Consider the following 144,179-nt stretch of genomic DNA (forward strand, 5'->3'; position numbering starts at 1 on the left):
CCACGGTGTCTCCACACTCGAATCCGACCATAGTGGTGCTGCAGACAGAAGCGTGCCTCGTCAGTAAAGACAACGTCATTCCATTCTGCCGTCCACATCCGTCTGTCATCAGACCATTGGCGAAGGAGACGTCTGTCGTTCTGCGTCAATGGTAGACGAAGCAATGGACGTCTTGCGGACAGACCGCTCTGCTGTAAACGGCGTCGAATGGTACGCGCAGACACTGGATGATGCGTTACAGACGCAATGTGCTGTGCTATGGTTCGGGATGTCACTGAGCGATCCGTCACTGCCATGCGCACAATTTGCCTATCAGCACGTGCAGTGGTGCACCGTGGTGAATGCGATCGACCACGTCGGTCCGTCGTACCCTCCTGCATCCAACGGTCACATATCCGCATTACAGTTGTTTGGTTTCGTCCAACACGACTAGCGATTTCTATGTATGATAATCCACAATCTCGGTAAGCAACTATCCTTCCTCTGTCGAACTCGGATACTTGATCAAATGATGTTCGCTGTTGTCTACGAGGCATAACTGATCGTCTTGTGAAACAACCACAAGGTAAACACACGTGCCGAACGTACACTCGTCGAAATCGCCAAGCCTTAAATGGCGCTATGAGGTGGCGCCACAGGCGCGCGTGATGTGCGTCTGCGCTGAAATTCTAATCTCATCGCTGCAAACCCATGGTGTAAATTTCACTTGATTCGGATACTTCCTTCAGGGTGGCCAGCAGTGTAAATAAAGTAAGCTGCCACGATTTTCTATCTGTATGTGAAATCTACTCTCACGAACTGTTGTAGAGGTTTTGGTACGGTTTTCTCCAATAGAATGATTCGCAAGGAAGGTCTGTGGGTACAGGAGACAGGCGTAACTGCACAGCCAGGTCGGTGTGAGTTACTGCTGCTGGTAGCGTGGTGCTAGCTGGCGCTAGCATCCTAAATAAAATGCGGTGCAGGAAGTGTTAGATATTAATATGTTCTTAATCTATCTGACTGAAACGATTTTTTAATATAAAGTTAATGTTTAAGGAGTGTAAAGAAAATTGCGGTAACAGGTCGTACAGTTCGGCAGCCGGCAAGTGGCTTTTTTTTTTTTTTTTTTTTTCAGTCGTCAGTCTTCTGACTGCTTTGATGCGGCCCTCCACGAAATCTCCGCCTGTGCAAACCTCTTCATCTCGGAGTATCTCGTGCAACCTACGTCCTCAGTTATTTGCTGGATGCATTCCAATCTCTGTCTTCCTCTACGATTTTACCCTCTGTGGGTCCGTCTATTACCATGGAAGTTATTCCGTGATGTCTTAACAGTTGTTTTCCACATGTTCCTTTCCTCGCTGATTCTTCGGAGAACCTCCCCATTCCTTTCCTTGCCAGCTCATCAAATCTTCAACATTCTTTTGTAGCACCAGATCCCACAGGCATCGATTGTCTTCTTTTCGGGTTTCCCCACAGTCTCTGCTTCACTACCATACAATTTTGTGCTCCAGATGTACATTCTCAGAAATTTATTCCTCAAATTAAGGCTTATGTTTGATATTAGTAGACTAGGAATTTGGCACGATATTCCGCAGGAGGAGGTCCAACAATTCTATCAGTCAATGCCAAGCCGAATAACTGCTTGCATAAGGGACTGAGATGGACCAACGCGTTATTGAATTGCTCAATCTGTGAAACTTTTTGTCTTGAAAAGGTCTTTCAATTTTTCCGAAATTGCAACTATTTGTTTCTCTGCACGTGTACATAACATCTACCGATTTCCGTCCCATTCGGGAAATTCCTTCATGGTGGGTTTTTTTTAAATTTTTTACCTGATGGAATGCAGAAAAATATTCGGATCGCCTACTGCTTAGTTGTAATAGGAGTAATGAAGTCGTAGTTGTTCTTATTCACTGTCAACATGTGTGTTCCACACTTTCCAAATGACTATCCGTCAAACGAAAAGGATTCCCGTCGATTACTGTACATACAACACCAACTGTTCACGACTAATTCAGAAGAAAGGAGATAATACAGCTATCTCTTTTAGAGCTAACTCTTCTAATAACAAGTGAGTTACTTATTAACAATCATTTCTCTGGAGCTATTTTTAACAGTTTATAATTAACAATTTTGACGTTGATTACTTCAAATAGAAATAAAACTCATTACGTGAAAAAAATTAAATGAATGAGAAATGATTCAGTTTTTCCAAAAATAATATTATTTGGGTTATATCTATGTTTTAATGGATACTCTGTATATGAATGTATAAAACTATTTTATGGGGGTTAATAAAACTACGGGGAATACGAAGTTACATTTTCTAACGTGTCTGTATCATATAGTATTTTTATGAAGTATATCGAATAATCCCTTTTTGTTAATGTATCGATAAGCACTATACGTACCATAAGATGAGCAATTGACCAGTTCCATTACAAGATCCTGATAAAATCTGAAAATCACGCGAAGATTTCCTACAGAAACGTACCCTGTGCCTTGAAGCGTTTCTCTCTCTCTTTTATTCCAAGGCTGAAATGTTTTGAACAAAAGCTTTGTCACGGCAGGGCGAGTATATGAACCCTAAAACTTTTTTAAGACCATAACACCTTAACGAGAAAGAGAACGCTCAATGACGACGAACCTGTTCTAAATTTTTACATAAAAAGTAAATAAATGCTGATGAAATTCCTGATAATTGTACATCAGGGTATGATTTCTGTCCACCGTCTGAAATATGTCACGGGGCCGGAGACATCAAGGCAACGAAGCGACTGGCGACGTCATTGTTCAGTAGTCAATGACCGATCAACTAACAATATTCATACTTAAAGAATGTACGTAGAAAATGAAGGAAATTATGGGTAGGTCTACCTCAGGGCGGTTCCGCTTAGCGCTGATGAACAACCAACGAAAGAACAGGTATAACTGTTACAATGAAATGAATACCCCTATCTGCATACAGGCGTTGATATAAGTCACGGGGACAGTTGAAAAATGTGTGCCCCGAATGGAGCTGAACCCGGGATCTCTTGCTTACATGGCTGACGCTGTATCCATCTGAGCCACCGAGGACAAAGAAGATAGCGCGACTGCAGGTACTTATCTCTGGAACGCCTCCCGTGAGACCCAAATTCTCTACTTATTGTCCCGCACTATATTCATAGTGCCCCTGCCCATTATACTCACTACTCGAGGCTTTTTGCCGATTCCCGTAAGAGTTCGGGCACTGTTTGTGCATCCGCACAGAAGAAAGTGGTCAAATGGCCCGGGATCCATGGTATCTGTTCTTTCGGACATATACGTGTAATTGTTTCTCAGTCAAAACAAAAAAAAGCTGCTTCGTCTTGTTTTCGCTTCTAAATGCTTACTGTCCGCAGCTCGTGGTCGTGCGGTAGCGTTCTCGCTTCCCGCGCCCGGGTTCCCGGGTTCGATTCCCGGCGGGGTCAGGGATTTTCTCTGCCTCGTGCGACTGGGTGTTATGTGACGTCCTTAGGTTGGTTAGGTTTAAGTAGTTCTAAGTTCTAGGGGACTGATGACCATAGATGTTAAGTCCCATAGTGCTCAGAGCCATTTGAACCATTTTGAAAAGCTTATCCTGGCAGCAAGAGCCTTTGACTATAAGACTTCACTTTGATTTGATAACATGAATTATTTATAGATAACATGGAAAAGAGCGACATCACAGCAATTAGTTCGCAGCTCGTGGTCTATTGGCTAGCGTGGCTGCCTCTGGCTCACGGGGTCCCGGGTTCGATTCCCGGCCGGGTTGGGGATTTTCTCTGCCCGAGGACTGCGTGTTTGTGTTGTCCTCATCATTTGACCATCATCACCATCGTTTGTGACAGTGGCTAGATTGGATTGTGTATAAAGTGGGGCTCTGTACAGGCGCTACTGAGAACTAACGAACCAAACATCCTCATCAGAGCAATTACACAGCTAAATAGGTATACACAACTTTTTTCTTTTTATGCTTTTATAATTTCGTGTATGATGCTTCAGTATTTTTCATGGGCAACATTGGAACATTATACACTACAATATCAAAGAGCTACAAATGTAATCAGTCAAATAGTACAAATATCTGGGTGAAACAACTTATACGTATACAAAATGATGTGACCATATAGTCTCAGCCGTAGGTAAAGCCGGCCGCGGTGGTCTCGCGGTTCTAGGCGCTTCATTCCGGAACCGTGAGACTGCTACGGTCGCAAGTTCGAATCCTGCCTCGGGCATGGATGTGTGTGATGTCCTTAGGTTAGTTGGGTTTAAGTCGTTCTAAGTTCTAGGGGACTGATGACCACAGCAGTTGAGTCCCATAGTGCTCAGAGCCATTTGAACCATTTGAACCGTAGGTAAAGTATGCAACAGACTTAGGTTCATTCAGAGGATACTGGGAAAATGTTATCGATCTACAGAGAGCCTGGTTACAAAACACTTTTGCGCCGCGTCTTGTAATACTGCTCACGTCTATGGACAGGTACCAAATATGACTAACAGAGGATATTATCATATCCAAAAAATGGCAGCACGAATGCCAATAGATTTATGTAACTCAGTTGTGAGCAATCCAGCAATGCTGAATAACCTGAACTGCCAAAAGCGAAGACAGACGTAAATTATCCTTTCGACGTTTACTTACAAATCTTAAGTATCAGTTTTAAGTGAAGAAAATACAAATACAGGCCACTTCAGGTCCGAGAAATCGCTTCCGTAGAACGAGCGAAGCCCAGTTTCGACTAATAACAGTGCAGACAGTATCATTTAAGCTGTAATTCTTTCCACGCCCCTATCATGTTGTAGAACGCTAAATATCCTCTGTCAGTCATTCCACAGTGATTATCAGTATATGTTTGTAGATGTATGCACGAGGAGCGTTCAATAAGCAGTTCGACATTATTTCTTTCTCAGCCAGTTTCGTTTGAAACAATGCGGAATTTTTTGTGGGACGTCTTGGAACATTCCCATTTCAGCCTCCAGAGATTCATGAAGTTCCAGTAGATGGCGGCGGTATACGTAGCTTTCAAAACGGCGTCTGTAACGGGGATGCGTTCCAAAGACACAACTGTCATTGACTTTCTTTTGGCGAATAACAGAATATCGCAGATATTCATAGACGCTTGCAAAATGTCTACGGAGGACTGACACTGAACGAAAGTACTGTGAGTCGTTGGGCAAGGCGTCTACCATGACCGCAGCAGTGTCGTGAAAATCTGTCCGATCTCCGACGTGTCGGCCCGCCGGCCGCACACACCTACGACTCCTGCAGTGCTAGAACGTGCGGACACTCTCAGTCTATGTGTTCGACGGATCGCAACCAGACACCTCGCTGCTAAACTGGACGTCTCTGTTGGTACTGCTGACACGCTTGTCCACCAGTTGGAGTACCCAAATGTGTGTGGCCCCTGCGTTGCTCTCTGCCTAACAGAAGACCATCGCGATGATCCTCCTGGACTCCGAAGGAGTTGTTCTGTTTGATTCCTCCCTCATGGTGGAACGATCCACTCTGAAGTGTGTTGTACCACCCTCAGGAAGTTCAAGAAACGACTTGAACGTGTTCGTCGCCACTCAAATGCAAACAAACTTCTCCTTCTCCGTGACAACGCAAGGCCTTGCGAGGTGCCGGGGCTAGCAGAGTATTTAACACTAAATTCTTCTAGAATCTACATATGTAAATGATGCTCAAAGCCCCCCCCCCCTATTCTAACTCCGACTTTCGCTGTTGCACAAGGATTAAAAAAAATACGCGAACTGACTCTAATCAACCCTGCCAGTGGAGTAGAAGAGAGTTTGGCACCTGCCATAATTTAATTTGATAAATAAGTTAAATAAAGGAAGGTTTCATTAACGTAGTGGGTTCAAATGGCTCTGTGCACTATGGGACTTAACATCTGTGGTCATCAGTCCCCTAGAACTTAGAACTACTTAAACCTAACTAACCTAAGGACATCACACACATCCATGCCCGAGGCAGGATTCGAACCTGCGACCACAGCAGTCGCGCGGTTCCGGACTGAGCGCCTAGAACCACTAGACCACCGTGGCCGGCCGTAGTGGGAATTGATGGGTTGCTCTATCGATTAACAGAATGAAAGTTCTGTCTAAAATAACAATATGATTTATTAAGACTAAACACAAAATAATAAACAAAAACACATGAAACATTTATAATACATCAAATTGGCTCAAATTGGATACTCAAACAATCGCTGTGAAGGTGAAGTTGTCCCTAAACTAGATTGTGAGGTTTAAGACGAAGTGGTATGTGGAGCCAATTCCTTGTCACTCAAATCTTAAGAGAGACACACAGCTAACCCAACATTAATTGCTGCTACTCAAGACAGAACGAAGTTAGAAAAAGACGAACAGGCGCGCTCTGCTGAGCTCTGATTATCACCTAGGAAAATCCCTATCTGCCGGTGCTGCGGACATACATTACCAAACTGTCTTCTTAACTGCCAGAACACGATCTGGCGTACTGGAGGCGATGGCTGGTTGCTTCGACGTCCTCGACCGAAAGGCGAGAGCCGACTACCTAGAGCACCCGTACAGGCCGAACACACAACATTCTCGCCCCCACGACAGTGGCCATGGTTAAACGTTCCAATCAGCAACTCCAAAACCGACGGAAAATTCCACTCTATTGCCGGAGCACTACCATTCCACCAATGGAGATTCTTGGCGCCAATTTCTGCGCTGATTTTGCTACGTCACGGAGCTATGCCCTGAGCAAGCCAATCACAGTTACCATTTTGCAGAAAGCGCGGGAATTTTCCCGCCACAACTGCCTGGGTACACAAGTCATTCCCACGCCTCGCTGGTAGCCCGCCAGAAAGTGTTTTCGCTAAGTTTCTGCGAAGTAACGGAACCTCTAGCCCAGCCGCTACTTCAGACCCCTCCGGGCGTGTCTTTTGACAATGTCGGCGTCTGCAAAGCATTCACTCGACTTCCTCACACCCGTCGGCTTAACCCTTTCCAGATCAGCAGAGTCCGCCTGTCACCGGACCGCCCGGGTGACGAGAGACGCTGCGTGGGAAGTCCGCATGTGAAGGAATAGCGACTTTTCACTGCATGCAATTAGAGAGGAAAATCGTAAGATAGAAATATTAGAGCAGGCTCATGCCACCTCTCAGCCTCACACAAGTCTTCGCAGCCGAGAGGAGTTCACATAACTTCGTTAGACTGTTCTTCCTCATATATCCCATAAATAATGGTACTTTTATAATTGTGGCCATGTATAGGTCCCCAATGGGAAATTTTCAGCTATTTTTGAAAAACTTGGATTCTTTGTTGTGCTGTATATGGTACAGAGGGAAGCAAATTATTGTTCGTGGGTACTTCAGTAGAGATTTCCTGAAAGAGTCCGATACAAAGCTTGACCTTGATGTATTACTTGGTTCTTTCAATTTGTCGTCAGTTATTGATTTTCCTTCTCGGGTGGTACAGGAAAGCAGCACGCTGATAGATAATGTTTTTATAGACCAAGAAAAATTTAATCAAATAAAAACTTTTCCTGTTAAGAATGGTCCGTCTGATCATGAAGCACAGCTAGTTACAGTACATGACATAGCTCGCTACAGTAATGCCAAACAGTCCTCGAAAATAGTGCATTCAGTTAATTTAACAACTGAACATTTTAGGGAAAGCTTGCAGCAGTTGGACTGGGATGAAGTGTACAGGGAACCTGATGCTAATTTAAGATTTAAAAAAAATGGCTCTAAGCACTATGGGACTCAACATCTTAGGTCATAAGTTCCCTAGAACTTAGAACTACTTAAACCTAACTAACCTAAGGACATCACACACACCCATGCCCGAGGCAGGATTCGAACCTGCGACCGTAGCAGCCCCGCGGTTCCGGAGTGCAGCGCCAGAACCGCACGGTCACCGCGGCCGGCTTAAGATTTAACCTAGTTCATGATACCTATGTGAGTATATTTGAAAACAGTTTCCCTTAGAAAACAGTGAAATGTATTTGTAATAAACCATCCAAAAAGCCACGACTCACTATATGAATAGTACTAAAGAAATGTACAGGGTGGCGCACGAAATGTGTTACCATTTTGTTTTTGAATATAAACATTATTGTCAATACAATCTGAAAGGAACATATACTACAATGAAGAGCCGTCCATGGAGATTTGTTCTAGCTCAGCACATGATCAATATGTCCACCATTTCATTTCCTAACTTCCTTCAAACGAACACTGAACTTAGTGATTACCCTACGGCACATGTCTTCCGTAATTTCACTGCAAGCTTGAAGAATAAGTCCTCTGAGCTCCATTAAATCACTTGGACGTTTCGGGAATTTTTTTCCCTTAGGTACCCCCAAAGAAAAAAGTCACATGGATTGAGGTCAGGACTATTGGAGGGGCCAATTTTGTCCGTCATTGAAGCGACCTGGAAACCTGAGTGAAATGATCCGCATGTCGAAATGCTCGTGTAAAAACTCCAACACAGTGTTTGCAGTATGTGGCCTTGCTCCATCTTGCATGAACCACTGCGTGTTGAAGGGCAAGGTAGTAGGAAGAACCTATGGAATGAAGCTATTGCGAAGCATGCTCAAATAACGCTCGCTGTTCACAGTTTCTTCAAAGGAAAAGGGTCCAATAAGTCCGTGACTGGAAATTGCTGCCCACGCTGTAATCCTCGGAGCATAATGTTGTCGTTCATGAAGCACTTGTGCGTTTACAGTGGCCCAAAAGCGTACATTTTGTTTGTTAACCATAGCGTCTAAATGAAAATGCGCCTCGTCTGAAAACCAACCGTTGTCGAGAGTTTCTTCCCTATCCTCCCCCCACTGAGCAAACAGTAGTCTCTGCTGCTTGTGTTCTTCAGTGAGTTTCTGTGCACAGGTCATCTTGTATGCGTACATATAGAGATCACTTTTAAGAATGCGTTGAACGGAGCGTCTGGATATTCCCAGTTGCACTGCTGCCTTTCTACATGATTTCCTGGGACTTCTCTGTACGGCAACTCGTACCGCTTCAATATTCTCCGGCGAACAAACAGGCTTAGGCCGAGGTCGCTTCGCTTCCAATACTGTTCCTTCCTGTACAAATTCATCATACAACCTGTGGAAGGTCTTCTTGCAAGGGACCCATCGTGTCTTAAAGTGTTGTCGAAAACGCTTCTGAGTCACAACAAGGCTTTTCGTTTCATGAAAAAGTAACACAATTGCTCATCGTCGCTGTGTCGTCAGTCTTCCATTGTCAGTCATTGCTGCTTACTATTCTCCTAGCTGCAGTATCGTGTATTACACGTCATTTCGTAACTCATTTGTTGTCCCAAGCTCTGTTGCTACTTCTGTAGAGATCCCAGCGGGATACCTAATGTGTGTCGTAAATTGTGAAAGAAACGATTGGTAACACATTTCGTGCGCCACCCTGTATTCATGATCTATGGTTCAAATGGCTCTGAGCACTATGGGACTTAACATCTGAGATCATTAGTCCCCTAGAACTTAGAACTACTTAAACCTAACTAACCTAAGGACATCACACACATCCATGGCCGAGGTAGGATTCGAACCTGCGACCGTAGCGGTCGCGCGGTCCAGAGTGAAGCGCCTAGAACCGCCCGGCAACCCCGGCCGGCCATGATCTATGGAACAAGTATTAATGTATGTAGGCCTATGTATATATATATATATATATATATATATATATATATATATATATATATATATATGTATGTAGCCCGGATCTCGCACTTTACAACTTCCATCTGTATGGCCCAATGAGCCGGCCGGAGTGGCCACGCGGTTAAAGGCGCTACAGTCTGGAACCGCACGACCGCTACGGTCGCAGGTTCGAATCCTGCCTCGGGCATGGATGTGTGTGATGTCCTTAGGTTAGTTAGGTTTAAGTAGTTCTAAGTTCTAGGGGACTTATGACCACAGCAGTTGAGTCCCATAGTGCTCAGAGCCATTTGAACCATTTTTTGGCCCAATGAAGTATGCACTTCGCGGGAAGCAATACGTGGACGATGGGGAGGTTATTAACGCAGCAAGGCGTTGGCTCCGAGGTCCACCACTAAAGTGGTACCATGCGGGCATACAGGTCCTCCAAGTGAGGTGGCATAAAGACGTCGCACTGAACGGAGATTATGTTGAAAAATAGGCTCCTGCAGCGAGAAGAGTGAGGAATAACGTGGTGTACTGGAATCCTGAATTAAACCAACTTTCTTTCACAAAAAAATGTGTTGCGTTACATATCGAAAGCCCCTAGTGTGTTGGTGGAATCATTTTTTAGGTATAGGAAGCGATCGTGTCTGGAATTTGTAAAGAAAAGAGAGGAGTACTGTTGCGTTGACGTATGCTCAGATTACTCGTACACCACAAATTTAGAATAGCATGTTGCTATGATAGTTTGTTCTTTCCATATGCCTCACCTGAACTAACACTCACAACATTTTACATCTTAGTACGAGATGAGGCATTAACTACACGTATAGTTTACAGTGTAAATCGCTGTCATACGAGACAAAGGAAATAAAATTCGTGCACCTATTCAATGAACGTCGATATGACATCGGCTAGTCTAAATTGGGTTTGTAGGTGGTTTAATATACCGTAGAGACAGTCGTCAAAAACATGGAAAAATTTATGCAGTTCACAGACAAAATATACTTTTGCCCACTTAAAAGATCGCACTGGTCGGTTTGGAGCGCTGTAGATGGTGTACCAGTGGTACCAGATGTGAGCCCCTACTGCTGACATAAGACATGGCAGTGCAGCGGCAGGTACGTGGCAGTTGGTTCTATGGAATGAGTGCAGCAAGATGGGCCGATGTTGTAACATAATGACAGAAAGCAGCTACCTTGCTTCGACGTGGCTGTGAGCACACTGTGAATAAATTTATACAATTTTTTTGATGTATCAACACGTAATGTTCAACGTATCTGTATGGAATGCTGTATCACTGGCACTCATGTAGGACGGCGTATGAACGGTAGTCGTAAAATAATTCTAATCGACAGTGACGGGAGAGGATTGTCTCGCGTTGTCAGTGATACTCTGCTTCAAGCTGTGACCCAGATCCATTTCAGCAAGTTCCCAAGAGAACACTGTTAAGGGAACTGCATGCAGTGGACATTTGGAGTTGGGTTCTCACAGAAGGCTACTGCGCACTGGTAGGTAAAGCTGACGTCATCAATAGGCCCGGCAATACATAAACCGTAGTAGCTGAAATGGAGCGCGTAGTGTGCTCTGACGTGTCTCAGTTTCGTACTCTTTTCGAATGCTGCGATTCGTCGAGTTCCCCATAGGCTAACTGAAGGGATTAAACCGCAGTGTGGAAGGCATACTCCAGACTGGAGGTGGTTTGAGCCGTGCTGGCCGCGCCTTATGCGTTGGTTTAAACCTTGACTGTTACTCTACGTTTGGTTTCCCGCGGTTATTGTGGTTATGCTGTGGTTCTTCCTCTTTCTGCGTGTGGCAGCAGCGGTGTGTATCGATATTCGCACCTTGTACTATCTTTGGTCTGGTGCTTATAGTTTCCGGCTAGCCGGTGTGCGGCAGTCGGTCGGTTGGTGTGGATCAGACAGGAAATCTCCGAGCGGCGCAGTGGGCCGGGCCCGCTGGCGGTCTCTACGCAGTGTCGGAGTGTGTGGGAGCTGTAGCGATTGCTACGGGGTTCTTGGCTCACCGACCCAGGACATCAAAGTTGAATGGTGATTTGATTACCGAAGCCAGTCTCTTCACATTGTGCCCTTGGTTTTAATTGTTGTCTGTTGGGGGGTATTCCCGTGAGCAACAGCGAGTGTTCGAGTTGGCGAAGTTTGGCCACCATCCGGTGGAGTTTAAGTGTATTTAGGTTATTTGAAGTCCAAGCGCACCAGCGGAATTTTCTGCCTGCTGGCCGTTAGCGTTCCGGTTACCTGCCCTGGCCGCTCACGTAAAATTCAGGCAGCGTCCTTTCCTCACTATGCTGTCGCGCTCCAACACGTGTATGTAGTTTTGACAGCTTATGCACACTTGGTTGTGGGCGGCTACTCCTTTTACGTTTTGGCTTTGGAGTTCCTTGTGGGAAGCAAGTCGTCTTGTCGGTGGGTCCGTTGATTGTCTCTTGATTGGGTTGCCGGCGGATTGGATATAGTTGGGCCGACTACCTGTCTCTCCTAAGCGAACGTTAATATTTCGAGTGCAGACCGACCCACGGATACTTCTGAAAGCCACTGGCTGTACTGCCTTTTCTTATTGGTGTTTGCCGGCCAGAGTGGCCGAGCGGTTCTAGGCGCTTCAGTCTGGAACCGCGCGACCGCTACGGTCGCAGGTTCGAATCCTGCCTCGGGCATGGAAGTGTGTGATGTCTTTAGGTTAGTTAGGTTTAAGTAGTTCTTAAAGTTCTGGGGGACTGATGACATCAGATGTTAGGTCCCATAGTGCTCAGAGCCATTTGAACCATGTCTTTATTGGTGTTTGATTGTGTATTTTAATGGCTCATAGCCGATGGCTTGAGTTTGTATGCTTTTAGTTGGGTTTTAAACAATGGGCCTTCAGCCGTTTTAAAATTGAAAGTTCCTTACTTGTCAAGTCTTGCATTGTTTGGGCCTTCAGACTCATTTAAAATATTTTTTCGATAAAACTTAGGGCCTTCTGCCTTTTGAGAGTTATTGTATTTGTGTTTTTCAATCATGGGTCATCAGCCGTCCTAAAATTAAAATTCCTTACTTGCTAAGTCTTGCATTGTTTGTGCCTTCAGCCTCATTTAAAATATTTTTTGGATAAAGCTTTGGGCCTTCTGCCTTTTGAAAGTTATTGTAGTTGTGTTTTTCAATCATGGGTCTTCAGCCATCTTAAAATTTAAATTCCGTACTGGTTAAATCTTAGATTGTCTGGGCCTACAGACTCATTAAAAAAATTATTTAAGGATAAAGCCTTGCGCTTCCTGCCTTGTAAAAATTTATTGTAGTTGTGTTATGAATCATGGGCCTTCAGCCGTTTTAAAAGTAAAATTCCTTATTGTTAAGCCTCAGATTGTTTGGTCCTTCAGCCTCCTTTTTTAAAATTATTTAAGGGTAAAGCTCTGGGCTTTCTGCCTTGTGCCCACAGCTCGTGGTCGTGCGGTAGCGTTCTCGCTTCCCGCGCCCGGGTTCCCGGGTTCGATTCCCGGCGGGGTCAGGGATTTTCTCTGCCTCGTGATGGCTGGGTGTTGTGTGATGTCCTTACGTTAGTTAGGTTTAAGTAGTTCTAAGTTCTAGGGGACTGATGACCATAGATGTCAAGTCCCATAGTGCTTAGAGCCATGTGAGCCATTTTTTTCTGCCTTGTAAAAATTTATTGTAGTTGTGTTTTAAATCATGGGCCTTCAGCCGTTTTAAAAATTAAAGAGGCTGTGCCCTTCAAGCCATAAGATTGTGTGACATATTCTGTCGATAGTTAAGCTCGGAAATTTGTGCTGTAATGTTTGGGCAACTAAATAAAGTTATATGTGTTCGAGTGTAACTGACAGCTGCTCATTCTTGGCCCCTTTCCACAATTCCAACTCGTTCTGTCCTGCGGATTTAACCAGGCGTTTCATGGTTATCTTATGTTTTGGAGTGTTTTTTGTTTCATGTCTTTGGCCCACTCATTCATGTTACCGTGAACACGAACCATGATGTGTATTTCAACGTTGTCGGTTTCCAAGTGTTGTCGTTTCTTCCACACAATCGTGTTCACTGGGCTGCCCGCATACGTTCCTCGTGTTTAGGGACACTCAGGCACCCAATGGATTAGCTGGAAATGGGGTAACAGAGGTTGGAAAAAAATATGGGGACACCACGAAAATATATGCTTGAACGTAACTGCAGATGCTAGGCAATCATGCAGGTTGTGCTGTTGTATTTGACCACCCAGCGGAACCTCGGCGATGTCCTCAATAACTGCAGGAGTCATGCGATTGCAGTTTGTCGGCGCTAAGTGAATTCGAACGCAGAAAATTGTTCGTGCTCGTATAGCAGGTACTTCCGTCACCTAGGTAGCCGAAAATTTTGGTGTTTCAAGCGGAACCTCATCGAAGATTTACACCGCTCACTGGGGAAAGTTGCAACGCGCACGAAAGTGTGTGTGTGACAGATGGTCATTGAAGAGGATGGTAACCAAAAGTAAGAGGACGATAGCTGTAGAAGTTTCTGCAGAATTGGATGTCGCAGTCAGCACAAAAGCAACACGAAGGAGCTCCAGAAGCGACGAATTTCACAACGAGCTGACTTTAAGAAACGACTCATCAGTGAGGCAGATGGCCGTAACAGGGTAACGTGTTCCCGATGACATAAAAACTGGACTATCAAGCAACGGAAGAAAAATGATTCGGTCGAATGAGTCTTGTTTCAGAATATACAGGGTGAAAAGTGTTTAAACCGTCAAACTCTGGGAGGCTGTAGGGGACATCAAAACAAATATTTTTCCCTAATTTCATTTTTTCCTGTGAGGACTATTTAAACCGGTAGAGGAAGATTTCTCTGGCAGCAAATTAGTTAAACCAACAAACACTATTCCATTTTTTTATCACCAAGAGACAACTCATTAACACAACCAACTTTCAATTACAGTAGATTTTCAAAAATGCCTCCATTCACACGTAAACAAAGGTTACGCCGTCGGATCATGTTCTGTCTGACACGGGCAAAAACCCCAGGAGTATCCTCAATTGTTCTGCTGCTGCTACTGTCCGGGCAACCAGATCCTCTACTGATGCAACAGAAGTTGAGTAAACAAGGTTGCGCATCTCTCGCCACACAAAAAATTCCAGAGGGGACATATCTGGGGATCGAGCAGGCCATGGTACAGGATCACCTCTGCTAATCCACGTTTCTGGGAACCATCGGTCCAGGAATCGACGCAAACGATGACTGAAATCTGCTGGCGCCCCGTCATGTTGCAACCACATGCTTTGTCTTGTAGGGAGCGGGACGTCTTCCAGCAATTCTGGCAATGCTCTGGCGAGAAAATTGGAATTGTGCCTGCCATTTAATAGCCTAGCTAGCAGATACGGCCCAATTAAACAGTCCCCAACAACACCGACCCACACATTAACGAAGAACCGCACTTGATGAGCGCTAGTAACTGTGACATGTGGGTTATCCTCACTCCAAACATGCGAATTGTGCATGTTGAAGACTCCATCACGCCCGAACTTTGTTTCATCGGTAAACAACACAGGGGATGGAAATGTAGGATGCATTTCACACTGTTCCAGGTTGTGAACACGCTGTAAGTGAAATGGACGCTACAACTGCTGTCGAAGGACTGTTCGCACATTCGTCTGATTTGTCCCCATGTTACATGCAATTGTACGAGTGCTGACTGAAGGATCCCGCCCCATATGCTGCAAGACAGCTTCCTCAAATTGCAGCGTTCTTACCGTGCGACAGCGTCCCTGTCCAGGTAATTTGCTAAATGACCCGGTCTCACGCTGACGTAGGTAGACAGCAGCTAAGGTCGTATGATGCGGGATACGGCGATTAGGACATTGTTGTTGATAAACCCGCTGTGCAGCTCGTCCGGTGTGGTGCGCTACGTAGTACGCACCAACCATATCAGTGTACTCACTCCAGGTGTATCGCTCCATTAGTAAACAGAGACAATGCATTACTACACGGTGGACAAAAGTTGCCCGCAACTGAAGAGCGTAATACGCCCTCTAACGACTGAAGATCTTAATACGGCCTCTAACAACTGAAGGGCGTAATTCGGCCTCCACCGGTTTAAATAATCCTCGTAGGAAAAAATGACATTAGGGAAAAATATTTGTTTTGATGTCCCCTACAACCTCCCAGAGTTTGTCGGTTTAAATACTTTTCACCCTGTATGCAACTTCTGGGTGACTTTGCGTCCGAAGAGTGAAACGCAGCGCTGGTTCGGTGACGATTTCGGCAGCAATATCGTGGTATTCCATGGGCCCCGTGGTTACTGCGCAAGGTCGCATTACTGCCAAGGTTTATGTGACCATTTTCGCTAGTCACGTTCATCCAGTGTTACAATGTTTTTTCTGCAATGGTGATGCTGTGTTGCAATACGACAGAGCCCCTGTTCATACAACTCGCATCGTCTTCTGAGCACGACGATGAACTGTTACGTTTCCTCCACCACAGTCACCACACCTAAATATTATTGGGCCTTTATGGTCTGCAGTAGAGAGCCGTGTGTGTGATCGTTACCCACCTTCAACTCGTTACACGGACTTGTAACTATAAGATAACCTTGCAAACGACAGAGGACCCGTATTTATCCATTCCGAGGTGATAAGAACCTGTTTCGAATGCCAACAGGTTTCCCACACAGCATTAGCCGTAGCAATGTCTTGTATTTGTGATGTTTCTGTATTTTTGTCCAGCCCCGAACCTGAATAAACTTGTGGACTCCTCGTCGAACTGATTCCACCATTAGTGCTACAGGATTTGTTACACGGTAATAGCGTCATGTCTCTTGTGTGGTGTCTTACTTTTTGTGCTGTGGCCTCAAGTTTTTGTCTCTCAGATTGTAAGGTGCCAGGACATGGGCACTTACTCGTTAGCTTACCAACATTAGTATTAATAATAAAGGGACTGGCAAGGGCATCAGATCATGACTCTGTTGAATTATGATAAATATGAGGCACTCTCGACCAGTATTCCCTGTATGTCTGCATGACTGAGCCACTAACTTAAAGTCTTGGTGAAAAGTGTCGGAAGTTGAGAACTGTGGAATATAAAGTCTGCAGATGGCCGTAGCTCGCCGGGCCGCCGTGGGCGGCAGGTAGCGGTCACCGGAAACGCGGGACAGTACGGCGCTTTTGGGGGTAGCCCGGCATCCGGAGCCACCTGTTCTGGGCAACATGGAGCGAAGACGGGAATTTCGTTTGCCTAGGGGCGTTATGACGTACTCGGTCATTGGGTAGATCTCAGAAATGCCGCTGGAGGGATTTCGGCAATGATAGAGCGTTCGACATTGGCCGAAACTTTGAGTATTCTTGCGCCGCGTTTTCGTACGCGTGGGAGACGGGAGAATTGTGGAGAGAGTTGACTTCGCCTTCAGCTATAGAGCGGTACGGACTTGGAGACGACGTCTTGGCCATCGTCTTCGCAGGGAGATATACGGTATGTATCGCAGCACTGCACCAACGCGTGTTCCGTGCAGAGTTCTGTGGTTAGACTTCTTTGTATGCTCACAGGCGAGATTTTCACCAACGCTTAGCCATTTCCAACAACTTACCTAATATTCTTGATCTGGTAGTTATCCTTACGAGGTGCCGAGTATTTATAAACGCAGCTGCCAGTAACAGGGGCGCGTAATTGCAAATTGTTAACGTGCCATTCTCAGGAGTGTGTGGGTTTGTAAATAGGCTGTTTAGGTTTTTGTGTTGGTAACGCCACGTAGCGCTCTATATGAAAATCACTGACTGTGCTGTGTGCAGTCTGTGGCTGGTTGGCATTCTTGAAATATTCTCTATTGTAGTGTTGGGCAGTTGGATGTGAACAGCCCGTAGCGTTGCGCAGTTGGAGGTGAGCCGCCAGCAGTGGTGGATGTGGGGAGAGGAATGGCAGAATTTTGAGAGCGGACGATCTGGACGTGTGTCCATCAGAAAGAGTAAGTTTGTAATTTGTAATATTGGATATCATGAACTGATATATATATATATATATATGTTTGGTGAGTCACCTAACGTTACCGCTGGATATATTTCGTAAACCACATGAAATACTGACGAATCGATTCCACAGACCGAACGTGAGGAAAGGGGCTAGTGTAATTGGTTAATACAAACCATTAAAAATGCACAGAAGTATGTTTTTTAACACAAATCTACATTTTTTTTAAATGTAACCCCGTTAGTTTCGTTAGCACATCTGAACATATAAACAAATACGTAATCAGTGCCGTTTGTTGCATTGTAAAATGTTAATTACATCCGGAGATATTGTAACCTAAAGCTGAGGCTTGAGTACCACTCCTCCGCTGTTCAATCGTGTGTATCGGAGAGCACCGAATTACGTAGGGATCCAAAAGGAACGGTGATGGACCTTAGGTACAGAAGAGACTGGAACAACACATTACGTCCTTATGCTAACACCTTTTTATTGGTCTCCGATACACACGATCGAACAGCGGAGGATTGGTATTCAAGCGTCAACTTTAGGTTACAATATCTCCGGATGTAATTAACATTTTAGAATGTTCAGATGTGCTAACAAAACTAACGGGGTTCCATTTAAAAAAACGTAGGTTTGTGTTAAAAAACATACTTCCGTGCATTTTTAATGGTTTGTATTAACCAATTACACTAGCCCCTCTCCTCATGTTCGGTCTGTGGAATCGATTCGTCAGTATTTGATGTGGTTTACCAAATATATCCAGCAGTAATGTTAGATGACTCACCCTATATATATATATATATATATATATATATATATATATATATATAATGACTTTTGAACACTATTAAGGTAAATACGTTGTTTGTTCTCTATCAAAATCTTTCATTTGCTAACTGTGCCTATCAGTAGTTACAATCTTTTATTTAGCTGGCAGTAGTGGCGCTCGCTGTATTGCAGTAGTTCGCGTAACGAAGATTTTTGTGAGGTAAGTGATTTGTAAAAGGTATACGTTAAATTTAGTCGGGGCCACTCTTTTGAAGGGATTTTTGAAAGTCAGATTGCGTTGCGCTAAAAATATTGTGTGTCAGTTTAGTGTTGATCAGCATAAGTAAAGAGAGTAATGTCTGAGTACGTTCGATTTTGCTCAGCTGTTTGAAAAGCAAATAACGTAAGAGGTTATCAGCACAGTAATTCATAAACTTTTCTAAGGGGACGTTTCAGGTTGACAAAGAAATTCACATTTTTTTGTAAATTTGGTCAGTTGTGGGGGATATTAAACTAAAATGCCAATCAATATTACAATCGAATTATCAACTTCATTGCCGGCCAATGGGGCCGCGCGGTTCTAGGCGCTACAGTCTGGAACCGCGCGACCGCTACTGTCGCAGGTTCGAATCCTGCCTCGGGCATGGATGTGTGTGATGTCCTTAGGTTAGTTAGGTTTAAGTAGTTCTTAGTTCTAGGGGACTGATGACCTCAGATGTTACGTCCCACAGTGCTCAGAGCCATTTGAACCATTTTTTTGTTTTTTCTTTTCGACTTCATTGTAGCTAGCATTTACGCTGTCCCAGTAAGCTTTACATGTACTCTAGTCACTGCACAGCTTGCCCAGACGGGAAGGAAAGAAGGTTTGCGGTCTTCTATGTCAGTGACGGACAAATAAGCTTACGAGGTTACGCCGTCAGTTGTCCACACAATTTAAGTGATCGTCTAACCACGATGAGTTAGCGCCGATGCTGTGTGGATTCAGGCAAGCAAGAACAGCGCGGGGAAAAAAAAATCAGTCAACGGCTGACGGTGATGGTGGATCTCTTGAATGGGAATCAGTCCTTTTTAAACTGTTTGCTTGTTACGTTCTGAACACCAGTTCTAAGCAAACTCTCTCTGAGCGCTTTAAACACTGCTCCGGTGATCCACTACACATTCTGACTGTTTCCAAGCGGGACACGTCCAGCGCTAATTACCACGTCAGTGAGGCACTTCCAACGTTAAATCTTTTCGCGTGTCTGTTCGCCAACGTGTTTGTCCGGGGGAGGCTCGACCGACAAGGGGGAGGCGTGCGGCCAAAGAGCCGCACTCACGTTGTTTGCCCGCTACAAAGCGCGCCCGGTGAACAAGTGACCGGTTCGAATCCCGGCGCGGCCGGAGCCTTCTTTCCGCGGCGGCGGAGACGACAGCGCCGCAGACAGCAGATTGCGCGCTAAACGCGTTTGACACTGCGTCATTAGCAGTTCGCGCGCGCGCGTCCGTGCTCGCACGTGCGCCGCCGCGCGCACCGGCTCGATTGCAATGTTGATGTTTATCCGACGGCGGCTTATCTGGCCGCTACAGGTAGTACTGTATTCCATTAGCATTACAGCAGTGATGGATCGCAGCTGGGTGTCGCGAGCCCGGCACGGCTACGGGAGGGGTGCGGTGAGGGGGGGGGGGAGGAATTGGCGAAAGGGGTAAGGGGGGGGGGGGGGGATGGCCGTGCGGCTGGCACATTGTGATGGGGCAGCAGGGTGGGGGACGGGGGCAGCCAGATGCTGAAGCAGATGAGGGGCAAGGGGTACCGGACCCCGCACATGCGCGGTGCATAGCTACTAGAACGTGGCTACCCCCTCCCGACCCTGGGTCACCTCACAACCGCCTCTCGTGCAGTGCCCCGCAATGCGAACGGACGGTCGATTTCCGCTCGATAATTCAAAAAAAAAAAAGAGGCGAGGAAAACTACAAACGGAAACAGAGCTCGGCGAGTGTCATGCACAGCGAATCGGCGAGGCGCGCACTGACTGGCTGCTCTGTGCGCTGCCACAACCCCCCTCCCCTCACACCCCCTGCCGCTCTCCCGCCCCCTTTTCCACCCCTCCGTCGGCGAACCGGGCCTAACACGCGGCGGCGTCCGGATAACGGAGAGCGAAACCGTAAGCTAGACGCTAATATGAAATTAACTAGCGTATTATGTGTCGGCATAATGACGCAGCCCGCGGCTGAAGCGCGGCCCCCCCCCCCCCCCCCTCTCCAACTCACTCCCATGAACCTCGCCGCCAAACACAGTGTTTTCTGGCAGGGAGGGGATGAGCCGGCGTGCGCAGCGCCCGCCGCTGCAGCCGGAATAAATTGGCCGCGCTCCGCATCACGCCATCTGTAAAATTCTACCCGATTTGTTTCAATCCGAATGTTTCATACAACGGCGCCGCGCCGCGCAGCGCGGCCGGATGTCAGTCACAATATTTGGATGTCATTTGGTTGCGAGCGGCGGCCGCGTCGAGCCCGGAGGAGCTCGCTGCGCGCCACCGGACTCACAGCGTCCAATAGCGCCCAGCACGCTGCGGCGAACTGGCTTAGCGTACGGCTTTCCGGCGAAAACTCTATTAATTAGGTCAACACTTTTAACATCCCGCCGTAAATGGTAGAAGCCGTTTATCTCGTATTAGCGTAGGAATAAGCAGGAACGCTCACCATGCTACAATAACGCCTGCCATCAGAGCTGCAACACCAGATAGCATTTACAATTAGAGCATCTAAGTCTACAACATATCAAATAACGACATTTTCCTTATATTACATAGCACAGTAGAATGAATTCGCAATTAGATTTGTAGATGGTTTGGAGGTAAACACTGTGCGAAATTTAGCATAGAGGTCCCTCACAGCAACAATGACTCTAACAAAGTTGATCATCGAGTCACATTGAGGCGTAGCGCCTTCGCATTGCTCCTGTTACTTGTTAGGACGATATCGTTATAGGCATGAGTCATCGACAGATGTCACCAGCTGACATGGACCTGAGTTACAGAGCTGCACGTAGTTGTACTAGTAGGCGGCAGAGGTCAGCAGTTGCCGGACAGTGCTAGCAGTCGTAGTCTAAATAATGTTGTAAAGTTATGTTTGACTAATATTTAATGTATTTGCATAATTATAATTGTTTTATATGTGTAGTAATTAGCAGTGTGAGTGTTGTATGAGTGAAGAAGAACAAAAGTAAATGAAAATTGTTTTGTTTATTCACGAAATACCAGTTAAACTATACAGGGGATTTACTATAATTAAATGTGCAGTCAGTTTATGGTACTAATAAATCGTGAGTAGCACACAAATTAATCGGTCATTTCAGAAGGAGTAAATTTATATTTGATACTTTTCTAAATTTATTTATTTAGCAATTGCCATAGAAAGAAATGTTTTACTATGATTGGTCATTGAAGTAAAGCGCGGGTTAGCGCGGGATAATACTGCAACCTGATTTGCTGTTTGTGATATCAGCCAATCAGAAAAATACAGGCTCGCGCCAATCTATGCTGGCAACAAAGCCTTTGGTGTGATCTAAGTCAGTCGGGGCTGAGGGTTCGAACGAGTAACATCTCATTGAAAGCAGCTCCGACGAAAGTACTGTAAAACCGCGGAAAAATGCTAATTACGAGTTCGCGAAGTAGTACAAAGTGTATTAAAGTGAACGGTATAGTGGAAGTCGTGTGGAATTTCGGACGGAATATCAAAATTATTGCTTTCGACTGTTAGTTAAAACCGCGTGGCGTGTTGTGCAATCTAAGACTGGAACAGGTATTACGTGTAGAGCAGAGAGCACAACATTTGAGTGAGCATTTTCATAATTAAACGATCCAGTGAACTCTATTAACGGGTGTAAATACCATAAACTGGCTACGTGTGTCATTGTGGTGTGCATGGGAGCTTTACATTGCGTAGACACTTAGTTCGGACTTGGCAGTATTAACTGTGATCTTTATCGTAAAAATACACCTGAAAATTTACATTGCCAAGTTAAAACTTTTATTTCAGTAGCTGGCCACATCCCGTTTACCGGACAATTCTATGTATGTTGCGACCTGCAGTAGACAGTAGTGGTCTAGTATTTACTACTGCAGCTTTTAGCTAGACAAATGAACATTGCAGGACACTGGCAGGGCGGTGAAAAGAAACGTGGCGCGCTGCAACATTGGATGGAAAAGACACTACTAGCCATTAAAATTGCTACACCACAAAGATGACGTGCTATAGACGCGAAATTTAACCGACAGGAAGAAGATGCTGTGATATGCAAATGATTAGCTTTTCAGAGCATTCACGCAAGGTTGGTACCGGTGGAGACACCTACAACGTGCAGACGTGAGGAAAGTTTCCAACCGATTTCTCATACACAAACAGCAGTTGACCGGCGTTGCTTGGTGAAACGTTGTTGTGATGCCTCGTGTAAGGAGGAGAAATGCGTACCATCACGTTTCCTACTTTGATAAAGGTCGGATTGTAGCCTATCGCGATTGCGGTTTATCGTATCGCGACATTGCTGCTCGCGTTGGTCGAGATCCAATGACTGTTAGCAGAATATGGAATCGGTGGGTTCAAGAGGGTAATACGGAACGCCGTGCTGGATCCCAATAGTCTCGTATAACTAGCAGTCGAGATGACAGGCATCTTATCCGTATGGCTGTAACGCATCGTGCAGCCACGGCTCGATCCCTGAGTCAACAGATGGGGACGTTTGCAAGACAACAACCATCTGCACGAACAGTTCGACGACGTTTGCAGCAGCATGGACTATCAGCTCGGAGACCATGGCTGCGGTTACCCTTGACGCTGCATCACAGAGAGGAGAGCCTCCGATGGTGTACTCAACAACGAACCTGGCTGCACGAATGGCAAAACGTCATTTTTTCGGATGAATCTAGCTTTGTTTACAGCATCATTATGGTCGCATCTGTGTTTGGCGACATCGCGGAGAACGCACATTGGAAGCGTGTATTCGTCATCGCCATACTGGCGTATCACCCGACGTGATGGTATGGAGTGCCATTGGTTACACGTCTCGGTCACCTCTTGTTCGCATTGACGGCACTTTGAACAGTGGACGTTACATTTCAAATGTGTTGCGACCCGTGGCTCTACCCTTCATTCGATCCCTGCGAAACCCTACATTTCAGCAGGATAATGCGCGACCGCGTGTTGCAGGTCCTGTACGTGCCTTTCTGGATACAGAAAATGTTCGACTGCTGCCCTGGCCAGCATATTCTTCAGATCTCCCACCAATTGAAAACGTCTGGTCAATGGTGGCCGAGCAACTGGCTCGTCACAATACACCAGTCACTACTCTTGATGAACTGCGGTATCGTGTTGAAGCTGCATGGGCAGCTGTACCTTTACACGCCATCCAAGCTCTGTTTGACTCAATGCCCAAGCGTATCAAGGCCGTTATTACGGCCAGAGGTGGTTGTTCTGGGTACTGATTTCTCAGGATCTATGCACCCAAATTGCGTGAAAATGTAATCACATGTCAGTTGTAGTATAATATATTTGTCCAATGAATACCCGTTTATCATTTATCTTGGTGTAGCAATTTTAATGGCCAGTAGAGTATAATAGACTCCGTCACTACGTCATTTCGGCGGGTGAGAGATCCGGACAACATGCTTGCTTTCTACATTAAGCTAGGTCAGCACGACATGGGCAACACGTAGTCTCCCGTAATCTCGTTGAGTGCTATAGACAAGGGTTTTCAGATCGATTCCGTATTTCTGGATTTCCGGAAGGCTTTTGACACTGTGCCACACAAGCGGCTATTAGTGAAATTGCGTACTTAAGGAATAACGTCTCAGTTATGTGACTGGATTTGTGATTTCATGTCAGAGAGGTCACAGTTCGTAGTAATTGACGGAAAGTCATCGAGTAAAACAGAAGTTTTTTCTGGCGTCCCCCAAGGTAGTGTTATAGGCCCTTTACTGTTCCTTACCTATATAAACGATTTGGGAGACAATCTGAAAAGCAGTCTTCGGTTGTTTGCAGATGAAGCTGTCGTTTATCGACTAATAAAGTCGTCAAAAGATCGAAACAAACTGCAAAACGATTTAGAAGAAATATCGGAATCGTGCGAAAAGTGGCAATTGACCCTAAATAACGAAAAGTGTGAGGTCATCCACATGAGTGCTAAAAGGAACTCGTTAAACTTCGGTTACACGATAAATCAGTCTAATCTAAAAGCCGTAAATTCAACTAAATACCTAGGTATTACAATTACGAACAACTTAAATTGGAAGGAACACATAGAAAATGTTGTGGGGAAGTCTATCCAAAGACTGCGTTTTGTTGGCAGGACACTTACAAGGGGAGGCCGCCAATTGTGAAATTCAGATTCGATTCATACTGCGCATAATAAAAGCTCATGGCCAGAGGTGTAATGTGGCAAAGCACCAAGATGCACTTCTCAGCCGTTGTCGAGAAAACCGACAGTTAAGAGAAACCGTTGCTGTGAAATACTCTCTACGATCAACAATTCTCTATAGCGTCGTGGCGCAGCGGTAAGCGCTCGGCGTTCGTAATCCGAAGGTCGCCGGATCGGATCTCGCGCTATGCAACTTTTTTTTTTTTTAGTATTTGTTTTTTATAATATATATATATATATATATATATATATATATATATATATAATTCCCAGCAATCAGTTGCAACAATTATGCATATAATAAGTTGTTGAAAGTCGTTTGTCGTGGAAAAACTGGCGACTTCGAACATCATTATGTTTTCCGCAAACAAAGTTGTATTTCACAAATGTTATTAATTGTCTTCATAATGTTAACCACGTATAGTTAACGGAAGACGTAGAAACGGTATTCCGAAACGAATACGTATAGCGTAAGTCAAACGTTCGAATTAGAATAGAGACCCCACGAACACAAATTTGCTGTGGCAGGTATGAAATATAAACTCCGTTACTCGCTCGTTACACTTGAATGACAGATGTTGAATGGGCCGAAACGAGCCGCCGCATAACAGCGTAGTTGCCTCCTAACTTCGAAAGAAAGTAGATGCGGTCCCTAGCGCAACTTAAATAACATTGGTGAAAATCAGTGCGGACGGGAGAGCTTTGGTACACCCTGTTAAAAAAAACGGAAAAATGGAGGCGGTACAATTGGAGAGCGATCCGCCTTCACCAACATGCATAAGCAATTCATCAATACTTTATATATATTTGAATTACAAAAAACTAATAATAAAAAAAATTGCATGGCGCGAGATTCGATCCGGCGACCTTAGGATTACGAACCCGAGCGCTTACCGCTGCGCCACGACGCTGTAGAAAATTGTTAATCGTAGACAGTATTTCACCGCAACGGTTTCTTTTAAATGTCGATTATCTCGACAACGGCTGAGAAGTGCATCTTGGTGATTTGCCACATTACACCTCTGGCCATGAGCTTTTATTATGCACAGTATGAATCGAATCTGAATTTCACAATTGGCGGCCTCCCCTTATTAGAAAATGTAACAGACCAACTAAGGAGACTGCCTACACTACGGTTGTCAGTCCTCTTTTGGAATAATGCTGCGCGATGTGGGATCCTTACCAGATATGAGTGACGGAGTACATAAAAAAAAGTTCAAATAAAGGCAGCACGTTTTGTATTATCGCGAAATATGGGAGATGGTGTCACAGAAATGATAAAGGATTTGGGCTGGACATAATTAACAGAAAGGCGTTTTTCGTTGCGACGGAATCTTCTCACCAAATTCCAATCACCAACTTTCTCCTCCGAATGCGAAAATATTTTGTTGACACCGACCTACATAGGGAGGAACGATCACCACGATAAAATATGGGAATCAGAGCTCGTACGGAAAGATATAGGTGTTCATTCTTTCCGCGCGCTATACGAGATTGTAATAATAGAGAGTTGTGAAGGTCGTTCGATGAACCCTCTGCCAGGCACTTAAATGTGATTTGCAGAGTATTCATGTAGATGTAGATGTAGATAATGTTACGGGGACCTTCAAGGCAGGGAACAGCCATCGGCTGTAACAGTTCGATTGTGTAACATTTGCCGTCCAAACTACCAACAATGCGAGCGAGAACTAACAACAGCCGAAGGAGTCAGGACCCCAGAAGTTCACACCTGTCACAGTTGCCAATGTTTGTTTAGCTCAGCACGCAGTGGCAGCACTGAATCGCTAGGACGGACAATGAACCGAATTGAAATGGAGCTGCTCCAATTTTTAACAATACTCCAGGCAGGCGGAGGGAGAAAGTTAGTGCACCGGCGAGCGCAAAGAGCTGCGTTAAACGCACTCAGCAGGCACTCTGCAGCAGCCAACTCCGATGTGAGCCGGTTGTGTCGTTTATGCAAAAGCGTGACCGGCCAGTCGCCTGGGGTGGACCTTCTACAGGAGGCACCCGACTGCAGATTGTGAACCAAGGAGCCCTGAGTAGGAGCCACGAAGCTGGTTGAACTCAGCCAGTAGTTAGCCCCCAACTGGAAGGCACCAGTTCAATTCCTGGCCCGGGTTCCCGGGTTCGATTCCCGGCGGGGTCAGGGATTTTCTCTGCCTCGTGATGACTGGGTGTTGTGTGATGTCCTTAGGTTAGTTAGGTTTAAGTAGTTCTAAGTTCTAGGGGACTGATGACCATAGATGTTAAGTCCCATACTGCTCAGAGACATTTGAACTATTTTTTTCAATTCCTGGGTGCATCAGGACTACGCACAGCTCACAGACCCACAGCTAACAGAGGCATAATCTAGCGGCAGTTAGGCGGGATGAACCACATCGGGTCGACGACTGGCATGGAGTGCTTCTCACTGACGGCTGCGAACTGCGACAGATACTGCGTAGCTGCAGCAGACAGTATTTATGGCTGTTCGACCCGGCCCTGTTGTCGCAGGACATCTGTCTCGATCGCGTAGGCCGCGGAAGCGACACAGCACCGGACATAGGTACAGTGTAATCCAGGTCACCACTGCGACATTCTGCTCCTCATAGTAGATAGAGTTTCGGCCCTGGTAGCGGGCTCCAAGGCTACACGTGAAGCAACCAAACTCGCTTTAGTGCCAGGGTGCAGACTTCCGCCACGTCAGCTCGACCCCATTTGGAGAGATCATCATGACATTTTTTCAATTACAGGTTCAAATGGCTCTGAGCTCTATGCGACTTAACTTCTGAGGTCATCAGTCCCCTAGAACTCAGAACTAATTAAACCTAACTAACCTAAGGACATCACACACATCCATGCCCGAGGCAGGATTCGAACCTGCGACCGTAGCGGTCGCTCGGTTCCAGACTGTAGTGCCTAGAACCGCACGGCCATTCCGGCCGGCCAATTACAGGTCACATGTCAAGTGGATACAAGTTGTCTCTTTAATGCAGCTGTTTCCATTGCCTTCTACATCCTCAATGTTGATTCTTCCGTCTTCAGGAGCAGTCTCCCACCCAATGACAAGAGAGTGCCCTGAATCTGTGTCCGCCCCTCCGTCCTCTTTGACAAGACAGTTGGCAAGGTGAGGGTGACTTCTTATGGTGGAAGTCTTCGGCCACCAGTGCCGATTACTAATCAAAATTTAAGTGGTTGGTGAGTTTTGAACCCAGGACCGAAACCGTTTTGGTAACTAATCAAATACTCCCCCGCTTTTTTATTATTACTATTATTTTTCATTTTGTTCAGTATGGATCGTTGAGTTTGGTCTGGGCGGACGTCACATGGCATCCGTTCAAGTTTGTCGTAGATTCCTTTACTCAGTTATTTTCTTTTTATTTTATTTTTTTATTACAGAGGACAATCGGCCCTCTGCCCGAACATGCTTAGCTATCGCACCCGCATCCCGCTAGACCAAGGGTGCATGATGGGTCAGGTGTTGCCAAATGAACAATGAAGCAATTTGTGGTCCACTGCGGGAACTATTTACAACTCAGAGAAAACGCTTTAATTAGACATTAAAGCGTATGTGATTTATATGTCTCAACTTTACTGTGATACATGCATGACGCAAAGTAATACGTTTCTATGGAAAAGTGGACTATGTGAGTAGAAGATGTTCATACATTCGTTTCATAAGCTTTAACCTCAACCAAATTGTGTCACGGGTTAAGACTCGTGTTTGAAAAAAGATAAGGACTGGTAACTTAGTAATCAGTATTACAGTCTTACGAAACAGTGATAATAATAACAATCTTTAAAAAAAAATGTTATTTTGTAGCCATAACACGATCCAATTCTTTTGATTTTATCGCTTGGAAAATTTCATTTTACTCCTTAGGGGGTAATTATCGCTAGGTCATAGAGGAACGAGGCGACAGCCTTCTGTTCACTTGGCTGCAGGTCACGGACAATGGTTTGGGAAGAAGTGTCGTAACAGTTAGATCAATACTGACACAGTTTATGGCTGTCCAAAACCACCGTCAATGATTTATGAAATTAAATCTGAGTAAAGTGACTTATCAATGTATACTGCTTGTTTCATGAGCATTTGGAATTTACTTTTGAATTGCTATAAATGACCACCAGTCGCCTTTGATTTACTACTTATTTCAATGTCCATTCGTTCGTCGTTTCCCGCTGTCCTTGGTACATGATTCATCATTTGACTAACAGTCTCATTTCTGCACTTAATCACTCTTTCAGCTCTCTTTAAACAAGTTTTGCGCTTTCTGCACTTAATTTTCAGACCGAATCTCACTCTCGCTCTGTGTTGAGCCTGAGTTCTTCTTTTCGTTGATAAAATGTGTCTGAAGTATAAGAATTAGATACATTCGAAAAGCGAAGGTGATTCAAAAAGACTATTCGAGGCGTATTCCCTTTCATCCTTCCCTCTCACCTCAAAACATTTCGTCAGTACTAGAAATAGTGTTTAGAAAATTTAGTCTTTTATCCTAACTTCTATTTCAGTTCCAAATTTTTAACTCTGATGATGTTGTCTAGTTGAATTTCTAATTGAGAGGTCACTTAAGAAATTGGTGCATGCTCATTAGTGATACCCTCGTGTATTCCTGGTTTCTCCATCGTTGAATCACGTTCACCCTCAAACTGAGCCGCGCTGGGTAGCCGTGTGGTCTGAGGGACCTTGTCACGGTCTGCGCGGCTGCCCCCGTAGGAGGTTCGAGTCCTCCCTCCGGCATGGGTGTGTGTGTTGTCCTTAGCCTTAAGCTAGATTAAGTTAGATTAAATAGTGCTTAATCTTAGGGACCGATGACCTCAGCAGTTTGGTCCCATAAGACCTTACCAAAAATTTTCAATTTTCTAAAACTGAAATTATGTCGCGATAGCAGGTGAGTGAGAACCCAAGTTCGCGAATGTTAAGTACCTGATAAAGATACTGTTACTATAATTTCGTAGCCCCAATTTAATTTCTGGGATGGGCTGCGAAAAGTGTAGAATCAACTGCATATGTTGAAACGCTACGTGTAAAACTCATAGTGAAGTGAAAGAGTTATCCTAATCACGAGCAGCAACCTCCAGAGCTTTGTTAAGAATATTCATTCCTGGAGTAAGATATACCACAGTGAACTAAAGCAGCTTATTTCACAGTGGAAGATGTTCAAGAGTTATCTTTGGGGTGACATGCCTGAAAAACAAATGTAGGGTGGAATAACTACTGCAACAGATTTTTGGAGTTATAAAGTAAGTCAAAACAGTGAAAGTAGTTAGAGGAGAGTTCAGTATTTCAGCCTGACACGTCACTGCGGCGCCGTTATACGTATAATGCCAGCCATACAAACAGACGTATCCTGCAATACACCATCGATAATTGTCATATGGCTGCATCACAGTCGGCAAATTTTGAAACGAGTTTCCAGATTACCAGCCCTCTCCACTCACAAGTCTGTCCGTGTCAACACGTTTAGCGCGAATTCAGTGACAGTAAACAGAATAACCGGATTTCGAGTGCGGCAGCTGTGACTGAACACACAGGCGTGAACCTCATACTTCGTACGTAACAATGTGGACCGCTTTTAGGCTAGTTACAGAAGCTATCCAGCACGTGAAAGCCCCGTTAAAAACTCGCAGTGGTATCTGCAGCGTGGCAAAACATAATTCCATGATGACTGAAAGCTACCACCTACATCAGTTAATAAAATAAACTCGAATCGTTACGTTACTTGAGGAATTGCTTTCGTACGCAGCTGCTGACCTCGGATTTGGTAAAATAAACTCATTATCATCATCGGCTCTTTAACATTATCTACAGGATAAAGGCGTCCAGTAGACCTTTCCATGTCCTCATTCCCTTCACCAATGTTGTTTCTATATATCTTCCAATGTTGTTCACCCACCTACCACTGGGTTATCGTCTTGGTCTTTTACTGTCTCTCGGAACCCAGCAAACAGCTCCCTCGACGCATCTCGCTACATGTCCTGCCAACCTGCATGTATTATTCGTTACAGTAACAATTACGTCTTCCACTTCAGTCTGTTTGTAATGCCCCGTCACACCGATCAGTTAAGCCACTTGACCTTGAAACATTCCCTTCGAAATTTTTTTTATAAATGACAGTGCTGGAAAACCTCTACGTTATTTGATTTTCAAACAGCTGAGCAAAACTGAACGTGTTAAAATATTTCTCTCTTTACTTATTCTGATCATCACTAAACTGACACAAAATATTTTTTCAGCGCAACGCAATCTGACTTTTAATAATCCCTACAAAAGAATGGCCCTGACTAACAATAACCTATACCTTTCATGTATGACTTACCCCACAAAAATCTTCGTTTGTCGAACCACTGCAATACAGCAAGCGCTAATACTGCCAGCTAAATTAAAGATTCTAACTACTGAAGGCACTAACTACTAATAGACATAGTTAGCAAATGAAAGATTTTGATAGAGAACAAACAATATATTTAACTTAATAATGTTCAAAAGTCATAATATATGTATATATCAATTTATGACATCCAGTATTAAAAATTTAGTCTTTCTGATGGACACACGTCCAGATCGTCCGCTCTCAAAATTCTGCCATCTCTCTTCCCACATCCACCACTGTTGGCGGCTCACCTCCAACTGCGCAACGCTACGTGCTGTTCACATCCAACTGCCCAACACTACAATAGCGAATATTCCAACAATGTCAACCAGCCACAGAGTGCACACAGCACAGTCAGTGATTTTCATACAGAGCGCTACATGACGTTACCAACATAAAAACCTAAACAACCTATTTACAACCTACGGATTTCGGAAGCAAGGCTACCTCTTCCGAATCCAGCGAAATAAAATCAAGAAATATGCGCAACTCACTGCCGACAATGGCAGTAACTCACTGGACTGCAATATTTTTGGAATTATTGACGAGTAAAAGGGTTAAAGTTGGTACTGATCTTTCACAGAAATGAACATTTACAATGGCTGAATAACTTGTTTGCTTGAAATGAACTTGGATAATTCTAAAGTAGTGTGGTCGCCAACCAAACTGGAAGAATTTAACTGCAAAATCAATGTAATTTTGTACCATGCCGCCTGATGTAAATATTACTTGTAATATCAGAATTTAGAATTTCTTAATCACTCTGCTCAGGAAAATATTCTTAATAGATAAAACGTCCTATGATTACAGTGAGAGGCACCCACATGCCTTGCCCGTACTGTGGCATCAAGCAGTCAGGCCTGCAAGATGAGTGGTCTGCCAAGCGAGTGGACTCATTCTTATTTATCGAGTAACATCAATGACTGATTATGAGCTCTAGTACTCACAATTAAGTTACAAATTATTCTCCTGTTTGAATTTTACGCAACGGAAACGGATAACGCCCACCTGACTATTAGTAATTTACACAACTCTGAGTGTTCACTACGCACTGGCAATACCACATTTTCTTTTTTACCCAACGGCTTTGTTCAACACGTGGCCATCGCACTGAATATGAATGGTGCACACATTATAAATTCTGGGTATCATGACAACATACTATTCGAAGGAAAAGGCCACCAATCTTTTTCTTTTCACTATCTTATTTATTCCGATAAATTCTATAACCTAAACACACAAATTCTATAACCTACAACAATAACAAATGAGAAATTCCACCCAGTGGGCATGGCTTTACGTTGGTGATTCTCTATCTTATGGTCTCGTAATTATCTAACACTACAGTGCACTTTCTGGATAGGATGGTGGATCTTTTGCTATCTCTCACACTTCGAGTCTCTCACCCTTCATCACGAAAATATCCTCCAGACCGAGTGGTACAAAAAGGAACATGCATAACCCACTGCCTCTGAAACTATCTTGTTACTCTCCCATGCCAACCAAACATACTTAAATTTCATGAAATACATCACACTGGCAACATACAATACAAAGAATAGTCACAACGTTATAATCACATCACTTTCAGCTTTCCGACTTCAATTAGTATTTATTCTAGTTTCACACGACACTGTCCCACTTCGTAACTTTTTTTTCCTACTACGAACTCTGGAGGATATGTGCACGTCTTCCTGTGCAATGCAAGCCAAGTGGCGTTGCTGGATAGACGGCTGACTCACCTTGCTTCTCTCTCAGAGTATTATAGTTTGAATCAAGCGTCACACGGAAATATAACACGCAGAGTAATATTAAGAACATATTCATCACACACGCGAGTCCTCAACTGATACCACGGGCGAGTACTTCTCTTTATCCTTTGTCTCATACACAGATTGAGACTCACACAGTACTCGCCACGTGGAAGTACTCGTCTCTAATTTCAAGTCCTGCACACGTCATTTCTTAAATATTTCCAACTTATATTACACACGCCAGTAATTCAGCTTAACTTAAGCACTCGGAAGTATTTCAACTTATTGCTACACGTGGTTTCATTGTGACCGTTGGTCACTTCCGAAGATTACTACGATCCACTTAATATTACCTGCCTGACATTTAATTCTCCCCACAAAAGTTCCTGAAATAGAGAAATTATTATTCCAAACTACTCTTAAGTATTTCACATGCATACCATGTCTCCACTCTTTTGTCTTTACGGAGCACACCTAAGACAGGTCTTACCAAAACAAGATCCAGCTGCAGAGTGCCGAAAACATGGCCGTTCTTCAGGTCAGCTCGCACCTCCGTCGAGGTGGGGGCGCACCATGTTACCGTATTGGTCAGCCACATGTCAGGCGCTCAAAGCTCAGGTAAATTTCATCTCCTTGGTTCCACCAAAGGTGACCAAAGGACCGTCTCAAAGATGAGCATATATAGCACATTCACTATCTGCGGTTAGCAGACGATCATACATTCATTCATTTCACACATCTCACCAAATTGGATGTAGGGATTTATTTTGTGGGAGTGCACATGTAATCAGTTAAATAAAAAAATTGTCATTCTTTCCTACACTGGTATCCGGCTTCACTGTATTAATTGAAATTGAGTTATTATTAGAAAAAATATGTTGTTATGACAGGAATAACGAAGAATGTTGTACCTATTTTCAATGTCGGGCGGTACTGTACTATTTCAACAGTAACACTGAAAATAGCTTGAAATCGACAACACATAGACGTCGCAGCACAATAACGCTTAACTTCACAAATTTATTTGTAGCTGAATTAATTGTGCCTCGCAAATGCGTGCAAATGCAGTCCGCCGTTTGCGAGACCGCTCCACGGCTCAAACCTGCTGCTGACGGCTCGTTCGCAGGCGGCACTGCTGTCGCTCGGCACGTGCACCAGCGCACGCCAACTACCCAAAGTAAATGTCAGGAATGGATCAGTCATAATATTTACAGTTTTCATTTCTTTGTCATATTCCAGTTTTTTCAGTAATTACACATTATCTTTACAGGCATGCAATTTTCGATTAAAATGCAGTTCATGAAAAATCCATAGGAAGCGAAAAACCTTACTGCCTTACTTTCTATTTAAGAAATGAAAAAAATTATTCATAACGATGTTCGGTGAGTTGTCGGTGGAGCCAGAAGCCAGTAATAGTGAATCACTTGCACACCATGCAGCTGTAGAAATTGGCGATGGGACAATACTGGTGCGTTACATGTTCTGCTGTTAATGTGTCTCTCCCGGTAATGTTTAAACTAATGTCTCTAGCGATTGGTGAGCAAACCTCACTAAAAGTCTCTATCTCGTTGGCTTAAGTCACAATGACAGCAACACTGAAGATAGATACACGGCATTTTTGACCTAGAACAGGAATATTGTCAAGTGCTGCAGGGTGTTTGAAATTCTTATACAAACAGTAAAACGCTAAAAGAAAAGGCGGGTAATAGACCACCTCGGAAAAGTACTACTGTCAGAGTACCACGAAAGCTAATTTGCTCCTGTCTAAAAGACTCTGCCTGAAAAGTGACGTAGCAGCTCCCTCTTTCTACCTTCCTCAGCATCTTTAAAAAAAAATCCAAAAATTTTGGCACCGAACATACCCGCATTCTTTTAACATTCAGTTCACTTCTGGCTCCCACAAGCTCTCTTAACTGCAACTCGCTCACACTCGTAGGACCATCCATTCACACTTGTCCATTCTCACTTACTCGTTCAACCCAACTGGTTGTCATCATCTCTTTGTGTCTCTCTGTTATTGTCTCCTGTGTCACAGCCACATTCTTCTTCGTTTTGTCCTACTACTACTGTCTGCTCTCACTGTCACTCTTGCTCTCTTGTTACTGCAACAATCTCGTCCATTCCTTCCCACTGCTGCTGTCTCTTCTCACTGCCACTATCCTTCTGTTCCTGGTAGTCACTGTCATAAACTGTATCTCTTACTACTACTGGTTTTTACCCACCTCCACTTTCTCCTTCCCTTTACTCCTCTCCCACAGGCACTGTGTCCTTCACTCTTTTCCTAGAACTGTTCTGTCACTATCAAATACATTCCAGTGCCACTATGTCCCTCTCTCTGACACACACACATACACACACACACACACACACACACACACACACACACACACACTTTCTATGCTACAACGGCTGTCTACTATCGTCCAGCATTTATTACTTTTCCGTCTCTTTCTCACTGCCACTGTCTCCTTCTCTCTCCGCATAAAAAGGCGCGAACATGATCGCGTGCCAAAATTTCTGGGAAAATTTTTAAAGGTACCGCGGAAAATATAATGAGCCAACTGGTACCCCACTTTTCAGAGTTTTTTTTAAAAAGGACAATATTCGTCTTTTAATGCTCAGATAGGAGAATTTTTCCGTTGTTTCTGTTCTTTTTCCTGCCACAGCAAGGCGTGTCACTCGTATGAGGAGAACTTTACGGATGAGTAAAATTTTGATAGCTTTCTTAAATATTCACTGATATGACTAGTTTCGGGTCTCACATATATTTTGAATTAAAGGAAAGCAGATTGTTACCCACTACACTAGTCTGTTACGTTGTCCTAGTGCAGTAATCACACAACAGGGTCCACTGGTTCAAGACGATTCACATATGCAAAATTTAACGTATCAGTTCACCATATCACTTCCCTCATATACGTTTAAGGAACTCGGAACAATCAAGATAGAGCACAAGAATTATCAGTAAGTCTGTAAACCCTGCCCTTCTAACCAGTAATTGTTCATAGGTGTCAATAATCACTAAGCTCTTCTCATAAGTTCTGACTCGAAATTAATTAGTGATTATTGTCACAGAAGTTACGAATTACACCCAAAAGCGAAGAAAACGAACTGTACTCAGTATATGTGAATATTGCAAAATGTTAGCTATCGCACTACGGCACACTGCGCACGACAACAGCCACACAGTAGGTTGTTGTTGTTGTGGTCTTCAGTCCTGAGGCTGGTTTGATGCAGCTCTCCACGTTACTCTATCCTGTGCAAGCTTCTTCATCTCCCAGTACCCACTGCAACCTACAACCTTCTGAATCTGCTTAGTGTATTCATCTCTTGGTCTCCCTCTACGATTTTTACCCTCCAAGCTGCCCTCCAGTACTAAATTGGTGAGCCCTTGATGCCTCAGAACATGTCCTACCAACCGATCCCTTCTTCTAGTCAAGTTGTGCCATGAACTTCTCTTCTCCCCACTCCCATTCAATACTTCCTCATTAGTTATGTGATCTACCCATCTAATCTTCAGCATTCTTCTGTAGCACCACATTTCAAAAGCTTCTATTCTCCTCTTGTCCAAATTATTTATCGTCCATGTTTCACTTCCATACATGGCTACACTCCATACAAATACTTTCAGAAATGACTTCCTGACACTTAAATCTATACTCGATGTTAACAAATTTCTCTTCTTCAGAAACGCTTTCCATGCCATTGCCAGTCTACATTTTATATCCTCTCTACTTCGACCATCATCAGTTATTTTGCTCCCCAAATAGCAAAACTCTTTTACTACTTTAAGTGTCTCATTTCCTAATCTAATTCCCTCAGCATCACCTGACTTAATTCGACTACATTCCATTATCCTCGTTCTGCTTTTGTTGATGTTCATCTTATATCCTCCTTTCAAGACACTGCCCATTCCGTTCAACTGCTCTTCCAAGTCCTTTGCTGTCTCTGACAGAATTACAATGTCATCGGCGAACCTCAAACTTATTATTTCTTCTCCATGGATTTTAATACCTACTCTAAATTTTTCTTTTGTTTCCTTCACTGCTTGCTCAATATACAGATTGAATAGCGTCGGGGAGAGACTACAACCCCGTCTCACTGCCTTCCCAACCACTGCTTCCCTTTCATGTCCCTCGACTCTTATAACTGCCATCTGGTTTCTGTACAAATTGTAAATAGCCTGCCGCTCCCTGTATTTTACCCCTGCCACGTTCAGAATTTGAAAGAGAGTATTCCAGTCAACATTGTCAAAAGCTTTCTCTAAGTCTACAAATGCTAGAAACGTAGGTTTGCCTTTCTTTAATCTTTCTTCTAAGATAAGTCGCAGGGTCAGTATTGCCTCACGTGTTCCAACACTTCTACGGAATCCAAACTGATCTTCCCCGAGGTCGGCTTCTACTAGTTTTTTCATTCGTCTGTAAAGAATTCGCTTTAGTATTTTGCAGCTGTGACTTACTAAACTGAGAGTTCGGTAATTTTCACATCTGTCTACACCTGCTTTCTTTGGGATTGGAATTATTATATTCTTCTTGAAGTCTGAGGGTATTTCGCCTGTTTCATACATCTTGCTCACCAGATGGTAGAGTTTTGTCAGGACTGGCTCTCCCAAGGCCGTCAGTAGTTCTAATGGAATGTTGTCTACTCCAGGGGCCTTGTTTCGACTCAGGTCTTTCAGTGCTCTGTCAAACTCTTCACGCAGTATCGTATCTCCCATTTCATCTTCATCTACATCTTCTTCCATTTCCATAATATTGTCCTCAAGTACATCACCCTTGTATAGATCCTCTATACACTCCTTCCACCTTTCTGCTTTCCCTTCTTTGCTTAGAACCGGGTTTCCATCTGAGCTCTTGATATTCATGCAAGTGGTTCTCCTTTCTCCAAAGGTCTCTTTAATTTTCCTGTAGCAGTATCTATCTTACCCCTAGTGAGATAAGTCTCTACATCCTTACATTTGTCCTCTAGCCGTCCCTGCGTAGCCATTTTGCACTTCCTGTCGATCTCATTTTTGAGACGTCTGTATTCCTTTTTGCGGTGTTGCTCCCTTTACTCTCAGCTGCAGACTGCCTGGCCTCAGATATGCTTCGTCTATATATTGCGTCGCCTATAAACAATATGTTTTACATTAACCATTATTGATGGCAGCCATCTTAAATAAGACATGATACGACCCTCAAAATATTGAACTTTCTAATTAGTCATTTAATTAAAAAGTGCTGCAGGTCAAATGCAAAATAAAAAACTATATCAACAAAATTATAATGCCAAATTTCAGAATCTAACAGTAATTTTGAGACATACTTTGTGATTGATGTTAGTAAAGTTCTAAAGTATTAAAGTTAATTATCACAGAAGGTAATTAGTTTCAGACAATTGTAGATATTCTAAAATGAGGTGAATCCGACAAGGTGGTGTCAATCCGATCGTTTACCGGTTTTCCCACGTTTGGATAACTGAGCGTAGCATTTTAACAATTACATTGCAGCTGACCATTGCCATGAATTCTTAACTAATCTATCAACAACAATGGCGTGTTGGAGTGCGCACAGTCAGCAAATCGCATTGGCAGTATGTGTGTGATAATTGTGCTACACTCGTGTAGTCAACACAACAGTGTGGGAACTTCCGCTGGCGCCTGTTACTTCCGAAGTGTAACTGGTAAGCTACAATATTATTGCTTGAATATGAACGTCTTAAGTGATACCCTTTGTTTTGTTGCCCACTGCTAATACTGCTTAGTCACTATGCAGGCCTAATTACAAAACTGCATTTTCATAGGGTGAATTTTATCATGCCACTATACCAAAAGGTTCTGGGACCAACACAGAAATCTAACTACAAACCAGAACTTCTTCTAAAGGTGGTGAAAACTGACAAAACAGGAAAATTAAGCATCCGGAAAGCTTCAGAGCAATACGCAGTTCCACATACCATATTAAATGACAAACTCAGGGATAGGTACAAATACAAAATAGGTAGCGAACCAACGTTAACCAATAATGAGGAAGAAAGCCAGGTTGAAGGATTATTGTGCTGAGCGAAATGGGGTTTTTCTTTAATGAATAATGATGTTAGGGACATTGTACAGGACTGAAAAAAGATTTCGTGACAATCGGCCTGGGCATGAGTGGGTAAAACATATTCTGAAAAGAAACAAAGAACTAACGTTAGAGTAAGTGAAAATGGCAAAGGGCAGAAGTTACCTGAGACACAGTGATTGATTAATTTTAAAAACCTTGAAGTTACCTTGAGTGGTGTCCCTCCCTCCAACATTATAAACTATGACGAGACAAACTTTTGTGACGATCCTGGATAAGTGGAAGTAATACTGAAGCGAGGCCCAAGACATCCTGAAAGGATAGTGGATAGTTCTATGTCAAGTATCAGTGTGATGATAGCAGCAGCTATCGATGGCTCAGTCCTCCCACCATACACAGTTTATAGGGCTACGACACTTGGGCTGAAGGGGGCACAACTGGTGCAGGTTATAATAGGAACCAAAGTGGTTGGTTTGACCTAACACCGAAACTTCCTGGCAAACTAAAACTGTGTGCCGAACCGAGACTCGAACTCAAGACCTTTGCCTTTCGCGGGCAAATGCTCTACCGACTGAGCTACCCAAGCACAACTCGCGATCCGCTTCAATTCTGCCAGTACCTCGTCTCCGGCCTTTCAAACTTCACAGAAGCACAGGGTGGGTCGAGAATCGTGCTTGGGTAGCTCATACGGTAGAGCACTTGTCCGCGAAAGGCAAAGGTCTTGAGTTCGAGTGTCGGTCCGGCACATAGTTTTAATTTGCCAGGAAGTTTAGTCTCGAGTCATCTGTCATATAACGCGATTAAACTGTGCCAGGAACAGGACATTAAATTTGGGCTTCTACCAAGTAATTCTACTCATTTGTGTCAGCCACTTGATGTGGCCCTTTTTAGACCTTTTAAACTTGCTTAGAGAAATGTGTTAAATGATTGAAAAGGAGGAATAGAGGAGTTGTGCCAAAATTCGAATTTCCTTTGAAAATATAGCTATCACGTCCAAATCAAATGTAATATCTGAGTTCAGAAAAGCAGGTAGTTTTCCTTTCTGTCCTGATAGTCATTTCACAGATTCCATTAGTTTCCTGGGCAGCAGCCCTCGAAATGCAATTGAAAGAAGTTCGGTCTAACGAAATAAAAGGAAAGCTGCCCCAAGCAAAGCGCTTAACATTAACTCCAGGAAAAGGAATTGTTATCAGCGACTTCAATGAAAATGATAGTCAACGATGTACCGATATACTGTACAAAATATTAAAACGTGCGACGAAAAATCAGACACAAAACAAAATTAAATGAAAATAGTAAAAAACTCTGAAAATGCGCTTGCAATTAGATCTCATAATGGTAATTTATAATAAAATGAAATAATAATGGTACAAACAGACTCTATAAGATATCTGTATAGTATCTCTATGCTAAAAGACGATTCTTTTACTCGCTGACGAAAGAAACTAAAAAGACCAGCGTTATTACTCACTCTTTGTTCTAGTCTCGAAGCTGACACACGCTACGGCGGCCATTACGCATTGTAAGCCGTAAATTTTTAAATAATATATGGTAATTTATGAAGATTGTGTATTTTTTGCTTCATATGCTTAGTGGTCTTCATGCAGAAATAAAAACATTATTTGTAAGGTTTTCAGTACGCTGGATAAACGACAAGAACGGTCGAACAATCGACCATTCTTGGCAGACATCTTGCGTAGAAAAAATTTCATTATAAATTTCATTGCGTTCCGCCATCAACGGACGCTTTAATAGACTCGTACCTAATTAGTAAGGAAAGGAAAGTGAATATACTGTTTTATGTTGTATGAAAGTAAAAACTAAGAACATTCCATTAATTTCAAATATTGGCCGCTTCTCGCCAAGACGAAGATTATTACTTTAAGAAAGAATTAAATACTTTATTTCATTACAAGGTTTGCTTTAATTAAATTTCACTAAAGTAAAGATATCCTGCAGCAATATTTTAATGTGATAACGCGAAATACAATCCCTGAGATTAGGTTTACGTTTTTTTTGTCAGTATGAAAGCTCCACGTAGACCTCTATTTAAACTAATTCTAAAAGCGCCTCATGCAATCCTATATTAACAAGGCGGTGAGTCACGCGCTGTTGAATAATCCGAGTTCAGAGAATTATTTTGCAGAAGTATAGATTCAGGTCCCTCATATGATCATGATTTTTTCTTATGTCCGCTCCGCCAAATAAGTGCTCTATTCACGCTCTTGCCTGGCGTAAATATTAGCAATCGTTCAGCACACCGTAAGTATACTTAAGACGGTGTACGGACCTGAGCGGTAGCGGCAGAAGTGGCGTCCAACGTGGGGCTCGACTAAATAAATATTTCTGTTCAGTATCCAATTTACCAGTCAGAAATATTGCTGTAGTGAGTAGAATATTTATTGAAAAATTAATAATACCAGATTATGTCTGTGTATGTATAATAACAATTTTGTATAGTTTGTAATTCTGTAAATGTTTTATTCCATGTTCTTATAATAATTACAATTCATTACTGAGCACATAAAATAAATAACTCGCGCTGCTGTATTGGGAAAGACTGCAGCTGCCATAAGATTATTGTACAAAATAGACGTCGGAACCCTGATGTGGAGCGACGAGTAACACAGATTGCTTACCAAGGTATGGATACGACTGTATGAGCTCGCAAGTTCAATATTAGAATCATTAGGTAACTGGGGGCCATACAGAGTGCTTACTGATAAAATAAAGTGTGACATTCAGTACTTTGATTTGTGCAACCGGCTACATAAGTTTAAGCTAGGTGTTTGTTTGATTACAGTGTTAAAGTCCAAGTGTAGCCATATTCTTTCAGTTGGCACAGACATTTTGTGAGATAACCTACACAATCAGCTGTGTGACTACAGATCGTTTGAAAGTTCCATCCAAGAGTAATTTTAATTTGTTTGCCAAGGTGCTGCGAATGAGTTTTTCAGTGTGAGTTGGTTATGATATAGTGTATTATTGTGTGTACAGTGTATTTGTTTGTATTAGACTAAGTGGTGCGTTTTTGTGTTTTTGTGTCTTTTGGGGGTAACAGTGTTAATATAAGTATAGTTAAGACGCACAAAGAGAGGAAACTAGGCATGGAGGACACAACAGACATAGATGACGAATCTGTTTCCGCAATCGACAATTTGGAAACAGTACATTGCAATGTAGAGGAAATGCTTCCTGCTGCTAGCGGTCAACAGCTGGAACACCAGACAGGCGTCAGCTCAGCTGACGACTCAAACAAAATAACATCAGTTGTAAACAAGGCTGATGTGCTGCCACAGCCAGCACTGATGAATAACGTTCTAGCCGTGTTGCTGGCATATCTTGAATTGAGAGAAAAAGAAAGAGAGAAACGCGAAAAAGAGGAGCGATTAGAAAGAGAGAAACGCGAAAATTAGGAGCGTCTCGAAAGAGGAAAGGTTCTAATAGTTCATGTGAAGGGGATATTAGAAGGAGGACGTTTAGAGAGGGAGGAAAGAGAAAAAGCAGAACGCTTAGAGAGGGAGGAATGAGAAAAAACTGAACGCTTAAAGAGGCAGAAGAGAGAAAAAGCAGAACGCTTAGAGAGGGAGGAATGAGAAAAAGCTGAACGCTTAAAGAGGCAGAAGAGAGAAAAAGCAGAACGCTTAGAAAGGCAAAGGAAGGAAGAGGAACGTGACGAACGTTTAGTCGGTCGACTAAACCGGATTTTAGGTGAAAGGGATAAAGTGATCGTAGCACATCTTAAGGGAGAAATAGATGGTCTGCGGGAACAAGTTTCCGGATTGGTAACACAAAGCAAAGGTGTTCCAATGAAAGTCCAGAAACTTGATGAGAAGGTAACCGAACTCGACAGAGCACAACAAGCACTAAAGGGTCAGGTGAAATCGCTAGAAAAAATATAGATCAAACAGCTGACAGTGTAGAAACAAAAATAGAACAAGAAGTAACAAATGCGTTGCAGAGATTAAATATAGGTCTTGAATGTGATAGCCAGAACTCGAACACGCACATAAAGCCTGAACTAAATGAGATGCAGCAACGCATTTCCGGTTTAGAAAGGGAAAGTGGTCGTAGGGAACATAATAGCCCACCACACATTAGTACTCGGTACGGTAACGTACCTCTGAATATGTCAAACGGTGAGCATTTGGCTTGCAATAATGTCAAGCTGTATAGCCCGTGCAGTTATGGTAGTGTTGACGATGCGACAGAGGTGAGTGCAGTGCTCACTGTCGCATAGGTAAAACATGCGTAGTCGCTTATTAAGCACAGGCAGTTCCAAATATTCACTGACGAACGAAAGTCAATAAACCCACTAATATTTTTCAAGAGTTTTAGAAATGTTTTACCTCTTTCGTGGACAGAGAAACAGAAAATACAATTCGTGATTTCTTTTATAAGCGGAGATGCAGGTCTCAGGGCAAAGGAAGCGGCAGAGAACTGTCAGGTATACTCAGACTTCGAGAAGATGTTTTTAGCTCGCTTCTGGTAGTCATGTGTACAAGAACGACTCAGAAAGCACGTGTATAATCCTGAGCGTTTTAATCCCCGGCAAGGCAATCTTCGAAAATACTTCGAAAGATATTTAAACAAGACACGATACTTGGACGAGCCCATGCTTCCGAGATATTGCGTATATTATAGGCCAAGTTACCAATTTAAATTAGGGAAAAGCTTGATCATGTGCCTGATACGGACCTCAAAGAATCTGTGGCCACCACAGATCCGTTAGATTTAATACAAGAAGAAGCCCAAAAAAAAAAAAAAATGGTTCAAATGGCTCTGAGCACTATGGGACTTAACATCTGTGGTCATCAGTCCCCTAGAACTTAGAACTACTTACACCTAACTAACCTAAGGACAGCACACACATCCATGCCCGAGGCAGGATTCGAACCTGCGACCGTAGCGGTCACGCGGTTCCAGACGGAAGCGCCTAGAACCGCACGGCCACATCGGCTGGCGTAAGAAGCCAGGCAAAGCGAATGTGGCAATGGTGGTTCAGGATTGAACAATAGTAACAATAAGCAAAGAAATCCAAATGGAAACAGTCCCAGAAAAGGTGGACAGAACAGAGAAAGTGATTACTAAGCCGATCACTGTAGCAACAAACAAATTAGTCACAGTGGTTCGGCTGGCTACCAATACAATGGGAGTAGTAACCGTTACCCGAATAAAAGCGGAAACGGAAATTTAAATAGCAAACGAAGGAACGAAGACAGTTTTAACACTTCCTTCGCCACCAAAAATATGCGAAATGCAAATGAGCAGTGGCACAAATCTGGCCCTGCCGATTGGCAGAGACAGCACGCTTCCGACGCCCGGAACGTGCCAGTGTATGACATAAATGCTATAACAATGCCGCCGCCGACTACGCAGCAGCATCGGACACCACAACCGCAATATGTCCAAAAACAGCAACAACAGAAACAAAATGAAACAGTACGTATTGTGGAAGTGGTTGAAGAGTCGGAACCCGGATGTTCGGGGGCGGTAACCTCCAATCCACCTGTTTGCCTTCCACATAGGGTCGGTATGGCGCATGGCGAAGACAGACAAAGCGTGCGAACATTCATGTTGAGATGTAATGAAGGTCAAAACCTCAGGGAGAAATTAATTGCTGAACCAAGGCAAGCACAGCAACCAAAGACTGAGTTAGTACAGGCTGCTTTTACGGCTCAGATAAACAGAATACCCGTAACTGTCATTATTGATACAGGGGCAAGTGCTTCAGTTATGGATTATGAATTTTTTAATGCGTATACCAGGTTAAGAGACTGCCAATTTTACCAGTGCAAAACTGTAAAATTGTGGGGTCCATACGTGGCCGGGTGCAGATCAGTAAATGTCAGGTACAGGCCGTCCTAGACATAGAACAGGAAGCGAGGAAATGCTCATTCTTGATCGTTAGGAACTTAGCGGTACTTTGTATCCTGGGTTTGGATACGTTACGTGAGAGGACCTCTCTCGCGTGACATGCATCATGAATAACCACAACTATGTTATTGAACTGGCACTGATAAAGACTGCTGACACATATAACAATTACTGCAGGCAGTTTCAGGTGGACGTCTGACCTAAAGGTACTGCATGTAGAAAATGACCGCTCCAAGGGGACTCGGAGATAGTCCATGATACGGAATCTGAAACAAAAGAAATCAGATAAGGTGTTAAAGTAAAGGTGTCGGAATCGAGTTACCTCGACCATAACAAAAAGAATGAACTGACTCACCTGCTAAATAAGTATAGTCAGGTATACTCCGACAAACCTGGTATAATAAGTGGATACACTTGATAATGATGAAGTCCTATGCTCTGTGACAGAGCTTAGGGGAACGATGCTGGAGACCCGCACCGCCGTACTAGGCAAGGTCCTAGTGGAGGTGGTTTGTCGCTGCCTTCCCCCGACCCTAATGGGGATGAATGATGGTGATGAATACGACACAACACCACAAAGTCATCTCGAGTCAGGAAAAATCCCTGACCCCGCCAGGAATCGAACCCGGGACCCTGTGCATGGGAAGCAAGAACGCTACCGCAAAACTTATTACATGCAAATTAAACCGCATGATACGTTTTGCCGCGCCACGTACTCCGTGCCATGGGTTAAAAGCAAACCTTAGCTAAAGAGATCCATGTTGTTGTTGTTGTGGTCTTCAGTCCTGAGACTGGTTTGATGCAGCTCTCCATGCTACTCTATCCTGTGCAAGCTTCTTCATCTCCCAGTACCTACAGCAGCCTACATCCTTCTGAATCTGCTTTGTGTATTCATCTCTTGGTCTCCCTCTACGATTTTACCCTCCACGCTGCAATCCAGTACTAAATTGGTGATCCCTCAATGTCTCAGAACATGTCCTACCAACCGATCGCTTCTTGTAGTCAAGTTGTGCCACAAGTTCCTCTTCTCCTCAATTCTATTCAATACCTCCTCATTAGTTATGTGACAACCCATCTAATCTTCAGCATTCTTCTGTAGCACCACATTTCGAAAGCTTCCCTTCTTCTCTAAACTATTTATCGTCCATGTTTCACTTCCATACATGGCTACACTCCATACAAATACTTTCAGAAACGACTTTCTGACATTTAAATCTATATTCGATGTTAACAAATTTTTCTTATTCAGAAACGCCTTCCTTGCCATTGCCAGTCTACATTTTATATCCTCTCCACTTCGACCATCATCAGTTATTTTGCTCCCCAAATAGCAAAACTCCTTTACTACTTTAAGTGTCTCATTTCTTATTCTAATTCGACTACATTCCATTATCCTCGTTTTGCGTTTGTTGATGTTCATCTTATACCCTCCTTTCAAGACACTGTCCATTCCGTTCAACACCTCTTCCAAGTCCTTTGCTGTCTCTGACAGAATTACAATGTCATCGGCGAACCTCGAAGTTTGTATTTCTCCTCCATGGATTTTAATACCTTCTCCGAATTTTTCTTTGGTTTCCTTTACTGCTTGCTCAATATACAGATTGAATAACATCGAGGAGAGGCTACAACCCTGTCTCACTCCCTTCCCAACCACTATTTCCCTTTCATACCCCTCTACTCTTATAACTGCCATCTGGTTTCTGTACAAATTGTAAACAGCCTTTCGCTCCCTGTATTTTACCCCTGCCACCTTCAGAAATTGAAAGAGAGTATTTTAATCAACATTGTCAAAAGCTTTCTCTAAGTCTACAAATGACAGAAACGTAGGTTTGCCTTTCTTTAATCTTTCTTCTAAGATACGTTGTAGGGTCAGTATTGCCTCACGTGTTCCAACATTTCTACGGAATCCAAAGAGATCCAACAAATGCTTAAATGACAAATAATAGAACATTCATTGTCACCATACAGCAGCCTTCTGCTCGCAATCGCGAAAGCAAATGGAAGGACGCGGTTAGTGCTGGATGCCCGAGACATTAACAAAATCATTACGTCTGTAAGAACCCGAGCTGAAATAGAAGATGATGAAACAACAGTAGTTACAGTATTGTAAGGTTATTTCATTAGTTTTAAGTTCATTCTTGTATATATCTTGTGTATGTGTATTATGAATATGTGTCTAAATGTATCTAAACTGCGAGAGACATGAATAACGCGAAATACACTCCTGGAAATGGAAGAAAGAACACATTGACACCGGTGTGTCAGACCCACCATACTTGCTCCGGACACTGCGAGAGGGCTGTACAAGCAATGATCACACGCACGGCACAGCGGACACACCAGGAACCGCGGTGTTGGCCGTCGAATGGCGCTAGCTGCGCAGCATTTGTGCACCGCCGCCGTCATTGTCAGCCAGTTTGCCGTGGCACACGGAGCTCCATCGCAGTCTTTAACACTGGTAGCATGCCGCGACAGCGTGGACGTGAACCGTATGTGCAGTTGACGGACTTTGAGCGAGGGCGTATAGTGGGCATGCGGGAGGCCGGGTGGACGTACCGCCGAATTGCTCAACACGTGGGGCGTGAGGTCTCCACAGTACATCGATGTTGTCGCCAGTGGTCGACGGAAGGTGCACGTGCCCGTCGACCTGGGACCGGACCGTAGCGACGCACGGATGCACGCCAAGACCGTAGGATCCTACGCAGTGCCGTAGGGGACCGCACCGCCACTTCCCAGCAAATTAGGGACACTGTTGCTCCTGGGGTATCGGCGAGGACCATTCGCAACCGTCTCCATGAAGCTGGGCTACGGTCCCGCACACCGTTAGGCCGTCTTCCGCTCACGCTCCAACATCGTGCAGCCCGCCTCCAGTGGTGTCGCGACAGGCGTGAATGGAGGGACGAATGGCGACGTGTCGTCTTCAGCGATGAGAGTCGCTTCTGCCTTGGTGCCAATGATGGTCGTATGCGTGTTTGGCGCCGTGCAGGTGAGCGCCACAATCAGGACTGCATACGACCGAGGCACACAGGGCCAACACCCGGCATCATGGTGTGGGGAGCGATCTCCTACACTGGCCGTACACCACTGGTGATCGTCGAGGGGACACTGAATAGTGCACGGTACATCCAAACCGTCATCGAACCCATCGTTCTACCATTCCTAGACCGGCAAGGGAACTTGCTGTTCCAACAGGACAATGCTCGTCCGCATGTATCCCGTGCCACCCAACGTGCTCTAGAAGGTGTAAGTCAACTACCCTGGCCAGCAAGATCTCCGGATCTGTCCCCCATTGAGCATGTTTGGAACTGGATGAAGCGTCGTCTCACGCGGTCTGCACGTCCAGCACGAACGCTGGTCCACCTGAGGCGCCAGGTGGTAATGGCATGGCAAGCCGTTCCACAGGACTACATCCAGCATCTCTACGATCGTCTCCATGGGAGAATAGCAGCCTGCATTGCTGCGAAAGGTGGATATACACTGTACTAGTGCCGACATTGTGCATGCTCTGTTGCCTGTGTCTATGTGCCTGTGGTTCTGTCAGTGTGATCATGTGATGTATCTGACCCCAGGAATGTGTCAATAAAGTTTCCCCTTCCTAGGACAATGAATTCACGGTGTTCTTATTTCAATTTCCAGGAGTGTACAATCCCTGAGATTAGGTTTACGTTTTTTGTCAGCATGAAAGCTCCACGTAGAACTCTGTTGAAACTAATTCTAAAAGCGCCTCATGCAATCCTATATTAACAAGGCAGTGAGTCGTGCGCTGCTGAAAAATCAGATTTCAAAGAATTATTTAGCGAAAGTATAGATTCAGGTCCCACATATTATCATGATTTTTTCTTGTGTCCGCTCCGCCAAATAAGTGCTCTATTCACACTCTTGCCGAGCGTAAATATCAGTAAGGTTAAGTGGTAAAATCATACACTCTTTTCATCACATTCGTTGAGTACACCGTAAGCATACTTAAGACGGTGTACCGAACTGAGCGGTAGCCGCACAAGGGCTATAAGGAGGAAGTTCCTGTCCAGAACATCTAACAGTGATCTAGAACAACACAAGTCAATGAAAATGAAGAAATGGACAAGGAGTAGGATAGAGATTGGCATGAATTTAAAGAAAATGATTTCGCCATAGTAAAATTTCCTACGAAAAAAAGGTTCCGGTTTGTTATTGGTAAAATTGAAAGCATCTCTAACGAAACCTGTGAAATGGCATTTCTGAGAAAGGACGTTAATGATGGTAATGTTTATTTTGTCTTTCCAGAAATTGACGAAGCAACTGAGATAGAAAGAGCCCAAACTATTAAAAAAGTTGTTCCAGAACATAGAAGGTGAAGTAAATTTATTTTTGAAGCGATAGACGATTGTGACATTGAGCAAATGCTTTTCACATTCATTATGACATACAAGTAAAAATTAATATTTGTTTGTCAGATTTCATGAATGCCAGTGATTTTATAGCAAAAATCTCAAGTTTAATGTGCTTGTAAAAATGTGTTTAGTTTAGAAATTGTAAAATTTTGTCACAAATACAGCAATATATGTTTAAAGATAGTGATCGGATTTACTCCACTGCAAGTCTGATTCCGTTCTCACATGCAAAATACTATGGTGATCGGATTCGCCCCAACTCAGGAGGTGAAACCGATCAACAACTAACTTAAAATCATAACTGCAATTATAAACTAAAAAATACCTAATACATGAATATATCACTATCAATGTTGTGAAATTAACATACCGATTTTTTTCAATATTATAACAGTAAATGGACGAATTCTTTTAAAAAACTGCTTTTTTTTATTGGATGTAGCTTATTTTACGGTACTTTATGGAAGAGTTACAGACATGTATTTTAAATGACAGGCGTTAATATGAAGATATATGTTTCCTACTGCTCACGAAACATGTAGGGTCATATTGTATTAACGTTTTCAATTAACAATATTTCATAATTCACAAAGTTTCTGATATAACTAATCAGATTGCTGCAATTATATTAGCAAGTAATATGTAACGATCAACGAAATTCAATGGGACAAAGTTTATTTATGAATCCGAAATTACTATGCACTCACTAGCTAGTAGGTACATTATCATACTGTCATTACCATGGTTTAGGAAAAAATTTAGAAAATCTTTGGAGGCCAAAAATCATAGCAGATGAGGTTGGATACTCAACTTGCTTTGTCTCATCACATGCATCATTGGATTGGGCTTAGGGTTATAGAAAATAGCTCACTGGAAAATCCAATGATCCATTAACCAATAGTTAAAGACAACCAAATTTTTTTATAAATTATATCCAAACCAAAATTCTTAATGACCCTGGCTGGCCAAAAGTAATAATATAAAGCATTACATAAGGCACAAAAATTTTTGGACACATTTAATCATAAATTACAAAAGAAAGCCTCATGTTGAATTCATTGACGTATTTACAAATTAATCAATCATTTTCAAAAATGAAGCCCAAGTTCTCTCCAGTGTCTTACTAAAATGCACAGAAAATCGTTACATCTACAATGAACAACACACAGTTATTCTTATCACAGGTGTCTTTCTCACTTACACCCTCCGCAGCTACCATTTTCACTGAAACACTAACTGGCTCAACTGGTTTTACCAAAATCCACCACAGCTTACAGGCCCAGCTGGCTGTTCCTTTGGCTATTCCCATCCTACTCTCTGCAGAAATGTCTCCCTCATCAATGCACATGGAAACTAGAAACAAACAGAAGCCTACTTTAGTACACTAACATTAATTACATTTACATCTGTGAGAAAAAACTTCATTAACCTATTTCTTTACAGCATACAGGGTAACAAATCTCCAATCAGTACATAATAACAGATTACTGTAACACAAATTATATATGTGACAATTAGTTCCAAAATTTTCAAATTTGCTGTGAAAAATATAAAACTATTCTTGAATAAAATAGTTAATCTTGGTTATATTTTCAAATATTTATTTATTACTACACAAAACTGTCATATATTTACATGGGATCACTTAAAAAGACTGAAAAATTTTTTCTATTCCTCAGTAATTTAAGTTCATTACTCATCTCAGTTTATTAAACTTGGAAATCAAATTTCCTCAGCAAGGTTTGTGAATGCCCAGTTACCATTTCTCAAAATTAGTGTCAACCAATTTAGTATATTCATATTGTTAGTCATTTTTATAATCATTGTCCCTTCCTTAACAAAAATCTCTCACTTTCTTAGCAAATATTCTTTTTAGTTCTACTCATAATCATTAACAACTCAATGAAAGGCTACTCTCAGCAAGAAATTTACAGTGGTAGCAAAATACCACTGTTATTTCCCCAAATAATTCATCAAATTCTCCTATGTTAGTTTCACACATGCCACATAGTTACTCACATGTTGCCTATTGTAGCAAGATTTCTAACCTACAATCCACTGCTTCTGATTACAGTTCATCTTTAAAATTTATACATGCCTGTCACTTCAAATCATGCACTTTCATTACAAACTTTGTTAACTAGAGGAGTGCATCCACCAAAATGATTCTGCTACAAAGACAGGCTTGCTAAACACTTATCCCTACTTGTTAGATTCCGCATTACTACTTCATTAATCATCAGTTCATAGTCTCATATTCATCATTTCATTATTATTTCATTAATTTGTTAACTCATTATGCAATACTTTTGCTTCATTATTACCTCATGTCATCAACTAAGTGAAATAACACCTGCCTTGCTTCTTGCCAATATAGTCCAAAGAATAACACTCCACAGTAGCTTACCATAATGTTATTTACAAAAACGTCACTCTACATCATGTATCAGACACTCATTATTTACCACTTCATTAAGTAACTGTAGACCATCATATTATTCCTCATTGTGACCTAAAAGATACAGCAAACTCCCCCTCGTTTCGTGCTAAATATATTCATAGGCAATTGCTCTTTCAAAAATTTTCTTTTCCTGTTCACAAACTTTTAAGGTATCTTCACTATGACGCACTTTCACACAGATTAATTTTCATAGACAGTTACTCTGAGGATAAACATTCCATGTAATACTGTAGATACACTCTATATGTTACTTTCTCCTTTCATTGTTGTAGCTATATCAGTTTTTTACATAATATATATTTACTGTTTATTCCAGATCTTACTCCACTGCCAATTTTCCTGAGAGCAATTTGTTATCACTCATATTTCCACCAAACTTCCGCAATTACATCAAAATGTAATGAATCTTTTATGTACTTCATATGAAAATACACTCCCAAAAAATTTGACTGTTCGTAAACAAACAGATGAGCCCGGCTATGGAAAACAGACCATGACAGTTGCTTCAGCCAACTATTGGGGAGCAGAAAGGGGCTTTCGGGGAGGAGGACCCCAACTTTTGGAGAGCAGAACCCCTGACTTTTGGGCACCAGAACCGCTGATTTTTGGCTATCAGAACCAATGTTACTGAAGCTATGCAACACCAAATGTTTTGGAGTTCAACACTGGATAGCAAAAATGCATGATAATGGTAGAGTAGAGTGACCCATAAAAAAAGAATGGAAACGCCAAGCTAGGGTAAGGCACCATTCGCCAGAATGTCAGCCGACCCTATACCTAAGTCCTATGTTCACGTATCAGTAGGCTTTCTAGACTAATAGCCTAATTCAAGTTTCCTAATTCCAAAAAATATTCTCTGTTTTCCGAATCCACAGTCATACACGTTCCTGCCAATATACATGGTATAAATCGCTCACATTTTTCAAGCCAAAAATTCTGTCCGATTACGTGTAACCTAGCTCAGATGGATTATCACGGCCAGCACTTACTACTTTAAATGGTCGACCCTATTCATGCAAAAACTTCTTGATTTCGTCATTTATTCTCCTCGGTTTCTTTTCAGTCTTAACGAGGACAAAGTACTCAATTTTGAATCTACTCGGTGTAACATTGTTGCCCTACATTCTCTTCCTCCATAATTCTTTTTTCTTCATCATCTCTTCTGCCAACGTAATCTTTTCATCCTGGACAAAGTCGTTAATTGCTAGAAATTCCGCTTCCTCTCTGATAAAGTTTGTGAGTCTTTCATGAAACATGAGTTCGCAGGATGCAAGCTGTGTAGACTCATTCCATAGATTATTGATAATATTTTGAAACTGTAGAATGTGACCAGCCCATGTCGAATCGTTTTGCTACAATAGGTCCTTCATAGTCTATTAATTTTCCTTACCATCCCTTGTAAGAAGTATGTTGAAATTTCGATTTGTTTAATTTTACACGTCCCAATACACTGCATGAATCTTTCCGAAATTTACTGTGGTGTGTTATGGACAACAATGATTTTTGGTACCCCCACACCGTGAAAGAATCAGCCTCTAATTTCTCAACTATGGTTTTGATGTTAGCTCTTTTGATTGGTAACAATTTTACATGTTTGGAGAAAGTGTCTGGCACCACAGAAATGTGTCTGCAACCCCCTCGGGAGTGGGCCCAGTAAGTCCATAGTGATTATTTGCCTCAGTTCGTTAAGCAAAACAGAATGCATTAACCCAGATGGTACATCAGTGGTCCTTCCCCTTGACATTTATCACTCCATACATCGGGCAAGCTGTTAATTTTCCAAACGAAATCAAGAGGGTGCACTGTGCCATATGGTTCAAAATCATTAAATTTCTTACAACTCACAAACGGATTTACACTAGGCACAGCTCACCCACCCATCATGTGAAGCCCTCTTTACCTCACTGACTTTCTTTCGTATCTCCACAAATTTATAATCTATTTCCTCATTAATATTCTCTAATTCCTTATCAATTACGGTCACACACTTATCCTCTACTTATGAACCCACTACTTCTATCTTATTATTTGGTGAATTTGACTTTCGGGATCTTCCCTATTGTCATAACAAAATTTCTTAGTTTTCACTAAGTTACTACCACACTTCTGGTCAACGACTTCCGCCCTTTTTTCACATAACGTGATTCCATTTGCGTTAGTAGGACAATCCTTCCTTACCAATTTAATCCTGTCATCCATATCTTGAAATACTTTGTCAATTCTGTCTTCTGGGTGAAGTTTTACAGCATGAAGTTTTTTGTTTAAAATAATAAACAATGTCTCCTCCATTGCCCAACAATGAATGCCACTGAAAGTTTTCACCATCAGGATTAGAGCCAGCTTACCTTATAATCATGTATCACTACATTGGCTTGAGTGAGCAACCTCGGCTACAGAGGTGAATAAAAGTACTCACATTAAAATGGTAGTAAAGCAGCTTCTGTTTCAGCTGTTCTATAGCAGTACGAACATAATTGTCAACTTTGTCAAATGTATGAGATAAACGGGTGTGTCATTCATAGTCGCAGCCAAATTAAGGAGTCCTTTGTGAAGTTTTAGGTATACTTCTTGATTTTTAGCACATAACACCTCGTAGCTAAAATCTTTTAGAATTCATATATTTACTATAACAATGGTATCTGTCGCGAATCATCTGATGTAGTTGAGTGTACGTATGGCACTTGAGATAAAGGTCACCGCAAAATACTTAACTAGTCAGCATTTGTGGCTCTATGCATACATTCACGGTTTCGGATATATCACCTTGGTTATGATGCTCAACCATAATTTTAACATTGCTGTACTTATTCGGCATGCACACATTCACGGTTTCAGATATATCACGTTGGTTATGACGCTCAAGCATAATTTAACACTTCTGTACGAAATTATGAACTTCATACAGCTAAATAAAATGGTTCAAATGGCTCTGAGCACTATGCGACTTAACTTCTGAGGTCATCAGTCCCCTAGAACTTAGAACTACTTAAACCTAACTAACCTAAGGACATCACACACATCCACGCCCGAGGCAGGATTCGAACCTGCGACCGTAGTAGTCGCGCGGTTCCAGACTGAAGTGCCTAGAACCGCTCGGCCACTGCGGCCGCCTATTAAATTAATCATTTAACTTTTATTTTGTATTTTTGTATATTTTATTAACTCGCAAGCAATTCCAGCGAATGCATAGACAATTTGATAGCAGGATCACAGCTACAGGTTATTCTTTGCAACAAATTACCTGCGTGGCATTAGGAGACATGCGCCGCTCGACCCTATGACTACGTCAAGCTATTCTTCTTAAACAGAGCCGTGCATAACCCAAAGTACTTAAAGTGCCCCAGCTAAAGATGTAACAGGGTTGCTCGTATGGGGTGCTGTTTGGAAGAACAACTACATTTAGCAGTAATTGTTAGGTACCGACGCAGTGTGTGCGGCTATTGTCTAGAACTACGTAAGTTTAAGATCCATTTTTATTTTCGTTTGGTGGAATTATCAGGTAATCAAAATTATTAGAAAGACCACTGAAGATACTTTGAAATAAAATGAGTCACATTTGGTGAAAATAAGCTCTTTCGTGTTATACACTGAAGCTCTTAAGCAACTGGTTTAGGCGTGTGTATTCAAATATGGAGATATGTAAACAGGCAGAATACGGTGCTGTGGTCGGCAACGCCTATATAAGACAACAAGTGTCCGGATCAGTTGTCGGATCGGTTACTGCTGCTACAATGGCAGGTTGTCAAGATTTAAGTGAATTTGAATGTGGAGCTATAGTCGGCGCACGAGCGACGGGACCCAGGCAGCGATGAAGTGGTGATTTTCCCGTACGAGCATTTCACTAGTGTACCTTGAATGTCAGGAATACGATAAAACATCAAATACCCGACATGGTTGCGGTCGGAAAAAGAAAATGCAAGAAAAGGACCAACGACGACTGGAGAGCATCGTTCAGCGTGACAGAAGTGCAACTCTTCTGCAAATTGCTGCAGATTTCAGTGGTGGGCCGTCAACAGGTGTTAGCGTGCGAAACATTCAACGAAGCATCATCGGTATAGGCTTTTGGAGCCGAAGGCCCAATCATGTGCCCTTGATGACTGAACGACACAAAGCTTTACGCCTCGAATGGTCCCGTCAACACCGACATTGGACTGTTGATGACTGGAAACTTGTTGTCTGGTCGGACGAGTTTCGTTTCAAATTATATCGAGTGGATGCACGTGTGCGGTAATGGAGACAATCTCATGAATCCAAGGACCCTGCTTGTCAGCAGGGGACTGTTCAAGCTGGTGGAGGCTCTGTAATGGTGTGGTGTGTGTGCATTTGCAGTGGCTCAAAATGGTTCAAATGGCTCTGAGCACTATGGGACTTAACTTCTGAGGTCATCAGTCCCCTAGAACTTAGAACTACTTAAACCTAACTAACCTAAGGACATCACACACATCCATGCCCTAGGCAGAATTCGAACCTGCGACCGTAGTGGTCGCGCAGTTCCATACTGTAGCGCCTAGAACCGATCGGCCACACCGGCCGGCATTTGGAGTGATATGGGACCCCTGATTTATCTACATACGACTCTGACAGGTGACACGTACGTAGGCATCCCATCTACTCAGCTGCATCCATTCATGTCCATTGTGCATTTCGACGGACTTGGGCAATTCCAACAGGACAGTGCGTCACCCCACGCGACCAGAATTGCTTAGAATTGCTACAGAGTGGCTGCAGGAATACTCTTCTGATTTTAAACACTTCCGCTGGTCACCAAACTCCCCAGACAGAAACTTTATTGAGCATATCTGGGATGCCTTGCATTGTGCTGTTCAGAAGACATGTCCTGTTGTGGACTGGCAAGACAGCCAATCCACAGTGACGGGTAGCCGAAAGGCACGCGTTTAAGCTCACGCAGGCTGGCGTGAGGTCTGGAACAGGTAAAGGAAGTTATAGTAGCAAAGAACGTACGTAGCTGCGGGAATACTTAACTTTAATCATAATGGTTGGACATCGGTCTGACGGTACATGCATCACAAGATAAATAGCAAATGATAATGGCGCCTTGCTAGGTCGTAGCAAATGACGTAGCTGAAGGCTATGCTAACTATCGTCTCGGCAAATGAGAGCGTAATTTGTCAGTGAACCATCGCTAGCAAAGTCGGCTGTACACTGGGGCGAGTGCTAGGAAGTCTCTCTAGACCTGCCGTGTGGCGGCGCTCGGTCTGCAATCACTGACAGTGACGACACGCGGGTCCGACATATACCAACGGACCGCGGCCGATTTAAAGGCTACCACCTAGCAAGTGTGGTGTCTGGCGGTGACACCACATGTCCACCCTCTCGTACTCTTACGAATTTATGGACAGCCCTGCAGGATTCACGGTGCCAGTTCCCTCCAGCACTACTTCACATATTAATCGAGTCCATGCCACGTCGTGTTGCGGAACTTTTGCGTGCTAGCGGGGGCCCTACACGATATTAGGCAGGTGTAGCAGTTTCTTTGGGTCTGCTGTGTAACAGCGCTGCTTCCGAGCATATAGTCCGTTTCAGTAAAGTTATTCTGCATGATGCAGGCTGCCTATAATAACGCCCATAACTAACATCTTGACGCGCTCACACATCCAGGAACATTTTACTGAAAATAAAATACGTTTGGATGTATTCAAGATGTAACTTGTGTTGTTATCTTTGAATACAACACATGTGTGAATTTCTTTAAGCTTGCAATGTGCAACTCAATACACCTACAGTGAATGAAAGTGGAATAAGATGAGCAATAAACTGTAAAGTGATAACTAAAGACCTGATTATATGCATCATAAAAACTTTAAAATATGCTTGCAAATATGAATGAAAATGCTTAAAAGATGGATGAAAAGTGTCGAAATAAGCAAGATCAAATAAGAAAAAGCATGGTAGTTACTGCCTGCATTACACCTCAAAGTCGAACCTGTGCATAACAATTTCGAGGAAGAGCGCCGGCCATGCGAAAAATCGGTACAATAAGCCTGCTGATATCATTTTCTGAAAACTTTCTGGTAGAGGTTAAGAAGGGGGCCTTTCTGGGATTATTATCTAAAAATTTGCAAAATGGGGATGTATACCGTGTTTCAAGAATTGTTGCTTCTTTGCTATTGTTGTCGTTAACAAGCAGATGCCTTGAGAGCGAGTTGCAGGGAAACAATCGATATGCGCAGGACCAGCTTCTAGATGTATTGCACGCAGATTTGCACGCTCAAAAACTCCCTAGTATTTTATTTAAAAAACAACATACAATCATGAATTTTTGAACAGCAATAACTTTTAATTCATACTATTGGACCAAAGCAACATTTACAATTTATCTTAAATCTTTCTACTATTGTAAACATAAACGATCAAGTACTGTTCCAACTATTCAGCAGTAAGATTGCGTCTTCGATCACTCAAAACATTTTTATAAGCAGAAAAGGACTGTTCTACATCAACTGAAGTAATTGGGCAGCATTTGAATTTGGGTGCTATGTTGGCACTTACTGTTTCTGGTAAAACTTCCCCATCACATTAATAAAACTATCAATTCTGCACAAGGGTTCAAAGCCTGGGTTATTGTTAACAATGTTTTCAAACTTTCCTTTCAGTTTTCTTGGGAATACCTCCGGCAATAAGGAGTTCACTAGAATAATTTTATTCAATAACTGAACAGATTTATTCGACGCCAAACCTTGAGTTCCAAGCTTTTTAACACTTGCAGATATATAAGAAAAATGAGTGCTAATCACAGCGCAGTCCTTTTTAATACCAGAATCACTAAAAGCTTTCTTGCACTGGTAAACTGCCAGAGCCCTGCGCTATCGAAGTCGTTTATTACCCCTCTATTGGCCTCGAAATGTTCATTGTAAAACAACACAGCTTCGACCCAGTTCCCTAGCGAGTTATCACTGGTTCGTAAGGTAAAGGCACATTTGGTAGTTTTTCTTTGTAGGTCTTGATGCGAGCAGGAGTCTTTAGAAACACTTCCTTTCTGGATGAAATCATTTTATTTACATTCACAAACGTGGAACGTACCTCTTCAGCAAGGCGATGTACTCCATAAGCAAAGACATGACATGAATCAAATTGGGATAAAATACTTGGAGGACTTCTCCTGTTTTGATCATACAGGAGGCAGCATGTGAAATAAACACAAATACCCTTTCATCTACAGAAGATTCTGGAAATATTTTTCTTATACCCTCATTCACGAATCTGGCAGTATTAGAATGATTTACTTTTTCAGGTTCTTTGCCGGCCGCTAGATAGGAAGAAGGAGGGTCTTCTTTTAAAGCACCAACAATTAAATTTGCAACGTAATGGCCACAAGTGTCTGTAGTTTCGTCAACTGAAATCCAGATAATGCTGTATTTGAGTTGACTGCGTAATTCTTCCAGAACATTTACGCAAATTGTCGGTATGTAATTTTTACGTAATGTTGATTCATCTGGTATACTTTGATTTAAGTAATATTTGCGCAGGAAGCCTTTGAGGATAGGGTTTTTAAATTAGTGAAGAGGAATATTGCCTTCAATGAATGTTTCACATAGATCCATGTCAAACAGACTTTTATGTTTACCTTCGGACAGATTCCTGCTACTGCAACTTGCTGTTCTCAGAAGCTGTTGTCGTGGTCCTTTCCTTTGCGTTCCTACGATATGAAGACTTGTCTTGACATGCTGGCCTATTTGAAACTTTTTTTGCACCGAATGTTTTTCTCGCAAACTCGACTATATAAAACAATTCAATCATATGTAAATGTTGCAGGACGGTCAGCTATCAACGAAACAACGACGTTTCTTTTTTCGGGGGGCATGGCGCGCAACACGTTACACACTACATATCGTAAAACACGTTCAGCTGTGTACAAGTAAACAGAAATCTAAACTGAAACAATGGACGTGCGACTAAAAGTTTGTTTAGTTTACTTTAATGGTTGACGACGCGTACGGTATGACAGCAGAGGGGATTAACCGGGGGATGCGGTCGCAGTTTGTCTGTTCCTGTTCCTCTTCTGTAATGATTTCGCTAGGCAGCGGACTGTCGGTTAACGATTGCACGCAGTTTTAGGTCGCGGTCAATCTATGAGACAATAAAACTAGATCGAACTAGAGACCGCCCAACAAAATTTTTTAAATATTGTAAACGTAGAGCGAAAATATGCATCGTCACTGGTATTAAGTTAAAATATGCAATAACCGGTGAAAAAGAGCCAAATATGCAAATGCATATGCAATATGCACATGCATAAATCCGGTCTTTAGTGATAACACGTAAGAGAGTTGCTGTCCATTCACACGTGTCAGTTCATTGTAAACTTCTATTACGGCATTTATATCTTTAGACGCCGCGATGAATATCCTTCAAGAGTCAGCTAAAGACCTCCAGATGAAGCTGTCCTGTATGACCACTGCAGAAGAAAACGCGTTGTAAGACAGACGACAAATTTTGTTGCTTTAATACTACTCATTTCACTGTCACCTGTTGTTCAGTAAAGTCAGTATAGTTGTTATTGAAACCTGAAGCTTACGTGACGTGTTTTGAACCTCTTGAATCAGAATTAATAAAGTTCACAAGAATATGTTTCTGTCACGTTAGAATCTAAACAGGAGAAAGTACAGAATAGGTCAGACCTTGATTCTACATTTGCATCTGTACCTTAACAGTAATCGTAAAGTTCATGACACACGGTAATTCGTCAGAGTGATTTTGTCCTCGTCTATGAATATGAATGCCTGACTGGATGTGGGAATATAGTAAGTTCGTACAAGCCACCTTATTATCTTGTATTTTTTCTGCCGACTTCGCAGTTTGAAGTTGTCCGCCCCTGGTAGCTGAGTGGTCAGCGCGACAGATTGTCAATCTTAAGGGCCTGGGTTCGGTTCCCGGCTGGATAGGAGATTTTCTCCGCTCAGGGACTGGGTGTTGTGTTGTCCTAATCATTATCATTTCATCCCTTTCGACGCGCAAGTCGCCGAAGTGGCGTCAAATCGAAAGACATGCACCAGGCGAGCGGTCTACCCGACGGGAGGCCCTCGTCACACGCCATTATTATACATTTAGTTCGAAGTTCGTCGCGGAAGTTTTTTTTTTTTTTTTTTTTTTTGTCCGTGGTCCTTCCCGTTCTGAAAGGAAACTTTGGCAATAAGACGGTAGCACTCTGCGGCCAACACATATTCTGTAAGGCAACGGAAACGTATTAGGAAACTGGTCCACAATATAACAAAAAACAGCAGTCAATAGTATTCTCCCTTAGTTGAAGTAAACTGAACAAACTTAATTCACTTCTCCTTCCCCCATACATGTTCAGCGTACTGCTTTCTATATTCGGTAGGTCATTGTTTTATTTTGCTGGATGAAAATAAAATACGAAGCCGTACAGTAAGCAATGTAACAAATTTCTTTTTGAAAGCAGGTTGATTTTATTCAGGATTCCAATACACCGTGTTATTCCCCACTCTTTTGGCCACAAAACCCTATTTTTCATTATAAGCTCCGTTCAGTGCGTCGTCCTTACGCCACCTTACTGGGAGGGACTATATGCATCACTTTACTGGTCGACGTCGGAACCAAAGTGTTGCTGCACCAGTAACCATCCCACATGCACGTACTGCTTCCCGCTTAGTGCATTGTCCATTGGGTCAAGCAGATGGGAGTCGGCTGTAGGGTGGATGAGGAACCCAGTGGGACACTTCTTTGAGTACCCCAACTTATCGTGTCAACAGTACCAACTGAGATGTCCAGTTGTGTAGCGAGGTGTTTGATGGTGATCCGTCGATCACTTCGAATTAGAGTGTCCGCACGTTCCAACACTGCAGGAGCTACAGGTGTGTGCGGCTGGCCCGGACTTGGTAGATCGGACAGTTTGCGTGACCTTTTTGCGATGACACAAGCCTCGCCCAACGGCTCACCGTGCTTTTGTTCACTGCCAGGTCTCCGTAGATATTCTGCAAGCGCCCATGAATATCTGCGGTGCGCTTGTTTTCCGCCAAAGGAAATTCAATGACTTGGAATGCGCCTCCATTTTGAGGGCTACGTATAACGCCACGACATATCGGAACTTCATGAAGCTATAGGGGCTGAAGCAGGAATATTCCACGATTTTCCACAACAAATTCTGCATTTTTTCAACCGAAATTTCCGAGAAAAAAATGTGTTACGTTATTTGTTGAACGCCTCTCCTATAGTAGCTTTTGAAACTCTTAGTGCAAGTAAAGTTAAAATTATTTTTAGAAAGCAGAGATGGTATTTATAGCTCGCATGGAACTTGTAGTAAAGATAACAAAAAAAAATAAAAAAATAAAAAAACGAAATCGCGTGCCCGCAGCAAACAAACACGCGTGGACAATTGGACACGAGCAACAGTAATAACAATCGAGCTGACATAGAAACTGTATCTCGGATTATATAAGATTACAATATATCAGTAATAGTAAAAAACCACTACAATGAAGTTTATACGATTTGCAATACATCAAATACGTTCACTCTGAAGTAAAACACGAAAGAGATAGATTCCTACTTCAAATACAACGTTATATAAGTGCATATCTTGTGGAGCAAGAGACGGAAATTTGTTTCATGTAAGGCAACAAATTTTATAAAGGAATATTTAACATAATGTAGCTTAAAACCAAAGGACTGGCACAGGTCTATGTTTATTTACGATATATAAATATTATCATTGCTTTGTAGAAACAGTTTTAAGCTAAATTTTTTGAATGATTTCAGAAGCTGCCTTCAAAGTCAGGTGAACAGTAAAATGAACAAAAAAAACAGAAGATCAAAATGTGCTAAAATATGTGTAACTAAAATAATAAAATTTATGCACAGGCCAAAGTTTTGATACTGATAAGCAAATTAATTCGGATTTTCGTATTCTCATACACACACGGCAAGCAGAAAACGAATTGGCTTTCTTGAAAGCTACATTTCTCATCGCTGTTTCCTATGTGAAAGCGTTATGTGTCGTAAAACAATATTTCTATCTGCATTTCTATTTCTTACGTTTCTATACTATCTGTGATTGTTAACTCTTTTATTACGTTGTGGATATTAAGCTGCTGCGTCTCCCGTGGCCTCTAAGGTGAGAGACCGAGATTGCGTTCGGCAGGCGCGCACCTCTGCGTGTGTGTCTCCGCACGCTAGCACTGGCTTACGACTCGTGCTCTTCTGGTATTGGTGGTTCGTCAGCTGAGGAAATTAAGTTTGAGAAACCAATTTCAGCTTTCCTGTTCTGGCCAGTAGCCCAGGACTGCTACGGCTCCTTAAATCACGCCCTTTCCTTTGAGTATAAGGTGCGTTACGTGCTGACTTTCGTTAGGTTGGGAATAGCAACCATTTTTATTACGTGAGTCATAAATTAGAGCCAGCTCGTGGGAGGTGATGGCTGTTGCCGAATGGCAGCGTTCACGGTAAGCAGCGTAGAGCAGAGACGCCACTGCTCTTTCCACACGTCTATGCGATGAAGCTTGTCCGGGTTCCGGAGCTGGAAGAGATTTTATTCAGGATTCAGCCGCAAGCAGAGACGATGTGCTGGCATATCGTTGCTGGCCACCAAATTTGACATTGCTGTATTGAGGTAAATTCCCTATTTCCCAGCATTGTGTTACTGTGTAACTTAAGACATTTTCGATCGTAATTCAGTAGTTGGTCAGCTACGTTAAGCTTAATCGATTCTTTGACTCGGCACAAGTGTGGACTTCCTTCGCCGGCCTCTGTGGCCGAGCGGTTCTAGGCGCTTCAGTCCGGAACCGCGCTGCTGCTACGATCGCAGGTTCGAATCCTGCCTCTGGCATGGATGTGTGTGATGTGCTTAGGTTATTTAGGTTTAAGTAGTTCTAAGTATAGGGGACTGATGACCTCAGATGTTAAGTCCCATAGTGCTTAGAGCTATTTGAACCATTTGAAGCACTTTATTCAGCAACACTGTGAGCCATATTAGCTCTCGATTGTCCGTGTCACAGGTGAAAATGTAGCTCAGATCTCTCTCTCTCTCTCTCTCTCGTATATATACCGAAGGCTTCTGAAGGAACAGCAAATAATTTACAATGTGGTAGCATAGACTAATTCGGCTAAAGCATTTCATATGAAAAATGACCAGTTTTTGCCTCTATAGCTGAGTGGCCAGCGCGACTGACTGCCATGCAGGGTGTCTACGTTCAATTCCCGGCCAGGTTGGAGATATCATCCACTCGGGGACTGGTTGTTGTGTTGTCCTCATCATCATCCCTTCACCATCGACACTCAGGACATCGAAGGAGCATCAAATAAAAAGACTTGCACTAGGCGGCTGCATAACCCAAGGTGGGGTCTCCCGGCCAAAAATACCATACGACCACTTCATTTCTTTTGCTACAGATACTGAGCTGTTGGTATGTAACGCAAATAAGTACTTACAGAAGGTGTTAGACAAGGGAAAATGATTAAGTTCAAAGTTGATTTTCGTAAATTTCACGTCTGACTTCAACGCACTTTACAATTCTCTTGACAACACCATGCACCCTAGGCACTATTCATAATCCGAATTACCAAGTCGACCTTTCGCCTTTCAATAGTTCCTAAAGGCATAAATCTACAGTGATAATGCTCCGTGACCTTGCTGACCGTCTATGTCGATCCATCTAAACGTGACGTCTCCTGGGAGGTGGATCGGCACAAATGGCCACGTTTCTTGGCCGTCAAAGTCTCTGGACCCCATCCTTTTAGATTTTTGACTGTGGAGATGGTTGAAAGGCGAAGTATACAAATAGAAAGTAAACGTGAGAGACGATTTGATCGTTCGGATTATGAATGGTGTTGTCTTCTTAACAGTTAACTAAGGCTACCTCAGCAGAGTTACACTTGATGTTGTCTATAGAATTCGAAAGTGCGTTGAGGTCGAGGGAGGAATTTATGAAAAAAACTACGAACTTAATGATCTGACTTTGCTTAATATCTTCTGTGAGTGTTTTGATTTACATTCCAACAGCCGTATCTCTGCAAGTAACTTGACACATGTTATATGGAATGTTTTATTCCATTTAGACCAACTCCTAAAATATTTACAGTTCCTAAGAGTCGTGAGACGCATTTTCTCTGGTGTTTCGGCAGATGGTGCAACTGCGTTTTTTAATAAGTTAGAAATAAGTGTTTTACTAACCAAACAAATACTGCTCATCACATGTGTGAGGTTGTAACTTTAATTTTCTTAGCTGCTGTGTAATGTTGTAACTTTAATTTGGTATGCTGATATCGGTGCTAATTGACAATGAAAGTGGGTTAAAAGCCGTGATCTGTCTGGGGACGTTAACCGTGGATTACTGGGCAACTGTTTCATCAGATATTTAGTCTAGGTTTACCAAGCAGACTAACATTAATGATAATCTTTTAATAGTCATACAAAACCGGTAATATATATATATATATATATATATATATATATATATATATATATATATATATATATATATATATAAAGAGAATTTAAATAAAAAGAAAGAAATCAGTTTATATTTGGAAATTTATTTTAAGATTGTTCATTGAAATTTCAGCATGTTATACGTGAGTTATAACTGAGCTGGTGCCTTATTTACGATTGAAAAATGTGAGATTGTAATCTTACGGAACACATAAAATATGGAGCCAAGATTGGGAGACTGCATACGACACTGCATTCATAAAATAACTCACGAAGAACATTGAAACATAAGCAAGAAGAAATTAACCACAACCAACAGATTCAGTTTTTTACCCAAAGAAATTACGTTCATACCACAATCCTGTCCGTCATGTAATTACCACACACTGGTATACTAAATTCATATTAACTCTTTGTGAAGTCTTCGCAAAAAGAATAGCTGAGGGCTACTTTGATGATTACACCACATGCTCCACGTGGTCAACTTGGTTTACACAAAGCGTACAACTCCACAATAATTTTGATAATTAAAATACATTAGATCGAAAAGCAATTGACAAAAGCAAAACCTTGAACTCGTTACTAACGTCTTACTATTAACCTGATGGGTCAAACAGTTATATAAGCACGTGGTAGTGGTCTCGCAAAGTACACCCCACGTGGGCTGAACATAAAGAAAAGTTGCTATATTGAAAATATAGTCAAGACGAGACGTTATAATCACACAAGCATTCGCATTTAAGATTGATCTTAGTTAGAGTTACTGATCAACACATAGTTCCACTTTACTCACAAAGTAGTAACAAAGCAACTACCGGAAACTAATCTGAACTTCACACGAGAATAATACTGCGCTGCAATTTAAGATAACATCGGATATTTTAGACCTAAACCCGAAATAAGGGTGATTAAATTTTCAGTTAGGCTGAACTTAAGAAATCCATTGTCCTACGGGCTTAACAGACACGCGCTTAGCCGGAGATCTTACCACTTCAGACGCTCGCCACGGCCACACTGCAACTGCCCTACAGCCGAGCGTGCTTCCTGAGGGTAGCTCACAAAGACCAACGGAAGTGGCCAGAGGGGCAGCTTCCTATACCAACATGACAACGGACGGACAGGACCATACTAAGGATAGAAACCTCTTTGCTTTTAGGAAGCGTAGCTACCTGTTCCGACGTTGGTCCTACTGTTCTCTAGCAGACAGCCTTGTCTGCTACCCTCAAGCATGCAACTAGAAATACATATGCTCATTCATCCTCTCACACAAAAGGGAAGGGGGATGACAGTATCTTATCATATACAGTATATAAAAGAAAGCGGATGTAGGTTCCGTATGAAACTGTGTGACATGAATTACATATAAGAATTACATATAAACTGTGCTTTAAAGTGTAGTAGTGTGACAGATCGTTCTTGTTTATGTGTAAAAGTAACACGTTCCACTGCTCAGTCTCCTCCCAGATAGTCAGAAACGCCACAGTACATTTAGCAGAGGAATTTATTCCATAAATGGCAACAGATTTAAGAAATTAAGCATGAAAGGAATCCAACAGAGACCCTTCATAACCCCAACGCTCCGGGAAAAGACTGTGCAGGGAATTTTCTGGCCATGCTAGGACATTCCCAAGCAGGCTTCTCACACCCTACTTAAACCAAAAGTGTAAAAGAAAAGGCAAAAGGACACCAGCTACTTGCTAAAACACAATAATTTCAACACATCTTTAGAATCTACCAATTTCAAACAGAAAAAAAAGAACACAATCTGTGACACCTATTTAAAAGGTAGTGTAGATCTAATTCGGTCAGCAAGTAAAAACAATGGTTCCTGTGTCATTAATATGAAAACAATTTCTGGTTGTTACCCTTATGGAGTTCACCAGTATTTGCTCATTGCAAGAGCCAACTGATCACAGGAAAATTTATGACTGTTTATTAACAAGCAAAATTTATGAAAATAGCAAAGGTGCCACAGCAATTAAAAAGGAACATGAAATAACATCAGTATTATAAAGCAGAACATTACAATGCACAATCCGCAAAAGCAAAAATTGATAAGAAAAAAAACATGTTTTACAAAGTGGTTATCGCAAAAAAATTCTATATCTTATAAAACTAATAATTTGTAGAATTAACATAACTATGTGGCATTAATTTAATCACTCTACTATATTGCAGTTAGTTAGCAACAATGAGCACTGTGTCATTATACTGAAAATACAATTAATTATGTGATTGTTACCCTTAAGGGGTTCCTCACTATAAATATGCCCCATGCAAAGGCTAATCGATCACAGTCCAATGAGAATGAATAGCAATCTGACTGATAAACGAAGTAATGCCACATGAATGAATTTACGAAACAAAATAACACAAATCTAATACATCACACAAGAACAAACATTGATCAATAAAACAGTACAATAGTCAATATCTAATAAAAAACACCAATAAATAAAACACCTGCAAAATACAAGAGTCAAAGTCTAAAATAAACAATAAATAGAACACCTGCAAAATACGAGAGTCAAAGTCTAAAAAAAATTAATAAATAGAACACCTGCAAAATACAAGAGTCAGTCTAATAAACACCAATAAATCGAATCCCTGCAAAACACACGAGTCAAAGTTTCTGTGACAGAAACACACGTATATGCATTGAACTAAGAACCGTATAATCATTGTTCACTGATACACTCACTAGTTCCACTGTTCCGAGGCACAATATAAGGGGAGGGGAAGGGGGTGCGTCGCCGCAGCTGTCAGTAGGGATTTTTGTCCATCTGTTGCGTGCAATCCCGCCGTCTCTGCCCTCTCATGAAGTTTCTCTTGGTGGTCTGTGTCACGTACATCTCGATTTGGTTCCACGTTTGTGTTGTCAAATTCGTGCGGTATCCTCGATTGACACGCCAGGTTGATATTCCTGGGCAAGGATGACACTTAATGGCTCTTCTTTTGTGCCACCCTTAGCGACCAGAGAACATCGAACCATGATTTACTGTCGCTTGACAGTGGGCATCCGTCAGGAGATGTTGATAGGCGTCGTTGAAGTCTGCCAGTTTCTCTGGACAGTACCTGTCAAAAGGCTCCACGCCCCTTGTATTGTTTCTCCGCGGCCGTCTCGTCACGGTCGCGTGCGTGCGGTGCGTTGCCAGCAGATGGATTTCCGCGCGGTGGACCGCTCGCCCATCTCAGGTCGTCGCCTTCAGGAAGGGTCGCACGGGGCGGCCGCCCATTAGCTCCAGGTGCAAGGGAAAGTGTTTGCCGCATGCCCTTCTTTTGTGGTCTACCGCGCTCCCGAAGTGGCCCGGTTGACAGCGTCCCCCGCTGGGAAACCCGCCAGTTTACAACTAGTCCGGCTGCTCCCGCTGTCTCGTAAGAGTCTAGCCGGTTCGCTTTCACGTTCTAAACTGCATTCACAGAGAATTTTTTTTATCGTAGTTATGTGATTACACAATGTCATACATAATACCACTTAGTATTGTCTTTCACAATTTTTAAGAACAAACGTGAGACTTAATTTTTTTTTTTTTAAATTAGATGAATCGACAATATAAAATAAAATTTAAATGACTTGACAATGTAAAAGAATAAAAATGAAATGACTTTACAATGTAAAAAAAAAAAAAGAATTAAATGAACTGACAATATAATATTTAAATCCACATCACTAATGTGGTTCACTTACGTTTTAATAAATCCAATGCTACTTATTAATTCACTAAAATGAATAGGATTATGCCTTGTGCAAGTATAGGTCAGGACAGCATAGGGTTCAGATGTTATTTACACACACATACATGCACACCTGTTGTCTATTCTACAAACTAACTACCCATAAACATGCATTACTCAATATTCTACTTCTATCCACTACTAGTTAAGCCAATAAGCTACTTCAATGCTATTTCAACACCGTGTATATACCACTACAACATTGTTCTAATTCGTCCTCTTCTTGACGCTCGCGGCATACGTCTTGTCACACGATAAATATGGAGAAACTTTCCTTAAACATACACAGTAAAAAGAACAATGGTTATTTACACACCAAAACATTTATACTAGTTCGCACACCTGAAAAGAGACTCGCAATTATACATTTATCATACTCATATATTCACACATAAAACAGTAAGAAAATTTCATCTAAAATTACGTTATCACAAGAATTAATCACACAGATGGCTCTGAGAACGGTAAAAATGTCTGCACTATACAGGTTATACTACATTTTCTTACCCATTTTGCTGCGATTTCGTTCCTTCTTTAAGTTACCTCTCGCTTCCAAATCAGTCATTTCGCCTGTGGTGGTTATTCTGGATTCATTTCTCATGAATGGCAAAATTGTGGTCACCTCTATTCTGTAAAACAGTATCATCTTAACATATTGAACTTACAACAGACACAAAAGATCCGAATCCTCCTGCAGTTTAAATGACAAATGTTTTGCTTCATCCTTATTACCTTAAACCAAGCTTTCCTTCGTTCCCATAATCAAAATTATTTAATCATCCTCTACCTTCAAGAGGGAAATTTCCTCAGTACAAATCATATAGGCTGCAGTGCATCCCGCACCAGCGAAAACGGTAAGCTGTAATGCTCACTGCATCAGCAAAAATACATAAACGTCGCTTTTCTAGGACAAGTATTAACGCAGAATAATTTTTTAGGCTCTGGCTCAACATCAGTGAAGACTACAAAAAGGATCCACATTTCCGTTCCATTCTCCATTTGCTGGAAAACTGCTCGTATTTGACTGCCACAATAATATTTCAGGGCGACGTAAATTACACAAACCACAATTCTTCTTTCACCTTGAAGGGAATCAATATACTTACGAAATCCACAGACAGCACTTTACGTACTCAGCTATAAAGAACAAAAAAGACATATATCATCAATATTAACATATCATCGCATATTGGGAAGCCAATGGTTAAACAATCGTATTATCGCATCCTGTTTTCAAGATTCCAAACTTACTCATTCCTTTCTCAGCGTTCTCCTATCTTAAAATATTCATACAGTACGCATACTATAGTAAGAGATCCTCATTTATACTGACAGATATAGAATAGTAATAGATAGATAGTAGCACTGAAAGCAGAAAATCGGAAACAAGGCTACTAACAGCTGGGGACCTGGGTTTGCCAGACCCATAATACCCACAGATCGGATATTCCCCTGAGTTTATGCACTAATTCAGCAACGATCTTGCTTTCCTCAGGAGCGACTCTTTTCAATTTACACACAAAAAAATATAAACAGCATTTTACTCGTTCACAAAGAAACCTTTTATCTTCACGTTTGAATCAAACTAAATCCTAATTGCACAAGGAGGAAAAAAAATTAAAACACCACTTCAATCCATCACATAGAAACATCTTTATCATAAATTTTTATCAACATATTATTCAAAATGCATTTATCACAAATTTATACTAATCAATTCTTTCTCCTCACCGTCCTCTCTACTTCTCACTGTCCTTTCTACTCATTTGCCATGTCGCTCATTTATTCTGATTGGGCGCCTTCTGCGCCGATCATTTGTCATTGCCGGTTTTGTTCATTTCCATTTGCTGGATTATGTCTAGGATTGGCCGGCCGAATTTCAACATCATGAGGTGCTCCCCCTACAGTCCTATTCTCACCGTATTCATCGTAGTATCGATTCTGGTTGCCGTACCTGTAGCGTTCACGATCTTGTCCACGTCCTCGATCATTTCCGTTGTTCCACCTGTGTTCGCGACTGTTACTCCAGTTTCTATACGGCCGGTCCCGATTATTGTTTCGTTCGCGTCGCGACGACCAGTCACGCCGTTGATTAGTAATACGGCCACGACTGAGGTCGCGCTGCTGTGCCCCGTAATAACTTTGTGCCTGATTAGGCGGGCATTCTGCTGTATTATATTCCAACTCTTGGAGAAGTGTTTTAAACGTTTCCACGTCCTCTTTGCATCGTCCCGCAAGAATGACGTGCCGCAAGTGCATCGGCAATTTGGTGATGCATATCCTAATTAGTTCCGCAGGCCCTTATGGGTCGTATAGGAATTGATTTGCCTGCAGCATGTGGTCGAATAGGCGTGCAGGGCTGCCGAAACCAGACTGGTTCAAATTTGGCAGCATAATTATGCCATGTTTGACCCTATCTTGTGCCGCTTCCGACCAATAGGCGGACAGAAAGGCTTGTCGAAACTCCCGAGTGGAGTTGCAGTGACACGCTGCCGACCTCATGCGAATCGCCGGTTCGCCTTCCAAATAGCCACACATATATTCTATCTTATGTGAACTTGCCCAGTCGGGAGGAAGACAGAACTCAAATTGCTCGAGCCATGCTCGTGGGTGTACTCCTTTTTGCGAATTTCGGAATATCTCAAACTTTCTTACCGTAAGGAAATGTTTGAAATCAAATCCCCGCATTTCCTCCTGTCGAGGCCCTTGAATGTTTCTATTTTTCTCATGTCTGCCCCTCAAATTACATTCTTCCCTGTCGTCAAAATCTCCCTCGTGGCCGGAGTCCCTCTCTGCACTGTTCGTACGGCTATTTTTAGTGCTATTGGCGAGTTCGGAATCACACGCCATGCGGTTTTCCAGATGCGCCACGCGTTCTTGTAATTCGCCTGTTACAGCTTTGTGCCGCCTGTTCACTTCGAACTGTCCCTTGTGAAATCTCAGAAGCGAACGCACTTCTTCGGTCTCTGCGGCCGCTACCGGTGTAGTATTGTTCTCGCTTTCCGTCAGCTTCATCGTGCCTACAATGTCCGCTAATGCCGCAATCTTATCATCAATTTGTCTCTTGTCCTCCGCCCCAGTCTGCTTCAATTGTTCTACTTGCTGTTCCAACGCGTGGATCGCTAAACTGTTGTCCGCTATTGTGTTGCTAACGGTCGTGGGACAATGCGTTTCTGCCTCTTGGACCCTCGAGAGTACCTGCTGGTGCTCCCTTCACATGTTTCACGTGACACCCAGTGTCAATGGAAAGGGTTGGTTTTGTGTCCCAGCACAAAGAAAATAATTTTAATACGGAGTTTTACGTGCCCATTTGATAGAGCGATCTCAAATTGGTCTAGTGCGATATTCATTTTACCGATTTGTATTAACAGGGATAGTAAAATATGAAGAATAACTTATACTCCACCAGCGCCTCAGTAGAGCTGCTGCATGGCAGTAGCACCTGGTGAGGAGCGGGGTAGAACAAGAATTGCTGCTGGCGTAATCGTTGTTCTTCGTGTCTTCATATTGATGACACGAATTTCTGGCTACGCTAATGCGCGATCGCCCTTTCTTATGAGCACATAATTTTCCACTATAAAAATTATTTTGTTTGTAATGGGAAACAAAGACGCTTTCGATTGACAGTGGGCATCACATTAAATATGAGATGAGCAGTATTGGTTTGGCCTGGCCCATAGGAGACATAAGCGGTATTTGTGCCTCCCTTGTATAGGGCAGTAAAACGGGTAAAATTTTGAAAGTCCAAGAGCGAAACTATCTCGCTATATTACAGCAATGTCGACACGAAACAGCCGCAATGAAAACATTTAGCCATCAAGACTGAGTCTGGGCAAAACACAATATCGGCGTTTCTTGCGAGCCTGACAGCAGATTTCATCAGAATGTGGTGGGTCACAGCAGTCAAATAGGATGGCGTCACCTTCGCTACGTGACGAAAGGAAGGATAAGGTAAACGCTACAAACGGTACCAAGAGCTTTTACAAACCAGTTGTATACTATAAGAAACTCATCGAGCTAGCACATCAGAAGGAATAACCGCTGATTCCTTCGTAATTCGAAACCCTATGCGATCATGACGAGTGATGTCCGGTAGACATTAGCCACTACTTCGCTCTATAAATACCCCATCAGTTTAGCTCGTAACTCAGTCAGTCAGGTGAATCTATGGCGTACATGACGTTCGTATTCGATTCCCTGATTGCAGCTATTTGACGTCTGACAAAAATCTGTTGTAGATTTCCTACACGCTACACAAAACACCAGCCGCTACTGGAAGAGATGGCTACCTCGCCGCAATCACCAGCCACAGATTTCAGTACCACAGTCTGCCTCTGTCGCAAGTGGGAGGACCTAGAGGTCTTTCCTTCCCACCAGTATGAGGACACTGGCGTTCCTGGCATTCTGGCGGACTGAGCAGTGCCTATCTGGACGGCAGGCCAATATCGTCGAAATTCGCAGCTGCACAGCAACCGTCATTGCAGTACGACGGATGACGAAGATGTGTAGTGAGAGGGAAGGAATAGAGCACCTCACAAGTCAGCAGGTGGGAGGTGAATACACGCGCCGCCGCCACTCGCTGGCGAGGCGTCGTCGTGCAGTCGGGTCCGGGGCCACAGCGAGCAGCAAACCGCCAGAGCAGCAGCAGGCTGGGACGAAGGGTGCGGTGTCAGCTGCCTCGAGAGGGCTGAAGGCCGCTTACGACGCGGTTCCTTAGATGGCACTGACAGACCATGCCAACGACGAGTCAAGAGGCTACCTGTATTTTTACGGAAATAAATAAGTAATTCTGGATCTTCTTCCACTGCGCCTACTGGTGACCACAGATCAATATCGTACTTCCGAGGAAAAATGGCAAGGAATGATCTGGGAGAGTGCCTCCTGACATACACACATCAAAAATTGTTTTGCATCACCTCGGTTCCGAGAGTTCCGTAACGTGTACAGAAAATTGGAATACAGATCAACATAAACGTCATTTCCACCCTATCTATTGCTCATTAAAACCACACATTGCATGTTGACCACCATACAACAAGACCTTCAGAGGTGGTGGTCCAGATTGTTGTACACACCGGTACCTCTAATACCCGGTAACACGTCCTCTTGCATTGATGCGTGGCTTTATTCGTTGTGGCATACTACCCATAAGTTCATCAAGGCACTGTTGGTTCAGATTGTCCCACTCCTCAACGGCGATTCGGCGTACATCCCTCAGAGTGGTTGGTGGACCATGTCATCCATAAACAGCTCTTTTCAATCTATCCCAGGCCTGTTCGATAGGGTTCTTGTCTGGAGAACATGCTGGCCACTCTAGTCGAGCGATGTCGATATCCTGAAGGAAGTCGTTCACAAGATGTGCACGATGGGGCTACTAATTGTCGTCCACGAAGACGAATACCTCGCCAATATGCTGCCGACATGGTTCCACTATTGGTCGGAGGAGGCATTCACGTATTGCACAGCCGTTACGGCGCCTTCCATGACCACCAACGGCGTACGTCGGCCCCATATAATGCCCCCAAAACATCAGGAACCTCCATCTTGCTGCACTAGCTCGACACTGTGTCTAAGGCGTTCAGCCTGTCCAGGTTTCCTCCAAACACGTCTCCGACGACTGCCTGGTTGAAGGCATATGCCACACTCATCTGTGAAGATAACGTGATGCCAGTACTGAGCATGTTACTGGGTCCATCCGTACCGCGCTGCATTATGTCGTGGTTGCAAAGACGAACTCGACGTGTGCGTCGGGAGTATAGCTGTGCATCATGCAACCTATTCCGCACAGTTTGATCGTAACACGACATCCTGTGGCTGCACGAAAAGCATTATTCAACATGGTGGCGTTGCTGACAGGGTTCCTCCGAGCTATAATCCGTAGATAGCGGTCATCCACTGCAGCAGCAGCCCTTGGGTGGCCTGAGCGAGGCATGTCATCGACAGTTCCTGTCTCTCTGTATCTCTTCCATGTCCGAAAAACATCACTTTCGTTCACTCCGAGACACTGGAAACTTCCCTTGTTGAGAGCTCTTCCTGGCACAAAGTAACGATGGGGACGCCATCAAACCGCGGTATTGACCGTCTAGGCATGGTGGAACTATAGACTAAGCCGTGTGCCTCCTTCCTGGTGGAATGACTGGAACTGATCGGCTATTAGACCCCCTCCGTCTGATAGGTGCTGCTCATGCATGGTTGTTTACATCTTTGGGCGGGATTAGTGACATCTCTGAACAGTCAAAGGGACTGTGTCTATGATACAATATCCACAGTCAACGTCTATCTTCAGGAGTTCTGGGAACCAGGCTGATGCAACCTTTTTTTTACGTGTGTAGAACCAACACGACTTACGCTCTCCCAGTAATCGTCTCTTGCAAAACTGGTGCTTCCGATGCTTGCAACATCCACATCAGAAGGCTATACGAGAATTTCGTACAAAGCCACCTCAGCAGTTACAACAATTGTCCGGTTAGCCACTGAAAAGCTTTGTTTCTCACACAAGTATGTTTTGGTGGAGATCATGTCCGGAATAAGCCACAGTGAGTTCAAAGTGACTTTTTGCAAAGCTTAGTATCTGAATTTAAGGGGAATTGTAGTAAAGTGTATTTTGTACTGCTAGACCGTAAAATTTATAATTTTTCCAGGCACAGAGCGCCTTGTTGTAGGTTTATTTCTTTAATATATTCCATTTGCAGTATGGTTATCCAAAAGTGAGCTTTCTTATGTGTCCCTGTCTGTCGATGAGATGAAGTAACAAGTAAATTTTAATATTCGTTGTAGTGTACATTGCGTGTAGAGTGTAAGACTTACTGCGATAGAAAAGGAAACTTCACAAATAGGGCACAAACGCGAGCAGCTATCACAGCAGACACGGTATCAGCTCTGACAGATCAGGTTAAATTATTAAAAGAACAGAAGGAGCAAATGGCACAGCAGGTAACGTAGTCAAATGGGAGATCCTTCACAGTCAGGTCCTAGTGAAGTTACTTCATTACTAGCAGTACGCTCCACATCCGTGGATCCTGTAGCCGCTAGTCTTATTTTCCTTTTTTCTGGAAAAACATTGGAGTACATCACTATATTCATTTAGGACGTGTTATCCACATCCATCCTATTCTACGGTCCTGAACAAACATTACTGCAGATGACCAAAATGCGCTTGTCGTTTGAGGCTAAGACTTATACCATGTACCATGAGGTTTTGAGTAAAGTAACAACATTTACTGAGTTAGCAGATGGCAAGAAGCAACGGTACGGAAAACAAAACAGTGCTCGTTTCTTTCGAGAAAAGTTAAGTAATTTAAGAAAATTACCAAATGAGACTATCGAAGAGTTTTCGTATGAGACACACAAGTTGAACGCCCAAACTTATGAGTTGACTAACAAACCAGACGCTGATGAAGATTCATCGAGAGAGACAGAGGACAGGGTGCTGGAGTGTTTCTAATGAGGATTTCTCCAGAATTTTTTCGCAGAGTGAGAATGGAAAATCTTCAGGACGTAACCGCAGCGCTGCAGGTAGCCAATTATCTGCAAGAGGCAGACAGTGCTACAAAGTCGCGGAATGACCAAAAATTCTTAGTGTCGAACAAAGAATTTTATCACTGCGGAAGAGAGGGTCATTTTAAAGCACAGTGTCGCCAACCGCAATGTTTTAACTGCCAACGGAGTGGTCATAAGGTACAGGAGAGTAGGTCAAAGTAACTATAATGCGAAAACGACAACGGGGATCGAGAAGTTTTCTTATCAAATAGAAATGCGTTCAATGCACAAGCAGAGACGGATGTTCGTTAGTGACTTGTTTGAAAGGGAAACATAAGAATCTTTTATTAGATACAGGGATACTCGTATCAGTTGTCGTTATGGACCTCATAGATAAGAGCGGACTACAAGAGCCAAGGTATAGGTTGTGCGCAGTAGGCGGCAATGCAGTTGATTCAGTCAGGACAACACCACTTGGGCTTAATACAGGAAACGCAATGTTTCATGTGCAAATGGAAGTGCTGCCAACTGTGGGACAAGGTGTCGCTGCGATACTTCGATTACATTTTCTGATTTGGCATCGTGTCAGAATCAACTTTTGGCAACGGACGATTGAACTCGTTGGTAAGTGTTTCCGTTGCAACAACGGTTGCAAATGTTTCTATATCACAAGATGCATCCATTGAAAGGGTGCCATCAAATAAACTGTGTATAAGTGCATTAAAAGTTGTTTCGCATGACAGAGTACCAGCAGGTACAGGAAAACTAAAGTGGATACCAGTAGACAGTATCATTCCACAGGGTGTAGTGTGTTTGATAGAACCACTAAGAAGTAATGACATGTTGGATGAACAACATTGTTTTGTACGTAGGTGTATAATACATATGGTATTAATGATATTAATGATAAGATTATGGTACCAATAAGCCTGGATAATTTTGCGGGAGATTAAATGAGTCTTCCAAAGGGATTACTGATAGCCACATTGGAGGGTCTCGAAGAGAAAGATACTGAGAATTTTAGGGCACAAGGTAGATTAGAGCAAACCATCGACTCAGTTGTGTTGCGAGGAAAAGTAAAAACACCTTCAGGGTGAAGATAGGACATTAATGAAATCAGTGTCAATACAGTATAAGGATTTGTCCAATTCACGAGGAATGTTACCTGCTACACCAGCGCACTAGCTACATTTCAGCGTTTATTAGATGGAGGTCTCAGAGATTTAAAGCCAAACAAAAACATGGTGTATCTCGACGATATAGTTATACTCACAAAAAGCCTGGGAGAGCATGTTCAGCGTTTGAAGATCGTATTTGACAGGCTGAGAAAGCTCAGCTTACGCTTCAGATTGATAAGTGTCACTTTGCACAATTACAAATAAACTATCTGGGGCATATAACAAGCCAAGATGGAGTAAGGACACATCCGCATCTTACATCAGCAGTACAAGACTTTCCAGACAGACAGTTAAACAACCACCATCTTCCCTTCCATCAGTAAACTACTATAGAAAATTCGTGGAGGGACTTGCTGAAGTGGCACGACCACTAACAGAATTATTGCAGAAAGGTAGTATGTTTAGATGTACACCTGAGAGTCAAACAGAATTTCAAAATTTAAAAGATCCAGTTCAGAGTTTTCCAGATTTCACAAAATAATTTATATTGTCATGTGATGCCAATGGTGCAGCTTGGGAAGCACTTTTATGGCATATCACTGATGGGAAGCAACACCCAGTTGTATATGCATCTCGTCAGTGTAATAACGCCAAACAAAATCGTCCTACCACTGAAATGGAGATTTAGCATTAATATACGGTATTTTTTATTTTAGATGTTATCTATATGGACGCAAGTTCATAGTGGTTGCCGGCCACGTAGCTTTAAAATGGTTACTAGCTCTAAAATATCCTTCGAGGCCTCTAATCAGGTGGATGTGATTCACAAACTGTGTGTTAAACACACAAATGCAGGCACACTTAAAAGGAAGACTGGGGCTTTGCAAGTCTCTGAATCTGATCTAAAAGATCTGAAGAAAGGGCAAGCAAATGATAGAGAGGGTCAGGTGTATTGCAGACAGCCACGGTATGTCTTGCAAGATGGGGTTTTGTGTAGATCAATCAAGTGTGGACTGCATGTTGTGGTTCCAGCAGGTGTACAGACAGAAGTATTACGGTAAGCAAGTGGTCATTTGTTGTCAGGTCATCGGGGTAAGAGAACAACACACAGAAGAGTAGGAGAAAGGTTGAAGGGGAGTACAAGATGCACTGATGTTCAACAGTACATCAATAAATGTATTCCGTGTGCACAGTATGCTGATTTATCCCATCCATCAGAAGATAGAATTACAAAGACTAACAGAGTCTGACCATCCATTCCAAATAATAGGCGCAGATATTCTGGGGCCATTTCACAGGAGATAGTCAGATAACAAGTACACATTAACAATTATCGATCGCTTTATAACACCCCCCTGCTCCCCGGGATTTGCGAAATTACAAGTTGACAATGACCGTTGAAAGGTGGCTACACTGAGTCACAGCAACAGAGATTGCCCCAAAGAGTATTATTACGCCGCCTCCACTGCAGCAGTTGTTGTTCAGAGGTTGCCGTGGGCAGTGCTTGTTGAGAGGATGTCGAGAGCAGTACTAGTTGAGAGCATGTCGTGTGCAGTTATTGTTCTGTTGGGCGAGAGAGTAGATGTTGTTCGGTTGGTGTAATGTATATATGGAAGATGTTGCAATGATCACAGTGTATTTTTCGTCAATATATATGGAGGTAATAAAAAATTTTCTTATTTCAAATCTCCTTAATAATAATGTTTCTTGGTCACAGGTGCAGTCAACAAAGCATCTGGCTCGTGTTCATGTATTAGACTTGTAATTCTGGATTCTATGTGCAATTATAGTATTTGTGGTTTTTCAATTAGTTCATTGCAAATGGTGTTTAAAATTTCTTGTCGTATTGAGGAAGAACCGTGCCAGATACATGTCGTTGAACCACACTACCACACACAGAACAGTTACACTTGTGCTTTGTTGTTTCGTAGCTTTTATAGTTGCAGGGGACTTAATTAATCAATTGTGTTAACGGAAATTTCCTTTCATTCTTTATTGTTATTTTATGCAGTCAGATTGCGTACTAATACTAGTCAGGGCCAACCGGATACGAGACTTCGTAACCGGACACACTGCTAGTAAAATTACTTTTATTGTATTATTTTTTAATTAAGCCCCCATGCACCGTGAATTATGAATTTTGACCAGTGTCGGGATAAGGCATCCGAATCCGAAGTAAATAACGATTATTCCGCGGGAAACAGGAGACGCTATAACTTGAACGTTATTGATTGAATAATTTCATTCAATAACGATCGGTAAATGAAATAATGGAAAATAATTTGGAAATAAATTTTGCCAGTGGATATTTTGCCGAAAGAAATGATTAAGTTGTAAAAGCAATTAAAAAATCGATCACCAGCTCAACTGATGAGCGACAGTACTGTTAAGTACGTGAATAATTGTGTCAAAAATAAAGTTTACCTGTTTGTAGCGCAGCAGGTGGAACGGTAACTTTTACGTAAGTGCTATGTCAGGCTCAGTAGTCATATAAAATAATGTCATAACAATCTAACTACACTTAAACATTAACGGTTAACTTTCAATAAATATTTTGATAATTATTTTGTTCATAATTTGTCAGCTAAGTGCAATGCTGACAACACAGATAATTATCTATCGAGATTTTGAATAATGGACTGTCATTCTGTCTTTAAAATTACGTACTTTGCACAGTTTAATCTACTGATAATGAAACGTATTGCCAATAATTGATTAATTATGTTTTGAATGATAATAATTAATTAATTGGGGAACTGTCAGGTGGAATAAGCTTTATAGTTTCATGAAATATCCTTGAACTAACTTCAGCTGAATATGCATTGAAATAAATCTTAATAATCAAATTTATTACTTCAGTCTATTATTAAGTTACTACGGTTGGTGTAAGCTTATTAAGTGCAACAATTAACTACGATAACCAATCGTTGAAAACAGTCTGAAATTTACTCTTCACCGTCTATGCAAATAATTTGATAATTAACATATTTTCTCTTGATAATGGCGTGACACACTCGGTTCAATAAGGTAAGGATCGGAAGGAACCTACTTGGTGTTATTGTGGGGTGGAATGTAACTGCAACACTTCGATTATAAAGTGCTTGTTATTAATGGTTCAACTTCAGAGAAAAGCACAGTCGCTGGCAAGCCTTCTGCAATTTTATCCTACGAAAATTACGTAGATCTTACTTCCCTCGTTGTCGGTGGATCGATGGAAGTCCACGGCGGCGACACAATGTGGCAGCGGGCTTTTACTGTTGCGACTTGGGCCCACAGAGCGCTTCACATTTAAGCCCTCGTTTCTCCAGCACTATGCCCATTGATCCATAATAACTTGCCCGGCCATGCTTCCAGATATGCCGACCATTACTTTCCCGTCGTACTTAGATCCACACACTAGCCGTTAGATGTAACACAGCTAGGACTAGCACCACTCGACTGCTTACTCCGAGCACGGCGTCACTGCTACTACTACCCGCTGGCGCGCTCCGGTGCCCAGCGCCACGACAAAACAATCTCTCTGACTTCAACGTTAACTAAATATGCCCTGACTTGCCACTGTTAAATATTACATAATTTAAACATAGTATTTACAATACATATTTACACTAGACAATACATCATATATAAACAGTTTCATGTGTTAAGTAAGCGAAAAAATTAATAGCAAGGACTGCGTTGTAGCGTCACAGCTTCTCAAGCTACCTGGTAATAGTAGCAATACGAGATCAGAAAGCAAGCACAGTACCTCACGCTATGGTAAATCATTGGATACTTAAATTTGGGGTGCCAAAAATGATTATTACGGACCAGGGAGCAAATTTCATGTCTCATCTCTTTAAGCAGGTGTGTCGGTTACTGAAAGTTAAGAAATTACGTGCAAGTCCATTCCACTTACAGGCAAATGGCCATACAGCAAGAGTTCATAGGACTGTATCTAAGATGGTAAGCCATTACACGAATTGTGGACACATAGACTGGGACGTATTGTGTTGTATTGTATTGTATGGAACCAGGGATCTAGAAACGACGGAGAGGCTTCGTCACCGCCGTAGCCCTCAGTGCTTCATAACCCCACAACAGGCTACAGCAGTCCACTCACCCCACCGCCGCCCCCACACCGAACCCAGGGTTAATGCGTAGTTAGGCCCCCAGTCGATCAGTCTCACACCAGATGCGTGTAACCCCAATGTTTGCATGGTAGAGTAACTATGGTGTACGTGTACGTGGAGGAAGTTTTTGCCCAGCAATCGCCGACATTGAGTAACAGAGGTTGTTCCACATTCGCCGAGGCAGGTGGAAAACCGCCTTAAAAACCATTCACAGATTGGCCGGCACACCGCACCTCGACACTAATCCGCCGGGCGGATTTGTGCGGTTGACCAGCTCGCCTTCCCACCCGGAAAGCAGTGCGTTAGATCGCACGGCTAACCTGGCAGAGTAGACTGGGACGTATACTTCGATTTTTTAATTTGCGCCTACAATTCAAAACCTCAAACAAGAACAGTGTTTTCACCTTACGACGTGGGGTATGGACGCAAAATAACTTCACCATTTGATGTGATTCAATCAAAGCTAGGAAAAGAAGGTGAACACGTTAAGGTATTCACAAAAACTATAAAGGAAGCCTTGCGAAAGGTAAAGCAGGCTAACACAAATGCGCTAGGATGTCAAGAGCGTGTGGGGTTAAATAATATGAATTTATCACAATATTGGATAGGTCAATCGGTATTACTTGAAGACCCTTACACTCTCAAGGCTAAGACAAAAAAGGTTTTGACGAAGTTTCGTGGACCTTACCAGGTAGTCGAGGTAAAGTCACCTTCAAATGTAAAGTTACAATTACCAGGGCGAACTTCAGTAGTCCATATCAGTACAATTAAACCTTCTCAAGGGGCCATAGATACTTTTCCTCAAGTATCAGTGGAAATGCCACATACAAGAAACTAAATATTAAACAAATACCTCAGAGTAGGCCATATGTGTTGAGACCAAGCAATATGTTGCGGTGGATGTAGATATACTTGGGTAATTGTAGGATTTTTTCTTTATTTTAATTGATTCAAGTAGTGTACTCAGGAATACATGTATTTTTGTTGTATTTCAACTTTTTTCTGAGGAGGAAGAGAATAAATATAAATTATTTCCTCTAGGAGACGGCAAGGATGATGCCTAGATGGAGAATAGTGAATTTTATGATCCTGCTCATCGTTGCAGCAGAAGGAATTGGCAACCAAAAAGGAGTTTGTTCGCACACCGGCATATGTAGTCCTCATGAATCATAGGTGGTCGCTGAGGCTGACATTCAACAGCTGGGAGGTAAGAAATGAAGTGAGAAGATTGCAAGATATGATGTTAGAAGTACTAAACGAAGCAAAATAGGGTGATACAATAGGGGATATATGAAATTAATATTATGAACTTCAGTTCACCTTTGATAAGCTGAGAGAGCAGTTACAGCAAGTGACAGGTACAATTCCATATTCTCTTGTACGGAGGAAAACGAGATGGTTGCATGTTCGTGGGAAATTACTGAAAGCCGTGTTTGCCACAGCAGATAGTGATGCCATTTCCAATTTTGATAGTATAATAGCGCAAGTGCAAGAAGAAGTGAGACATACAGGAATAATAGTAGACTGGCATATGACATAAATTGCGGGTATGGAGCAAGGATTGTTAAACATAACTAAAACAATGCATAAAATAACACTGGAATTACTGCACTGTGCTGATGGTAAAATGACTATAAAAGTTCAAATAAAACAACTTGTCTGTGTCAGTCACTTTTTATTTTTTTCCACAACGTGATAGAGAGTTTATACTCTCATCTTCAGGGGGAAAACAGCTATATGTTGTTACATGTGTATCAGCTGGATACAGTTAATTGTTTATTTTAGTTTCATTTTGCTACAAAAAGTTTACCACTCACCTGTTATATAATACATCTGAAATGAGAGTGAGTTACTTAAAATCTTTCCAGTGTACAGAACTCTGCACTTCGTCACAAATGAACATTTCTGACTTGATTTTTCAGTAGAAACATAAAACACAAATTTAAAAAAAATTAAAGATTGTGGCGATGTAAAGATATGGCACAGGCCTCCAAGACAATTCATAGCTAGTTCACAGTGTGGATCAGGGACGCATATAGCAATAGTAAAATTATTTATTTCTTCACAATATCTTGTTAGAAGTATTACATTAAAATATATGACAGTAACATAAAATAAAACCTCATAGCCACTGTCTCAGCTTTTTAATTTAGTGTGTTCTGTCCAAGTTTTCTGTTGTGAATAACAATATCCAGCTCTTCATAACGGTGGCCTTTGTTCATTTTGTGAAGTTGTTATTAGGTTGTCCTCTATGATATCAAACGAATGTCCTGTTTCCTGAATGTGTGTAGTTATGGAAGATTTATTGGGGATGTTGTATCTAAATGCATTACGTTTCTCTTTGTATCTAGTTCAAAAACTTTGTCGCTCTGAGCTACATACTGTACAGCGCATTGATTGGATTTTATCTTGCATACACTTGAGTTGGAGAATTTATCGTCATTGGTTTTTGTATTGTGTGGCAGTCTGTCACCTAATTTATTGTTTGTGTAGAAAGCGACTCATACGTTGTATGGTCTCAAACATTAGCAATTTCTTATGAAACGGTACCAAATTAGGGAATGGACAATGTTAGTACTTTCAACATTGCAGCCCAGTCAGCAATCGTGACCCTCTAATATATAACAAACTATCAGCCTCGATTGCGGTAAGGAAACCAAGCATTACCTAGGTTTCAGCCCAAGTAAATGAGCCTTCTTCAGAAGATAAACCTGATTCTATAGTATGTCTGCGAGGGCATCGTCTAGAAATAAAACTAAAACAGCTTGAATTGGCGTAGTCACATTTTAAAAATGTGGTACATAGGTACTAACAAGGGAACCTCCCCATCGCACCCCCCTCAGATTTAGTTATAAGTTGGCACAGTGGATAGACCTTCAAAAACTGAACACAGATCAATCGAGAAAACAGGAAGAAGTTGTGTGGAACTATGAAAAAAATTAGTAAAATATACAAACTGAGTAATCCATGCGAAGATAGGCAACATCAAGGACAGATGTAGGCTAGGTGCGTCGTGGTCCCGTGGTTAGCGACAGCAGCTACGGAAAGAGAGGTCCTAGGTTCAATTCTTCCTTTGAGTGATAAAATTTAATTTTTTATTTTCAGTTTATATGACAAACTCTTATGTTTTCATCACTATTTTGGGAGTGATTATCACATCTACAAGAAAACCTAAATCGGGCAAGGTAGAAGAATCTTTTTACCCAATCGCTAAGTGTACAAGTTAGGTGGGTCGACGACATATTCCTGTCATGTGACGCACATGCCGTCACCAGTGTCGTATAGAATATATCAGACGTGTTTTCCCGTGGAGGAATCGGTTGACCTATGACCTTGCGATCAAATGTTTTCGGTTCCCATTGGAGAGGCACGTCCTTTCGTCTACTAATCGCACGGTTTTGCGGTGCGGTCGCTAAACACAGACACTAAACTTATTGCAGTGAACAGAAACGTCAATGAACGAACGGACAGATCATAACTTTACGAAAATAAAGGATGTAAAATTTTCAGTCGAGGGAGGACTTGAACCTTGCCTTCTACAGGCACTCACGCTAACCACGGGACCACGGCGCCGCTAAGCTCGCGTGTTCCTTGATGTTGTTTCTCTTGCGTATGGATTACTCAGTTTGTATATTTTACTAATTTTTTTCACGGTTCCACACAACTTCTTCCTGTTTTCTCGATTGATCTGTGTTCAGTTTTTCAAGGCCTATCCACTGTGCCAACTTATAACTAAATCTGAGGTGGGTGCGATGGGGAGGTTCCCTTGTAAGTTACCACCAAGACTTAACTTAAGCTCCGGCGAGCGCCTCGTCTCCATGGGCGCAGTGCGGTGGGCCTCGGGAGCTCACATGAAACCAAGTAGACCTAGATGACACGCTGAACATCAACATGGCGGGGAACATTACGCATGTCTAACTGAGACCATGACTGTCAAAAATAAAAGACCAAAGCAGTTATATCTTAAGACAAATAACTTATAGACTGTTTGAAACTCTGAAACACGAAGCCTCTGCACCAGGTTTTGACTAAAATGTAACAAACTATGCATGGATTTATGTGAGTGCGAACACACTACCCCGTCTTACACTATTAGACTATATCGGCCCTTTCACAACGAATGCTGCACAACGCAACCATCGTTATTGATGAAATATGACATAAAACAGCGAAACGGTAGTATGTAAACGCCAAGGCCGGCCGAAGTGGCCGCGCGGTTCTGGCGCTGCAGTCTGTAACCGCGAGACCGCTACGGTCGCAGGTTCGAATCCTGCCTCGGGCATGGATGTGTCTGATGTCCTTAGGTTAGTTAGGTTTAACTAGTTCTAAGTTCTAGGGGACTAATGACCTCAGCAGTTGAGTCCCATAGTGCTCAGAGCCATTTTTTTTGTAAACGCCAAAATGCAATAATTTCGGATAACCTGTACACAGATGGTCGAGTAGGTGTTTTATCAGTCGATGTAGATATACTTCTTATTGCTGAATATTATCAAGATTAATTTCACTCACGCGTTATTTTTAGTAATAAGATAAAAATTAATCTTGATAATATTCTTCATTCAGAATGTGGCAGCAGTAAGACGTATGTCTACATCAACTGATAGAAACACCTACTCGACCATCTGCTACACTACGGCAATGCCGACACGAGGCAGCCGCAATGAAAACATTTAGCCACCAAGATTGGGTCAGGGCAAAACACAATACCAGGGTTTCTTGCGAGCCGGACAGCAGACTTCAGCAGAATGTAGTGGTCACAGCAGCCAAATAGCGTCACGCCAGCTTCGGTATGTGACGAAAGAAAGGCTAAAGTAAATGCAACAAACGGTACCAAGAGCTTTTACGAACCAGTTCTATACTATAAGAAACTCATTGAGCAAGCACAGCAAAAGGAATAACCGCTGATACCTTCGTAACAGGAAGCCGTGCGCGATCACAACGAATGACATCGGGTGAACATTAGCCACTACCTCGCTCTATAAATACCCCAGCCGTTTAGCTCGCAAGGCAGTCGGTCAGACGGATCGATGGCGTACATGACGTCCGCACTCGATTCCCTGAGTGCAGCAATATGACTGACGTCTGGCACAACTCTTTTGCGGATTTTCTGCATGCTACGGACGACAACAGCCGCTGCTGGGACAGATGGCTGCCTCGCCATAATCACCAGTCGCAGAGTTCAAAACCACAGTCTGCCTTTGTCTCAGACGAGAGGACTTGGAAGTCTTCCCTTCCCACCAGAATCAGGACACTAGCGTTCCTGGCAGTCTGGCGGACTGAATAGTGCCTGTCTGAACGGCAGGTCAATATCGTCGAAATTCATGGCTGCACAGCAACCGTCGTTGCAGTACGGTGGATGACGAAGATGTGTAGAAGGAATAGAGCACCTCCCAGGTCTGCATGTTTGACGTCAGTACACAAGCCGCCGCCACTGGCGCGGCGTCGTCGTGCAGCCAATGCCGGGGCTACCGCGAGCAGCAAACCGCCAGTGCAGCAGCCGGCTGGGACGAAGGGTGCGGTGCCAGCTGCCTCGAGTGGGCTTGAGGCCACTTACGACGAGATTCCTTAGCGGGCACTGACAGACCATGCCAACGACGAGTCAAGACGCTGCCTGTGTTTTTATGGAAATAAATAACTAATTCAGACTCTTCTTTCACTGCGCTTACTGGTCATCATATATCAGTACTATCCATCCGAGGAGAACTGGCAAGGAGTGAAGTGGGAGAGTGCCTCAAAAAATAGGAGTACGGGTAAGCTACTACAAACAGCATAGTGAACGCATTATTGTGGCCAAGATAGACACGAAGCCCATGCCTACTACAGTAGTACAAGTTTATATGCCAACTAGCTCTGCGGATGACGAAGAGATTGATGAAACGTATGATGAGATAAAAGAAATTATTCAGGTAGTGAAGGGGGACGAATATTTAATAGTCATGGGTGACTGGAATTCAAGAGTAGGAAAAGGGAGAGAAGGAAGTAGTAGGTGAATATGGCTTGGGACTAAGAAATGAAAGAGGAACCCGCCTGGTAGAAGTTTGCGCAGAGCATAAGTTAATCATAGCTAACACTTGGTTTAAGAATCATGAAAGAAGGTTGTATATGTGGTGTCACCGCCTGACACCACACTTGCTAGGTGGTAGCCTTTAAATCGGCCGCGGTCCATTGGTATACGTCGGACCCGCGTGTCGCCACTGTCAGTGATTGCAGACCGAGCGCCGCCACACGGCAGGTCTAGAGAGACGTTCTAGCACTGGCCCCAGTTGTACAGCCGACTTTGCTAGCGATGCTACACTGACAAATACGCTCTCATTTGCCGAGACGATAGTTAGCATAGCCTTCAGCTACGTCATTTGCTACGACCTAGCAAGGCGCCATTACCAGTTTATATTGAGCATATTAATGTACCGTCAAGAGCGATGTACACCAATTATGGATTAAAGTTAAGTATTCCAGCAACAGCGTACCTTATTGGCTATATTAATTACATTTAACTGTTCCAGACCTCACGCCGGTCTGCGTGTAATTAAACGCGTGCATTTCGGCCTCCTCTAGCAACACGGTGTTGGCTCTTCTGCCAACACTACAGTATACATGGAAGAACCCTGGAGATATAGTAGGTATCAGATAGATTATATAATGGTAAGACAGAGATTTAGGAACCAGGTTTTAAATTGTAAGACATTTCCAGGCGCAGATGTGGACTCTGACCAGAATCTATTGGTTATGAACTGTAGATCAAAACTGAAGAAACTGCAAAAAGGTGGGAATTTAAGGAGATGGGACCTGGATAAACCGAAAGAACCAGGGGTTGTACAGAGTTTCAGGGAGAGCATATGGGAACAACTGACAGGAATGGGGGAAAGAAATACAGTAGAAGAAGAATGGGTAGCTTTGAGGGATGAAATAGTGAAGGCAGCAGAGGATCAAATCGGTAAAAAGACGACGGCTAGTAGAAACCCTTGGGTAACAGAAGAAATATTGAATTTAATTGATGAAAGACATTTCCAGGCGCAGATGTGGACTCTGACCACAATCTATTGGTTATGAACTGTAGATCAAAACTGAAGAAACTGCAAAAAGGTGGGAATTTAAGGAGATGGGACCTGGATAAACCGAAAGAACCAGGGGTTGTACAGAGTTTCAGGGAGAGCATATGGGAACAACTGACAGGAATGGGGGAAAGAAATACAGTAGAAGAAGAATGGGTAGCTTTGAGGGATGAAATAGTGAAGGCAGCAGAGGATCAAATCGGTAAAAAGACGACGGCTAGTAGAAACCCTTGGGTAACAGAAGAAATATTGAATTTAATTGATGAAAGGAGAAAATATAAAAATGCAGTAAATGAAGCAGGCAAAAAGGAATACAAGCGTCTCAAAAATGAGATCGACAGGAAGTGCAAAATGGCTAAGCAGGGATGGCTAGAGGGCACATGTAAGGATGTAGAGGCTTATCTCACTAGGGGTAAGATAGATACTGCCTACAGGAAAATTAAAGAGACCTTTGGAGGAAAGAACTCAGACCCATTTGAACCATTTTGATTACACCAGCAGCCGCTCAACCGCCACCTGCTCCTCACTGGTGATACTGCCATTGTGTATATACAGTACTGTGTTGATGTGTTGCCTTGTTGTCGTAGTGGACAAAAATTTTTAATGGACTATTCCATCGGCAATTGGAGGAAAATGGACTTATTAAAACTGAAATACGTTGTATTCATATTTCAAGATACTTGTAATATTTATTTTATATTTTTTGTGAAGTAGCTTGCAGCTTTGTAGACCATCAAAATGTTTAACAAACTTTTAATGTTTAAGACATTTTCTTCCATGCAGTACACCCGTTCATGCTCTCTGATCCATTTCAGCTTTGCTTCAGTTTAAAAGCGGTATAATAAAAACGACTTTACTATCATTTCTGTGTTAGTACTAAATAATTGCACCCGTTTGCTATACGAATTGCTGTAACTGCTGTTATAGTATTAAGAAGCGAGCTGTCTAAAAAAATAAGATAAAAATAACCCATTATTGGGAATCGAGTCCTCGAATTCGGGTATTCTAATGCATAATTCTGATCACTACACAAACTTCGCAGGACACCAGAACAGTATTGAATGAAGGCCTTATCTATCACGTGACACCGGCGTTGTCAGATTCCCTTTCATCGATGTATTTTTCTACCTGAAATATGTACAGGATGTCAGAGCCGCTTTTTGTACTGTTGTGTCAGCACGCAAAGAATCGCACTATGACGTCCGAGTGAGCGAATTTCGGTTCACCATACAGATCCACATTAGATACACTTGTTTTAGGTAATAGCTTAATCTTGGGCATTAGGTAACAGTTAAATTTTTGGCACTGAAAATATACACGCTCAAAAAAATAAAAAGGCAATGAATAAAAATAAAAATGATTTACCGCGAAATAGCCGTCCGAATGCAACGAAAATCATTAGAAGTAACTTACATGTATAAATAAACGAATGATCGCGGCTTCAAAAATATTGGGTGATTGGATGATTTGTTAACAAGAAAGAGCTTCACTAATTGAGTGTCAGTAAATCATTGGGCCACCTTCGACCATCGTGCAAGCAAATATTCGGCTTGGCATTGATTGGTAGTGTTGTTCCATGTCGTCCTGAGGAATATAGTGCCAAATTCTCTCCATTTGGAGAGTTAGATCGTCAAAATCCCAAGCTTACTGGAGCGTCCTGTCCTTGATACTCGACATATTCTCAGTTGGGGAGAACTCCAGAGACCATGCTGGGCAAGATAGGGTTGGCAAGCACTAAGTCAATCTGTACAAGCTCTCACCCTGTACGGGCGGGTATTATTTTGCTGAAATGTAAGGCTGGCATAGCTTGCCATGAAGAGCAACAAAACGGGACGTGGTATACCGTTTACGCATCGTTGTGCTGTAAGGGTGCCACTGATGGTAACCAAAGGGCTATTTTTATGAAATGAAGTGCCACCCCAGATCATCAGACGTGGTTGTCGGGCCGTGTGGCCGATGACATTCTGGCTGGTATCCCACTTCTGTCCGGGGCATGTCCAGGCCTGTCTTCGCTGGTCGTCGAGGCTGAATTCGAAGCGGGACTCATCACCAAAGACAACCCTACTCATGCCAAAGAGATTGCAGGACGAATGTGTCCGACACCACTGCAAATGGGCTTTTTGGTGCCCGCAGGTCAATGGTAGTCGGCACACTCTTGTGCCATGAGCGCAGCTCCCTTTCTGTGACCCCTTGTGGCCCTTGTTGCCACTGAAGCACCATCTGCACGTTGTATCGATGATGATGATGAATCTGGGGTGCGCTGAGTGCCCCTCTAACGACTCCTTCGTCCTCAAGTGCTGTCGTCTCTCAAAACTCACTGCTTTCTTCTCGACGCTGCTTGGGGCCATGGTTCACCCATTCCTGCCAACATCGTTGAATAGCGACATCACTCCTATTCAAATGTCGAGCGATTCACCGGTTATTCCAACCTGTTTCCTTGGTCCCAAGAGCATGTGCTCTCTCAAATGCTGACACGTGCTTATGTTGTCCATGCGCCTCTCTTCGAGGCATGGCTACTGTCCACCTGAGTATGCGGAATGAAATTCGCTTAGACTTTATGGTCGCATTATTGACATGTCCCGTTTTTACTACCATTTCCACTTGGCCGGCCGGTGTGGCAGAGTGGTTCTAGGCGCTTCAGTCTGGAACCGCGCGGCCGCTACGATCACAGGTTCGAATCCTGCCTCGGGCATGGATGTGTGTGATGTCCTTAGATTAGTTCGGTTTAAGTGGCTCCAAGTTCTAGGGTATTGCTGACCTCCGATGTTAAGTCCCATAGTGGTCAGAGACATTTGAACCATTTTGAACCATTGCCACTTGCACAGCGAAAGTGCGCTACAGCATGATACATTCATCCATCTGCCACCAAAGTTTCCACTTTTGTATTTTCCGCCGATACCTCTAGAAATATCAGTTTGTGTCAGTTTGTGACCAATTTGCACCGCCTTCGTGGTGCGTCGTCGTTCTGTGTGTGTGTGTGTTTGTGTGTGTTTATGTATCTGACCTCAGATTTTCCTCTATCACGCAGTTTTATCACAACGTGCTTTAGTTATAAACTAGAAAATTAAGAAAAACTTGAATAACTGTAATGAAAATTAATCTTTTGACATGGTCGAACGTTTTATTGGACTGTAGCCATGTATGGAAGTGAAACATGGACGATTAATAGTTTGGACAAGAAGAGAATAGAAGCTTTCGAAATGTGGTGCTACAGAAGAATGCTGAAGATCAGATGGGTAGATTACATAACTAATGAGTAGGTATTGAATAGAATTGGGGAGAAGAGAAATTTGTGGAACTACTTGACTAGAAGAAGGGATCGATTGGTAGGACATGTTCTGAGGCATCAAGGGATCACCAATTTAGTATTGGAGGACAGCGCGGAGGGTAAAAATCGCAGAGGGAGACCAAGAGATGAATACACTAAGCAGATTCAGAAGGATGTAGGCTGCAGTACTTACTTGGAGATGAAGAGGCTTGCACAGGATAGAGTAGCATGGAGAGCTGCATCAAACCAGTCTCAGGACTGAAGACCACAACAACAACAAACATGAAAATATCTCTCTATTGTAAAGCATTAATGAGTGTATTGGCTTACATTTTCGTTCTCTCTTCTCCTTCATGCATCTGATCTACCTCTTTCTCCAATGAACTGCGAAGTGAAGTGGCCAACAGCTGCCTATCATCATATTGGTATTCCAGCGACCCTTTTTCCATCACTTTGACATCCTGATGAAAGTGATCACCTAGTTCAACTGGTGTCACGAAACTTTCAAAGGAAAAAGTCAAGGTAACTGTTCAAAAAGCAAATCTCTAGGCTCATTGAACTTTTCCATAAAATTGGCTGCAGTAGAAATATAATGTGGGTCCTGCTTAGTTAGACCCGACCTAATGTTTATAAGTGATAAGAACTTCTTTCCAGGCCCTCTGTGTCGTGTTCTTGGCAATGGGCGCAACCGGAGCTGCCATGCTGTTTCCGACTGGCGCCACGGGCGGCGTTTTGAACTCCCCGCCAGCCTTAGAGCGATCCAATCAGCAACCCCCGCGCCATGGCCAATGAGATTGACTTCCACGTTGCGACAAGAGGCCGCAGGCAACAATGCGGTTCATTTTCGGTGTTGGCCTATAACAGTTCTAGTATAGTGTTCCAGGGCTGCTGTTCGTAGTGTAAGTAGGCTGTTTAGGTTTTTTCATTGGTAACGCCACCTCTGTATGAAAATCACTGGCTGTGCTGTGGGCAGTCTGTGTCTGCTTTGCATTGTTGTAATACTCGCCATTGTAGTGTTGGGCAGCGGCAGCTGGCTGTGAACAGCGCGTAGCGTTGCGCAGTTGGAGGTGAGCCGCCAGCAGTGGTGGATGTGGGGAGAGAGATGGCGGAGATTTGTAATTTGTCATGAACTGCTATATTTATATATGATGATAACAAGGTAAATACATTGTTTGTTCTCTATTAATATCTTTCATTTGCTAACTATCCCTATCAGTAGTTAGTGCCTTTAGTAGTTTGAATCTTTTATTTAGCTGGCAGTAGTGGCGCTTGCTGTATTGCAGTAGTGGGAGAAACGAAGATTATTGTGAGGTAAGTGATTTAGTGATTTGTGAAAGGTATAGTTTAATGTTAGTCAGGGCCATTCTTTTGTAGGGATTTTTGAAAGTCAGATTGCGATGCGCTAAAAATATTGTAATTATGAGAAATTTTATCAAATCATTATTGGCCACTGCCCAAAAAATATTTTGTAAAATTTTTTGTGGGGAGCATGGGGGCTATAAGTAGGCTGTTTAGGTTTTTTCATTGGTAACGCCACCTCTGTATGAAAATCACTGGCTGTGCTGTGGGCAGTCTGTGTCTGCTTTGCATTGTTGTAATACTCGCCATTGTAGTGTTGGGCAGCGGCAGCTGGCTGTGAACAGCGCGTAGCGTTGCGCAGTTGGAGGTGAGCCGCCAGCAGTGGTGGATGTGGGGAGAGAGATGGCGGAGATTTGTAATTTGTCATGAACTGCTATATTTATATATGATGATATCAAGGTAAATACATTGTTTGTTCTCTATTAATATGTTTCATTTGCTAACTATCCCTATCAGTAGTTAGTGCCTTTAGTAGTTTGAATCTTTTATTTAGCTGGCAGTAGTGGCGCTTGCTGTATTGCAGTAGTGGGAGAAACGAAGATTATTGTGAGGTAAGTGATTTAGTGATTTGTGAAAGGTATAGTTTAATGTTAGTCAGGGCCATTCTTTTGTAGGGATTTTTGAAAGTCAGATTGCGATGCGCTAAAAATATTGTATGTCAGTTTAAGGACAGTCTTGTAAGAATTGTTCAAAGGGGACGTTTCAGTAGCTACAGTTCTTAGTGGAAATTTGCCTGCGAGACTTAGTCTGCAAGTGGAGTGAGCTATAGCTTTCGCAAATTGACAAGTGCTTACTGCAGTGATTGACAGTGTGGTCCCAGGACAGACGTATTCTTGTGGATATCGAATTCAGTAACGCACGTCTTCAGAGCCCACTGCTCAGTCGTATCTGTCCGCAACCACGTCCAACGAATTGCTGTACAACTTTAGTCAAGTATCACAGCACAATAAACAGTATGTTTCTGTGTCACTTGGCCGAGCGGTCTGAGGCGCTGCAGACATGGACTCTGCCGCTGGTCCCGGCGGAGGTTCGAGTCCTCCCTCGAGCATGGGTGTGTGTGTTTGTCCTTAGGATAATTTAGGTTAAGTAGTGTGTAAGCTTAGGGACTGATGACCTTAGCAGTTAAGTCCCATAAGATTTCACACACATTTGAACATTTTTTTCTGTGTCACTAAATTGTGTGCACTGTCACAGTTTCTCCGTACGCCTCGGAGCACTTAAGCCTAATACGACATGGGTGAGCTATTCTGTCTAGACGCCGCATACGCTAAACACTCCATCCATCAAATATTTTTGTGCAGACCACTTTACTCTGGACCAAAATCGATCCCTTGCCCCTATATCCCCTTCTCATAAGAAACAGGAGTATTCAGTAAAGCTGCTTTGCTGGACAAGGAGAATTCGCCGGCCGGTGTGGCTTTGCGGTTCTAGGCGCTTCAGTCTGGAACTGCGTGACCGCTACGGTCGCAGGTTCGAATCCTGCCTCGGGCATGGATGCGTGTGATGTCCTTAGGTTAGTTAGGTTTAAGTAGTTCTAAGTTCTAGGGGACTGATGACCACAGATGTTAAGTCCCATAGTGTTCAGAGCCATTTGAACTTTTTTTTTTTTTTTTTGAGAATTCATGGCACTTTTAAATAGCCAGATGTATACCAAATATAGACGGAACCATCTGTTTTATTTAAAATTCCGTAACGTTTCTTCATATGTAGTTTACAGAACAGTCGACAGACACTGATGCATAAATGTTACGAATTCTCATTAAAAGGCAAACTCCTTTTAGACGACTATATAAAATGCCTTCTTTTTTTCCTTTTCATATTCAGTTCCCAATTCATTCATCAAACTATCAGTATCTGAGCAGCATAGTAAATCACGTTCTTCCTTCAAACATTGAGAAAGTCTATGCTCTTGTCTATCAACATACAGGGATTTTTACAGTTACTATTACAGCCTCATAGGCGTTTTAGAGGAGATGTAGTAGATAAATTTTTGGTGAGGAACTTACGTCCAGAAATGAAACGTTTGGTTGTAAAATAAATTTGAAGATCGAATCCGCTTCACGGTAAGCACATTGAGCTCAGACCTCTGTGGTCTGCAGGAGCCCGTGGCATGAGCAGTGTTTCGAGGTCTGGTCGTTGGTATCTCGTCTACGTGACGAAGAACGCCTTCAAAATCGAGAGGGCTGGCGCGTCCACGGAGCGCTATAGCTAACCGTCCTAACCCAGAACGTAACAGTTTCTAGCGGCCGTTGTTACAGTCGGACGAGAATTGTATGTGATCTTGTAATTACAACAGGGACTGACAACGGCGCCTTTTTCTCTGCTTGTTTGCGTAACGTGAAGTGGGGGATCTGAAAGTTATTTGTTCTACAGACTTATTTTATAGCCATGTGGTACATACATTTCAGGACATGCGTTCTTTACTAGAACATCACTGCTAAGTCATAGGTCACCAAACGTCTTTCACAGCGGGCCGGATAAGTGATAAAATGACGAGTGCAAGCCGTACCATCAACCTGTACGAGACTTGCAAACCAGAACGAGAGCTCTGGGAAAAAAGAAAAACTAAGTTCAGCATTCCGTGTTAATCGTGAGTGACTGACATGAAACGAACATATTTATTTACTAAAAAAGTTATCAAAGAAGGTCACGTTGGCAAAAAGACGGTTACATCAGACCTAGTGTGCACATATCAGAATCTCATAAACTAACCAGCAGAAGAACGTTACTGAGATCTGTGAAACTGACGTTTGGCTTTCACGATATCGTCAATATTTGGTTTTGTATTTTATGTCCAATCAAGAGATTTGCTTTCAAATATTCATCAGTAATTATCATTCGATATGCTGACTTTACGTACCTCGCTTACGAAAACGTTTGCTCACAGACGTAAGTTGTTCCAGATACAGACTCCATACCAATAGAAAATTTCTTCACTTTCGGAAACTCAACGTCATGTAAGCAGCGGTAGAATTAACAAGTCTTCCTTCTCCGTACTTCTGTTTCAACAAGTCATTTACTTGCAAATCAGTGAGTTCCACCTGTAGTTCAACTGGCGCATCGTCAAGGTTACAATCAAACAGATTCTGGAACAGAAGAATGTCCCTCTCCAAAGAACGCTTCTTCAACAACAAATATTTTTTTTTTCGGAAAATCAACCTTGACTTCACAGGAGATTGTAGCTCTAAACTCCTTAAACTAGCGAAAATGAGGAAAGTTTTCCCCTTCCGGCTGCGCTTCAAACAATGACGGCTTTATCTGATATCCGTCGATGACTCTGTAGAGATCACAAACGAGATTATCCTTTCACCTGAAATTTCAAGCTCAATCCTCTCATGTGGGATGTGATGTCGATCAAAAGTGACAACTTCGACAACCAAGTAGCATGTGACAGCTGTGGATCAGTTGTATCTCGGTCGGTGAGAAAAACGTCCATTTCATTTCGGAGCTTTCAAAAACGAAACGGGACTTTACCACACTCGAGCCGCCTCACTGTTGTGGGATAAGGCAAGCCACAGAACCCAGAATCAATTTCTTCAAGAAAAGCCTGGAACTGACGGTGGCTGAGCCCATGGCCCCGAATGAAGTTCACAACAGACAAGACTGATTTCAGTACACGAGAAATATCTACGTCTTTCCCATAGAGTGCTTGTACATGTATGATTCAGTGTATGAACGGAGAGAACCAGACTTTGCATATCTTCCAACGGAGGTCTGATCATTCAACACACTAAATGTAAGGCACGTAAGAGCCAGGAGATATCCGCATGTGTGAAGATCTTGTAGTATTCTAAACATAATATTTAAATTTAAATTGTATCACGACATATCGTGTTCCATGTGTTTCATATGGTTACAAGCAAATTGAAATACCGTCGGCGGGTCAGATGAACTGACATCATAGGCCAGATCCAGCCTGCGGGCCGTAGTTTGGCGAACCCTGTACTAAGTCCCCTATACAACTCCCATAAGCCTTTAATACAATATCTTGTTGTCAGTATGTTGTTTTCATTGAGTCTGGAATCAAACGGTACAGCTTTTAGCTTCGTTAGGCCCAAATCCCTAACCGAAACATTTACCTCAGTTAGTGTAAACAGCTTTGACTCTAAATTGCCCATAGTAGAGTAAAACTCGTTATGAACTTAATTATCTGCATCAGACTGGGTATCACTACAAATATACAGGATAGAGCCATCAAAACCTTTTGGCCTAATGGTCGAAAGGCACAAGAGAGTTTACCTTAACATATTACTTTTTTATTACTTCAGCTGTAACCAGTATCATTAATTTTTTCTTGTCTTGCACTGTACCACTGGGATAAAGAATGTAAAGGATTACTTTTTAAACATTTTCTGGTGCCTTAATACATACAAAAGGTACCTCTGCAGTGTCCATGCCTTATCTTGAGCCGGCCGGTGTGGCCGAGCGGTTCTAGGTGCTTCAGTCTGGAACCGCGAGACCGCTAAGGTTGCAGGTTCGAATCCTGCCTCGGGCATGGATGTGTGTGATTTCCTTAGGTTAGTTAGGTTGAAGTAGTTCTAAGTTCTAGGGGACTGATGACCTCAGAAATTGAGTCCCATAGTGCTCAGAGCCATTTGATTTTTGAACACCCGCTGGAAGCTATTTAGTGTAGTGAAGTTTTGGTCTGCCTCTACAGTTTTGCTCCCAACAGCTTACTCCTTTCCCATAATTACGATTCTTTATGTCTTTCAAACGATCCCTTCCTTGGGTGCAGTTGCGCCATAACACTCTGTTGTCTACAGTTTGGTTCAGTATATCACCATTATAGGGGGGAGTGTTGCGCCTAGAGGATAGTGTACCTAGGAACACATGATGTCCTTCGGTCAGGAATTTGCTTGTCTTCTTCCTGCTTTTAATGTGGCTGTGATACATACATTCACTTTTCACTAGAATTTCCGGCTTTGACAGTGGAGCTGTAGATAAAAAAAGAAGGAAAAACTGAGAGCATAATTGCTGGGCAGTGAGACACAATAGTAAGGTTTGGTTGGTTTGGTTGTTTGGGGAAGGAGACCAGACAGCGTGGTCATCGGTCTCATCGGATTAGAGAAGGATGGGGAAGTAAGTCGGCCGTGCCCTTTCAGAGGAACCATCCCGGCATTTGCCTGGAGTGATCTAGGGAAATCACGGGAAACCTAAATCAGGATGGCCGGACGCGGGATTGAACCGTCGTTCTCCCGAATGCGAGTCCAGTGTCTAACCACTGCGCCACCTTGCTCGGTACAATAGTAAGATAATACTTTTCGGACGACCGGTGACACAGTTGATGTGTAGGTGCAGAGCGGAAGAGAGCAAGAGGAGGGACTGTTTCCCCATACTCCAACTCACTCTCACACTCATTCTTCTCAGCTGCTTACTATAAAGGATCTTGTGAGACTCAGTGTCATCTCAGTTTGATGCTGATGATCACTATGCACAATTTGATAGTTTTACCTAAAACTAAAGTTTGACTCAGCATTTGGGTAACATTTGTGCCAAGACAGTTCCAAAAACACATGCTGGGACAGCATGACAAAATCTACCTTGACATCAACAGAACAAAAAAGGAATCAGACTTTTTCTAGCGTGTTGTCAAGGTTGATGAGCAATGGATTCTCGAGTATGAACATTAAACCAAACACAGAAATGAAAAACGACAAACTGACGAACTTCCTGGATCAGTAAGCAAAAACAAAAGTAATCCATGTACATATTGTTTTTCATTTGGGAGGTTAGTTCAGAAATAATTTGTGCTTATGAGACAATCTACCAATCAGGTATATTGTAAAATGGGGTTTGCATGCAAAAAAGACATTGCGTACATCTGCCTTTCATGACAAAACTTCCTGTCACAGTGTCATTTCTATCAGCCAGTTTTTTTAATGACTAAAAGTGATTTTTGTTGAACCCACATCTCCTCCCCCCCCCCTCCACCTCATACATTTTATTGGAGTACACGTGAGATTCTTTTGTTCCCAAAGATCAAAAACCAACTGCATGTAACAATAGGATCCAAAGGAGATTTTATACACATCATGTGTCATATCTCATGAGTATTTAATAAATTAAGTTGTCCTAGTCACCACAGCTGCTATTAAGTGTTCTTCAAGGACTAGAAACAATCCCTTTGATAATATTTGCCTCCTCTAGAGAACTGCTCCTTAATGAATAACAGATATGTATAAAAATAAAATGCAAACTGAAGCAGAAAAGTAAGTCTCATTATTTTCCTCTCACTCCAAGCAAAACTTTCCTTAGAGCTCCACTTCTGTATGTTTCTTGTTTGTATGTACAGGGTGTTTAAAATGTTCCATATTCTTGTAGTGGTTAATACTGTTCAATGAATTAAAAATCTTATAAATATAAGTTCTGAAAAAAAACCTTTAATGATATGAGCATTGTGATTTGTGAAATCAGTTTCTCAGTGACTCCACAGCCTGTGCTCAATACTACTGGCAGTCTTTCTTACACACCCGTCGGCCCTTGTTCTCCATGAATGAGAACACTTCCGGCTATCCTGTATTTGCTCATGCACAGGACACACACGCTTGCGACTTATATAGAAGTAAAAAATGACATATTCGCTCTACAGCATTTGCCAAAGGGCTCTACCGACGAAACATGTAGGAACTTTTTGTGCATATTACGGCCAATGCATTTTTTAGGCCAGAAGCCATGTAATCATTTCTGAGAGTCACACAATAGTTCTGCAAAAATTCTGTTTTTGGTAATTATTAATATTGTTCATCAGTCATCACTTTTGATAACAGTGTTAACATCTTTCGTTTTTCAGTAAAAGAAGAAGAAATGTGACCATTCTCTGGTTATAGCCATTTCTTACAGTCGCAGACAATTACAGATGTGTGATAAATGTTCAAATCTGTTTTTTGTGCCATTTGGCCAATATGTTGCTTCTACTTTGGCCAGTGTTTTACTGCAGTCGTGTAGGGAACGCCTCTCAAGTTACAACAATGGCACGCAGATTAACTGTGTTGCAGTTCACGTCAGCTGTGTTCAAGCGGTTATGAACAGTTTGTGATCTTCTCTGTTCGATGATCTAGCAAGTTGTTTATTTGTTAGAAACTTTGGAGCTCCGTTTATAGAATGCTACATAATTTGGTCCATTTTTTCTGGTAATCATCGTTATATCAAGCCGGAAACGAGCGAATGAATTGGCATTGATTGCCCCAGAGCCAAAAATAATAAAATATATCTTAGCAATGCATATGTGGTTGAACATTTGAAAGGCCAAGACAACAGTAATTACTGAAGCTACAGATACAACAATACTGGGACGATCCAGCTATGACAGATACATGCAGATAAAGAAAACTACAGGTGTCACTTTGCACTGCAAGAATACAATGAAACGTTTCTGCAAGATGGATTTACTCCTGTTTTCTGGAGACTAACCTGTATGATTGATTTGTAATAAATGGTTAGTGATGGAATCTGAGTTCTACTATATGGAAGGGAGTGGCTACTGAAATATTTGGAAATGAAAAACTCTATTGAATCCCTTAAACTGATCGATAAGAAGCCCTAAGAGCATTCTGTCAGATCACTCACTTAATTGCAAAGGCTAAGAAACCGTATACTATAGGTAAAATAAATGCATAAATAAAATAAAGACCTTGCATTATCAGTGGCTGTAAGAATCAATGACATTCTTTGGGACCAAAAAATTAGGAGACGAACAGGAATAAATTCCACCTAAGAAATGATTTTGTAAGTAGACATAGCTTGGAAAGTAGTAGTGACAATGTGAGCAACGAATTGAAATTTGAAATTCAGCTGGATAAATCGACAGATGCTAGAAAGTCTTTGCAGACATTTAGATATACCAATTATTGTTATGCTGAGAGGGTACATGAAAATTTGTGACGTTGACAGTGCACGATACAAGTGAGGAAGTTTTACGAAAGGTGATGGAATTTTCTATGAAATAGGCTTGGAATGGAACAGATCTGCTAAAATCTGTGGCAATAACAGGAAAAATAGCGCACTATCATGTTTGAGTTGAATCGGCAAGTAGTGGTACTACTACTTTTAACTCATTGCAAGATTCATTGAGAAATTTAGCGGCCAAGGAAATTTCTGCAGTTCTGATTGCTATGTTACAAAATACACTCATGCTCATAAATTATGGATAATGCTGATACATGGCGAAACAACGCTCTGGTGGGCGGTTTGCGGGTTTAAATCACCTCGGGGTATGACCATGTGGTGCATCTCAACTGCGGTCGTCGCACGGTGGCGCTGGCAGCAGTCCACATACGGAGAGGAGTGTTGGTGCATGTCAGAGTATGGTGCAGTGAGTAAGTGTCCAGTCGTTTTCAGACGTTCTAATGGCGACTGTGTGTTGAAAATGGCTCAAAGGACACATATTGATTTCGTTATGAGGGGCAGAATACTACGGCGACTGGAGGCTGGTCAAACACAGCAGGTCGTAGCACGGGCCCTCCGTGTGCCACAAAGTGTGATCTCAAGATTATGGCAACGTGTCCAGGCGCGACAGTGCGAGACGTCCACAGTGTACAACGCCACAAGAAGACCGATGTCTCATCATCAGTGCCTGCAGACAGCCACAGAGTACTGTAGGCAGCCTTGCTCGGGACCTTACTGCAGCCACTGGAACAGTTGTCTCCAGACACACAGATCTACAAGGTGCATTCCACTGACCCCTGGTCACAGGAGAGCCCTTAAAGCCTGGTGTCAAGAACACAGTATATGATCATTGGAACAGTGATCCTAGGTTATATTCACGGACGAGTCCAGGTACAGTCTGAACAGTGATTCTCGCCGGGTTTTCATCTGGCGTGAACCAGGAACCAGTTAGCAACCCCTTAATGTCCTTGAAAGGGACCTGTATGGAGGTCGTCGTTTGATGGTGTGGGGTGGGAATATGATTGGTGTACGTACACCCCTGTGTGTCTTTGACAGAGCAACTGTAACAGATCAAGTGTATCGGGACGTCATATTGCACCAATATGTCCGCCTTTTCAGGGGTGCAGTGGATCCTATCTTCCTTCTGATGGTTGATAACACACGGCCCCACCGAGTTGCCATCGTGGAGGAGTACCTTAAAACAGAAGATATCAGGTGAATGGAGTGGCCTGCCAGTTCTCCAAACCTAAATCCTACTCAGCACTTCTGGGATGCTCTCGGTCAACGTATCGCTGCATGTCTTCACACCCCTGGGACACTTCTGGAGCTCCGACAGGCACTGGTGCAAGAATGGGAGGCTATACCCCAGCAGCTGCTCGACCACCTGATCCAGAGTATGCCAACCCGTTGTGCGGCCTGTGTACGTGTGCGTGGTGATCATATCCCATTTTGATGTCAGGGTACATGCGCAGGAAACAGTGACGTTTTGTAGCACATGTGTTTCAGGAAGGTTTTCTCAACTTTTTATCACCAGTACCGTGGACTTACAGATCTGTGTCGTGTATGTTCCCTATGTGCCTATTCTATTAGCCCCCGTTTTGTGTAGTGCCACGTTGTGTGGCACCACATTCTGAAATTCTCCTTAATTTATGAGCATGAGTGTATAATTAAAATTATCAATCCGATTAAGAATCGTGCACTTAATAGTTGCCCATCACAATCTTGGGTGTTAACATGGAATCGGTTTCTAACGTTTTTTTTATTCCAGTCTTTGATCACAATATAAATTTCCTTTGACGAAAATCGGTTTCAGTCAGTAATGACCATCTTCAGATCTGTTCTACACCATGTCCTAATGTGATAGAGGCGTAATGGCATCGTCAAAACATATAAATACACTCAGCATATGTTTTGACCATGCCATTATGGCTCTATCACACTAGGACATGGTGTAGAACAGATCTGAAGATGGTCATTGCTGACTGAAACCGGTAATCGTCAAAGGAATTTATATTGTGATCAAAGATTGGAATAAAAAAACGTTGACAGTACTGGATCACTGTTCATATTCGCGATTATGTCGCAGTTGGTGAATCGATTTCTGCGCTCTTTTACTGCACGCGGAAGTGTGATGGCTCTCAAGGGGCTGAGCGGTAATGGGATAAAATAGGAAATAATACTTCTGTCTCAAAACAATTGTGACTATGTAAATTTCTTCCACAAAGCTAACAGGCTGTTCAAATTATGCTGTTTGTCAGATATAATGAGTGGTGCATAATTTCGTAGTGGTTTTCCGTAAATTTAATAAATATTATAGAGATTTTAGTCAGCAAAAGTATTTTCTCCTTCACTATTTGTAACAGTCTACCAACGCAGAGGTAACTTTTCGATTCCGCGACTGTAGGAATCACGTGGATTTGAGGAGAAGAATTCGTCGAGCCATGTTCAGAGACCATTTTCTTCCGGAAAGTATCTTCCTTGAAAGTTTTTCTATAAAGAGCGTGAAAGGTGAAAATCTGACGCACAACAGAAGGCGAACAAGTTGGATGCGAAATTACTCCTGTGTAATATCTTTGTCAGGCTGGCAGAATGTGGGAGGACGTTATTGTGGATTAGCGTCACTTCACGCGGTCTTCCTGGCCATCGTTCTTGGATTGCGTCTACAGGACGTCTCAGTTGCTCCCAATAAATGTCGGCAATGATGGTTACAACCAGGGGAAGAAATGCGTAGTTTCATCACATCGTCACTGTTCCACCACATGCATAACATTGTCCTCTGTGGATGTGTGAAGGCCTTTGTAAGAGGAGTTCCCGCTTTGTTTGGTCTAAGCCATTCCTTTCTTTTCCTTATGTTAGTATAAAGACACCATTTCTTGTCACCAGTAACGACACAGGATAGGAAAGGTTGTTGCTGTCCACGAGCCAATAGATGATAAGCAAGCAGAGATGACAATATGGTCACCTGCTAATTTTTGTGATTTTGGCTTAGAGCATGCGGTATCGATACACCTGATTTTTTAATCTTTCCCATTGCATGCAAATGTCCCACAATCGAGGAATGATCACAGTTCAACACATCTGGCAGCTCTCGAGTACACTGAGGTGGATCATTCTGGATTAATGCGTTTAAACGACTCTCATCAACCCTGAAGCTCTTCCTGAACGTGGCGAGTCACTAATGTGAAAACGATCCTCCTTAAAACGAGAAGTCCATTTTCTTGTAGTGCTCTGTCCAATGGTCCTATCGCCGTACACAGCACAACTGTTTCTGGATGCCTTGGTTTCTGTCGCCTCTCTGTTGAACCCAGAAGAAGGATATTTCGGTAATGTTCCGATTTCTCCACTGGACACTCCATTTTGTACGTTCTGCAGGTCCACTCACTAACTCGAAATTGAGAATACGTAAACTCAAATAGCAACAGTGAATTGGAAATAAAATATGACAATCGATAAATAAACCAACAGCAACTGGAATACCCACATGCAACCATTTCTCGGAGAGAAACACAAATGTCTTTGCACAGTGTCATAAACTTTGCTTTTATGAATAAATTAAACATTTGAAATGTTATCACTTAGAGAGAATTTTCTTGTTGATAATAACTTTGATTTTGATTTGATTAAGGATGTCATAATTGATCATTTGTTCTGTTCGTAAAATATCTTTCAGAATTAGTTTCAAGCACACCTAAGTGATAATCAGATTAGATTCAATTGTCCTGAGACTCAAAAGAGAAATCTTAAATTTCGAGAAAAATCTTTAATCACTGTCAATTTGGCGTTAAGGTAGAATATCCAGTACCACTAGCTTTAACAATGAGACTAGTTTCGTTCAATGGTGGGCATTAAACAGAAATATTGCTCAAGACTTCAGAGCACTGAGAGTGCCATGAGGTCAGCAGTGACGGGCAGTAAGCTACGAGAATCAGCTGCAACTGTCACACTTTCAGTCTTTACCAAATACGAGTATCTTCTGTTGTATTCAAACTCTATTTGATAAATCAGTTAATAGTTCATTTGTTTAAATTGTATGGTCTAATTACCCTTGGTTTCCTCTGTTGGCGTTTTAACACAGTTTTTCAACTGTAGTTCTTTTGTGATACATCTATCCAGTTCAAGTAGTTTTATCAAATATCGTTTGCGTGTAAGAGTTTACTCGATCAGGATTTCAGCAAAGAGGATTGTTGGGATACTGCTCATCCAGAAAAATATACAGATAAACTAATGCATCGGTCGCTTCTACAGGCTATTAGTTCGGCACTGACGAAAAAAAAATCGCAACACCAGAAAATAATTAATGTAGAGTAGTAAAATTATTGGAATGTGCTTGTCTAGGTAACGTTACAAGATCAGGGGTTAATGTAAGTGCAAGATAAGCCATTGCAAACGTGAAATACTGATGTAACCACCAGAATGTTGAATGTAGTATTCAAAAGTACACAAATTGTGTCATACAAGTGCCGCATGTCATTTTATCGTATGGAGATCCATGCTTGTTGCACATGGTTGGTCAATACAGCGACAGTTAATGCTGTTTGTAGATGACGCTGGATTTGCCGTCCGATGACGTCCCATAGGTCTTCTATTGGAGACAGACCTGCCGATCTAGCAGACCACGGCAATATGTCGATTCTCTATAGAGGATGTTGGCTTACAACAGTGGTATGTGGGCGAACGTTATACTGTTCGAAAACACCCCTGGAATATGCTCTTCATGAATGGCTGCACAACAGGTCGAATAACCAGAGTGACGCACAGATTTGTAGTCTGGATGTGTGGGAAAATCACGAGAATGCACCTGCTGTGATACGAAATTGCACCAAAAGCCCACAGCTCCGGCTGCAGGTCCAGTGTGTCTAGCACGCAGATAGGCTGGTTGCATGCCTTAACTGGCCTCCTTCTAACCAATACACAGTCATCACTGGCACCGAGGTAGAACCAGCTTTAATCGGACAACACAGCAGACCTTCACCCAGTCCTCCAATGAGCTCTCGCTTGACACCACTGACTTAGCAAGTAGCGATGTTTTCGAGTCAGTGGAATGCATGCTACAGGGCGTCTGGTTCGAAGCTGTCCTTGAAGTAGTAAAGGAGTTTTGCTATTTGGGGAGCAAAATAACTGATGATGGTCGAAGCAGAGAGGGTATAAAATGTAGAGTGGGAACGGCAAGGAAAGAGTTTATAAGTGTGGCCATGTACGGAAGTGAAACGTGGACGATAAATAGTTTGGACAAAAAGAGAACAGAAGCTTTCGAAATGTGGTGCTACAGAAGAATGCTGAAGATTAGATGGGTAGATCACATAACTAATGAGGAGGTACTGAATAGAATTAGGGAGAAGAGAAATTTGTGGCACTCCTTGAATAGAAGGACGGATCGGTTGGTAGGACATATTCTGAGTCATCAAGGGGTCACAAATTTAGTATTCGAAGGCAGCGTGGAGGGTAAAAATCGTAGAGGGAGACCAAGAGATGAATAGCAGATTCAGAAGGATGTAGGTTGCAGTAGGTACTGGGAGATGAAAAAGCTTGCACAGGATAGAGTAGCATGGAGACCACAACAACAACAATCACCAGCATCAAAGTAAGAGATCTCACACGACCCCTTACAGTAAGCACCTGAAAAGAATGAGTGCTACGGGTGAGGTGAGGAGTAGGAAACTGTTCTTTCCCATCGCACCCCTCCGCCCGCGCACCTACGCATGAACTGTGTCATTGGTCGTCTGACAAATATTGCCTTATCATTAGAATTCTGAGTGTCCTTGTTCGTTGATTATGCTCACAGTTTCCGCTTCATTTTTTTTTTCTACAATTGCACTATCAAAGGCGAAAATTCCAGTGGAAAGTGAATGCAGACATCCTATCTACATTTATAACAAGAAATGGACGAGAATTTCCTACGGTTGCCGATCTTTTAACTGAATAAAACGAAACGTGTAGTCGTAACGAAAGAACACGTTTCACTAGATGTATAGGCACATAAATAACTGATACAGCAGTTACTGGTGTCATGTACACAGATGGAGAATTTCACTGGCAGTATTTTGGAAGTATATGTGCACTGCAGACGTGAGATGATCTAATATATTTACATGGCTCATACCTCTTCAAGCCAGTCACAATACGAATTTCCAACTACTTAAATTCATGAAAATGATTTTGGAACAGTATATACTATCCTGTATAGACCATATAACTCCACGCCCAGACAGATTCCTGCTGCATACATTCTTCTCAGCTGTGGAAAGCACCTATTCCATTTTATAATATTTCAATATACGAATAGAATGCTTCTCCAAGCAATGTTCGTCCTACAAGAATGTTATACACAACTGAAAACCGTGTACGCGTCATAAGGAATGTTACTCAAGTTCAAAACACAGATTCATTGCTCAAACTTGTGGATTCACCCAAGCTTAATGCCAGATTTGGTGACAATGTTACTCTATATTTCATTTTCCTAAATTCATTTATTATTTATTATACTGTTGCCTAGTTCATTAGCATATTGAAACTTAGTCTGCATTTCAAGGAAACATAGATTTTAAAGTGTGGATAGGTAGTAGTCCACTGTCTCATCACTCTTCTGCCACATCTTCAGCTCTAGTCATACTTTCATTTGACAGGCTGTCACTTTGTCTAGGCTTCCAGATTTTCTTTATTGTTTTTATTTTCGAAATTCATAATTTGAGCTCAGTAACAACATTATTTTACTGGCTGCCATATTGTTTTCTGATTTTATCTGTTTATACATGGGTTATTTAATGTTAATTACAAAAGCTATCTGCAAATACTGTGTGTTTGTTATTTCTACAATGTTTATTGTTAAATTCATTTCGGGGACTACAATTTGGGTTTTCACCTTCACATGAGCTTCAGTTCATTACCTACCGTCAGACAAAATGAAACAGCTGTGAATTTGCGAGAATGGCATCTCAGACAAAATTTTTACAACCTTGAGGTTCGCCGATGACATTGTAATTCTGTCAGAGACAGCAAAGGACTTGGAAGAGCAGTTGAACGGAATAGACAGTGTCTTGAAAGGAGGGTACAAGGTGAACATCAACAAAAGCAAAACGAGGATAATGGAATGTAGTCGAATTATGTCGGGTGACGCTGAGGGAATTAGATTAGGAAATGAAACACTTAAGTAGTAAAGGAGTTTTGCTATTTGGGGAGCAAAATAACTGATGATGATCGAAGTAGAGAGGATATAAAATGTAGACTGGCAATGGCAAGGAAAGCGTTTCTGAAGAAGAAAAATTTGTTAACATCGAGTATAGATTTAAATGTCAGGAAGTCGTTTCTGAAAGTATTTGTATGGAGTGTAGCCATGTATGGATTTCGAAATGTGGTGCTACAGATGAATGCTGAAGATTACATGGGTAGATCACATAACTAATGAGGAGGCTGTAACGCCGGAAATGCATATCCTTCTATTTCCATCTATTGTACTATAAATTTTTTTCCTTATTTTGTTACCTGAATATATGACATTTCTGTGCCTTTATATATTGTAATTGTTTTACTATTTGTATATATATATATATATATATATATATATATATATATATGCATTTATGTTGATGTATAATTGGTTTGTTTTGTAAATATTATTTATATTTTACGCTGGGTCTTGCCTAGGGAAAACTATGCTATCGAATGAATACATCGATAGGTCGTGCGAAGAACGAAAGTGTGTAGGATCTTTGGTAGTGTTAACTCTGCCGCGTGGAGCGCGGGCAAAGCAGGGGGAGTCTGGTTGGTGTAGTGCGATTGAGCAGGTGTGTTGTGTGACGCTCCCGCAAGTTGCCGGGCTTTCGGGCTTTGGCAGCATGTAATTGCGATCGACTGGCTATGGTAGTTTCTAGCACAGTGTCGCGGACGGGAAGCATTAGCTGGCACACATCAAGAGCCCGTTTCGCCTGGTGACCGTGTCGAGAAGGAGGTGCGCCAGCATCCAGCTTCTGCAACAGCGACTTCAAACCTTCAATCAACCAACAAGGAAGACTAAAAGCACGTAAAGTTTCAGAACTGTATGGCAGACCTCAGCTTTTCAAACTGTTCAAATCACAAAATTACAGCAACGTAGCATGAACGTTTGTTGCTCATTGTCCCAATTGCATTACCAAGCAGGGTCCCTTCCTTTTCCAGAATGAACCCGAGTGTCGTTGAAATTCATACGCCAGCATTAAAGTAATATTCCATTTCACTGCTTTAAGTTCAAAGTTCAGTTAAAGTATTCATAGCTGGCTACAATATTTAGATTACACGAGCACAAATTAAGAGTGCGAGTTTTGTTAGCATGTTTTAGCTTACCTGTGACTGCAGCTCAGCTTGGTACGTACTAAATTTTACTATTGTTAATTGTTCAGAATCATTTAATTCAAGTTCGAAGTTAAATCTCTTGTTTCTAAACTGCGTAGAGTCAAGTTGCTTTTGAAATGATTGTTGAGGTAGTCCAAGACCAACCGTATTTTACTGGATTTCGATGTGCTTCAGAAAGAAAGCTCACTATTAACTTCAGTCACTAAATTAACTTTCGATTCTCCGGTTTTATTAATTCTTTTGCTAAATTAAGTCAGAGTGTAGCGAAATTTATTACTTCTGACAAACTTTCAGTTTTCACACTACACGTGTCAACCTTCAGTTGCCACGCTTCTAGTGCTAATTATATGTGTAATAACCTTTCTTTTTCAGTTACTATAGTAATTGTCCTTAGGACTGGCGACCGTGATTTTCCCCAAATCTCAAATATCTAATTACCGCTAGTTAATTGTTAACGTAACGGCCGCACATTTACTTTCTTTTTTAACTTTACCCCTTTTCAAAATTAATTTCCACCAGTTTCATTTGCATTTTTCGTTTCATTTAGATGTAACCCTTTCCTCCCTCTTTACCGACAGATTAACTTCGGTGACGATTGCTTTCCCAAATTTCCATTAGGTACACGCGGTTTAATTTTTCACTGTCATTAAGGTCGATAAGTGAGGGGGAGGTTACACGTGGGGACCTGGTGACAGGAAAAATCTTCAGATCTGAGGTTGTTCTGGACACGAATTTTGTATGGTGCAAATCTCGTAACAAAGTATTGGGTACGAACAGGCCGTTACGTCAGGGAGATTAAGTAGTGGGAGGAATCCTAATTACACTCCTGGAAATGGAAAAAAGAACACATTGACACCGGTGTGTCAGACCCACCATACTTGCTCCGGACACTGCGAGAGGGCTGTACAAGCAATGATCACACGCACGGCACAGCGAACACACCAGGAACCGCGGTGTTGGCCGTCGAATGGCGCTAGCTGCGCAGCATTTGTGCACCGCCGCCGTCAGTGTCAGCCAGTTTGCCGTGGCATACGGAGCTCCATCGCAGTCTTTAACACTGGTAGCATGCCGCGACAGCGTGGACGTGAACCGTATGTGCAGTTGACGGACTTTGAGCGAGGGCGTATAGTGGGCATGCGGGAGGCCGGGTGGACGTACCGCCGAATTGCTCAACACGTGGGGCGTGAGGTCTCCACAGTACATCGATGTTGTCGCCAGTGGTCGGCGGAAGGTGCACGTGCCCGTCGACCTGGGACCGGACCGCAGCGACGCACGGATGCACGCCAAGACCGTAGGATCCTACGCAGTGCCGTAGGGGACCGCACAGCCACTTCCCAGCGAATTAGGGACACTGTTGCTCCTGGGGTATCGGCGAGGACCATTCGCAACCGTCTCCATGAAGCTGGGCTACGGTCCCGCACACCGTTAGGCCGTCTTCCGCTCAAGCCCCAACATCGTGCAGCCCGCCTCCAGTGGTCTCGCGACAGGCGTGAATGGAGGGATGAATGGAGACGTGTCGTCTTCAGCGATGAGAGTCGCTTCTGCCTTGGTGCCAATGATGGTCGTATGCGTGTTTGGCGCCGTGCAGGTGAGCGCCACAATCAGGACTGCATACGACCGAGGCACACAGGGCCAACACCCGGCATCATGGTGTGGGGAGCGATCTCCTACACTGGCCGTACACCACTGGTGATCGTCGAGGGGACACTGAATAGTGCACGGTACATCCAAACCGTCATCGAACCCATCGTTCTACCATTTCTAGACCGGCAAGGGAACTTGCTGTTCCAACAGGACAATGCACATCCGCATGTATCCCGTGCCACCCAACGTGCTCTAGAAGGTGTAAGTCAACTACCCTGGCCAGCAAGATCTCCGGATCTGTCCTCCATTGAGCATGTTTGGGACTGGATGAAGCGTCGTCTCACGCGGTCTGCACGTCCAGCACGAACGCTGGTCCAACTGAGGCGCCAGGTGGAAATGGCATGGCAAGCCGTTCCACAGGACTACATCCAGCATCTCTACGATCGTCTCCATGGGAGAATAGCAGCCTGCATTGCTGCGAGAGGTGGATATACACTGTACTAGTGCCGCCATTGTGCATGCTCTGTTGCCTGTGTCTATGTGCCTGTGGTTCTGTCAGTGTGATCATGTGATGTATCTGACCCCAGTAATGTGTCAATAAAGTTTCCCCTTCCTGGGACAATGAATTCACGGTGTTCTTATTTCAATTTCCAGGAGTGTAGATTTGAGATTTGGCAAATATATTGAAAATTATTAAAATGAGTGAAGGCAACAATTGCCAAAATTTGGTAGACTTTAATACGGAACAATCGGTCGAACAGTGGGAAACGCGCACCACGGTACCCATTGTTCAGGGGCAGGCGGCTAGCATGAAAGACGCGACCGCCGAAACGCAACAAAGAGCAGAAATGGAATTCCAAACTTTAGAAATTGTTTCGGAATCGGAAGTGAAAATCAAATCTGAATCCCTTGATGACGAATACGGGGGGGACAATTAAAGAGGAAGCCGCTGCGGAAGTAAAACCGGTAGTTTCCGGGAATTTAACTGATTTATTGAATGTTTTGATTAACGAAATCAAGAGTCGATCGGCAGAAATTAAAGCTCTGTCTGCCAAGCAAGACGATCAGGCTGCCAAGCAAGAAGCTCAGGCTGCCAAGCAAGAAGCTCAGGCTGCCAAGCAAGAATCTCAGGCTGCCAAGCAAGCAGCTCAGGCTGCCAAGCAAGTAGCTCAGTCTGAAAAAATTGAACGAATGCTAGACAATCAGAACAAAGCTATTAATGTTGTTAACAACAATGTTGAAGTTGTTAACACAAAAGTTGATAAAATCAAAGACGATATTGTCGTGATTAATACCGAAATCGGTAATCTTAAACAGGAAATGATAGGCGTTCAGGAGGAAATTGCGAGCATAAATACTCGTTTTGATTCCGAAATTAGCAGAATCGAGAAAAGTGTAGGAGACGCAGTTGCTCCGATCATCGAGAATAAGGTGACGGAACAAATTCAATTAGTGAGAAAAGAGGATCAACAGAAGGTGGAAACTTTAAAGGCTTTAGTATCCGAAGTAGATACCAAAGTGACGAAGCAGGCTAATACCTGCGAAGAGAAAAAGAGGGAAGTGGAAACGCTTACGACAACCACTTGCCAAGTGATTACGAGGGTGTCGAAATTAGAAAGGAAACTTGACGAAAAACAAAGCTATGTGCCAATCTGTGCACATAGTTCGTAGTTGTTGACGAAAGAGGAGCGGTTCGACCCCTTGAAAAAAGGCGGTATACACCCGACGGATTTCATTAAAAATTGTGAAAGAGTTTTACCCAGATCATGGACTAATGAGAGAAAAATTAATGCGGTTATTGATGTGTTGGCTGGTGATGCCAAGCGTTGGGGCTTAAACCTCAACATTACGAACCTGACTTTTGACGAGTTTAAAAATTTGTTTCTGGCTGAATAGTGGTCAGAGCAAAAACAGCAAAGTGTCTGGCGCGAATTTGTCGTATCGAGGCCTTTCGATGCGAATTCGCGCGGTTCGATGAAGGAGTTTTGTGAGGGCTGGATCCGCAAGTTGGAATATTTGCGTGATAGCCGCTCGGAATCCGAAATAGTCTGGGAACTCTACAAGAAGCTTCCAGATGATACAAAACGATACGTAGGAAGCAATTACAGGACAATCAATGATTTCCTGGAAAGAGTGGAGGACGAGGACAATTGGCGCAATAATCGCGACAGTGGCAGAGGCCGTGGTAACAACAACGGGTACCACAGCAACCACAACAACGATAACCATGGGAATAATGCATACCGCAACCATGGCAGCAATAACAATAATGGTTCGGACCGTAATAACAATAGGTACAATGCAAATAATAACAGGATTGACGGAAACCAGTATCATACTAACGTGATACGGGCTTCACAGAATAGTAATAACGCCAGAGGGTGTGATCAGCCGCCTCAGCAGCATCCGGGGAGCGTATCTGCTGGGACGAGACAGGGAAACCATTAGCTGCGCCGCTGAGGGGCCGACCGGGCGTGGAGAAATTTTGGAGGCCCAATAACAAGAGAAAACCCAGGTGTCGTCGTTATGAAAATTCCGTATGGAATAATCAACGGCGGGAAAGCGTGCCAGTGTTAAGAGAAAGGAGTGCGCCCACAAGTAGTAGATCAGCTGTATACACGGCAGTAGAAAATACATTCACTGTCAGTGAGAACAATTTAAGTAGTGTTTCGGAAATCGATTATAAAGTGGCAGCTGTAACACCCACAGCGGAACTGGAGATTGAGTTTAAGAATGATTCGCAAGTGTTGAGAGAATATCAGATGTCGGATAAAACGTCCGTCATTGAGCGAGGGGATGCAGAGAGGGATGAGGTCTGGTTAAGGCAGTTCGGTCGCTTATACGACGAACTAAGAGATTATAGGGGCCTGTACGGGAGAAGCATTTATGGAGAGCGCGGGCAGAATTTGCCGCGTCTCGTCCCACAGGAAGATAGTATTTGTGAAGTGATGGAAAGTTCTGGCCCTAACCGGCAGACTTTACCAGAAATAGTTGATGTTAATGGGGAGCACGAGCAAGATTCGTTGTGTTTCGTCCCGCAGAAGTTAGATGTTGAAGTAGTAACGGAAAGTTCTGGCCCTAACCGGCAGACTTTACCGAAAGTTATAGTGGTAGAAGTAGCCGACCCATCCGACGCAAACCTCCAGTTTAAACGTTGCGAGAGTATTAAGGAGAAAGATTACGAAAATTTTAGTGATAGCCGGACACGATTGGTAGAAAAGCACATAGATTACAGCGTGTATGAGGTTAGAGCTGACGTTATGCGGTCAGACGGTAGCAGTGTGGGTTGCGCAGATCCAGAGGAAGTAATTTCAGATGCGACTGGGCACATTCCTCCAGGTAGATTGGCAGATGAGATCAATCTGGCCAAAGAGGAATCAACAAAGGTGACAATTAGTGAATTGATAGCAAAGCAACACTCACTAGTTGACAAGTTACAGGAAAAGGTTTCGGTATTGGAGGCGAAGCTACAGACTAAGCCTCAGGACAGACGTGTTGAAATTAAAACTGTATGTGAACAGAGGCTGAAAAAGCCGCCAGATAAACCGAATTTAGGATCAAAGCCGGATGGTTTTTTCTGGAATGACCTGGATATAGACGAGGATTTACTGTGGGAAAATAAAGAAACAGTCGAGGACAAGTGTAGACAGATAGTAGTGTCTGTTAATATGCACGACCTACAACTAAACGTGTTGATTGACACCGGTGCAGAATTGAGTGCTGTATCTGGGAAAATATTTGAGTTACTGAAAGACAGACATGGCATCGTAGTTATGCCAGTAACAGGAGTGAAAATTATCGGTGCTACTGGGAAGGTCAGTAAACCGGTCACAAAACAGACTTTTGTCAACTTGGAGATATGTGGGGCACGATTTGAACAAGAGTTTATCGTCGTGCCAGACTTAACTACGGAAGTAATTATCGGGTTAGATTGGCTATTAAAGTACCGTGCAGTGATTAACTGCGAAAGCAAAACTTTGAAATGTATGTCACTAGATAAAACAATGGTAGTTGGTTTTGACGAGGCAGGGGACGGTGTGCATAGGCAATACCAGCCTATACACATTGTTAACTGGCCGGGTGATATTGACGTAGGTATGAATCTGAACTACTGTAATGTGAAGAATCTCGGCATTGACAATAATGTAGAAAGTGAATTGGAAAGTATTGTAGACGGTGTGTCAAACGTAACACACGAACAAAGACGAGGCCGACTTTCCCGTACCTATTGCCATCACAACCATAGGGCATGGGGCAAATATGAAGCAGAATTTGAGAGAATTATGAACACCTTGAGACATGAATCGACGGGATTTTCTCCAGAGGAAATCCTGTTGGATGACAGAAGTAAAAGTTTAGTGGAAGAGATAATCAAATTCCCTCCACGGATTGACATTAGTATTGGTGTGAAAAAAGATCGTTTGCGAGAAGTAATGAAGCTAAAAGCTGATGCTCGCATACGTCGTCATGACGCTAAAGCGCGTTTTGCTAAGTTTCCAATCGGAGACTTAGTACTTGTAAAAGCTCATGAGAAATCGAGCGAGATAGACAATGAAATCTCTAAATTTAAGTTTGTTTATAATGGACCATATAAAGTCATTGGTATACCTCATACAAATGCTTATTGCTTAGAGTATCCAAGCTCTGGAAAACTATTAGGTATACGGAATATTGTAGACTTGAAATTGTACCAACCTAGGATCGATTAATACCACACAATGGGTAATTTGAACAGTATGTAAATGTAGAGTGTAAGATTTAATGTTTGCTAGGTTGCGATGCTTTTGCCTGACCTAGAGGTCATTAAAGTTGTAATTAATAAGTAATTAATGTTGATTAAATGATGTAAGAGTTACTGAATATTAATCAATTTAAAAATCCAAGCTGCTAGTTTAAGTTTTCAGCTGAGTCACAGTAGATTAAGGAGTAGAAACATGATTTCGTAACAAGCTTTAAGATTTCATGAATATGTGTTTTAATAGTCATTGCCGATGTACTTAGACGATGTTTTAAGTTTCAGGCTTGTACATGTGTGATGATGGACAGTGTGGAGTTATCCACTGTGATTGTGTTAATGGACTCCTTGAGATTACTCGGGAGTGAGTTTTTCCGAAAGAATTCAGTGAAACGGACGTTCTGGAAATGCCGTTACACAGGCGAGTGAGATCAAGCGTGCCGCACAGGCGGGCGCAACAATACTGGCGGGGCGGAACCGCTGTCGGCATTCTTTGTACTTGCGAGTACGGAAGGCGGAATTGTTTTTCTTCCCGGACAGATGATGTGAAAGAATTCTGCTGTCAATATTTATGTTTTTCTCGATCTACTGAATATTATTTTCTTGTTTAGCGTTAAGTGGAATCTCATCACGAGATTATAATTATGAAAAGGTTATATAAAATGTGTATTCTATGTAATTAATAATTAATTTGCGTATTTTGATCTACCTGTTTTTTTGACCATGTGCTCCGATTAATTTTGTAAATAGTATTCCATTTCTTGATAGTGTTACGAATTTTAATGATTTTGGAATAGCTAAACCATTTTCTATGTTTTCTATGAATTTTAATATGTTGTCAACATGTTTTATTTTGTGCAAGATGACAGAGTGGAATAAGATTAGGAGTGTCTCCACTCAGTTATTATGGTCTGAAAATTGATTTATGCTAATTAGACGAATGCTAAATTTTGTTGATGTTTTGAGCATATGCATTTCCGCTGTTTCTTTTTTTGGACATTTTCTGCGTCTGTTTACGTTACACGAACATCCTCAGACAATGTGGGGGGGCACGTGTAACGCCGGAAATGCATATCCTTCTATTTCCATCTATTGTACTATAAATTTTTTCTCTTATTTTGTTACCTGAATATATGACATTTCTGTGCCTTTATATATTGTAATTGTTTTACTATTTGTATATATATATATATATATATATATATATATATATATGTGTGTGTGTGTGTGTGTGTTGTTGTTGTGGTCTTCAGTCCTGAGACTGGTTTGATGCAGCTCTCCATGCTACTCTATCCTGTGCAAGCTTTTTCATCTCCCAGTACCTACTGCAACCTACATCCTTCTGAATCTGCTTAGTGTATTCATCTCTTGGTCTCCCTCTACGATTTTTACCCTCCACGCTGCCCTCCAATGCCAAATTGGTGATCCCTTGATGCCTCAGAACATGTCCTACCAACCGATCCCTTCTTCTGGTCAAGTTGTGCCACAAACTTCTCTTCTCCCCAATCCTATTCAATACTTCCTCATTAGTTATGTGAACTACCCATCTAATCTTCAGCATTCTTCTGTAGCACCACATTTCGAAACCTTCTAGTCTCTTCTTGTCCAAACTATTTATCGTCCATGTATCACTTCCATACATGGCTACACTCCATACAAATACTTTCAGAAATGACTTCCTGACACTTAAATCAATACTGGATATTAACAAATTTCTCTTCTTCAGAAACGCTTTCCTTGCCATTGCCAGCCTACATTTTATATCCTCTCTACTTCGACCATCATCAGTTATTTTGCTCCCCAAATAGCAAAACTCCTTTACTACTTTAAGTGCCTCATTTCCTAATCTAATTCCCTCAGCATCACCCGACTTAATTAGACTACATTCCATTATCCTTGTTTTGCTTTTGTTGATGTTCATCTTATATCCTCCTTTCAAGACACTGTCCATTCCGTTCAACTGCTCTTCCAAGTTCTTTGCTGTCTCTGACAGAATTACAATGTCATCGGCGAACCTCAAAGTTTTTATTTCTTCTCCATGAATTTTAATACCTACTCCGAATTTTTCTTTTGTTTCCTTTACTGCTTGCTCAATATACAGATTGAACAACATCGGGGAGAGGCTACAACCCTGTCTTACTCCCATCCCAACCACTGCTTCCCTTTCATGTCCCTCGACTCTTATAACTGTCATCTGGTTTCTGTACAAATTGTAAATAGCCTTTCGCTCACTGTATTTTACCCCTGCCACCTTTAGAATTTGAAAGAGAGTATTCCAGTCAACATTGTCAAAAGCTTTCTCTAAGTCTACAAATGCTAGAAACGTAGGTTTGCCTTTCCTTAATCTTTCTTCTAAGATAAGTCGTAAGGTCAGTATTGCCTCACGTGTTCCAGTGTTTCTACGGAATCCAAACTGATCTTCCCCGAGGTTGGCTTCTACTAGTTTTTCCATTCGTCTGTAAAGAATTCGTGTTAGTATTTTGCAGCTGTGACTTATTAAGCTGATAGTTCGGTAATTTTCACATCTGTCAAACCTGCTTTCTTTGGGATTGGAATTATTATATTCTTCTTGAAGTCTGAGGGTATTTCGCCTGTTTCATACATCTTGCTCACCAGATGGTAGAGTTTTGTCAGGACTGGCTCTCCCACGGCAGTCAGTAGTTCCAATGGAATATTGTCTATTCCGGGGGCCTTGTTTCGACTCAGGTCTTTCAGTGCTCTATCAAACTCTTCACGCAGTATCGTATCTCCCATTTCATCTTCATCTACATCCTCTTCCATTTCCATAATATTGTCCTCACGTACATCGCCCTTGTATAGACCCTCTATATACTCCTTCCACCTTTCTGCTTTCCCTTCTTTGCTTAGAACTGGGTTTCCATCTGAGCTCTTGATATTCATACAAGTCGTTCTCTTATCTCCAAAGGTCTCTTTAATTTTCCTGTAGGCGGTATCTATCTTACCCCTAGTGAGATAGGCCTCTACATCCTTACATTTGTCCTCTAGCCATCCCTGCTTAGCCATTTTGCACTTCCTGTCGATCTCATTTTTGCGACGTTTGTATTCCTTTTTGCCTGTTTCACTTACTGCATTTTTATATTTTCTCCTTTCATCAATTAAATTCATTATTTCTTCTGTTACCCAAGGATTTCTATTACCCCTCGTTTTTTTACCTACTTGATCCTCTGCTGCCTTCACTACTTCATCCCTCAAAGCTACCCATTCTTCTTCTACTGTATTTATTTCCACCATTCCTGTCAATTGCTCCCTTATGCTCTCCCTGAATCTCTGTACAACCTCTGGTTCTTTCAGTTTATCCAGGTCCCATCTCCCTAAATTCCCACCTTTTTGCAGTTTCTTCAGTTTTAATCTACAGGTCATAACCAATAGATTGTGGTCAGAGTCCACATCTGCCCCTGGAAATGTCTTACAATTTAAAACCTGGTTCCTAAATCTCTGTCTTACCATTATATAAGCTATCTAATACCTTTTAGTATCTCCAGGGTTCTTCCATGTATACAACCTTCTTTCATGATTCTTAAACCAAGTGTTAGTTATGATTATGTTGTGCTCTGTGCAAAATTCTACCAGGCGGCTTCCTCTTTCATTTCTGTCCCCCCAATCCATATTCACCTACTATGTTTCCTTCTCTCCCTTTTCCTACACTCGAATTCCAGTCACCCATGACTATTAAATTTTCGTCTCCCTTCACAATCTGAATAATTTCTTTTATTTCATCATACATTTCTTCAATTTCTTCGTCATCTGCAGAGCTAGTTGGCATATAAACTTGTACTACTGTAGTAGGTGTGGGCTTCGTATCTATCTTGGCCACAATAATGCGTTCACTATGCTGGTTGTAGTAGCTTACCTGCAATCCAATTTCCTATTAATTATTAAACCTACTCCTGCATGACCCCTATTTGATTTTGTGTTTATAACCCTGTAGTCACCTGACCAGAAGTCTTGTTCCTCCTGCCACCGAACTTCACTAATTCCCACTATATCTAACATCAGCCTATCCATTTCCCTTTTTAAATTTTCTAACCTACCTGCCCGATTAAGGGATCTGACATTCCACGCTCCGATCCGTATAACGCCAGTTTTCTTTCTCCTGATAACGACATCCTCTTGAGTAGTCCCCGCCCGGAGATCCGAATGGGGGACTATTTTGCCTCCGGAATATTTTACCCAAGAGGACGCCATCATCATATATATATATATATATATATATATATATATATATATATATATATATATATATATGTCCATGAATAATTGGTTTGTTTTGTAAATATTATTTGTATTTTACGCTGGGTCTTGCCTAGGGAAAACTATGCTATCGAATGAATACATCGATAGGTCGTGTGAAGAACGAAAGTGTGTAGGATCTTTGGTAGTGTTAACTCTGCCGCGTGGAGCGCTGGCAAAGCAGGGGGAGTCTGGTTGGTGTAGTGTGATTGAGCAGGTGTGTTGTGTGACGCTCCCGCAAGTTGCCGGGCTTTCGGGGTTTGGCAGCATGTAATTGCGATCGACTGGCTATGGTAGTTTCTAGCACAGTGTCGCGGACGGGAAGCATTAGCTGGCACACATCAAGAGCCCGTTTCGCCTGGTGACCGTGTCGAGAAGAAGGTGCACCAGCATCCAGCTTCTGCAACAGCGACGGCCGACAATGAGTGACTGTCGCCACCTCCTCGATCGGCGACTTCAAACCTTCAATCAACCAACAAGGAAGACTAAAAGCACGTAAAGTTTCAGAACTGTATGGCAGACCTCAGCTTTTCAAACTGTTCAAATCACAAAATTACAGCAACGTAGCATGAACGTTTGTTGCTCATTGTCCCAATTGCATTACCAAGCAGGGTCCCTTCCTTTTCCAGAATGAACCCGAGTGTCGTTGAAATTCATACGCCAGCATTAAAGTAATATTCCATTTCACTGCTTTAAGTTCAAAGTTCAGTTAAAGTATTCATAGCTGGCTACAATATTTAGATTACACGAGCACAAATTAAGAGTGCGAGTTTTGTTAGCATGTTTTAGCTTACCTGTGACTGCAGCTCAGCTTGGTACGTACTAAATTTTACTATTGTTAATTGTTCAGAATCATTTAATTCAAGTTCGAAGTTAAATCTCTTGTTTCTAAACTGCGTAGAGTCAAGTTGCTTTTGAAATGATTGTTGAGGTAGTCCAAGACCAACCGTATTTTACTGGATTTCGATGTGCTTCAGAAAGAAAGCTCACTATTAACTTCAGTCACTAAATTAACTTTCGATTCTCCGGTTTTACTAATTCTTTTGCTAAATTAAGTCAGAGTGTAGCGAAATTTATTACTTCTGACAAACTTTCAGTTTTCACACTACACGTGTCAACCTTCAGTTGCCACGCTTCTAGTGCTAATTATATGTGTAATAACCTTTCTTTTTCAGTTACTATAGTAATTGTCCTTAGGACTGGCGACCGTGATTTTCCCCAAATCTCAAATATCTAATTACCGCTAGTTAATTGTTAACGTAACGGCCGCACATTTACTTTCTTTTTTAACTTTACCCCTTTTCAAAATTAATTTCCACCAGTTTCATTTGCATTTTTCCTTTCATTTAGATGTAACCCTTTCCTCCCTCTTTACCGACAGATTAACTTCGGTGACGATTGCTTTCCCAAATTTCCATTAGGTACACGCGGTTTAATTTTTCACTGTCATTAAGGTCGATAAGTGAGGGGGAGGTTACAAGGTGCTGAATAGAATTGGGGAGAAGAGAAATTTGTGTCACAACTTGACTAGAAGAAGGGATCGGTTGGTAGGGCATATTCTGAGGCATAAAGGGATCACCAGTTTACTATTGGAAGGCAGCGTGGAGGGTAAAAATCGTAGAGGGAGACCAAGAGATGAATACACTAAACAGATTCAGAAGAATGTAGGCTGCAGTAGGTACTGGGAGAAGAAGAAGCTTGCACAGGATAGAGTAGCATGGAGAGCTGCATCAAACCAGTCTCAGGACTGAAGACCACAACAACAACAAACAATTGTGAATGTGAATTAACAGTACTTACCTGACTTCTCTCGGTGAATACTTGCCTCCTGCATTGAAGAGAAACTTCTACATCTTTGAGAACTTTTAAGATTGCAGCACGTCAGCAATCGTGAATAATTTAGTGATTATAAAGAATGCGCCTCGATTACAAATAGAAACCGGATGTTGATAGTAAGGGCGATTAAGGCGACGTTGTACGTCCTTTCACGCAATTACATTAAGCCTGTCATACTAATTTGACCCTTTTCTGATCAATAGCGCTTAGAATTTAATATAGTAACTTTATACGCTTATCCAAGTGTAGTCATCAAATACTGTCACCGACCTCAAGTAATTGGAAAATGGGTTATTCATCCCCCATATTTTAGCCTGCTTTCAGCTGACAGTATTTTGTCTGCCCTTAGTGCGTGCGTTTTGACCATCCGTGGAATTTAGGAATTTACTATCCCACGTATAGAGGGTGTTACAAAAAGGTCGGCCAAACTTTCAGGAAATATTCCTCACACACAAAGAAAGAAAATATGTTGTGGTCACGTGTCCGGAAACGCTTACTTTCAATGTTAGAGCTCATTTTATTAGTTCTCTTCAAATCACATTAATCATGGAATGGTAACACACAGCAACAGAAAGTACCAGCGTGACTTCAAACACTTTGTTACAGGAAAGGTTCAAAATGTCCTCCGTTAGCGAGGATACATGGATCCACCCTCCGTCGCATGGAATCCCTGGTGCGCTGATGCAGCCCTGGAGAATGGCGTATTGTATCACAGCCATCCACAGTACAAGCACGAAGAGTCTCTACATTTGGTACCGGGGTTGCGTAGACAAGAGCTTTCAAATGCCCCCATAAATGAAAGTCAAGAGGGTTGAGATCAGGAGAGCGTGGAGGCCATGGAATTGGCCTCTACCAATCCATCGGTCACTGAATCTGTTGTTGAGAAGCGTACGAACACTTCGACTGAAGTGTCCATCGTGCGTGAACCACACGTTGTGTCGTACTTCTAAAGGCACATGTTCTAGCAGCACAGGTAGAGTATCCCGTATGAAATCATGATAACGTGCTCCATTGAGCGTAGGTGGAAGAACAAACTAAAATGAGCTCTAACATGGAAATTAAGCGTTTCCGGACACATGCCCACATAACATCTTTTCTTTATTTGTGTGTGAGGAATGTTTCCTGAAAGTCTGACCGTATCTTTTTGTAACACCCTGTATAGTTTCAGCCTATCCACCTTCTATAGTTCTATAAAATCGTCCTCGAGCTAGGACATTAAACATACATACGCATTAACTTCCTGCGCCTTCGACCCGATCATCGGATCACTTTCGTAACACGTTTTATGGTAATCACTTGGAAGAAGACGATTTCTCAATTTGCGCATGCGCGTTCCTTTCCGACATTCTCACAGCCTAGCTGCTGGCACCACCTCAGTCTACCTGAGAGCCTGCAGCCCACCGAACGTTGGCTGGGGTGAGAAAGCACGCTTCTGACTTTTGAGCTAAGTACAGCTATTGACATGGTATACAAGTACGTGTGGCGTGCACACGGCGGTTTTTTAGGTTAGAGGGACCCCCCCTTGGGCGAAACGATAAAATACCTGACGGCTTACCAGAGAGGACATTATCATCGTTGATAAAGAACGTCCGTCCTCAGAGACCAAAAACAGGAAAAGTCAACGTAATATTGGTAAACTGCAGGAGTATCCAGGGCAAGGTTCCTGAATTAGTATCTCTTATTGAAGGAAATAGTGCGCATATAGTATTAGGAACGGAAAGTTGGTTAAAACCGGAAGTGAACAGTAACGAAATCCTAGACACAGCATGGAATATATACCGCAAGGATAGGATAAACGCCAATGGTGGAGGAGTATTTATAGCAGTAAAGAATTCAATAATATCCAGTGAAGTTATTAGCGAATGCGAATGTGAAATAATCTGGGTTAAGTTAAGTATCAAAGGTGGGTCAGATATGATAGTCGGATGCTTCTATAGACCACCTGCATCAGCAACCGTAGTAGTTGAGCGCCTCAGAGAGAACCTGCAGAACGTCGTGAAGAAGTTTCGTGATCATACTATTGTAATAGGGGGAGACTTCAATCTACCAGGTATAGAATGGGATAGTCACACAATCAGAACTGGAGCCAGGGACAGAGACTCTTGTGACATTATCCTGACTGCCTTGTCCGAGAATTACTTCGAGCAGATAGTTAGAGAACCAACTCGTGAAGCTAACGTTTTAGACCTCATAGCAACAAATAGACCGGAACTTTTCGACTCCGTGAATGTAGAAGAGGGTATCAGTGATCATAAGTCAGTGGTTGCATCAATGACTACAAGTGTAATACTTCAAGATTTTAAACATGGCTGCAGCAGCAACTGTTGAAATTCTTCACAATAAAGGATGGCAGCCAAAAACAGTTGCAGGATAGAATTTTTTTATTAAAATTCTTAACCAAGGTTTCGGTACATATAAATATACCTTCATCAGAAGTACATTTCCTGAATAGAAAGACACATTCATTAGAAAAGCCATATCAACGAAAGTGAGAAACAGAAGCTTAAATAACGGTGAAATTGCTAAAGTAATACAGGCACACAATCTTTAGTACTTACTAAAATTACATCATGCACTGGAGAATAATGAAACAATTATGCCAAAAGGCGTCGTCAGTAATTAAAATATCATCTCCATTTGTACAACATGTGTAATGGGTACAGGATCAAAGCGAACAGTTTAACAATGTTACTTCGCCTATGAACTGTTGAGACACGAGTGTGAAGGCACTATGGTAGATTGTTTCGCCGAGAGAGGGCACTTGCATATGCCAGACTCGCGCATATTACAATCCATAAATACATACATAAGCGCATCAAAATTATTAAAGGTTGTGTTAATTCAAACTTTGTCTTAATAAATAAAGCGTATCACGCCAATTAAAGACATTTATGTAAACTAGAAATATAGAACCAAATTTACCTGTGTCCTAGTGTCAAACGGATAAAGCTTGCGCTTGGAACATCTAACGAGAGAGGGCACTACTGTAATGCGCGAGAGTCTCGCGTAACATAGGCAGTGAAATACATATTAGCGAAACAACCAAAATGTTATAATAAAACGAAACCATCTGTCTGTATGAATAAAACATAGTAGTCATTTAACCACACGTACACATTGAAATTCATAATTAACATACAACACAATATGTAGATCCCAACAAGATAGGAAAAGCGCATTTCACCGGCATCAACAAGCAAGAAAATAACTCCTAGTCAGCCAGACTATATTACATTAAGGCAATGAGGGGTTTGAAACTGTCTAAAAAATTTTTGTTTCGAAGCTGCACCTGTTCATTAAGAACAAAACCATCTTTTAGAGACAGATGCTTGAAAATCTCTAATTCTTCGAGCAAGTCTAGTTTGTCACCTTTATCAGCTTCATGAAGCAGCTCTACGTCGTCCAGTTCTCTTGGCGTGTGCTGTAAGAGCCATAGATGTTCAGCAAAGGTGGAATTATATACGTTTTCTCCATTTTTACCTAACTTGTGTTCTTTATACCTAACTTTAATGGGTCTACCTGTCTGCCCTATGTAATAGTTTGGGCAGTCGTTACAAGTAATTTTGTATACACCGGACTTAGTGCTGAGTTCTTCTCGTGCTCCACTATTATGAATTACTCTACGTTTGAGGCTATTATTTACGGAAAAAGCAACTCTATAACCGTATTGTTTCTGTAAAAGTCTTTTAATCTTATATGAAACGTTCCCTAAAAATGGAATAGAAATAAAGTTATTACTCTCATAGTTTTTTGCCCTGTTATCTCCTAAAGTAGAAAATTTTTTTACAGCTGTTTTTTTCTTAGCAATTTGGTCAATTAATTTAGGGTCGTATCCATTGTTAGTGGCTATTGATTTTAATAAAATTATTTCATTTTCAAAACAATTCTGTGCTAAAGGTGTGCTCACAGCGCGATGAACTGCAGAATGAAAAAAGGCGATCTTGTGAGTTTGAGGATGACAGGAATCTGCTGGAATAATATTATCAGAAAAAGTTTCTTTACGGAAAATGTCGAAGCTAATGGTGTTACCCGATAACTTAAGTTTCAAATCAAGAAAATTGAGTTCTCTCTCGTTATTTTGTATCTCTTTTGTAAATTTCATTTTCTCGTGGAAACTGTTGAAAACATGAAACAGTTGTTGTAGATCTTGGTCACAACCTTGAAATAGTATGAGTATATCATCAACATAACGAGCATAAAAAGAAATTTTATTGCCTAACGTAGGGTTGTTTTTGAAGAAATTATCTTCTAGTGCATTCATAAAGATGTCAGCAAAGATGCCAGCTAACGGGCAACCCATGGCTAAGCCGAATGGTTGCTCATACATTTTACCATTAAACTGAAAGTAATTGTAATCTAGTACAACCTGCAGTAGTGACATAAGTTCCGACAACTGTAGCTCACTTAAAGTTTTATGTTGTCGAATGTTACCTTCAATAATCTTAAGAGTGATATCCACTGGAACATTAGTGTATAAACTTACGACGTCAAAAGAAACCAAACGAGAGGAAGAAGTGATCTCTATTGATTTTAGCTTGTTTATTACCTCAGCAGTATTTTTCACAGAGTAATTGTTTTCAAAAACAAAGGCTTCTTTAATTTTAGTGTGTAAAAATCTCGCTAATTTGTGATGTGGGCTCTTTATTCCATTAACAATGGGACGAACTGGGTGTTGACTTTTGTGTACCTTAAACTGACTTCTAAGCGTAGGTGCTCTAGGGTTCATGTTAATTAAGGTTTTCTTTTGAAACTCTTTCATAAGATGTTTACTTCTCCTTAACGTATCTCTAATTTGCTTTTGTAACGTAGGGGTATGATCCTGCTCAATTTCAAATATACCATTTTCTTCGAAAAAAGCCAAAGTTTTAGCAATGTATTCACTTTTGTAGGCTACAACAAGCGAATTTCCTTTGTCTGATTTAGTGATGAGAGCCCCATTATTTTTTAATTTACGGTTAATACTAGTAATAATGTTACCACCTCTCTGTTTTAAATCACTGTTTTTTACCGACTTGACCTCTCTTTCTATAATTGCGCTACATTCATGAGCTATCCTATTTTGTTGGGATTTTTCAGTTTTTACGGAGTCAAGACCAACTTTAAGGTCAACAATAAAATTATCTATCACTTTAGGATCGTTAATATCAGGCATGAAATTGTATTTAAAACCTCTCGCTAGCATGGCGCTTTCTTGAGGGGTAAAGCTTATAGAAGTTTTGTTTAGTACTCTGTCGAAAAATTGGTGTTCGCAATTGACGGTTCTTTTTGCATGAACAACATTAGATTTTGGGGTAACATTTTCCAGTTTATGAAGTTTAAAATCATGTCTACACTGAATTTCAACCTTACGATTGTGTAACCACTCATTAACACTATGCCAAACACTGTCTACGTGAAAGTTAAAATAATCTTTAAAAGTTCTAGTAATATAGAGATACAAAGAGTAAGCTTCTTCATTTAGTTTATCTTTCTTCTTATAAAGGTCACTGATTCTGTCACTCATAATTTGTTTCACCAGTTTAGCTTTAGTAGATGGAAACTTCTTAGACTGTTTCACATTGATAAAAGCCTTCACATAATTCGGTGTCAAATGGCGTCTCTCACACTGTTTAGTGAAGTCAATAGCCATACCTGTTTTCAGGATTTTAAATGAGATGTCCATGTATTTTGAAACAGCCTTTGAAACCTGGGCAGGTACATATTTCAAGATTTTAAACATGGCTGCAGCAGCAACTGTTGAAATTCTTCACAATAAAGGATGGCAGCCAAAAACAGTTGCAGGATAGAATTTTTTTATTAAAATTCTTAACCAAGGTTTCGGTACATATAAATATACCTTCATCAGAAGTACATTTCCTGAATAGAAAGACACAATCATTAGAAAAGCCATATCAACGAAAGTGAGAAACAGAAGCTTAAATAACGGTGAAATTGCTAAAGTAATACAGGCACACAATCTTTAGTACTTACTAAAATTACATCATGCACTGGAGAATAATGAAACAATTATGCCAAAAGGCGTCGTCAGTAATTAAAATATCATCTCCATTTGTACAACATGTGTAATGGGTACAGGATCAAAGCGAACAGTTTAACAATGTTACTTCGCCTATGAACTGTTGAGACACGAGTGTGAAGGCACTAAGGTAGATTGTTTCGCCGAGAGAGGGCACTTGCATATGCCAGACTCGCGCATATTACAATCCATAAATACATACATAAGCGCATCAAAATTATTAAAGGTTGTGTTAATTCAAACTTTGTCTTAATAAATAAAGCGAATCACGCCAATTAAAGACATTTATGTAAACTAGAAATATAGAACCAAATTTACCTGTGTCCTAGTGTCAAACGGATAAAGCTTGCGCTTGGAACATCTAACGAGAGAGGGCACTACTGTAATGCGCGAGAGTCTCGCGTAACATAGGCAGTGAAATACATATTAGCGAAACAACCAAAATGTTATAATAAAACGAAACCATCTGTCTGTATGAATAAAACATAGTAGTCATTTAACCACACATACACATTGAAATTCATAATTAACATACAACACAATATGTAGATCCCAACAAGATAGGAAAAGCGCATTTCACCGGCATCAACAAGCAAGAAAATAACTCCTAGTCAGCCAGACTATATTACATTAAGGCAATGAGTTGTTTGTCTCAACAGTTCATAGGCGAAGTAACATTGTTAAACTGTTCGCTTTGATCCTGTACCCATTACACATGTTGTACAAATGGAGATGATATTTTAATTACTGACGACGCCTTTTGGCATAATTGTTTCATTATTCTCCAGTGCATGATGTAATTTTAGTAAGTACTAAAGATTGTGTGCCTGTATTACTTTAGCAATTTCACCGTTATTTAAGCTTCTGTTTCTCACTTTCGTTGATATGGCTTTTCTAATGAATGTGTCTTTCTATTCAGGAAATGTACTTCTGATGAAGGTATATTTATATGTACCGAAACCTTGGTTAAGAATTTTAATAAAAAAATTCTATCCTGCAACTGTTTTTGGCTGCCATCCTTTATTGTGAACAAGTGTAATAAGAAATGCCAAGAAAGGAAGGAAAATATATTTGCTTAACAAGAGTGATAGGGCACAAATCGCAGAATATCTGAGTGACCACCATCAAACGTTCATTTCTGAGGAAGAGGATGTGGAACAAAAATGGAAAAAATTCGGAAACATCGTCCAGTACGCCTTAGATAAGTTCGTACCGACTAAGGTCCAAAGCGAGGGGAAAGATCCACCGTGGTATAACAATCATGTACGAAAGGTACTACGGAAACAAAGAAAGCTTCATCATAGGTTTAAGAGTAGTCGAATCATAGCTGATAAGGAAAAGCTGAACGAAGTGAAAAAGAGCGTAAAGAGAGCAATGAGAGAAGCATTCAACGAATTCGAACATAAAACATTGGCAAACAATCTAAACAAGAACCCTAAAAAGTTTTGGTCATATGTAAAATCGGTAAGCGGATCTAAATCCCCTATTCAGTCACTCGTTGACCACGATGGCACCGAAACAGAGGACGACCGAAGAAAGGCAGAAATACTGAATTCAGTGTTCCGAAACTGTTTCACTGCGGAAAATCGTAACACGGTCCCTGACTTCAGCCGTCGCACGGACGCCAAAATGGAAAATATTGAAATAAACGATATCGGAATTGAAAAACAACTGCTATCACTTAGTAGCGGAAAAGCATCCGGACCAGACGAGATACCCTTAAGATTCTACAGTGATTATGCTAAAGAACTTGCCCCCTTTCTATCAGCAATTTATCGTAGATCGCTGGAAGAACGTAAAGTACCTAGCGACTGGAAGAAAGCGCAGGTCGTTCCCATTTTCAAGAAGGGTCATAAATCAGATGCGAATAATTATAGGCCTATTTCGCTTACGTCAATCTGTTGTAGAATAATGGAACATGTTTTGTGTTCTCGTATTATGACGTTCTTAGATAATACAAATCTCCTTCATCATAACCAACATGGATTCCGCAAACAGAGATCATGTGAAACTCAGCTCGCCCTATTTGCCCAAGAAATTCACAGTGCCGTAGACACTGGCGAGCAGATTGATGCCGTATTCCTGGACTTCAGGAAGGCATTTGATACGGTTCCGCACTTACGTTTAGTGAAAAAAATACGAGCTTACGGAATATCGGACCAGGTTTGTGATTGGATTCAGGATTTCCTAGAAGAAAGAACACAACATGTCATTCTTAACGGTTCAAAATCTGCAGATGTAGAGGTAATTTCGGGAGTACCGCAGGGAAGCGTGATAGGACCTTTATTGTTTACAATATACATAAATGACTTAGTTGACAACATCGGTAGCTCCGTGAGGCTATTTGCAGATGACACAGTTGTCTACAAGAAAGTAGCAACATCAGAAGACTCGTACGTACTCCAGGAGGACCTGCAGAGGATTAATGCATGGTGCGACAGCTGGCAGCTTTCCCTAAACGTAGATAAATGTAATATAATGCGCATACATAGGGGCAGAAATCCATTCCAGTACGATTATGCCATAGGTGGTAAATCATTGGAAGCGGTAACGACCGTAAAATACTTAGGAGTTACTATCCGGAGCGATCTGAAGTGGAATGATCACATAAAACAAATAGTGGGAAAAGCTGGCGCCAGGTTGAGATTCATAGGAAGAATTCTAAGAAAATGTGACTCATCGACGAAAGAAGTAGCTTACAAAACGCTTGTTCGTCCGATTCTTGAGTATTGCTCATCAGTATGGGACCCTTACCAGGTTGGATTAATAGAAGAGATAGACATGATCCAGCGAAAAGCAGCGCGATTCGTCATGGGGACATTTAGTCAGCGCGAGAGCGTTACGGAGATGCTGAACAAGCTCCAGTGGCGGACACTTCAAGAAAGGCGTTACGCAATACGGAGAGGTTTATTATCGAAATTACGAGAGAGCACATTCCGGGAAGAGATGGGCAACATATTACTACCGCCCACATATATCTCGCGTAATGATCACAACGAAAAGATCCGAGAAATTAGAGCAAATACGGAGACTTACAAGCAGTCGTTCTTCCCACGCACAATTCGTGAATGGAACAGGGAAGGGGGGATCAGATAGTGGTACAATAAGTACCCTCCGCCACACACCGTAAGGTGGCTCGCGGAGTATAGATGTAGATGTAGATGTACCGTTTATTTTACACTTTATGCGAGTCTTTTTCCCTTTTGGGCGTTCTGTATTAATGTTGGACCATGCCTCTTTAGGCAGTTTGTAGTTTTAGTGTGTTCCGAAGAAGGGGTGACTATCCGCGCCGAAACCTAGGTCAACATCCGGTTTCTACTTGCAGTCAAGACGGATTCTTTATAACCATTAAATTATTCTACATCTTTATTCACTCTCTACAAATTGTGACTTTTCTTTACCTAGTGCAGGACTCATATGTCTACTTATGACTCAGTTATACCTAATTATAAATTCTTCGTAGTTATTAAGTAATAATTTAGTATCATTTTACTTTATTTGTACATCTATGTGAGACAACATCAAGTACTAAAGAGGAAAATCAAAAGGTGTGAAATAAGAATGGAAGTTAGGGAGAGCGTATGGGTGTAGAGAATTGCTGATTGAGGAAAGAGGATGGGTTGTTGAGAAAAATATATGTTTCAACCCTATGGTTATAATTTGTTACATTCACGTACCACTATCAAAATTTTAGTAACTACTGTTTTGTATTCATAATTGCTGTGTGTGTGTGTGTGTGTGTGTGTGAATAAAAGTGGTAGTAAGGAGACAGAACAAAGCTAGAGATTGTGAACAGGTGTTATATTGTGTGTGTGTATCGGTTATCCCCCCCCCCCCCCATGAACCAAGGACCTTGCCACCGGTGGGGAGGCTTGTGTGCCTCAGCGATACAGATAGCCATACCACGGGTGCAATCACAGTGGAGGGGTATCTGTTGAGGCGCCAGACAAACATGTGGTACCTGAAGAGGAGCAGCAGACTTTTCAGTAGTTGGGGCAACAGTCTGGATGCTTGACATTAACCAAAACGGCCTTGCTGTGTTGGTACTGCGAATGGCTGAAAGCAAGGGCAAACTACAGATGTAATTTCTCCTGAGGACATGCAGATGTACTGTATGGTTAAATGATGATGTCCTCTTTGGTAAAATATTCTGGAGGTAAAATAATCCCCCATTCGATCTCCAGGTGGAGACTACTCGGGAAAAAGAAAGCTGGCGTTCTACAGACAAGAATGTGGAATGTCGGATCCCTTAATCGGATAGGTAGGTTAGAAAATTTAAAAATGGAAATGGATAGGTTAAAGTTAGATATAGTGGGAATTAGTGAAGTTCTATGGCAGAAGGAACAAGACATCTGGTCAGGTGAATACAGGGTTATAAATAAAAAATTAAATAGGAGTAATGCAGGAGTTGGTTTAGTAATAAATAAAAAAGTAGGAGCATGGGTAAGCTACTATGAACAGCATAGTGAACACATTATTTTAGCCAAGATAAACACGAAGCCCATGCCTACCACAGTAGTACAAGTTCATATGCCAACTAGTTCCGCATACAACGAAGAGATTGAAGAAATGTGTGATGAGATAAAAGAAATTATACAGATAGTGACGGAAGACGAAAATTAATAGTCATGGGAGACTGGGATTCGATAGTTGGTAAAGGAACAGAAGGAAAAGTTGTAGGTGAATACTGAATGGGGGTAAGGAATGAAAGAGGAAGTCACCTGCTAGAATTTTGCACAGAGCATACCTTAATCATAGCTAACACTTGGTTTAAAAATCGTGAAAGAAAGTTGTGTGTGTGGAAGAGGCCTGGAGACGCTGGAAGGTTTCAGACAGGTTACATAAGGGTAAGACAGAGATTTAGAAACTAGGTTTTATATTGTAAGACATTTCTACTGGCACATGTGAACTCTGACCACTATCTATTGGTTGTGAACTGTATTTTTATTTAGCGTATGGCTAATACAGACATATCATGAAATTAAATTACATATGTACATATTGACACACAAGAAACTTAAGTTTGTCTTGACAACTGAATATTCAGTCCTTCAATCCAGTGCACTGCATCTGGAGTAGCTAGTAGGAAGTCCTCTTTGGCGCCGCGATAGGCTCGAATCCTGCACTCACTAACAATGTGGTGAACAGTCTGGTATGGACACACACAGCCACAGGAGCATCCCTGTTGAGAGTAGTCCAGGTCTTGTGTGGTAGGTCGGATCCACTTGGAAGTTTAGCACCTGAGAAGATGTCATGCAGGTGCACATCTGTCACTGCTTCCCACCGACCTTACCATTCTTCAAGAGTTTGAAATCCTTAGCAACCATGTCAGCAGCATTGCACAGAGTTGGATGGCGTGATTTCAGTCTCTTACGATTTAAAAGTGGAAGGTCGCTATGCACGGGTAGGTTAGAATTCCTGGAGATCTTGTGGAATTCTCTCATAAGATCAGGAGGCATTGTACTGGTTAACAGTGGAAGCTAATCAACTGGAGTAGATCTGATTGCACCAGATATTATGCGCATTGTCGTATTCAGCTGGGTATCAACAAGCCTTGTATGACGACTGTTCCTCCAAACAAGTGCACAATATTCAGCACTTGAGTACACTAAGCCCAGAGCTGAATATCGCAGGGTGGTTGCTGAAGATCCCCAGGTAGTTCTGCATAGCTTATGGAAGATGTTGTTTCGAGTCCTCAACTATTGAGCTAAGTTAAGAAGGTATTGTTTGAAGCATAGTGTACGATCCAGGATGACACCAAGATATTTTGGGTTCCAATTATGACGAAGAATTCTGCCTCTGAAACTTACTTCCAGTTTTATGTTCACCATCCAATTTTTTAGAGGGAAGCAACACACTTCTGTTTTACTCACACTAGGTTAGAGGCTCCAGATTTTGTAGTAATTATCTAATGCAGATAGGTCGTTCGTTAGAATCTCTTCTGTTGTCTTCATTTCCTGGTGTTTTATGGCTAGAGCCAGGTCATCGGCGTAGCAGTATTTTCTGGACGAAGTGTCAGGTAGATCAGACAGGTATAGGTTGAACAGTAATGGTGAGAGAACTGATCCTTGAGGCAATCTGTTGTTCAGCTTCCCCTCCTTACTTATGTTGCTTCCAGTGATTACCTGGAACTTCCAATCGCTTAGCATGCTGTTAATCAGTCGAGCCATTGTTCTGCAGGGTATGATGTGGATAAATTTGTAGATAAGGCCTTCCCTCCACACAGTGTCAAAGGCGGCAGTTCGATCAACAAACGCCAAAAATGTTTTCTGCTTCATTTGGTATCCTGACTCTATGAAGGATGTGAGAGACAATACTTGGTCGCAGCAGCTGCACCCTGGTCTGAAGCCTGCCTAATCAACTGGAACGTTCTGTAGGACAGCGCTACTTATTCTGTTATATACTAGTCTTTCAAAAAGCTTGTAGCAGCGGCCAAGTAGGGCAATGGGGTGATAGCTTTCTACCATGTTGCTGGGTTTGCCAGTTTTCAGAATAGATATTATCTTCGTCTTTCTAAACTCCAATGGAAGTTGACCAGTCAGGTGGATGTCAGTGAAGAATTCTGCCAGCCATTTCTTAGCTTTTCCTCCCATATGGATCAGGAATTCTGGATGGATACCATTGAATCCGGGTGCCTTAAGAGGTATGAGGTCCTTCAGTCCAGAGTCAATGTCTGAAACTGTGAAGGGATTGGTATCTCAGATGATTGAGATGCCTTCTTTCAGGTCACGAAGCTGTGGTCTGATATGTCTTATATGTTTCTTGTCAGGAGGCACTCTTGAGGTAGTAATGATATGGGAAGCAATTTGGTCTGGTGTTACTTCGGATTTTTTTCTGAATGCTGGTGCACTTCCTCCCAGTTTTCTCAGAAGACTCCATGCTTTCCTGCTCGAGTGGGTAAAGTCCGTATTTTCGACTGTTTCTGCCCATTTCTGCCTCCGAGACATGTCCAAGCTGGACAATAGTTTACGTAGCTATCTCTGGGTCACCATTTTGCTGGAAGTGTTGGTACAGTGTTTCACTTTTATCATTCCAGCCTGGAACATATTCTTTTCGGTATCCTCTTGGCATACACTTTTTAGCTGCTGCTATTACTACAGCAAAAGCGTTGATAGTTATTATGAGATGGAGGTATCCAGCGAATGGTCTTATCCAGTTCCGTTGAAAACTTCATCCAGTCAGCTTTTTGGAAATTCCATCGAGCATGCGCAATTGATCGTATGACAGGAACTGTGCAGCCAGTTTGTATTATTACAGGTCTGTGTTGGCTGTGAGAACAGGCATCTATCACTTTCCTTGTGGCGTTGATAGGAAAGCCACTTTCGTTGCAGCTAACAAAGCATAAGTCAGGATTTTAATCCTTGTCCCAAGCAGCTGACCTGAAAGTGCCTTGATCTTTGGCATCAAACACTAGATAATGATTATTCTCTTCGACCCATTCTGCAAGCATGCTCCCATTTTCATCATTTTGAGAGTACTTCCAAAGTTCGTGGTGATTACTGAAGTCTCCTATGTAAATTGCAGGACGTTCTGCTGTGTGTAGGACAAAATCGGGCCATGTTGTTTTGAGTGGTTTGTAAACATTTGTAGCAGTAATACCATGCAATTGTATGACAACTGTATCTAGATCTGCCTCCGCACTTATAGAAATCAGTGAAGCTTCGTTTACGTTGTTATGGACATACGTATCAATTGCATACACCTCATGGTAAGTTACACCAAGTGCAGAATATCCCGGAATTCGACATCGGCTTCGGAATATTTCTTCGCTGGAAACACGAGTTTCCTGAATGGCGACGACATCTATATTGTTGTCCAGCAAAAAGTTTGACAGGTAGTCACACTTTATCCTGCTAATGCTTTCGATATTCAGTTGAAGGAGTCTGATAGTTGGTCCAATGTTTCTTGTTAATGGGCTCTGAAAAGAACTGTTTCTGCTATGTAGTTGTCATGTCACTGCCAGGAGATCCTATGGATAGTCTGGCTGCCTGTAATCACTGTTGCTCAATTAGCACCACCCAGGAGGCACGTGTAGGGTATTTCAAGGTTAAACCTACGGACGTGAGCAACGTTACCTCCCTGTGAATTGTAGATTAAAACTGATGAAACTGGGAAAAGGTGGGAATTAAGGAGAAGGGATCTGGATAAACTGAAAGAACCAGAGGATGTAGAAAGTTTCAGAGAGAGCGTTAGGGAACGATTGACAAGAACAGGCGAAATAAATACAGTAGAAGAAGAATGGGTGGCTTTGAGAGAGAAAATAGTAAATTCAGCAGAGGATCAAGTAGGTAAAAAGACAATGGCCTGTAGAAATCCTTGGGTAACAGAAGAGATACTGAATGCAATTGTAGAAAGTAGAGAATATAAAAATGCAGTAATTGATGCAGGCAAAAAGGAATACAAACATCTCAAAAATAGATTGACATGAAGTGCAAAATTGCTAAGCAGGGATAGCTAGAGGACTAATATAAGGATGTAGAGGCATATATCAATAGTGGTAAGATGGATACTGCCTATAGAAAAATTAAAGAGGCCTTTGGACAAAAGAGAACCACTTGTATGAATATCATGAGCTCAGATGGAAAACCAGTCCCAAGCAAAGAAAGGAAAGCAGAAAAATGGAAGGAGTGTGTAGAGGGTCTACACAAGGGTGCTCTATTTGAGGACGATATTATGGAAATGGAAGAGGACATAGATGAAGATGAAATGGGAGATATGATACTGTGTGAAGAATTTGACAGAGCACAGAAAGAACTAAGTCAAAACAAGGCCCTGGGAGTAGACAACATTCCATTAGAACTACTAATAGCCTTGGGAGAGCCAGCACTGACAAAACTCTACCATCTTTTGAGTAAGATGTGTGAGACATGCGAAATACCGTCAAACTTCAAAAAGAATATATTAATTCCGATCCCAAAGACAGCAGATGTGACAGGTGTGAAAATTACCGAACTACCAGTTTAATAAGTCACAGCTGCAAAATACTAACACGAGTTCTTTACAGACAAATGGAAATACTGGTAGAAGCTGACCTCTGGGAGGATCAGTTTAGATTCCATAAAAATGTTGGAACGTGAGAGGCAATACTGACCCTATGACTTATTTTAGAAGAGAGATTAAAGAGAGGCAAACCCACGTTTCTAGCTTTTGCAGACTTAGAGAAGGCTTTTCATAATGTTGACTGGAATACACTCCTGGGTCAAATACAGGAAGCAAAAGGCTATTTACAATTTGAACAGAAACCATATGGCAGTTATAAGAGTTGAGGGGCGTGAAAGGGAAGCAGTGGTTGGGGAGGGAGTGAGATAGGGTTGTAGCCTATCCCCGATGTTATTCAATCTGTATATTGAGCAAACAGTAAAGGAAAGAAAAGAAAATCTGGAGTACAAAATAAAATCTATGGTGAAGAAATAAAAACTTTGAGGTCTCCCAATGACATTTTAACTCTGCAAGAGGCAGCAAAGGACCTGAAACAATAGTTGAACGGAATGGGCAGTGCCTTGAAAGGAGGATACCAGATAAACATCAACAAACGCAAAACGAAGATAATGGAATGTAGTCGAATTAAATCAGGTGATGCTCAAGGAATTAGATCAGAAAATGAGACCCTTAAAGTAATAGATGATTTTTGCTATTTAGGGAGCAAAATAACTGATGATGGTCGAAGTAGAGGGGATATAAATTTTAGGCTGGCAATGGCAAGGAAAGCGTTTCTGAAGAAGAGAAATTTTTTAACATCGAGTATAGATTTCAGTGTCAGAAATATTTTTCTGGCAGTATTGGTATGGAGTGCAGCCATGTATGGAAGTGAAGCATGGACGAAAACTAGTTTAGACAAGAAGAGAATAGCAGCTTTCGAAATGTGGTGCTACAGAAGAATGCTGAAGATTAGATGTGAAGATCACATAACGGTACTGAATAGAATTTGGGAGAAGAGAAACTTCACTAGAAGAAGGAATCGGTTGTTAGGACATGTTCGGAGGCATCAAGGTATCACCAATTTAGTACTGGAGGGCAAAACTCGTAGAGTGAGAGCAAAAGATGAATCTTCTAAGCAAATTCAGAAGGATGTAGGTTGCAGTAGTTTCTTGGAGATGAAGAAGCTTGTGCAGGATAGAGTAGCATAGACGGATGCATCAAACCAGTCTCTGGACTGAGACCACAACAGCAACATCTGTTATTTATGATTTTCAGACTGTATTTCACTCTACTGAGTGTTACAAATATCTAATGTCTTGTTGCATTTACATGCGATGTGTTTCTGATTGTCTATACTGCTGAGCCAGCAGAGCTTTCATTTACAGGTGATTACTATTCAGCTGTTCCACAAAGTTGCAGTCTTTGTCAAACAGTGAGAAATGTCTCTGAAATCAATATTCCATCAGACCATTTACAACTTATTGGGTAATGCACTCTGGATAAAAAGACACCTTATCAAAGACAAGGTCTTATTGACAAGTGATGTGATATGTAGTTCATCATTATAGGAGTACAGAATGTGGTGACAAATGCAGACCAAAATGAAACACCCATGTCAGTGTAAAAGGTGACAAATAAACGAATCAGTTCGCAGTAGAGCCCATTCTGGTGGCAAGACAGACTTTTGTTCTCACATGCAAATTATCAAAAGTGCCGAATAGCATTCTGTGACAGACTGCCCCTATCATCTTGCACCTTTTGTTGCATTTCGGCAATGGTTCTAGCAGGCTCTGTAGAGCGACTAAGTTCGCGCTTTACCATGTCCCATGTGTGTTCAGTTGGTAAGAAATCTGGTGGTCTTGCTGCTCTGGGCAGTTGTACACCACAAAGAACATGATTCATTGCAGTAAACATATGTGGATATGCGTTGTCCTGTCGAAAAGGCACATCACCTTACAATCGAAGAAATGGCAGTAGCACTGAAATAACAACCTGTGCAGTGTAGTGAGTACTGGTAACTACACCCTGCAGAAAAGCCAAATGTAGCTGCAAGCTGTGATAGCATCCTGCACCATGAAGCCCAGGCTGGGACGAATGTGTCTTAGACAAATGCACTCTTGAGTAGCTTCCTCACCACGTACATGCGATACACATGTACATCCATCACTCATACAGATTCTAATCTTTCATGCCATCAGAGTAACTCTACTTGACAGTATCATGTTGCCAGTGGTAGAAAAGTAATCGTAATCTTGAGGCGACCAGGTATTTTGCAATCATCTTTGGTGACACAGAGGGTGCAACACATGCCCAGATTTCTTCCTGAGTGTTGTTCAGTCAGCCACCACTGCTTGCACATTACATTGATTCTACATGCATCTGTAAAATGTGGATGTCCAGAACCTGATCTGTGGGTGTTGAAATGTTTCAGGGACCAGTGTTGAAAGCAGCGACTCACCACTGAAACATTCTATCCAATATTTGCAAATATCCATCGATACATCCATCCAGATTCCTGCAAACTGACAATGCAACACTGTTCAAATGGCTGAAGTTGTCCAATAGGAGTACGTACTCACTGGTGGTATTTGGTTATACATTAAGATGAATGTTGAAAGTATTGTTCAGCTCCAGAATCATAATACTTACCGCCAGCAGTGTCAAAACAGGGGGTACACAGGCAGGTATCCTGGGCGCCATCTCACTGTTGAAGGTGAGACAAAAGAATCACTAATACCACAACGCTTCAGTATAGAAATTTTATAACGTAATGCCACTGAACACAGTCGCTGAGGGTGCTGCATTTCTTTCCCACAGTTTATAAGTGACTGACGTAGTGCCTCCAGAGACTAGTTTGTTAAGTTCCAAGCATATGAGTTGTTTGTTACAACACAGGCAGGTATCCTGGGCGCCATCTCACTGTTGAAGGTGAGACAAAAGAATCACTAATACCACAACGCTTCAGTATAGAAATTTTATAACGTAATGCCACTGAACACAGTCGCTGAGGGTGCTGCATTTCTTTCCCACAGTTTATAAGTGACTGACGTAGTGCCTCCAGAGACTAGTTTGTTAAGTTCCAAGCATATGAGTTGTTTGTGTCTGATTACGAAGTATTTTTCCATCACTGGCTGTCCATGTTTGTTTCAAACAAGCGAATCCAGCTGCCAATTAGTAGTGTACATTTAATCTTAGACCTGATAGATATTATTGGCATCAGATACCAAACATTTGACCTGTTGTAATTTCGACATATTTACTGCTGAGAAGCACATTCAGTTTATTCTTCCAACATTAACAGGTAGAGGTACTGTGGGAATGTGAACTTACATTCCTGGCTGTTTGAATTTGCCTGCTTTGTTGGGGTTGAGCGGTAGTCACTGGCCAAGTTTGTGGATAGTGTCAAAACTTAGATTTATTCCATACACACCAAATTTTCCTGTGATTTCAAATGTAATTTTTTCAGTAAAATTGGGTTACTAAGTATCGTAATTTGTAATCTATATGTCTATGTCACTTGTGGTCCTTTAATCTGCTTAATTTGACTGTACTCTATTACGTTTGTGAATAGTAGATGATAGATATTATTATTCCGATATGTCTGTTTATTACTTTTGATTCCCTAATTTGGTTCTTCATCTGACATGAGAATGTGGAAGGCTTTGCTGTTTGTGCATCTGTAACAGTATGGAATTTGTGGATGTGCTTTGTTTCCTGCTTACCAGTTAGTTATCCCCAAATTAGTTGCAGAAAATCATCGCCATTATCAATTGGTTATTTCTTAAAACAAACAAAACGTAAATTGTTGTACAGTTGAAAACGTTAATCGTAAATTTTATTGTGATTAGTTTTATGCTCATGTTTAATACGTCGCATTTTCTTTTTTCTATGACATACACAACCAAAAACGTCGATCCTGCGTAAACACATTAATATCAGATATTCATTATTGAACTAATGTTGGCTGTTGAGCCATAGATACTTTTTAGATCACACAACCTGGTGGTGATGTTATGCATTCCAAACGTTCCTTGATTGTGCCTCTTTATTTACTTTATTGGTTGCTAGAACCCTCCACTTGTACTAAACCTCCAGAAATGTCTCAGTTTAGGAGCTGCTGTGTAGGAATTCATCCTATCTGTTAGATGGAGATGCTCTCATAGTTTTATGCTGCTTCCAGTACTGTAGCAGTGCCATTGGATTCTGAAAGTGCAATATTACTGTCTATGTTTTATGTAACGAAGTGGGAAGCAGGTTTTTGTGGAAATAATTTTTACATGGCATGTCATTATGGTGTGTTTATTCAACAAACACAATAAAGTGAACTTGTTCACACTGATTAGAAGCTAACTACTAACGGTACGAGGGCATCATTTACTGCAGGGCTAGATCAAAGACATTCTATCGACGACTGCCCACTATGGCACACAACCTTCAACTGAGCGTACAATCGGTATATTTCATATAAGATCGTACACCTTTGGTTATGCCAAAGTCATTCATTTATTTAGTAATACTAACGTCTCCTGGCATCATAAAATTACTGAAAGACTACATTTATGACCCATATGCTCCTCCTTAAGTCCGAGTGGTAAAACACAACTTTTGTTAGCAAATACTGCTTACTAACGATTACTTGAATCACGCCTGAATAAATGTACTTTGGCTACGTATCTCTTTGCAGATGTCATGGCGATTTCTGCATCGGCACCTCATTCCACTGGCTCTGAAAGCACCAGATAGCCAACTACCTCTGCTAGCCAGTGCACGAACCACTCCTTGCTCCATACATACTGCAGCACTAATACATCCACTTCACTTATGTGAAATAGCAGGACTGGAAATAAAGTAAAATGCACTCTTATCTCCCAATAAGGTGTATCTTACATGGTCTCAGCTTTCATTTATGTTTCTGAGCATGGAGTTACTGTATAACCAGTATGCTGCGATTGAAACAGGTCTGCAACCTTTCAGCAATTACAAGAAATATTGGAGGAACTATCTTAAGTTGTGTAGGAAGTCCTATTTATTTATTGATGGCTAGTTTTGGACTCCTTGTCCATTATAAAATCATCCATGAGTATCAGTCTTGGATTGAGATCAGATGTGTGTAGGTTACTTGTCACAAAACAAAAAAATGTGGCAATTTACAATATAGTGTCCACACATGATCGTCGATGTAAGCAAAAACTGATAACAGTTAACATTTTGACATACAGTGATGTTCATATGTGGACACTATATTGTACATTGCCATATTTAAATGCTTTGTGACCCACAACTTACATGCACTTGTGGTTGTAATTCAAGACTTATGATATGTACATGGATGATTTGATAATGGGCAAGCCATCTGAAACTAGCTATCATTTAATAAATAAAACTTTCTACACAACTTAAGATGATTCCTCTAACTGTTATTGTAAGCATGGAGTTCACTTGTGCACCCACTGCATGTAAAAATAAAATACTAAAAAATCAAATTATTAGTAATCTAATATGTAAATCCATCGTACCACAAATTTTCCACATGTACATATTCAAATTTCTTATATGTAAAAACACACCTGATGAAATTGTAACCAAAACAGTCCATCTCACAAAGATATTGATACCTCTCAGAAAGGTATTACATGTGATACATTCAAGCCACATGGCGAAAATTCAAAATTATAAAATTGAAAAAGAATACTGGTATTCAGATCGAAGCTCTTCATTCCAGAATAACTGCATCTACAACTCATGATCATTGTGTTCTATCTCCACTCTATATAGTCGTTTTGTGGTAGATTATACATGAAATAGAATGAATTCCAACATATGGTACTTTCCTCACCTTTTTCTAGTCCATAATGTTTCCACTTCCACAACACTGAGATGGTAAATAATTTCCACTCTTAACAGAAAAATACTTACCACTCTTAACAGACCTGTAAACGTATGTATGCAAACTGAAGAGATGAACGAAAATTTGCACCAAGACCGAATATCTCGAACCCTGCTCACTATGCAAATTTTCATTCATTGTTTCTGTCTGCTTACTAGAAGAATAGTGGGTAGTACAATAACTTTTTGTCCCTTGACAAAAGTTATATTCACATTTTCTCTTGTTTCCTCACTGTCGCTTTTTCTGTATTTTTAACTGCAATGTCTATCGTTTGACATTTCCTTATTTATCTTGAACATGGAATTCTGGTTATCTAATAGCGTCACTCAGTTCGATATTAGAGAGAACTCTCATAGGACACAAACCTGTTGCACCACGTTGTTTGTGTTGTATTACTTCTAATTCCATAATCGATGTCAATATGATGATCTATCTTTTTTAATTACCTCAGCATTCGTTCTGTCAGGTTTCATGCAGGTGAAATAAAGTATAAATGGCTTTTATACAATGAGAAGTAAGAGTTGTTTCCATATTGATGATTGACGTTCCGGTAGTATGTTTAATAACACTCTGTCCATCGCTCCTATGAAATTTTTAATAAATATTTCGCTCACAGTCGTAGAAGTTGCACTTGGCATAGGAACGAATGAAAATTTTGCAATGATCTCCATAGTTCTGGTACTGACTTTCCGTTTGTACTGTCAATAACATGACTAACCTTCTCTGCAGTCCTGTTACTACCTTGTCAACCACTTTTTGTTTATGCTCACTTCCCTTCTGCCTCTTTTCTGTCATCACTTTAATTAATTTGAACATGGAGATGAAAACAACTGGTACTAGCCCACTACTGCACACACTTCGACTGTGTTTATTTTGGCAGTAAAGTCATCTTAGTTGGTTGTAATTATGGAGTTCAACCTTCCATGTAATTTTTCTGATTCCATCCTTTCCATTTCATACCTCTTCAGCATACATTGTGAATCTATATTCAAAATAACACACTCATATGAGAGTATTAGTACTTCTGTGTCATTATAAACATTTCGCTCTGTTCCTGCTTCTTCTACCTCCTCAGCTTCCGCATTCTCCCAATTACATGTTACTGGCAGTCATTATTCGATCCTACTGGTGGTTTTAAAACTTACTTCTCATCCTTGTGAAATTTTTTCATCTTGAACTACGGAACTACCCATATATTCTCGTAAATTTTCAAAGCCTACTTCAACAACTCACAGACACTAACTCCATTTTCCTCCTCTAGTGTTCTTCAAGCTGTAATGCTTTTTTTCCAACCAGCAATCACTAATTCACCATTTCCATTGCTAAAACCTGTTGTTACTTTTACTTCTTTAATTAATCACTGCCCAATATGACATCTTCATTAAGAACTTCTACTATCAGTAACCTTAAACCAAGTTCTATCCCTAGACTTCCTATAATTATGCTATACTGCTCAATTACTTCAACACATTTCTCCAAAAATACACCTTTCAGTAGCAGCTCCAGGTTCTCCCTAGTAGCTGAGTGTCCAGTGCGACAGGCTGTCATGCCAAGGGGCCTGGATTTGACTCTTGGCTGGGTTGAAGATTTTCTCTGCTCAGGGACTGGGTGTTTGCGTTGTCTTGAAAGAGGCGGCAACAGCAAGGGCATCCTGCCAC

The sequence above is a fragment of the Schistocerca piceifrons genome, chromosome 2, assembly GCF_021461385.2.
Source record: "Schistocerca piceifrons isolate TAMUIC-IGC-003096 chromosome 2, iqSchPice1.1, whole genome shotgun sequence".
Taxonomy (NCBI): domain Eukaryota; kingdom Metazoa; phylum Arthropoda; class Insecta; order Orthoptera; family Acrididae; genus Schistocerca; species Schistocerca piceifrons.